The following is a 130,929-nucleotide window of genomic DNA, read 5'->3' on the forward strand; positions in this document are numbered from 1 at the left end:
CTACTACTTACTGCTTCAGTCCATCCACATTATGCTGGTTCCCATGAATGATCCAGCTAATGAGATACAAAGTAGCATCCCTTGTAACCCAGTGTACCAGGCAGATGCTCCCACCAACTGCAATCTGACCTAGGCAAGATTCTCACTGCTTCAAAGTTACCCAGATTGCCTTTAATGGAGCAGGCAGTCACGCCATTCTAATCATGTCCTTTTTGAAACAGTTTTTGCTAAAGTATTATTTTCTATCAGGAAGAAAGATGGACAAACACCAGCACAACTAGCATTTATCATGTGCCTGTTATATGATCCTTCCTGCGAGCAGGGCTTTTGATTACACTATCTTTTCATAACCTCAGAGGTAAATGATCATCTCCATTTTACAGAACCAAAGGTTCAAACTCAGGCCTTTTAAAAATATGTCTAAGGCATGTTCCTGTGTGCTGCCTTCCCTGGTATAGCAGGAAAAGCACTGGATATGGCCCAAAGACTGTAGCTTCTCTAGAAGCAAAACACGTTAATAAAAAATCTCTGCTTCCAGGGGGATTCAATGGAAATCAAACAAGAGTACATTTCATTCTGTCATCTGCTGACCTATAAAAGTGAGTGAGAAGACCAGACTCCTGAAGAGTTGCTGCCTCCGGGCTCTACAAGAGTCTCTGTTCATTTCTTATTGTTCCAGATTTCTGGATCTTGTCTTCAGGCCAGCTTCCTGCTCTCCTGTAATTACAGCAGCACTCCATTCTGTGCTTGTACAGTCTGTGAAATCTGTACTCCCTTGGGACAGATGATAGGTCTCAAGCTTCAAAATTCAATAAATCTCTTCCTGTGAGTTTCTTGAGGTGGGCACACAGGAGAGTGGAAGCCAAAAATAGATGCTCTTCATTTAAGTCTAAGGGTTATTCTGTCATCCTCCCACCTCCTCCTTAATGTCTCCTGGTTCTGATCAGGTCCACTGCTTAACGCAGGGGAAGAAAAAATATGGTTTTGTGTGCAGCAGCACGTCCCACTGGAGCTTCGACTCTTTGCAAAGCAGCATTTTCCCTGAGAGAATGAATTGGAGTGAATTTACTCCCTACTACTGGTTCTTCTTTAATTATTTCTCGAAACAGAAAGGACTATGTCATTCAAAATATAAAATGCACCTAAAAAAATATTCTTCAGTGAAGCCCAATGGAATTAAGGTGTGACATCCCCAAGAACAGCCAAGTCACAAAAGAGCTAGTCATGCTAAAGGCCAAGTTAAATAACTCATAATTTTGGATCTCTGGGTCCTGCTAGCACTCTTGAGTGCGGGCTTAGGAAATGCCTGAACTGAACAGGCAAGGCGGCCCCTGTTGAATCGTGCTTGCCTTGGCCCTCGCATGGGTAACTCTTCTGTGATTTGGCTTTCCCCACACATCTCACACCTTCCCACAAGTGACCTTTTCACTCAGTGCTTGGCTTTTCTGTGGTGGGTTAAGTGTCTGCACACATTTGCGTCATCAGTTTCCCGGTGTGAGGATGATGTGGCCGTATGCAGTGTTGCTCTCCAGACAGGAAAGAGAGGGGTTAAAGTGCTGCTGGGTTTCCTGCAATCTTTTCTGGGATAAATATGGGTGCAAATGACATGGCGTGATGATGTATGCCTTACGTGTCTCCATGATGCTGCTTCCTATAGCACCTCCTGATGGCCAGCACTTTCTTTTTAATCAAACTGAGCTTCCACGTATCTAATGGCACCTGGTCCCTTGGACTCTAAATCTTCGGCCAAGTGTTGTTATTTCCTAATATTCCAGATTCACATCTGCTGATATGAAATTTCCCAGAATGCCACAGGCACACTGCATCTTGTAGCCGTGGGCTTCTGCACTTCTTGGAGCATCAATACAGCCACCTTGATTACAATCACTGGTCCTCAGCTTATCCTTTGTCTGTGTGAAGCAGTCTTGCTTTTAACCGTCTGTCATCACCCCCAGGAAGTCTTTCTTGAACTCTGGATTGAGTTAAGTACTTCTCTCCTGTGCTTCTGTAGCATCCACGTTTGTCTCTACCATAGCATTTCTGTAATACACTACACTAATTGTTTCTGTTTATGGTCTGTCTCCATACTAGACTGTGAACTCCTAAATTGTAGGGACTATGTATTACCAACACCTAGCACTACGTCCCACACAAAATAGATTTTTGGTGCATGTCGATGAGCCATTATTGAAGGTTTAGTTGAATGAGTTTGGGTGAATATTATTTCCAGGCCTCTGAATTAATTCTATTCCAGAAACTCTTTTTTAGCCAGTATTACTTTCTCATAAAATGTTACATATGTTTTGTGTTGACACTCAAATGGAAGGACACACATCCAACTAAAGTTGTTATCACAGAAAGACTAACTAGTTTAACACTCAAAGGGTAACTGTATTTAGCAGGTCTTGGGGAGCCCATGTGGAGGGGTATGACTCTCTTCCCCCCATGCTTTCACCTTGTAAGAGACAAGGAATTAGCAGCCACTGTGGACTGGCCTTTGGTTTGGTCTATAACTCAATATCTTCTGACCACATCTCCCTTAAATCCTCCCAAAAGGCTCTGCTGGGATTCACATACATTATGAAATCCAACTGTCTGATATGACACGCGGATGCCTCACCCTCTGTATCAGCTTTCCAGCCACACGCCTACAAGCATGTTCGTGTTCCTGTCTTAGATACAGACTGGGAACCCCGGAGATATAATCTTTCCCAATCTCAACGCCTTTGGTTTGCTTGAGGGGAGCTCTGTTCCGCTACAAAATAGAGAATGTCCTTGAGTGATTAAGTCTGGAGGAGTCTTGCATCCTGGTGATTTGAGTAAAAAAAAAAAAAAAAATCTTTTCAACTCTGGATCCTCTGGTTTTGCCCTGATTATTTTACTAGGGCCTCAATCTTCTCTAATTCTGAATGGTTAAGGAAGACCTTTCCAGGCCATGTTTCAGAAGAATTAACCCCTGTTAGAGTGAGGCTTGGAGAACTTTAAGGAAAACATGTATGTAAGCGCATATTACAAAGAAACAAAACCAGCATTTAGGAAAAAGGCCCTATTGATGAAGCATGAAACCTCCTCAGACCGACAGACTCTGGAAGTGGGAAATGGAACCTGTGGCAGTTTGCCTACATATTTCTGGGAATCATTTCTGGATGAAGCAATTGTTGAACCAGTTCTCCTTGGAAAAGACAACTAATTGGTAAGCAGACCAAGATGGTGGTTGGCTTGTTCTACCAGGTGCCTCACTCTCTGAGCTTCCTTTCTGAGGATCATCACTAGCAATACTCTGAGACCAAAAGCCTGGGTGTTGTCTCAGGATTAGGCAAGCCTTGTCCCAGAAACACAGTTTGGAAGCCACGGAGAAAAGTTTGACTGGGTCTTTGGCTATTGCAAAGAACGTTATGTGACAAGGCTTTCTTTGCTCCTACAGGCTGCATAGAATGTGATCCTGATACTCTAGAGATGATTTCCATATCAGTGTCTGTTTTGTGATGGTCTCAGCCTATGAATAGTAATGTTATCTGCTAGGAATGCCTGGGGGCACTCATCTGGGCCTTACTGCTGTGACAAACCCCCACAGACTTTTCCCCAGCCAGAACCAATGTTGTGGCTGGACCAGTCCTTGTGGTTCTTATTATGATTGCAATACGCACCTCAGCAACAACCATCAGGAAATTTTGAAAAAACCAGGTTTCTTCACTGGTCCTAAAAGGTACATGGCATGCCCAAGGCTACACAGCCAGGTCATGGATAGAAAGGAAGAGAGTCCATGGACCTGGGGTTCTGCCTTTATTGGAATTGAGGGCAGGGTGCCTAGCATTTAGTGTGTTCACTAGTTACTGGTGAATTTAAAACATAAGAGCAGGAAGTAAGGTGCTGGAAGGCAGAATCACAGTCACTTAAGCCCTGGGTTATCTAGGTGACTGAAGGCTTTCTAAAAGGGGAACTTTATAGGTGGGGTGGCCTTTATCTGGTTGTGTAGGTGGCAATACGTTTATTGAAGATGGATGTCTTTGAAGTGGATCCCTTGGGAATCAAAAGCTTAACATCAGGCACTTACATTACAATCAAAAAAGCTAATCCTTATGTACTTACACTACAATGTCATATGTGACATCTTTCTGGGTGAAACCAAATAAGAGTCTATTCCTAGGTATCCCATGTTCTTGAATTTGAAGAATTAATATTATTAACATGGCCATACTACCCAAAGCAATCTACAGATTTAATACTATCCATATCAAATCACCCATGACATTTTTCACAGAACTAGAACAAATAATCCTAAAATTTATATGAAACCATAAAAGACCCAGAATTGCCAAAGAAATACTGAGAAAAAAAGCAAAGCTGGAGGCATAATCATCACCCACCCCCCGCAACCCAAGACTTCAGACAATACTACAAAGCTATGGTAATCAAAACAGCATGGTATTGGCACAAAAACAGACATATGGATCAACTGAACAGGATAGAGAGTCCAGAAAGCAACCCACACACCTACAGTCAATTAATCTTCAACAGAGGAGGCAAGAATATACAACAGGAAAAAGACAGTCTCTTTGGCAAAGTGTTGGGAAACCTGGACAGCTGCATGTAAATCAATGAAGTTAGAACACTCTCTCACACTATACACAAAAATAAACTCAAAATGGCTTAAATACTTAAATATAAGACATGGCACCATAAAACTCCTAGAAGAGAACATAGGAAAAATACTCCCTGATGTAAATCATAGCAGTGTTTTCTTAGGTCAGTTTCCCAAGGCAAAAGAAAATAAAAAATAAACAAATGGGATCTACTCAAACTTAAAAGCTTTTGCACAGCAAAGGAAAATATAAACAAGATGAAGAGGCAACCTACAGAATAGGAGAAAATATTTGCAAATGATGGAACCAACAAGCAAAAAAAACCAACAGCCCAATCAAAAAAATGAGCAGAAGATCTAAACAGACACTTCTTCAAAGAAGACATACAGATGGCCAATAGGCACATGAAAAGATTCTCAGCATTGCTAATTATTAGAGAAATGCAAGTCAAAACTACAGTGAGATATCACCTCACACCAGTCAGAATGGCCATCATCAAAAAGTCTAAAAATTATACATACTGGAGAGGGTGTGGAGAAAAGGGAACCCTCCTACACTGTTGGTGGGAATGTAAATTGGTGCAGCCTCTATGGAGGACAGTAAGAAGGTTCCTTGAACTAAAAATAGATCGACCATCTACCATATGATCCAGTAATCCCACTTCTGGTCATGTATCCGGAAAAGATGAAACTCTAATTCAAAAAGATACATGCACCCCAACGTTCACAGCAGCACTATTTGTAATAGCTAAGACATGAAAGCAACCTAAATGTCCATTGACAGATGAATGGATAAAGAAGATGTGGTGTGTGTGAGTGTCTGTGTGTGTGTGTGTGTGTGTGTGTGTGTGTGTGTAATGGAATATTACTCAGCCACAAAAAGAATGAAAGCCTGCCATTTGAAGCAACATGGATGGACCTAGAGATTATCATACTAAGGGAAGTCAGTCAGAAAGAGTGACAAATATCTTATGATATCACTTATATGTGGAATATAAAATGTAACACAAATGAACTTATGTACAAAATAGAAGCAGACTCACAGACATGGAAAACAAACTTATAGTTACCAAAGGGAAAGGCAGGGGGATGAATGAGGATTTTGTGATTAGTAGATACAAACTACTATATATGAAATAGATAAACCTCAAGGTCCTACTGTATAGCACAGGGAACTATATTCAACATCTTATAATAAACTATAATGGAAAAGAATCTGAAAAAGAATACACAAACACACACACATATATATAACTGAATCATTTTGCTGTACACCAGAAACTAATAAAACATTGTAAATCAACTATATTTCAATTAAAAAAGAAAAAAGAAGCTATTCCTTCTCTACTATAAGTTTTCTAGGACAGGGAGCATGACTTTATAGCATTCTCAGCATTTTGCCCAAGTAAATAAATATAAAAACAAACAAATGAAAAAGCCTGCTGTAACTAACATATTAATTAATTAGTGCAAGCTGTGAATGGGACTGCTTGAGTGCGCCCTTGGGCAAGATTCTTAGCCTCTCTATATTTTCTCTTACCTACAGTACAGGCATAATAATAATAGCATCTATCACACAAGATTGTTGTTGAGAATTAAGATGATGTGTGGAAAGAACTTAGCTGGCATGTAACATGCACTTGATAAATGTTTCCCGTTTTATAGTTATTACCACTTGAGAAAATCTCATTCTGCATTTTGTAAATCCTCAAGACATTTTCTGAGAATGTGAAGGAAGTCCTACTGAAAGATAGATATATCTTACTGATAAACTGAACCTTAATGGGGTAAAGTCAGCTGCTCCAAGGTTGTTTTGTAAAACATTTGAAAAGTTGGGACCAGAAGCTAGACTTACCCTTACCTGCTGGGTTTACAGGAAAAATTGGTCTTAGAAAATAAGCCTAGATCAGCTTAAGGGCTGGCAGACACTCCTAATTCATGCCTAACACATCTGTTTCCTTCCCTTTCGGTAGTCAACTAGACTATATTCCCCATCTTCTCCTGCAGTTCAGTGTGGTTAGAGTTCTAACCAAAAAATGGGGAGAACTCATGTAACCAATGCCAAGCCTGGCTTATAAATATTTCCCATGTTCAAGTTTCCATTCTTCCTCCATCTGCTACCTGAATGGAAAGGTACCAACTATGTGTTGAAGATAGTGGAGTTTGGAAGGAGCCTGGTTGTCAGAATCATTCTTGGAGAAGAGCCATCTAAAACCAGGAAGCCCATGCAGATTGTGAGATGAGTGAGAGGTAAACATTAATTTGTTAATATTTGGGGGTTTATCTCTTATATCATCTAGAGACAGCTTAGGGGGGATTTTACCTGCCCATGGGTGGAGGAGGGATGTGCAGTGTGGCAAGACAGGGAGAACTCCAAGACTCCTCTTTACGGAGTCCAGGAACTTCTAGAATGAGAGTTGCAGGAGGGCTGACTTGGCCATCCTTTGGCAGCTCCCTTTGTCTGTTTTGCCTTTATTGAATAGGAGTACTAACAAAGACTCAAAATCTCTTTGGTTTTCTGTGCCTATACTGGGCCTGCAGTAAAGTTAAATAAAAGCAAAAAGTATGAGGAAGAAGCATCTGAAGTAGGAAATGCTGTTAGGTTGACCCATAAAAGATGAGTGCTCTGAGAAGTTGTAGGGATGGAGAATTTTCTTCTCTTCTAGGTTCTTTAACTGATTTAATAATTAAATTGACATAAGACAGGTTAACAGAAGGAAAACGAATTTAATTCTGTCTGTACAAAAGCCCCCAGAGATATTAAAGAGCAAGTAGGGCAATTGAGGCTTGTATGCCTTCCTAAGCTAAAGAATGTGCTAGGATCCTGGGGCTTCAAAGGGAAGGAAGGTAATCCGCAGAAAGGTAAGCACAGCTGATGCTGATGGTTGGTAGTTAAAAATTCACCCTGAGTGCAGATAATCAGATAAAAAAGGTGTCTCTGGTAATAGTATTTTTGTTTTGTTTTGTTTTGTTTTTCCTGGTAAAGGCCCCCTATCTAAACTCATGTATGTAATTAAGGGAGAGGTAAACGTTTTTCCCCAATCTGCTGGGTCTTGATTGCCTTCAGCTGAAGATAATCCATACACCAAGGTGGCATATTTTGGGGTGACATTCTGCTCCCCTTCACAGTGAAATGAGCTAAGAAGGAAAACATGATGAATGTTTCCTCAGCTTTAAGCAGCAAGTTTCAGCTTTCACCATCCTATGCGGCACAGTGCACCTGGCTGGAGAAAACAAAGGGCTCTGTGCAGAGCTTGGCACAAGGAGCGTGGCAGCTGAACCTATCCCTGGGGACCTGGTGGGGGCGAGGGGAGGAGGGAGGGGGCAGTGTTGGGGGGATGTAACTTGACTCCTCTATCACCCCTTAGTCCCCACTGGTCCTTTCCAGGATAGAGGTCCCCACTGAGACACTGGAGGGAATCCTGAATTGCCTGGGTTAGAGTGTTGGGCTGCACCCCGCAGGCTTACAAGCCCTGTACTTGCCCATCCTCAAGACCGAAGAAAGAGCCTGGAGTCAGCAACAGAGACATCAAGGGTTTAATGGATAGTGGGGAACTTACATGTCTGAAGCAAGATCCTGAATCGACAGCCCACCGTGTGCAGCAGACGGCAGGCAAGTCATGGAGGCAGGCTTCGCTCCCCGGGGAAAGGGGGAGGAGGGGGAGGGTACCAGTTATAGGCTGATGGACGTCAGGTGGGCTTATCGGCTACCAGGGAAACCCGCAGAGGGCTGTGCCCCTTTGAGAAGCGTCCTGGAGAGTTCTGATCTAAAGCTAGAGCAATCATTAGCTGGGGCCTGGAGCAAGTATGTCAGAAGGTCAGTCTCGTGAGTAAGGTGTAGGTGAAGCAGGCACTGGCGGGGTGGTGGGGACAAGGGGGATGTCCAGAGAGCAAGAGAACCGTCATCGTGAGTGGCCTGACCACACACAGAGCTAGGACAATGCACATCAGAAAAGGGAATCTAGAGTCATGGTACTAGGAGCAGCACAGAGAACATACGACTTAAGAGTTTGGGGATCTGACTTAGGAGAACGAACACGCTCTCCCCCACTCCCACCACCATAACTCGTAGCCTCGCACAAAGACTGCTTGTCTGTGCTGCGCTGCTTCCCACCCTCGCATCGGGGCACCCTCCTTTCTTCTCAGTCTATGTGTTTCCCGTGAATTCTTCAAAGGACAATTCAATTTCAACCTTCGTGAACACCTCTCTTTATTATTGACCGTATAATCTCATTTTGCAAAAAACACAGTAGTGGAAAGTCTCAGTTGGAGCCCTTTGTTGCATATAGGCTCTGTTAGTTTTGTGCATATTACTAAACCTCTATGAGTTTGTTTCGCCATCTGTAAAATAGAGATTGAAATACAAGTCCTAGAGGGTAGTTGCAAGGACTATAGGATAACCTTGTGTAATGTGGAAGATGTAATAAGGACTCAACAAAAATTTGCTTCGTTCTAAAATTCTGCCACATGTATCGTCTTTACCACCAATGTAATGCTTTTATTGTTCACTGTTTCATATGCATTTATCTTGATTCTTCAACCAGGCTGAAATCTTTTTGAAGGTAGAAATTTTTGATATCTATCACATACAATAGTTCTGAGAAAACTGTAGAATACTAAGCCGTATTTAGTATTTTTCTTATTAATTAATGTTCATTATGAATCTGATTGTTATTAATTAATTGGCTGCTTGATCATTTGTTTTAACCTTTTTAATAAAGTCAGAGAGAAAGGATGGCTCTCATCCTCTGCAAAGGAAGTCATGAAAATAGGACTTTACTGGACCCTGTAGAAGACAGTTTCATATTTGAGGAGTCTCTAAATGGCCCCAGTCCCAGAAGGCCAGCGGCAGGGCTTTAGTAAGTAAATATCAGTGCTACAAAGCCTTTGGAAAAACAAAAATTCCTGGCTTCAGCTAATGTAAAACCAGCAGAGCACATCTTCCAGTGAGGATATGATTGCCCTTGACATAAGCTGGAGTAAGCAAATTCTAAGATAAGGTCTTCATTTGTACTAACTCAAATGTTACCCGCTTAGAGTAGCTTGTAGAAAACCCTGTCTAAATGAGACTTTATCCTCATTCCCCAATCACTCTCTATCATCCTATTTTTTTTAAGAAATTTTTTTTATTTTTTTTAATTAATTTTCTTTATTTTTGGCTGCTTTGGGTCTTCGTTGCTGCGGAGGCTTTCTTTAGTTGTGGCGAGCAGGGGCTACTCTTCATTTGGATGCACAGGCTTCTCATTGTGGTGGCTTCTCTTGTTGCAGAGCACAGGCTCTAGGCATGCAGGCTTCAATAGTTGTGGCACACGGGCTCAATAGTTGTGGCTTGCAGGCTCTAGAGCACAGGCTCAGTACTTGTGGCACATGGGCTTAATTTGCTCCTCGGCCTGTGGGATCTTCCCGGACCAGGGCTCGAACCAACGTCCCCTGAATTGGCAGGCAGATTCTTAACCACTGAGCCACCTGGGAAGCCCCATCCTATTATTTTTAATTTCTTCAAAATGATTTTTGCAATCTGAAATTATACTACTCCTTTGTTTGCTAGTATATTATTCGTTTGTTTGCTATGTCACTCACACCAGACCATGAGCTCTTTGAAGATCAGGGATCAAGTTTAATCATTTCTATGACCTCATGTTGAGTGTGGGCAGTGATTGATAGGCATTAAATAAGTGTTTGTTGAATTGAATGAACGAAGCTGGTCACAGTCATGGCCTTCTCAGGAAATCAAATCTTCGCCTGACAATCATAAGTAGAAAATCTTTGTGAAAACATATCTTTATGACTGGGTTTCCTTGAAAGGACAACTCTCCTTTAGCTTATTGAATGCAAATTGCTACAGCACAGCTTCTCTAAAATCCTAAGTACTAAGCAATGAATCAAATATCTCATCAGCCAAAACAGCTCTGCCTTTCCATCTCAGCCCTCAACACTCCCACTAATGGTAACATATTTCAGAGAAGATGGTATTAGTCTATAGGCTGCAAGAAACTTCTGAATATCTCCAATTTTATTAAATTGCCAGGTTTGAATTGAGGTGTTACCATTTCCCTCCAAAACTTATTATATTGACTTTTAACATGTTATTTCATTCTTAACCCATCATTCCTAACTTCCATAAAAATTCAGAGCCTCTTTCAAATCTCATTCAAGTTCTACCTCCCCAGTGAAAACAGTCCCAACTTCACTTTCTGACGCTGAGCATCTTCTTTGAATTTTCAGAGATTTTTATATCATTTGCCTCACACGTGCAAGACTGCCTGAAAAGTCAACACTTTCAAGGACAAAACTATGACATGTATTTTTGAAAACCCTCTATTATGTGTAATGGATGCCACCAAGCTAGTATCTAAAGTAAGTTTTCTTAGATTCCGTATATATGAGTTAGCATACAATATTTGTTTTTCTCTTTCTGACTTACTTCACTCTGTATGACAGACTCTAGGTCTATCCACCTCATTACATATAGCTCCATCTCATTCCTTTTTATGGCTGAGTAATATTCCATTGTATATATGTGCCCCATCTTCTTTATACATTCATCTGTTGATGGGCATTTAGGTTGCTTCCATGTCCTGGCTATTGTAAATAGTGCTGCAATGAACATTATAGTACATGTTTCTTTTTGGATTATGGTTTTCTCTGGAGAGAGTAGCACTGAAGTATATACACTACCAAATGTAAAATAGCTAGTGGGAAGTTGCTGCATAACATAGGGAGATAAACTCGATGATGGGTGATGACTTAGAGGGCCAGGATAGGGAGGTTGGGAGGGAGTCACGGGAGGGAGGGGATATGGGGATATAAGTATAAATACAGCTGATTCACTTTGGTGTACCTCAAAAACTGGCACAACAGTGTAAAGCAATTATAATCCAATAAAGAGCTTAAAAAATAAATTTTCATTAACCTATCACAGAACACCACATGAAGAACAATAAATCTTTGTTAGAGTCCCATTAATTTGGAGTGAATTCGGCCATGTAATGATTTTGCACTATGAAAAATGGGCTTGGCCAACAAAGTCAACAATAAGAATAACTATGTATTAGGATTCATATTGGAGCCTTGAGGATCAAAGGGGAACAAGACAGTCTTTTCTCAAAAACATGAGCATCATTAAGAAAAATTGTTCAATAGCCTTTTGTATGCAATCATTGTGCCAATTAATATAAATTTTCACCATTTTATTAAAGATTATTAGGTAGAATATATTCTTGACAATTATTTATCCAGTTTGTGTTAAAATAAATATTTCTATGACTTTCTTTGTTACAGATAGAAATATATGCCATAATTCAAATGTAACCAACTTGGATTGTTCTAATTCATCCAAATCCCAGAAGTTTTCTGTATTTAATACTCTTGAATGGTTATTGTTCTTTAATAAGTAATAATAAATAGGGACTTCCCTGGTCGTCCGGTGGTTAAGACTCTGCACTCCCAATGCAGGGCGCCTGGGTTCGATCCTTGGTCAGGGAACTAGATCCTGCACACAGCAATGAAGATCTCTCGTGCCACAACTAAGACCCAGGGCAGCCAAATAAATAAATACTTTTTAAAAGAAATAACAAATAAAATAAGAAATTATTATTCTTACTATTAAATGAAAATATGAAGATTCTATGTCGAGTTTTCTGCTCAGCATATTATACTTATCTATTACCTAAAACCTCAAACACTGATAGACCAGTGAACAATATTTGGTATGCTGCTAAATCAGTAAGAAATGACAATAAGCTTTGTATGTAGTTGTTCTCAGCCTACCATGATGAAGCCAAGTGTTGACTGCAAGATCTTCAAACAGGAGTGTCTTTTTAAGTTTTGAGATGTTGCCCAGAGAACTTACAATCCATGAAGATACTCAATCAGTTACTGTCCCGGCTTTTTTAGCAATGATCTGATGGCTAATGGAATTAACTGGCATGCCACTCTTCGAAGTCATTCATAAAACCAAAGCAATGACTAATTAAAGTTTTTGCTTTCCCAACCCAAGCTCCGTTTCCAATGAAAGAGTGTCGTGGTCCAGCAACCTCACCCTCCCCAAATCAAGCCCTGGTGAAATGGGTCAGTGGGCTTCCAATGTAACTGTCCACTGGGAAACAGTCTGAGGTAGGTAGAAAAGCGGGAGATTTTAAGTCCTGGCTCTGCTGCTTCCAAGCCACATTTCCATATAGAGAGCTCCTGGCCTTTATAATCCTGGTCTCCCATTTGCAAAACAATACTTACTGCGCTATCCACCTCTCACGGTTATTGTGAGGCTCCATGAGATGATGTGTGAGAATGCTTACAAATGGAATAGCCCCGGACACTTTATTAGTCTCTTACAAGTCATCATGTGTTGCATGACAACCCAAAATCACTCCTCCTGTGCCAGGTGACACATTCGAGGGCGAGGGTATATATTTGTGATTAAACATCCTAGGCAAATCCAGCCTCAGAGACACTCTTGCCCCAACCCCTTAGCATTCTTTCCTGTTGGTCCACGTGGACCCCGAGACAGCTGGCACTCCAGCAGAAAGGCACAATGCTAATTACACAGACCCTAAAGTCAAACTGCCAGCTCAATCCCTGGCTACCTGAGGGCCTTGAATTGCTTTTTTAAAAGTTGGTTTCCAAATCTATAAAATGATAATAAAAATAATACCTACCACAGAATTGCGGGAGGATTAGATGAGATATTCACGTAAGACACTTGCTACAACATCTGGCACTTAGCTACAATGAGGATTGCTATTAGACTCATGCAGCTAACATGAAAGTGGGCATCTCACTGGAGTCACACCCGGTTTCAAGCCCTAGTTCCCTCTCTGACGTGCTGTGTGATCCTAGATAATTCACTCAGTCCCACTGGAGCGTAGTTACTAATCATGACATGAGGATGATAACACACACTTCACGTGTTCTGAGGAAAGATGACGCTAAGTGGTAGGGATGGATGCTGGGCTCACCGTAAAGGACAATGCAAAGGCATCGGCTGCTGTTTGCTTTTTCCACATGAATGAACTCGCAGAAAACAATTGCAAAGATTTTATTTAGCGGCTTTCTGTGCTTGGCACTTAGAAACAGAGTTCCGTGCATGAGGGCAAATTTTTATACACCTTTTCTTCATACATATTTTACATACCCTTTTTATTGCCCCCTTTTTTAATATTCATAATAATGGATTCCCCACTAGGCACATAAATACATTTATCTACAACACCTCAAAACCAAAAATCTTAATAATATCTGTATTCTTTTACTTGGTATTATTTGCATTTCCACACCACTTAAAAAGTTTAGCTTGCACCAAACTTCACTTGTTTTCTTACCGTTAAAGGATTTGAAGGGGAAGGGAAAGATGAAGGAAAACATCCAAAACTTCAAAATTGCAATGAACTATTTGATTAACAACAACAACAAAAATGGCGATCTAAGGGCAGGTGGAAGGATGTAGAAGGCCCATCTGCAATTCTCGGGAACATGACAGGATTCCTCCTGCCACCGGGGCGATGGGGCAGGAGACCCAGATGAGGCCTCTGCACCCGGCATTTGGAAGGCCAGGCCTCCATCTGTCGCCTCTGTTCCTGGTATCATCTGTCGGGATGGTAAAACTCTTCTTCCTCACGCTCCTTCTATTTCCCTTCCCCTGCCAGGCTGCATGCTCTGGAATCAGCACTTCCCGTGGGGTGTCCCTCTCTTCTGCATCGCAAGGGTCAGAACTGTGGGATCGAGACGCATTCCTTGCCCCCATGCTTCTCACCAGTGTCCTGACCATGCGCAGTGTCCCAGAGAGGTTTACTCCTCAACAACTCCATGGTTCTTTCCATAACCTGTTGGGGGCAGGGGGCGCGGGGAGGGGGAGAAACAAACCCAAACCACATTTCCCTGGTGAATTAAAACTCTCATCAGTGCTCTCACTTCTTCATTCAGCCCTGCTCTCCACCTCTCTCGCTCTCTATTCTTTCTCCTTCTCTCTCTCTCTCTTTCAGCTGCTTTCTCTTTTCACAGGCACCACTGGGAACATCAATGACAGCACACCAATTGAAGAGAGCCAAAGTTCAACAGCAATCTTTGTCAGGAAGCCAAGTCCAGCTGTAGTACTGATGTCTTTCTAGCCTCACTGATGGGAAGGAGTTCCAGGATACCTGGGACATTCCAGAAACAGGGTAAGCTGCAGAGGAGAAACGTTGGCAGCTACTGCTGGCCCAGTCCATCTACTGTTGTACACAGACAATTTCTTGGTGAAAGCACCCATGCTGGGCTTCCTTCCACAGAGTTCACCCAGTTCTGAGTCAGTGTGCATGTATGTTTGTGTGTGGCTGATTCTGTGTGTGAGTACACATGTACATGTGTATGCATGCCTGCACATATGAACGTATGTGTGTATGTATGTATGTATAGGTAGGTCTGTATCTGTGTGTGGGTAACTTTTCATGGCTGCTACATGCTAGCATCTCCCTTAACATTATTATAAAATGATTATTCAGTTTCTTCAAAGGCCACTCCAGAGAAGACGATGCTTTATAAAACTAAGATTTGGGAAGGCAGGAGAAAGGCCACTGGGTCGGAGATGATTCCACCGCAAGTATCCTTCAGTGGCTTAAATGTCTCTTGTTGTTCTTGGGTATGTGCTTTCCTCCTCCAGAAAAATAATAATAATAATAATAATAATAATAATAATAATAATAATACACAGTTTGGGTTTTTCAAAGGCGTTGGGCTCCCCAGAGCCTGTCCACGGCGACTCTGGGGCCTTGGCTGCTGCCGGCTCCGTGGTGCTGGGACAGGCCACTAAACCATGTGGACAGACATCTGGGAGGAGGAGCCTGGGACTGCCCCATACTGCCGGCCGTCACAGGTGTTAGTCGCCTGCTGGTTATTGGGTGAGGGGCTAATCATGTGCATGCCGTGCTCCATCCCCGAAGGCAGGTACTGCCTCTCTCCAAAGGCCCCATTGGAAGGAGAAGAACAGAGTAAAGTGCTTTGAGAGGCGCTCAGTTTTTCTGGGCTTGCAGCTAGCCTGGGGGAAGTGGGGAAATTGTATCCATACAGATTATAAGGGTTGTGGAGAGAGAAGGCATTGTAGGAGCTCTGCTGCATGTGGCTACCCCCAAACATGTGTGGTGACGAGGAGCTGGAGGCCGCATTGCCCGCCTGCATGACATACTGAAACTGGGAAGTGGGGAAGGACCCCAGCTGGCCACCGTAGGCTTCCATCTTGCTGTTGCTAGGCAACGAGGAAGGAGTTGGTATTCCTGAGATCAGGGATGGAGTCCTCTGGGGCATGAAGGTTTCGGAGGGCTGAGGGGCTGAAGCTGTGCCACTCTGGAGCCTGTTGTAGCCACTGTCACTCAGCCCTGGGTAGCTCTGCAAGGCAGCCATGTTGCTTCGGGCACACGGTGGATAATCAGAGAGGTTTAGATTACACAGCTGGCTCTCTCGGCAGCCCACGTTGAACGTGTTGGGGGCCAGGTGAAATGTCGGAGGAGAACAGGATGGAGATAAAAGATGAGAAGAAGCTGAAGGGGATGGTGTCCCAGTGCTGGAGGTGGTTGGGGAAGTGCCTGTGCTGCCTCCTGAAAAACAAAACATAAATATCGTTGAGACACGAGAATCACCTGAAGGGCTTGTTAAAACACAGATCGCTGATTCTACCGCAGCGTTTCTAATTCTGCAGGTCTGGGACAGGGTCTGAGAATTTGCAACAAGCTCTCTGATGATACTGAGGCTGCTGGTCCAGGGACCCCTCTTTGGTTACAGGATGTCCAGGTCCCTTTTATCTCCTAAAATCCCTGAATTTGTATTTGAGAGAGTTGCTCTAATAACGTGGGGATGTTAGAACTGGGTTGGTGACTGAGGCGCCAACAGACAAAGGGCCAGTTCAACCCAATCTACTTCAAATGTGTTCTCGGGTGGTTTAAGAAGGTCAGCAATGACCTTTCCAAGCCTCGCCTTTAACGGGCTGGGGAGCAGCAGTGCTGCACCCAGTTCCTGTCTCATCTACTGGAAGTTGAAGGCAGTGGTGAGTGTCAGGGTTGCTGAACCTTTCATGTGATGTCCAGAATAAGCAGCTACTTTGTCTTCCATAGGGAATGTCCCATGATGGAATTTATCAGGGCAAGGTTGGGACTTTCCCAGAACTGCTGAGAGCTCTGATTCCCCAAGGAGCATGGTATCCTCTAGGTCATCCACAACTCATGCAGGGACTCCTAGAACCTGAGCTGCTATACAAGGGTAAAGGAATTTTTAAGTGGAAGAGAGCAGGAATAAGGTTTTTAACAGTGAGAAAAAAAATATGAAGAATTTTCTCCAGAGATTCCAGAGATATAGGGATACAAAGAAACCATCCACAGTGTACCAGGGAGAAAGGTCCAGATGTGCAAGTTGAGAAGCAGATACCTCAAAGAGAAACCCAAAGCTAATTTTTAGTACAGGAAGAAAAAAAAAAAAGCCCCAGCCTACCTCCACATATATTGTAGTCGTTTTGGCTGTAGAAATACAAATTTAGCTCTTGTTAATAATTTTTTCAGAGTTAATTTTTTTTTTTTTTTTTTACAAAGCCCAACCACTATCATCTTTTGCTTGGTCAAAAGAATTTCCCCAATGAACTTCCAAGGTAGAACTGGATTTAGATAGAAATAGCTCCTGATTTTAGAGTCATTTCAGGAAATTCTCCTTCTCTGTTTCTTGTTTATATCTTAAATTCCCTTAAAGAGAAGTAAAAAGATTTTTATTCCAAAAACTGAGATAAGGCCAACATCGTAAATACCACTGGGAGAAGGAAGTCAGCACTGACCATGGAAGGAAGGGCACCAAACCTGATTCTAGGTTCACTGGCCTCCATCCAGCTCCTGACCACAGGCAAGGCAGGCTACGTCTTAAATCTCCTCATCGTGAAGTGAAATAAGGGCTCGAACTGATAGGCTTCAGTTTCTGTCCTTCTCAGAATTATTATTTATGTCTGAGGATTAAATTTCTGCTAAAGTGTGAATGGCCAGTAACAAGTTCTTTCCAAGGAATCATTTAAGCATAATGAAGTTCTCGAAGGGGAAGGCTAAGAAGGATGAGGAAAAACACACTTGTCTGTGTACCACTGAACAGCCTAGCCAATGGTGCCTTACATGAAGCTCAGGGATTCATTTTCTGCAAGCACGTGGTTCCTCTTGGAGGCATCCTACAGATTTTCTCCCTCTTCCCCCCTAAATGCCAGGCACTTCAGTGAAATAAATGCTGTGGCACAAATGGAGAAACTCGACTCCAGCTGTAAAGAGATTTGTGTTTTATGGGAGGTGTATCTGTTCTCCTCTCTTTGAAAGTCCATCCTCGCTCTCCCAGATCTGGTGTTTATGTGGTCCCGGAGGAGACCCCTGTTCAGCACGCTGCACTGTCCCGTTACAGGTATGCTCCAACAGGCCCGAGCCCTAGCCCTGCAGCAGGAAGTGCAAGATGGAGCAGATGATTTTTACAACTCTAAATGGTTTTCTCGGATGGCCCAAGAGGGAACGAATGGTACTGATTTAAGGCCTCAATTGGTTTCACTAGAAAAAAATAAGAAGGGAACTATTAACAAGTTACAGGGATCTCTGCTGAGCAGATGAGAGGCGCATGTTAAAAAGTTTGTAGTCAGCTTGCTTTGGCTTTTAAATGACACTCACTGGAAATGAGACTTGGTGGCCTGCTGAGCTTCAGGGGGTGGCAGCTCCCATACGAACTAGTGTTTGAAGGCGGAGAGCAAGCCTGTCTGAGAGAGGGCCACATTGTTTCCATTCACTTTTAAGAAATGCTTGTATGCACTTAAAATACTCAATAGAGATAAGAGCCATTTTTCAAAAGTCGCACAAAGAGAGAAGACTATGGCATTCGTTTTGCAGAGAAGCAAACCGAGATACTGAGAAGTCTTTACTCTCTTATGATCTAACGGCTTGTCAGCTGTTAAACAAGATTGGGAGTGCCAGCCAAGTGCTAAATAAGCCTGAGGAGGCAGGCTGCCCTCCCTGTGCATTTCAACACTTAGCTGCCTAGAGGCCTCGCATCCCAGAAGAGCCAGGGCCGAGTGGGAGGCCAGGCCACTCTGATACAGAGGGGTCAGAGCTCCCTCTCAAAGGAAAGCATGCCTCCCTTTCCTGCATAGCCTTCTCTTTTCTTTCCCTCATCCCCTCTGTGCTCACTAGGTCTGCAATGGTCAAAGAGTCTTGATTTAAACTTTATTAAATGGATGAACATGGATTATAGAGTCAGACAAACCCAGTTCTAATCCCAGCTGTCTTACTGATCATGGAACCTTAGCAAGTGAGCGTCTCCATATAAATGGAACTTTGAATATCGACCTTATAAGCACGTAATGAGAATTAGATGAAATAACACATATTACAAAGTGCACGTAGGCATAAAAATGTGTTTCCTTTTCTTTTCTCTTCTATGAGTGAAGAAGGCGTGAAGGCAGGAGAAAGGCATCTTAGGACACTTGCGTCCTAATGGGGATGGCTGTCGGGTGTTGGCCTCTGTCCATGGAGATGAGCATCTCAGCCTCTCCGCACTCTGGGGAGCATCAGGTCACAGCCAACTGCCTGGATGTAACAGGCTACAGGAGCATTCACAGCTGTGAATGATGGAGCACTGGACACCCACCAGGCCCTTATCCTCAAGGCTAAACCAACTCTGTTTCCTCTCTGAACTATCTGCCCCTTTCCCCCCTCACTCCCCACCTGGGATGGAAATAAGATGCCCATGTCTCCATCTTTTCTCAGATCAGATCAAGCAAACACAAGCAGGTAGGCTGGTGTCTTTCCCACTATTCACATGGTGGGGTTACTAAAATGTAATGCTCTAAGTAGCTGAAAATTCTCCAGCATTTCAGGACCAATCCTCCACCACCCCCACTTCCCTGCATTCTATAACCCGTGGCCCAAAGTGAAGAGGTACTCAAAATTCATATTCAACATTAACTTGCTCCAATATTCAAGGCTAACAGCCAAAATAACCAAAAAGAACACATGATTCCATACGTGGACAATAGCCTAGAAGATACTTGTGTACCATGAAGACAAGTTAAATGTGACCATGAAAATCCTGAATACCAAACCTGCTGACTTTTGCATCTTTAGATTGATCACTTCCAGATTGTAATATGGAGGCTTTCACGTACAGTTTCATTTTGGGGTTTATTTTTGTTGTGCTCTCTCCCACCCCAAAACTGAAAAACAGTGGAACAAAACCCCATCTTGGCTAGTAAAGAATAAAATTCCATGTAATTACTTGGTTCCACGAGCCAGACTCTTCTCTCAAATGACTTGAGGGCATCTGTCCCTGAGGAGTGCTGATTCACTGTGTGTCCTTGAGTAGCCTTCTTCAAGGCTTTCAAACAGGTAAGAGGTAAAATGTCAGCACCCTAAGGACGGATCCCAGGGAATAAACCCCAAGACAGTAAAGTTTAATGATCACCGCCCTGTTCATCCCAGCTAAGGAATAACCCTTAGTTGAAACAAGTACTCTTCTCAAAATGCAAATGTGAAACATTATCGTGCTAATGGGAACTGTGTGGTTTCAATCCTAGAAAGAGTCCTAGTGCGTCCTTCTCCACAAAGTTTAAAGATATGCACAGATCCAAACCTCTTCCCTTTAAGATAGCTTTTAATATACTCGCCCAATTCTCGTTTTTCACATTGGTCCTCTGCGTTCTGAGTCTCTCTGTTTCTTAAATGGCCCTATTTCACACCTACCACGTTCCCTAGATGGAATGCCCCCATTTTTTTCACTTTCCATTAACTTGCTTGTTTTCCCTGCTACTTATTTTCCTGCCTTCCCTGCTGCAGTTTACATCTGTTGTTGCTGTCATTTAGAACTAATCTGCCTCTCTCCTGGCAACAGTATCATTTTCCTGCGGAGAAACACTCCCTCTCCCATTCTTACCCTTTCACCTGTATCTCCAGGGAAGGCATGTGACTCATGCCTGGACAATCTAAGCATCCCCCAACCCCCTGCCACAGTAATTAATTCAGGGGTATCCCAATTAGAGTCAGTGAGACTCTGTATGATTTTGCTAGAAATCTTGAGAGAGGCACATGACCCTTCCCATCTGATTTAAACCTAAAAAAGATGTAGGTCCAGGGATGCTGGCAGCTGTGTTACCACCATGGGGAGCCTGAGAACGAAGTCAGGTGAGAGATAATGGCTTGGAGTCGGGTGGTAGCAAGGGAGATTAGAGACTGGGCAGAGTCAAGAACTTGGTAAAGGTTGGATATGGTGGGTAAAGAGGAAGGGAACAGTCTAGGATGATTAATGGATAGGGGTGTCCTTCTCCCAGGAGAGGGCGCCAAGTCTGTGAGGTAAATCATCGTCTCCATTTTGGACACGTTGAGCCTAAGGGACTTGGGGACAAAATAGAATATATAACCAATGACCGTTTGCTTAGTGGATTGAATTGAGACAGTCTCCAATCCTTGTCAAGAACTCCTCGTGGGCATTGTTCCTTATCTCAGGGATAAATGAGATCAGCTTAAGTGGCTCATCTTTGGAATGTTATAATGATCACACAGTAGTTTGAAGACTGCTGTCCGTTCCCAATCTTTTTACTAGTATGAATTTGCTCATATTTGATCTTTTTCACTGACCAAACACTAATTAACACAAATCAAACTGATGAAAATCCCAACACCAACAAAGACCTTCATGATCCTAACTTTTAACTGCCTGGCAAACATAAAAGACGCAAAGGTGTTGAAGTCCGTCTAGTGATATCTACTACCAGTTGAGGAGAAGGGAGGCCTTCTGCGAATGGCAGGTCTCCTTCTACCCACAGATGGAGACATATGACCATCTTTGGTGTCCTGGTCCGGAATGATTCCTTTTGCACACAGCAGTTATCAATATCACTTGGAGATGCCACTCACAAAAACTCAAGTTTTGGCCATACAAAGAGGTCCATTGTATATATCATCAGAACTACCTCATAACAACATCAGGACATCATTAGAACAATAGGAGTGAACTTGGCTATAACTGATCTGGGCTCTTATTTCTATTTACTTCTTCGTCTGTGTCACCTCACTCCACTTCTGCAAGGATAACTTACTTGGTCAGTTCATTTTGTCCCCGCCACAAGCGTGTTGAGGAAAAAGCCATTCCTGAAATATAATTCCTACCTCCCGACTCTCCAAAAGTATAAACTCCCTTGCTGATTCTAAATGAAGATATCTGAAAATAAAACCATACACTTGACTTCATAAAAATGAAATATAGACCTACTATTTAGAGTTAATGCTTAAGTTGTTGACAATAAACCATCAACTGGAAGAGTAAGCTAGGACTTCCCTGGTGGCGCAGTGGTTAAAAATCCGCCTGCCAATGCAGGGGACATGGGTTCGATCCCTGGTCGGGGAAGATCCCACATGCCAAGGAGCAACTAAGCCCGAGAGCCACACTACTTGAGCCCACATGCCTAAAGCCCGTGCTCCACAACAAGAAAAGCCACTGCAAAGAGAAGCCCGTGCACTGCAACGAAGAGCAGCCTGTGCTCGCCTCAGCTAGAGAAAGCCTGTGCGCTGCAATGAAGACCCAACACAGCCAAAAATAAATAAATTATAAAATAAATCTTAAAAAAAAAAGAGTAAGCTAAAGTTTTTTGTATGGAAAATTAAAGCTTTAGTAGGAAGGAAGAAGGTCTGGTGGAAAGGAAGGTGCCCAGTGAGGCAGGAGGTCCGCTTTGGAATTCTCAACTCAGTTCTGCCACCACTTAACTGCAGGTATGTTATGAGGCTGCTCTATGCCTCAGTTTACTTTTGTATTAAAGGCAGAGGATAATGAACCCCATGCATTCTTCTCCACAAGAGAAAACAACTATATAGAGCATCCATTCAGTATGGTTTTGAAAATAGAAGGATTTGGACTTTCGTAAAACTGTGGCTAACTCACCTAAGCACATTCCTCGAAATCTTATCAATAGATGGGTCTCAATGAAAGAAACTGAACTGACAGCAGGGGCAAGATGGAAAAAGCACCCTTAACTTCACCTAAGCAAAATGGTTGATGCAGATTCCAGCAGCAGCAACAGCACAAAACTGTCTGAGGGCCACGTATTTGACATCCAGATATTCACGTGCTTGAAGCAATGAGGTGATGTGGACACCTGGGTGGGTCGGTCACTATTTGGATCTTCGGTTTGGTGCCAACACTGCCAATACTCTCTTCACCAAAAGGGAGTGACTACAAAATCAGTCTGCTACTGAACCTGCCACTAGAAGCTTACCACTCTTTACTTCTTCTAAGACACAAGATAGTGTGATACAGACAGTTATGTCTCTTTTCTTCATTTCATGACAGATACTGTCCAGAGTTACTGGAACTCTCAATTTTTAAAGGAAGAGGGAATGGGTGTTTTTACTTTTACACCTTTTGCCAACGTCAAGAAACCAAGCCACATATTTTTTAATAATGAGAATCTGGATCAAGTTCAGTGCATAGTTCAAAAATGTATTCCAATTAAACTCTTTAATAGAGTTTTGGCTTTTCCTCTAGCCCCATCTCACCACCATATGTATCCAATAATTCCACACTCATTTCCCCCCATCAGTATAAAAAGGGACTCAATGAATGTGTGACATTTTGTTCTGAAAGTTCAGTTTCTCTTAAACCATTGTTTCCCATGTGTCAAAAAGTCTTCAGATCAATATGTTTTCACTAGAAGCACCATGAAACCTGCTATGCTGCACACCTTAGCAATGCAGGCTCCCCTGCCGCTTTCCCTGGTGTGCACCTGCCCAGTCGTTCCACGTGCTCCTGAAATGCAGGCAGCCATCCCCAACCACCGTGCCACATCTGTATCCACGTACATATCAGGTGGCTGCTCCAAGATTTAATCAGATAGTGACCCTGCCTACCTGAGCCACAGTGCCACCCAGTGACCTCATTCATGGTTCATTAAGTACTTCCCAGGTGCCAGGCCCTGGGGTAGATCTTAGGGACACAGCAGTGAACACAATGTCACCACCAATGCCTGCTCTCAGGAACTGGCAACCCTACCAACCTTCTTATACCAGCCTCCATGATACAAACCCCTGCTTAGCTAGAGCTTGGAAAGTCAATGCGTAAAGCAAAGGCAGATAAGCAAGAAGCCACCTCAGAAATAAATAGGATCAAGTAAAGTGTCTTTGCATGACACATTTTCATTTACAAAGCATGTTTATATAAATGGCCTCACCAAAAAATTATCCCTCTTTGGGGTGAGGAGATGAACTCAAAGTAGAAGTGACTTGCCCACGGTGATAGAGAGAGTTAGTGGCCATCAAGATGAAGGCCCAGATTTCCCAGTTTCCATAAACCTCTGCCTCTCAAGGGCCATGAGGGCATCAAAGCAGCAGTAACGCCATATATATATATATACACACACACACATACATTATGAGGAGCAAGTTGCAAGGGCTTCCATTTCTCCTCCACTTATTAAAAAAAGAGATGGAGATTCTGGATCACTTGCCTCCCCAGATCCCTGTGAAGATGAATGGTCTAACCATGTTATGAATAATTAATCATCAGAATAGCAACACTTCCTGTCCCCAGTGTGTTTTCTTCTTGGGCACTGATATACAGGGACACAGGGGGATGAAGACAGATGATTACGACAAGGACGGCTGGCACGTACTGAGGGCCTACTGTGATATTAGATGCATTATCTCACTTAATCATCACAAGAATTCTATTATATTCTGCCATTATGCAGATGAGAAAACTAAGTGTCAGAAAGGATGAGGGACTTGGTCAAGGCCACCAAGCTAGGAGAGAACAGTGATAAGAGCCTAACCCAAGTTGTCTGACTCCAGAGCCTCTGCCTTTAATCACTACCTCCATCGTAAAACCTGAGGAAGTTCAGTAATTCAGGTTACAAAACCTGATTTAGTGTGCCAACTGTGAGAACCTCCCTGAGAAGGGAATGTAATGTGTTATCAAGTCCTAGGAGGGGCTCCCATATAACACAGAGCCCCGAATTCAAAAATGAGGACTCTGTTAATGGCAACCACGTGATAAAATAGAATAAGCTCAGTCTGTAATGTTGACCACTGTCACTTTGGGGCAAGAGGAGGTTGGAGAGGAAGACTCATAAAGTGTCTGACATTTTGGGAAGCTTTTACTTGGGGACCCAGGTGAACAGGTGCTGCTCCTGGGAGAGCCAGTGGTTGGACTGAGAAAAAGAATGGAAATCAGCCCATGAGCCATCTGTACACATGGCCACAGGCTTCCCAACCTGAGCTGCAAGAGAAGGGAGATTAGAAATTGGATGGAAAGCACAAAGCAGTGGGAGAAAAAAGTCCACTTTGCCCACCCACTTGAGATGTGTTTGACTCCACACCAGCAAAAAAGGAGAGAGCCAAGTTACAAGATTCAGAGGCACTTGCAGCAGCTGTCAGACCTGAGCGATTTATTCCCATTGTCTGGGGCTGAGTTGTTTCTCATCTACAAACTAGAATAAGAAACCTGATGAGGCTGCCATGAGTAATAAACGAAATTATTATGAAGATCTCCAAATCCCAAGGGCTATGTGACTGCTTAGCGATAGAAATAATCATTTCACCACCATTGTAATCATGAATATAACCTTGCTTTGGGGAAGGGGGAGAGAAATCGGGGTGCCAGGGGAAACGCTGCCTCTGGAACCGACTTATTTGCACAAGGGGCGATGCTTTGGTTATTTACGGAGCTACCTAGTACTGGTCGTTCCAGGAGAGTGGGTGTAACTCGTGGCTTGGCTTGGGGCCAGATGTGCTATATTCGGTTCAGCTCCTACTCCCTCCCCAGCACTCTTGCTAAGCAGAGGCCTTGCCCAGGGCTTTACCTTGCTGCTTTTGCATGGTGGTGAAATCTTCAAAGGTGAGTGTGCGCACAGGGGGTCTCCAGAATGCATAAGTCTCCATGATGGCTTCCAGTCCCGTTCTGCAGAGAGAAAAGCCAGCAAAGGAAGTTGTAAATAATCCCAAGAAATGCACAGACTTAAAAAAAAAAAATCCTGAGGTGGTTTGTCTGACAAGCAGTATATGCATAGGCTCTGACAGATATCACCCCCAGGGTAAATTAGTCTGGAAGAGCACAGGTACAGATATCGCTGGATGGCAGGAGAAAGAAGAAATTAACCCAATTCAGATTATCTGCAAGCAAGTCATAGCTATGATGGACTTTCACTCTGACCTTTCTTTCAGAGAAGGTTTGGTCTGCATGAAAAAAATCTTGTTAAGTGTTAAAGGTCAAGGTCACTGATATCATGAATAGAGTTGAGCGGAGAATAGCATTGACCATTTCTCTAGCACAGGACAATGTCATCATTACCACAGCACAGTGATACAGCCTGTTCCAGAGTCAACTCCACCACCAGGTATGTGGAGTCAAAGAAACTGTCATATCGCTGTGCCTTTTTTAAAGGCTTCTTCAATCAACAGAGACAAGAAGGGTAATAGAAATAGAAGGATAGGCAAACAATCAAATACATTTGAGTTTCTGCTGCAACAAGAAATATCTACTGAAGGCACAGAGAGGGTTTGGTCCCAGAAATTATACCTTAAACAAAAAGACCAATACATTTCCGCAAATATTTATCTCTATTTTGTAATCTTATAAGCGAGCTGGTCTTTGAGTCATATATACTTGGACTTCAGGAAACATCCAATACTTACAAATGCATTACTTTAAGGCTTCTGTTTCATTGATACTAGAAATCCACTAATTTAATTGTATGCACACTGCCTAACTTATCCTTCAATAAAATCTCTCTATCATATACATATTATACATATGAGATGTTGAGGTACATTGTATTAACATAATTATTTGGATTATTTTAGGTTTTTGGATTATTTGGATTATTTTAGACATATTCTTGCTGATAGTCTGTGTCCTCAAAATAGAATATTGTTTGGTGCTTTGTCTGATGCTCTGAACACAGCTTCTGATTATTGACTCTTCCTTAAAACTAACTGCTTCACTTCTAGCTAAGTGGAGGGAGGGGAAGTTAGGGTACAGGAAGGTAAGAGAAGAGCAGGTGGCCTAAGTCCTTTCATTGCAAAGTCGCTGGAAAGTAACATGGGGTCCCTTCCTGGAAAAGACAAGCTTTCTTTTTTGAGATGAAACTTATGCTGCCTGTCCTTCTCTCTAGGTGATACATTTCCAGCGCTCTCTGCAGTCTGGCACAGCAAGAATAAAGTGAGAAGCTTTATTTTCAGTGAGAACAAATATGCGTTCCTTATAAATGGCTATAAGATCCCCTGAGCTTCTTCTCTGATGAGCTGCTTATACACTGATTGGCTCTTTGTTGGAAAATTTCCTCTTTGAACCGGCCTTACTTGCACAGTTAACTTTCTAAAGTCTTCTCTGGAATCTTGGAGGCTTTAAATACACCAATGTTGGCAAATCAAACTCTGTATTTTTAGAAGAGGTTGAGAGGAGAGGGTGTTGCATGGTGTTTATTAGCTGTTAATCTGTTAAAAGTAGGAATAGAAGACATCTCCACATAGTCACCCTACATTAATACTAGATACAGTACATGAAACTATTTGTGGAGAGAAAGAGTCCAGGCAATTAGGGAGTTCAGAATAATAAGGGCATAGGCTGAGCCTTGATGAATATGAAAAATAGATAGGCCAGGCTTAGATTCTCCTGCCTTGTTTTGGAATGTTGGGGGCTCACCAGAACATCTTAGGATTCTCTCTAATGGCATGAGAGGCTCACTGCAAACGGCAAGGTCTCTATTGTTCCACCTCCTATCCCATTCTTCCCAGCAATGTGTACTAATGATAGGGACAAAATATTAGCTCAAGGGCAAAGAACAGTCGCTTCTCATTTCATAGTAAAGTGAAAGAAGACTGTGAGGTAGCTATAATACACTGAGACACTGCCAATGTTATATTTATTAAGGGAATAAAAAAGGAATGTTGATTTTATTTTCATAACAGGCAAAAAGACTACAGCAAAGGTATTAATTTTATTTAAGTAGTCAACTCTATATAGGATAGCTACCATTTATCCATTTATCCAAATCTAAAATCTACCTCTTATGATGCCATCTTAGACGGAGAGTTATCCAGCCTCTGTTTGAGTATTTCCCAAGGAAAATATTTAGTTTGGGGACAGATCTGTTAGAAAGCTCTCTCTGAACTTGGGCTGAAGTCTCTGATGTAACTTTTACCCTCTGGTTCCACTACCAACGGGTAAAGGAAGACCTTCCTTAGCTGTTAAGAATGTGATGTACGACATGCCACATACGGACACACCCATGGTCCATCCAGTCCAGGTGTCTGTCGCAAGAAGGGTCTTTTTGGTGGTGAAGTTGGGGGAGGGGGATAACTACCAAAAACTAAAGGCTAAGTCTACACATTCCTAACCACACTTTACTAATCTGCTGTGGATCTCTCTCTCATCGATTCATCCTACACTGTACTGAATCTATTTATATAAGCAGGGTAGATCTCTTAAAAAAAAATTAATCCTATTTATTTACTATATGCCACATTTTATTTGCCCTTAAACTTCATTAAGCTTCACTGGATAGATCTAATTGTTCAAAAGTACTAATTCTATTTATCAGGATTTGGAGAAGTGCCATGGAAGATACGTATTAGCTAATTCACTCTCCGCCATATTTTTCTACTTCCCAGTACCTAGCACAATGCCTATTACATGGCAAGACTTCAAGTGATATGTATTGAATTAATAAGTAATTACTTTTACTACTATATTTATTTAATATTTATTATTATTTTTATTATTGGGTTACTATTTCCTGAACTTTAACCAGCATTCATTTTTTCTAGGCCTAAAACTTAGGAAAACAACTTGATATCAAATCAAGAATCTGAAGACTGAAAGAATCCTCTAGCATTGGTGACTTGGGAATTGCTTCTGCCTGTAGCTGTTTGTGCCTTTCTTGACTCAGGTCCCAGAGAGGTTTCAGGTTTCCTCTGGTGTCTTCTGTTCTGGTCATGGTATTTCCGACCTTCAACAGAGTCTGAGTCCCCTAGCAGAGGCCAGTCATTTCTACAGTCATCTTCTCTCATAAGAATCCTTGCCAACTACATATTAACATTTTCAGCCACTTGGATGTCTATTTAAAATTTATACCGAGTAACATGTTGTTTATTTATCCATCATCATTATTTCTGAGTTTTATAAAACTTTATCTCAAGGTTCTTAAAAGTGAATTCATTGTCTAACAGATTAAAAAAAAAAAGTGGTTTTAGGTAATCGCATGTCATTAACACGTTCCACATGGTGGGCCTCTCCGGGTCTGCTGAACCCCAGAGACCTGATGTCATCTCTGAAGTTTCCAATCAAAAATGATCAATTGGCAAGTGTCCCCCTCTTGCTTACTTTTCCCTGTTTGCTCCAGTGACAACAGAGACCATATCTAAACCCCTTTGTTCAGTCATTTGGCTGTAATCACCTCTCTGATTTCCAGGCCTCTTCCCTTTAGGCTTTTTGGTCTGTTCACTGGCCAAACCAATAGAATGTACTGAAGAGGAGGGAGAGAAGGAAGGAGAGGAAGCAAGCCAAACAGCTCTTCTGCAAAATGATGCCTCAAGATCAAATGATTTGGAAAAAGAGCAAAGTGAAAAGAAATATTCTTCCAACCTTCTTATTAAAAAAAAAAAAAAAAGTGGGACCATCCCTTTGAAGTTTAGCAAATACTTGATAATTATAACAATTAAAACTACATTCATGAACCTATTAGGTAACACACCAATGCATAATTTCTGCTTTTAATTTGTCTTCAGATAGAAAAAAAATTGATGTTTCTTTCATTTACTTTCTTTGTAATTCTGACATCTGACTCTTCCCCATACTCTTTGCTGGGGACGCTGGTAACAACGGGAACCTATGCCAGGAATCGATAAGATCACTGCTTCTCTCTCAATAGAAGACAGTCAAGGACTAAGGGAATTCTACTGAGACGGGGTCCTGAAGTCAAAAAGGGGTTAGCCAACCACGGAAACAATTATGTGCTAGGGTTCAAGAGATATAAAGGAACAAAAGACACAGTCTTTATGCTTAAGGAGAATCCTGTCCAGCAAAAAAGATAACGACATATGAATGATTAATTTGTGAGCTGTGTGACAGATGCTACACTAGAGATGGTGCGGACGGTGCCGTGAGGGACTAGGCAAGATGCACTGAGTACACCTGGAAAACTCAAGGGCGGATTCCATAAAAGGTCAGTTAGCCACGCTAACTATCACAGGGCATTTGGTAGTTTTCCACACAGACAAGAGGCAGAAAGAGCTTTCTTAGTAGAGTGAACAGTATACGAAAAGACTTGCAGGTGTAGAAAAGGAAGCATGTTCTAGCAACTGACAATAGTTCAGGGTGACTAGAGCTCCGGGTGCAAGATGAGGGAGGTAGGGGGTGGACACCATTTATTTATTATCTCTTCCGTGTGAGGCACTTGGATTTTATACCATGGATGATACCGTGCCTCAGAACTCATTTCCTTTCTCCTCCTGTTCCAACATTTGAAAAGACACAAAACCAGAATATACTGTTCTTTCGAATCTAATTACCATATGTCAACTTTCTAATCCTTTTTCTTAGATTCTCCTTGGTCCAATGAGGTGAGGTCAAACCTTCCACACACCCTTCTCCTTCACTGGATCTGGAATTTAGATTCCTCGGGGTATTTATTGTCCAGGGATATTCTTAAAGGCCTCCCAATGGAGGTCTGCAAACTGGCAAAAAAGCCATCATTCAAAACTTGGCTTTGGATGTATAATAAATATATCTACCTGATAAACTGGATGTCAATCATGAGCTTTACAATGGTTTGGAGGAACAGGTGTCCAACGGACAGATGATTGGAATTGAATTAAAAATTGTTACTTACCCAGTGACTCCCAACTTGGGAACCCTGTCCCTACCTGGAGTCTGAATAGGTAGCGATGGTGGGCCATAAGCACTTTTTGCTGCCTCAAGAAGTACAATAAAAATTCTTGATAACACAAAGCAATCCTTTAATGCCTGAAACACTAAGTTTCTTTGCATTTGACTGGCATGGTGTAACTTTAACTTAGTAACACTAAATCACACAGGGGGCAGATCAGCAGAGTGGTTAAGAGCACAAGGTCAGGAGCCAGACTGCCTGGGTTCCAATTGCAACCCTGCTGCTTACTAGTGCAACCTTGCCAAGTTATATAACCTTTTTACCCCTAAAGTCTCCCCACCTGTAAAATGGAGATAATGATATTACTCCCTCCTAATTGTTACTTAATAAATGCATCCTGATTACAGACAAAATGTTTCAAACAAGAGAGACAATACAATGACAGCATGAGGACCATTGGTCTAACCCAAGTAAAAGAAATCCCACCATCTGCTCAGGTCGTGATCTCTAACAAGAGAAAACATTCTTACTTCACTGGAATTCAAAGCTTTGTCATCCCTCTGGCTCTGGATTGAATGTGGAGGGACCTGTACGTTACCTAATTTCATTTCTCATTCTCTCCTCTCAGAACCCCAAACCTGTCCCTCAAGCCTCTGTAGACCTCATTATCTTGCAGATATTTCAGACTCCAATATGTTAGCCATTAAACAGACGTCACTCTGTTAGATGACACCATCCCTGGGCAGGAGCCATCGATAATAAAACAACTGCCAACTTTCTCTGGCAAACCCACATGGCCAGGAGGACAATGGTGGAAAAGATTCATGACAGAGGAGGGAGAACAAATAACAAGGCAGAGAAAAATGTTAAATGCTGGCTGAAAGACTGTAAGCTAGGGGACATGAAAAACAGCTACGGGCTGGATGAATAGGAGGAATCTGGAAGCACTCTGCTGCCAGGGTCCAGTACGGGGCCAGCTACCTTGAACTGTAGATGCAGCAACGCCTGCAAGGGAGTCCAGCACTGATCACTCCCATAGATCTGCTGCATGGCACCCATGCCAGGGATAACAAAAGAGCATGCAAAATCTACAGGGGCTAGTGAGAGTGCCAGGAACAAGCAGGATGAGATTGGCTGGAAAAATACAGCCAATGGCTCTAGGGAGTACCAATGAAAATATAGAAATTGAAAGTGAGGGAGATACTTGGAAAGTCGTGCTGGTTGAAGCAAGGCAAGTGGTCAGCTCCTTGGCTCTAAGCTTGGCTCCAGGAGTGACAGGGAATCGGAGGCAGACAAGGGCAAGGTCTTCTGCTGAATGGCAAGCTATGCCTATCAGAAGAGTGAGAAATCATTCTCTGGATGTTGTCGCTGGCTAATATCTCACTGTACTCAGTTTTACCATCAGTCAAAGGGGAAACAGTGTACCGATACCACTCAACTCAGAGGTAAAAATAGAAAACGCGGACCACAGATATTAAATGAAATGATTATTAACTATTATTTGTATACTTATGATTTGAATGCCTAGAAATAAATATATTTCTATATTGAACTAGGTGAAATTGCTAATATCTTACCATTTTGGACCTACAACTAAGGAAATTTCATATGTTCAGCTTAATCGCTAGTTAAGGCTGTAGACAAGATTTGAGATACTTGGTTATACTAGAGAACTCTACCATCAGATTTTAACTGAGACCCTCTCTGTACCTTGACTCCCAAAGAAAAGTTGTTTCTTTCGGCTCTAAGCAAGGATGACCTGGCCCCGGGGCTAATCTTTTTCCCTCTTCCCTCCTGTTAACTTCCAGCACTCTAATTCCTCATCTCACAGCCCTCTTTCTGGCGGCACACTTGTCTTTATTGGTGTTTTGTGGGAGGGGCTGGACTTTGACAGGAGTTCCTGTCTGTGCCAAGGAGGTGGCTCTGCACTCTGTGAACATGGCCTTGAGACAGTAACTGCTTAAGAAGGCGGTGTCCCAAAGAAATCCCTACTCCCAAATACTTTCTCCACTACCGGTGGAGATTCCTTCCTTTGGGTTAAGTCTTAAGCATTCTCTTCCAGCAAGTAAATACATCTACTCCCATAATGCAGTGAATGGCTCTGTTTTTTTGATCACCATCCCCTGGCACATATAAGGGACACTAGCCACCAGCCACATTCCCAGCAAACAGCAGTGCTTGCTGGGAACACTCTGAGAATTAGCTCAGACTCAGTGCCTCCTACACTTCATCCTGAAGGCCCTATTGTTTTTCAAGTGGGGGGCATCTACTAAAACTACTTCCCTGTGCAAATCAACCTCCCTATAACATAGGGCCTTCCACTGGCCCTCTCTGACAGTCCCTGCCTTGGGGAATTTGAGTGTCCTGGTTCAAGCCTCCAAGGGCGAACTCCATAGAGACAAAGACACCCTCCCAAAAAGCTGCAGCAACTCCCTGAACTACAGAAGGGCTACTCCAAGGGGGACCTGTCCTGGAGCCACAGCACACCAGGCCAGCGAGGAGCATCTGGAGGACACACGTCACCTGGGACAATCCCCCTTGCAGTTGTCTTATGCTATGGAAGCTGGGAGTACAGGTACAGCCCCAGGTCAAAGACAGGATGAACGTTGCTGACCGAAGAGAACCCAGGGTCACGCAGTCCACAGCACTTCTAAAACAAGTTCATAGAACCTTCACTCCACCGACAGGTCATAACTTTAATCCTCTCCTCTTCACGTATGTGTTTGCTTTGGAGGAAGTCCCTGGGAATTATATAAAAGTTCCCAAGCTTACTTGGGCTTTCTGTAAAATCTTGTAAAATCCTAACGGGGACGAGGTTTTCACTTTAGATGTGGGCTGAGACCCACAGTGTTTTCTTTCCTTATGCTCATCTGTCTATTCCCTTTCAAGTGCGAGGTCTCTGCAGTAGCAATGCTCCCTCTGGCTGAGCACAGCGGGCTCTCCAGGCACATGGACAGATAGGCTACTTCTCAACCATGAGACTTGCTGCAAAGACTCCTGCTTCTCTTCAACCTCATGACCTTTGTCTTCTCTTTGGAAAGAGCTGAACCACTGGGGTGGCCACTGCCAAAGATGTAATTGGACCTCTCCGTTTGCTACTGAGCGATCTTTCTCAACCAAACCTCACTGCTTGGGCTCATCCTCTGGGACCCCTTCTTTCCTGAGGCTCACGCCTCTGGAACTTGCTGGGTGCCCTCCTTCTCCAGGGAGCCAGGCAGCACAGACATGCCCCCACTGCGCAGAGCCAGCTTAGATGGCCTGAAGGGTTCACAATTAAACTAAATCAGTGTCTTAAAGCAGCAGTCCACCTCAGATTTGAATCAAAATTGCCCTTAGTCTTTCAAGCAAAGACTTACTTATAGATTCACTTACAGACTTATAGATTCACTCCTTCTTCCCTTCTCAGTTAAGTGTCCAAAACTAGCTCCCGCTCTTGCTCTACCTGACTCACCCTTGGCTGGGGTAAGGCTTTCTTACGCCAGAGGTCCTGGTTTTTAACTTCTCTGCCACTCATCAACTCTGTCCAATGTTTTGTAACTAAATGAACAATTATCATTTTACTCTATATACCTGGCACTACAGGAAAAAACATCTAAGAATAAGAACAGACTGAAAAAGATATAGTCCTGTCTTCAAGGAGCTTCACTCTAGCAGAGCCCAGACAGAGCCCAGGAACACAGACCATAAGCCAAAACATAATGTCAGGCTGAGGGAATCTATCTTCCCTCAGGAATAAGAAGGTGTTACTGTCTGCTCCTGATAGAAGGAATCTCCCAGAGGTAACTCTGGATATTGTTCCCTGGGGCTGGGCCTGATTAAAGTAAATATATATATTGACCCTTCCACCCAAAACGATATTTGGGCCACATAATTTCTGAGAAATCTAGAAGGAAGAACAATTTAAAAATAAACAATTTCCCTCCCATTCAGAGACAATGCCTGGAAGCAAAATCTGTCAGTGTTTCCACTCCAAAAGGACAAGATGTCTACTAGTCTTCTCTATAACATGAACACACACACACACACACACACACACACACACTCACTCTTTGGTGGAGACTTCCAATCAGGGACATAATTACATGGGAATAAAAAGCAGCAGCTCCATAAGGAAAGGCTGAAGGGTGGTGGCCTTCTCATGCTGCAGCGTGTGAATGGCACTTTCTAAAGAAGCAGGAGGAACGATCATGGGTTCTGATGGTGGTGACCCCCACAGGGCTGACACAGTGGACGCACTGGGACTCCTGCTGCGGTTCTGAAAGGCCCAATGGAGATCACTCCTGGTACTAATGTGAATTCAGAATAAATTCTGAGACAGACCTAGGAGACCGATGTAATAAAGACCAAGATACCAGTTTTACTATTGATATAAAGTGCCTGGAGACGACGGCATAGGTGTGAAGGCTGAAGGAGGGAGCTAGAACTCCCTGAAATAAGCTGACTTCCCAGAACTGCAGGCCTCCTCCGCTGGGCTTACTAATAGCACGGGAGGAGCCCAGATTGCACACTTTCTGCAGGCAAGCAGGTCCTGAAGAGTCCCAGACTCAGCAGTCGTATCAGTCACCCTGGTTCCCACTGAGGGGAAGGACAAAGTGATAGGGCTAGGAGCCAGGAATACTTCTCATGGGTATCTCCTTTCATTCAAATAAGAATGGGGAATAGGTGGCCTCACCACAGCTGCCTCGAGCGCTTCTCGACACTCAGAGGACACTGTGGTCACCCCAGCTGCTCTCTGAGAGCGCTGCAGTGAGAGGCTCGCAGGCCGAGAGAGACTTATGAGAGGCATTTCAAGAGAGTGCGGTGGGCGGCTGTGTCCTCCCCATCGTTCCTCTCACACTCCCTTCCAGAGCCGCGGGACCACACTGCGACGGATTGAGATCGACAAACCTGAACGTGTTTTGGTTTGAGGTTTGGCAATTTCTGTAACCCCAAAGTATTCCACAAATGTTTTGTGTTCTACAAAACCAAAAAACATTGGCCAAGCACATTCCCCCCCTAATTTTTAAGCCCATGTGTTTTTAAAGGAAATGTAATCCGTATGTTTTGGGTACATTTCTATGCAGCTCATCAAACCATGCTCGTCTGTTTGAGTCATTTGATGTCTACAATGCATGGGGAAAATCATAGATTTATACAAGCTCTGTTAGCACAAGAAGGGCCACGGATGAGGCGCTGGTTAGAAGGTGATGCATCTACTGGATTCTGGTGTTGGCACAGACCCCCAGTTCCCCAAGATTTAGAAATAATCCTCTATATCCTCATCCACCAATTCTCCCATTTTCCCATCTGCAAAATGGCATTAATAATTCTTGCCCTCATCCTGCAGGCAGCTAGTGAGAATTAAAGTGTGATTATCAGGTAATTTTGAGCTTTTTAAAGAGAAAATATAAGGACGTCTATACTTGTCCCAACGAGTTTATTTTGGTCTATCTTCCCAGACTGCTGGAGGACAAAAGTGGCTTCTACCTTCCCTACTTCATCCTTGCCCCTTCATGACACAGGTGACTTCAGCCTCATCATATCACAGTTTCACCTGCTAGGGAAGTCCAGCCTGACTTCCTGTCCTCTACTAGGAAGCCCCTTATTTACGGGGATACAGGAAATAAATGACTAGGTCATGGGGAAGAGTCTACATGGGTTGGTTTATTCGGAAAATGGAAGGCTCTGGCTACTTGAGTAGGATTTTTAAGTAGATGAAGGGGCTTTAAAGGAAGAGCTCTAGTCTCCATATCTGTTGAAGATAAAATAAGTCAAGTTTAAACTGTTAGCATGATCAAGTGCAAAGTGCACAGACTTTGATGGCAGGTGGGCATGGGTTTTCATCCTTTCTCCAGCTTTACTGTGTGATACTAGGAAAGCTGCTTAAACTCTCATGTAAAATACAGGTTGCTTTAAAGATTAGAAAGAATGTAAGTAAAAGGTCTGGAACACAGTAAGTGTTCAATCACAATAACTTCTATAATTACTAATATTACTTAAAACAGCCTACAGATTTTAATACGACATGGTGAAGAATTTCCAAGCGATCAGAAATAAATAAATAAGGCATTGACATGGGCTAATGAGGATCCATAGTTCTGCTTTCCTGGAGTTCTTACAAAGAAGAGCAGCCCACCAGGCAGGACAGACAAGTAGACAGACAAGTAACTGACTGTCCTGAGCAGTGAGACATTCACCAGCTTTAAGGCAGACACAGGCCAGAGCCAAATGATGTGTCAAGGTCCTTTCTAGCCCAGTGAGAAGACAGGAGAACCTCAGGACTTGAACTGAGCTGTCATCACAATTTCCTAACCAGAGACAAATGCTTCAAGACACAAGGTCTTAATCTCAAGATTAAAGTGTGACTCCAATTCCCAGTGCAAGCGCTAATGCTGGTCAGTACAGCCTCTCTATTCCAATTTTCTGTTCTAAGTCATGCCTCTGAAAAACAAGGAGCCTAATGGGAGGACAAAGCAAAGAAGAAGAGAGACAAAAAGAAAGCAGTCTTTGGAGTGCCAAGAAGAAAATAAACAAATACTAAATGCCACTGGAGATGCAGAAGGAAAGAAAAAGTAGTTGGGTAACTGAAGTCAGTAGGGTTGGTCTCTGGAGACAGATGGTGATGACTAAAGCAGAAATTCTTAACTTTTGGTCATAGATATTTTCAAAAATTTGAAGAAAGCTGTAGGCCTCTCCCCAGAAAAATGCACACCTGCTCATCCACACACACGTTTCCTTTCAATATCTGGGAGCTCACAGAACTCCTGAAATGCATGCATGGACCCCAGGCTAAAGATCATGAACACCCTAGAGGCTTCTTTATGAAAGGCCAGCTTCTACTTGAGCTCCTTATCACTAACAAGGTCCTCAATAGGCCCAGAAGGCAGAGCCCTGTAAAGGAGGCAAGAGGAAACGGCTCACAGGCATGTTCTGTGATGTGGACATGGAATAGAAAGTAACTGGGAGGAAGAGGACTTTCTATCTGAAACGGATGGAATAAGTATTCACTCTTCATTGGCTAAATTTTGAAAACAAAGGCCTTTGTCTTATTTTAAACACAGAGTCATTAACAGGAAAGCATTTGACCTAGAGTCCATATGCCTGAGGGTATATAACTGACTAGTTGCTTGACCTAGAACATATTACCCAATTTTGTCATCTTCAAACCAGAAATTCAAGTGAATTTTACTTTATTCAATAGATGTGACCTTAAAATTTTTTGAGGTAAATAAAATTTTAAAGAAATCTAAGTGACTTGGTGTACCCCCCAAAAAATAATAAAAAAATAAAATTAAATTAAATTTAAAAAAAAAAGAAATCTAAGTGTATTTTAAATATGATCAAAGTTTCATAAGAAGTGCTTTTATAAATTGTCTTGTAAAGAAAATGATCACTACATACATCTGATCTTTAGCATAATCTAGGTTCTAATACAATGTGCTACACAGTTCACAAAGTGATTCTAAATATAATATTAGATAGTTTATCTGAAACTCTTGCAGAGAAAATAGCTATCTCCTAACAAACTGTGTTATTCAGATGTAAAAAAAAAAAAAAAACCCCCAAATTAGGAAAAGGTCTGAACACTAAAGTAAATGGATATTGCAAAGTCTATGCACTTATAGGACACACGTGTCATATTTGCTGTTTCAGTATAGTGTATATAAAATGAAATTTTCTGATTGAATAATCTTTGATGTATCTGGTTTCAGCTCTCTCCTAACTCTCTGTGAATAACAGATTTTAATTTTATATAAGAAGAATGAGACAGGAAGGATTTAGAGAGAAGCAGAATTAACCCGAAAAATACCACAGTCCCCAAGGCCATTTACAACAGGAGCAAAGAGTCCTACAAATGTCACCAGTTCCTAAGAGTTCCACTATATAACAGCCTAATCATGAGGATGCTGGGTCCTCAAGAAAAGTATTGTTCTATACACTCTCTTTACTAAAGCAGGAGACATCTGACAGAGTTTGGAAATATTTCCTAGGAGAAAAATGGTCAACCTTTAAACAAAGTTTTAGCTCTTAAAGGTAATACTTTTCTGAAAAAAAATTTATTTGTCCACAATTCCTTGTTTCCTGATAATGAAAAATAAGTGAGATATTGCTATAGATGCTGTAGCCACCTACAGACACTTAGAGAAATTTGCAATCTTTCAATGATAACCAATCACTGTAAAATCTGTTTTAAGTGACTAAATTACCAACTATGATGCAGGGAGAAAGACACCATGAGGGATTTGATCTGGTGATTTACAGTGTGTTAACAAAGAATTTGGATAATTCAACCTTTGGGGGCAGCTTTTTGATTCTTGGATTAATTACCCATTTCTCTTTGCATCAGCACAGTTGCCTAGCATGCAAATGGTCTCCAAAAAGCAGGAGCCAGAAGCCATCCATGGGGCTTGGGGAAAATAATGTCATATAGAAAAGAAACGTCAGTGAGTCTCTTGACCAATGTGCTCACCTGTTTCTTCCAGAATCTCTGAATCCTTTCGCAAAAGGGTTTCGGTCAATTTTTAATCTGGTGATCTGGAAACAAACAAAAAAAACATGAATTGTATTTATATTAACTGACTTCCTTTTTGGTTGCTCCTAGAAAGTTAACAAAAATCATTCTGATAACAACCGCTGTTGTTTTTGTTTAGTTTCCTATTATTTTCGATTTGGATTGAAGTTGATATAAGACTTGGGCCTGGCACACAGATGTCTGACCCACCTGACCCACTTCTTCCTAAAAACCAAGGTTTCCCCAGTATGTGACTCTGTAAACTCTCTTCGGCCCACCTTCCTTGCTCCAAAATGGTGATAAATCACTTGCCCAGACAAACAAAAGTATCAAAATGGAAAACTGGACAATGGTCAGATCCATGGTATATGACACAGTGGAGGCAGCTAGAAAGTGCTTTTGAATGAATGAGTAAATGAACGAGTGAGCAAGTGAGTGAAGAATGAGTGAATGGGTTCAGTCAATCCAATCAGGTGCAATCAGGCCACCAGACAACCTGCCTCAGCCTGAAAGAATCAAAGAATTGACTGTGTTTCCCATTTCACTTAAGTTGTGCCTTTCTTGCCGCTAGGGATTGTTCATTTGATGACCTCAAATGGTCTTGTAAAAGACACACAAAAAGGTAGCTAGACTTTTGTCAAGGTTGCATCCAAAGAAAAATCTACAGATGTGGGACAGGATGGGGCAGGATGCAATGCTTTTCACCCAGTCTCCAAGTCCCACAAGCCAATCAGAAGAAACAAAGAAGCAGCTTCCTAAGGCTGAGCAAAGCCGGTGCAAACCACTGTGTCACCCAGGTTGGATGCGTCCTTAGTAGTCATCCGGTTCAACCTCCACTCAGTGCAGCAGTCCCTCTCTACTGCATCCTATCTTAGTCCCCTCCCACTCTGCAACGGTATATATTACTCTCTCACCTCCAGACTAGAACAGGCCTGACCAACAAATTCCATCTGCACTCTTGTGTTTCCGCCTTTAGCCTTTGTCATGGGAGGCATCTTGATAACTTCTGTCTGAACCAGATGTTAATGACTCACTACATTCAAGTGACTGAGACTTAGAGGTGGGGGCCAGGGAGCTCAGGAAAGGAGGAAAGTCTCTCTCAATGGAAGGTAATTCTAGATTTATGGAGATCTTTTTAAGACCATCTTCCCATTTCTGATCATTGCAGAACTTATCACTAGGACGGCTAAAGTTGCTTCTTATGTTGCAAATCTTCCCAAGTCCTTCTTCTGTCTCACTTCGTCAGAGTGGAATTTCCCAAAGCCACAGTCTAAAGGTCTTTAAAAATGCAATGTGAGATTCTGACCAACAGACTCTGACTTGAAAGTACCGAAGTTATTTTCCCCCCTAAACGCTCCTTGCACACTAATAATGTAGCACTAATAATGAAGCAAAAGCCATTTTACATCTATTTTATAGACCAGAGCAGGAGCCTGAAGCTTTGGCTTTCTAACGTCTAGTGTCTGCCCTGTGAATATTGTATTGAGTTTAAAGACGGTCACTGCTTTTCTGTTTTTGACTTAAAATCAGTTCTTTCTTCCTCCATAATCCACAGCAATAAACCACACACCATATCTTCTTTTCAAGTTGGGGTTATAATATTTTATTTTCTCTTTCAAGTGGGCTTATCCTGTCTGACTCATTTATGAAAGGGGCTTCTGATATACAATTGTGCTGCCGTGTTTTGGGGGCACAGACCCCTGTAAACATTCTATTTCATGGGCTTGAGAGAAATCGTTGAAAACCTGTTTCCCACAGCTCCCTGTATCTCAGGCCAAGTGGTCTGCGTGGAGATTTAACAGACAAATGCCACCAAATGTTAGGAAACACAACACCTCTATACTTGTTTCAAAGCTTTTAATGTGGGATCTAGAGCGCTTTATGAAGAGTGTCATTGTGCTGCCCATTATTTATTTATTGTCAAGGGCTTTTTGTGTGCAAAGCAATGTGACAGGTAGCACAGGTGACAGAGTGGTGGACAGTCAGCATACAGCTGTGTATCATCTATGCCCCCTGCAAAAAAGCTTATAATCGAGCAGAAAAAAGGAGACATACATATTAATAATTACAACATAAAACAGAAAGTGATAAGGTGTGAAATAAAGGCAAATGCCCCAAGAGCTTAGAGGAACCAGTAATTGCTCTGAGCTAAAGGGCTCTGGGGTTTCACCTTAGAGGAAGCACGTGAGCCAACCTGGGAAGGGTGCATAGGATTTTAATGAAAACTGCAAAAAGGAGAGAAAGGAACAAGGGCAGCATTTCAGAAGAAAGGTCTTACGTAAGCCATAGAACTGGAGTGGGAAAGAATGAAGTATTTTTGAGAAACATTGAAGAGTTCAATTTGACCACAGCACAGGGTACAGGAAAAGAAGCAGTGAGAGAGAAAGTTGAGAGGTTGGCCTGAGGCTACGTCATGAAAAGCCTTTACTACCCCTCAGATACCCTATAGGTAGAAGAGAGCAATTTTAGCTATCCAAACCAAATTATGATCCCAATAAATGCTTGTGCTGACAACTTTGTCTATATCTACAAATACCAAGGGTAACGAGGACAGTATTTTGGAGGAATAATTCAATGTTTGCACAACCTCAATAATCCTTAGTTTCTAATAGTCCCATGGTTCCCACATCAAGAAACGCCTGGTAGACTTAGTATAGAAAGGAATGCAAATGATAGCTTGCTGTCCTATAGAAGACAAGGATGTGACATAAGGTGAATTCTCATCAGATAGAAGAATAAGTAAAAATCCTCCCCTTCTACTCCAGTGGAACATGAGAAAAGAGGAGACAGACAACAGAGAAGCAAGCAGTTAGACTTAGGTGTGCCTTAGCTCTCTACTCAAACCAAAATCCAGGGGTGGGGGGTGGGGAGACTCGGAGGACCACTGGCAGGATGACCTCCATACACACAAGGGAGTGGCTGCACAGTAATAAGTGCTGCAGGAAGAGGCCTGAGTTAGGATCCCTGAGCCTTCCATGGCCCTTCTGCAGTGGGTCAGGGACTCAGAGGTCCTCACATGCCCTGACAGGGAAGGCAGGGTGACCCCAGACAGGAGCCAAACGGAGGACCTGGATGAGACCTGAGGTGAGGCCGAGTCATCCTGGGAGGCCCAGGAGGTCCAACGGAGGCAAGAACACAGAAGCTCAAGTTCAGCAGTCTCCTGGCAGTAGAGCAAATCAACACAAGGAACCCAAGGACCGGCACAGACCTGCACTCCCCTCCCCCCACCCCACCCCCCCAGCAGAGGCCAGTGAGGCCCAGAGAACAACCCAGGGGCCCAAAAGCACCACAGTGAGGACTCATAAACCCCACTGCCCCACCCCTGCCCACGCGCTGTACATCTAGAGGCTGGAGTAGCAGGGGAGGCTTATCTGAACAGTTAATTTTCAACCCTACCCTCAATTATATTTATCAACTAGGCCCAAATATGGCTGTCGACCTCCACCTCGACACCTTAGACCAGGTCACTGCTGTCTTTTGACTAAACTACTCTAAATACCCTTCAGACGGATCTCCCTTCTTCCACACTTGTCCCTGTTCAATCTCTTCTCTTCATTCAGCAACCAAAGTGATCTTGGTTAACACACCAGAGCTGGCTCATGTCATTCCTCCAGTGCCTACCACTACGCTCAGGATTCCATCCAAACTCCTCGCCTGCCCTTGCGGGGCCAGCACGCGCCAGATCCTGCCCACCTCTCCACCCCTGCCCACCCTCCCCTGACCCTGGTCCACAGCTTCCAGGCAAACTGAGCTGCTCTCAGTGCTGGAATGTAGCGAGCTCTTTTCCTGCTCAGACTCCGCACAGGCACTCTACCTCCAGATTAAAAGGCCCCCTTCTTTTCTCTTCATATAGCTAACTCCTCGTCCTAAGTCTCAATCTAAATGGTATCTCCTGAGAAAGGTCTTCCTTGATTCACCCCTCCAAAATAGGATACGTCTGCCACTCTCTTCAACTACAGCCTCTTTAATTCCATCTTTACTCTTAACCCAGGTGGTAATTATACATTTATTTTGTTGTTTACATATTTACTATGTGTCTTTCTCCCTAGACTACAACTGGAACCCTGTCTATTTGATATACCATTTTAGGCAGCAGAACCTAATATGATGCACTATTCATGCTCAATGAACATTTGTTCAATGAGTGCATGGAGTGAGGGAGTGAATGAGGATGTGGGAAACAGGAATCACCAGTCCCAAAGCCATAACAAGCCTTAGAGAATGTAGACCAAATAACTCCCCCAATCCCATTTGCTTTCACTGTAGGCATCACAGACAAAAGTCTTAAATGTCCTTCCAGTCAGAACAAGGTCTGTTAGTAACTTCTGTTGCAGCTAAAGCTGTTCTACAGCAGTCATGTTTAAGCTTGGTCCGATGATAATGAGACAACATGGAAAATGCAGAGGTTGTGGAGGCATTTTTCTTCCCTGATTTTCTTTCCATAACCTTATACTGATTTGTGTAGTCTGAGTTATTGAAGGCTATGGTACATAAGGGGGTGGTTACTGGCTTGCCACCATTCATTTTAATCATCTTGCCTCACTATTTTGCCTAGTAACATAGAGGCAGTTAATACATGAGGTCTACCTCACCATGCACAGTGCAGACATAAATAGTGCAAACATACAAAGAAAATGAAACCTGAATATCCTCAGTGTAATTTTACAGGACCAAGTCTCAAAGGAACTTCCCTTATTAACACTCTCTCAGTTATCTTTTTGTTTTGTTTTTTACCATATTGCTTGAAAAGTGTTCCACTAGGATAAAAAAAATTTTTTAAGCCAACATGAAAAAAAATTCTGCATTAATTTGATTGGAAAGTTAGAGCAAAACTGGCTCAGCAGTTAAGGATATAATGAGTGGTTCAGAAATCCTATTGGATTTGCTTATACAACCCTGGCTGTGGTTTCAGACTTCCTATCTAGTTCATGCAGCCAATTCTCATCAAGAAATAAGACTGTGTTACCTGAGGAGAACAGGGCTGTGTCATTTTGAAATCTAGTTTCCCGTTTGGAAAAAAAAAAAAATCAAAGTTCAGCAGTCTTTTTCCCTTAGAGAGGACAAAGACTCTGCAATGGAAATTTCCTGCTAATTCCATGAGGACATATTGGCGTCAGCTTCTTCCAAGAAAAAGCATTAAGTGTAGAATCACCTTTATTCCCACTTCTACCACCTTATTCTCCACGATGAGAGTCTGGGCATGGTGTACTTTCCTCTCTGCCACAGGCCTGCCAAGTTGGCACCGCAAGAGCAAATAATAGTAATAATAACTTCAGTATGCTAGCAGCCCTGGGAGTCTGTGCGTCAGTCAGCAAGGGTGAGAAGAAGGAATGGGAAAGGGGGAGAGAAAAGCATAAACTATTTCATGAAAAGAGAAACTCTTTCTTCACACTTCTCTCCCACTTATATCCAAAGCAGCAGAACCACAGATACATAAGGAAACTGGTAGAAGAGGTATGTTGGCTAATTATCATTCAGTCATTTTCCAAGCATGTAGTCAGTGCTATGCATAGACTATAAATAGCTTTGAATTATGGAAATGGAAGGGTCCTTCCTCCTAATTAGTGGTTTCTGGTCTTCAAAATGTCATAGGCCAATTCTAATCCCCTCCCCTTCCAACATGTGAAGGATCAACATTGGCGTTACAATTTTTTATTCCACGAAATAAAAAGAGTTAATAGCTCCCTACTATCTCCTGTCATCATTATTTCATAAAATAAATGACATCTTAGTAACAAATTGAAGCCCAGAAAGACAAAATAACTTGCTCAGGGTGCCACAGGTAGCTAGTGAAGAATTTAGGACTAAAACCCAGGTTTCCAAATTTCTAGCCCATTGCTGTCTGTGCAACAGGACACTTTCCTTGGGGAGGCTGGGCTACAGTTCATTTCAATTCCATCCCCTCTACTGTGCTTCCCGCCTTGTGCTCCTCCGAACAAGTCCCTGAGAACAAAGAGGATCTAGCACTGACTCTTTTCTCTCTGCTTTCTCATAGCTCTCCTAACCCTTCCCTTAAAAAAAAAAATGCATGAAGTAAACAACTTTGCTTTAAAAAATTTTCTCTCAATCTAGAAGTTTGAGGGAAATAAAAACACAGTAATTGCTGGGTATTGCTCACAATAGACAACAGTTTATACTATCCCGTATCTTCATGACAAGTCTGGAAATTATTGCTAGGAAACAGACTTGACTTACAGGATGCAGCCCTCAAGATTCCTAGGGGAGAGACCCGAGGTTAGTTCGCTTTATTAGAAGGCACTGTATTATATTAAATCATATCTACACAGCCAAAGGGAATGTTAAACAATCATGCTTGTTGATTTATCCAGGGACTGGAGGCTTGTTAAACAGGCAAAAGCTGTTATCTAGATTTTAAAATGGGCAGAATTGAGTATGACTCATCTATTTTGAATGTCAGCACATCATGAATTCACCAACGTGACATGAGAACAGAGAGATCAAAGTAGTTACCTATCGAGTATAAAACCTTCAAGAGCCTATGCAGTTCCTCCAGTTCCCAAGAATCCACTTTCTCCTTAATGAGCAAGTTATTCTTTACAGTCGCCTCTCTTCCCCAATATCCTTCATGCCTGTGCAGATGCAGGTAGCTAGCAACGTCGGCTGACTACGACTAATTGGATACCAGGTTTGCGCCAGTGATTTAATGCGGGTTCCCCCATCTAGTCCTTATAACTCTACGAGGCCAGGACATTTTCAGACCAGGAAACACAAGTTGAAAGGGGTTAAGAAACTTGCTCAAGGTCACACACTTTGCCAGTGAAAAGGTCAGAAACCAAACCAGCTATGTCTACTACCAAATCCCATGATCTTAGTCACGACATCCTACCCCCACCAAACTACCAATGCCCCCACTCAAGTCCAAATATAGACAAAACATTTATATGAGTAGAATGTGCTCAGATGCAGGAACACTGTCTATGAAACAATGTAGAAGAAGTGAAAGGGATTTCAGGTACCCATGTTTGGTCTTCTTTCATTGTCACAGTGACTTGTAGGTTTTTAGTTTTAGCTTGGGTTATATCGACCATCTTGGCCTCTAGAACCGATCTCAGCCAGGCAGTAGAATAGTCATTTATCAGTATTCTACTCTGCTCTACAAACTACACTCTAGAGTCACCTTTATTGCCATGTCTCTCTGCCTTCATGAGAAAGTAATGATTAAGAATGGTGGCTGCAGTAGTCTTGGAAAAAGTGCGAACAATTATTCAAAGAACTTAGACTTATATTCCCCCTCTTCTGTAACACAGTTAATCCCAAAGTTCCAGTTGCTCCAAAAGCCATATCTATGTTGCTGCTCTATCTTGTATCAGAGCTTAAAAAATCTTGATTACTCAAGTTTTCTGTAAGGAACCTCCATGCCTTCTGCAATTTTACTATCTGAGGAGTTTGAGAGAATTAAATAAGTTTAAAATAGTGTCCATGGCAAACTAAAGCTCTTCTACTTTAGATCAAATGCGGCATCTAAAAGGAAAGTCTGAAGTTGGGAACACTTTACAGCTACAGAGAAAGCCCAACAACCATACAGCGCTTAACATTTATCAGACTAAAGGGTGGTTGTTTATCAAATTCCCCTGAAGGTAAAAAGCATCCAAGGAATCTTATCAGGATGTGCTATGAAAGATAGAAAAATTCTTTCTATTGTATATGAACTAAAGATTGTATAACTCACCTTCACCTGCTTGGCACATAGTAAGCCCTTGATAAATATTTAGTAAAGTAATGTTTTTCCTCTATTGCTTTTGTTGTCAGAGCACAGTATCCAACATAGAAGGTATTGAGTAATATAAGTCCATTTTGCTCCAAGCAGGCCCCAAATAAAAGAAAGCAGACTTTCAAGCAAAATAAACAAGCAATAATTCTTTGTTTCAGAAGAGAATTCACTGAAGGATCCTATTAATTAGACAATTTACCAAAATATGAAATACAATCGAACTTACAAAAATGAGATTCCTATGCAACTTTCAGAGAACTGCATAAAATGAGATTGCTTGTAAATCCATCTAGTCACCCTCCTCAAAAAAAGAACACTGTTTAGAAATGCCCACAGTAATTCCAGACTTGGCCTCTGTCTTCCCCTCCCCCACCCACTGGCTAATTCCTATGTGTGTCTCAACATTACGAAAAGCTTCAGTTCTTCCAGGAAATGTTCCCTCATTCCCCAAACCAAAAACAAACAAACAAAAACAAACAAACACCCTGTTCACATCTCCATCATGAAGTTATTACATTGTATTATCATTACATATTTATGTCTTTCACTCAACTAAAACTTTTCTTTTCTTAGGGAGAAATAAGTCATAATCTGCTAAGCTTAGAATATATTAAGTTCTCAATAAATATTAATGGAATGAATGAATATATCGCTAACATAAAAACGTACAGATCGTAGGGTGTGGTGGTGAGCAAATGGAGGACAATTTAGTCTGAAAGTGTAAATGGAAGCAGTGGGTCTGACATAGAGTTTGAGAAGCTTGATGACTTTGATGTAGCCTGATGCAGGGCTCCATGGAGGAGAGGATAAGAGGGAAGGAATGAATCAAACCTCAGGAATTTCAAGTGATGAGGAACACTTGCCAGGATGTAGTAGAGATCATGAAACATGGGTACAAGTACAGAGACACATGAAAATGACTTAGGAGGTTTGGTCCTCCTGGTCAAAGATCCTGTCTCTGATCTAAATCTAGACTGTGACAGCTGCTACTAGGCATTACCGCCTTGTCATCACCAGTGCTGTGTGTGCGCCGCCAGCCTGGTGTCTCTCATTCCAGCATTTCAGTGCCATGTAGAAGGACTAAGCACTTCTTACAAAAGGATGAATAAGCTCCTTTAAAAGCGGCTGCAGCAGGAGACTCTCAAAAGCAGCCTCTTACCTGCTGGTTCTGATAGGCCGTAACTGTGGTAAACACAGTCTCAGGAAAGTTGAATGTTTTCACTCCATCCCCAACAGGGACAGGTTTGGTGGGTGAAAGGTCACTGCTGAAATCCTTGCGAATCACGTGAACTCGAGGCTGGTATTTGTGCATCGAGTGAAGAATGATCTGAAATGAGAAAAGGAAACATGACTCCAGTGTCGTCTCTAAGGACCCTACATCTTTTCCAGCTCTCATGCAAACAAAATTACAGGATAAAAGCATTCTAGGAAGAGCACAGTTTAGAGGCAGGAGGTACAGGAAACTGGAAATCAGTGTCGTTGCTCATGGCTGGAAGGACTAAGTGATTGGATAGCATCACGTCACATGGAACCTGTAATAAATATTCTAGTCATACGCGGTGAGTGTAATATGTTTGCTTTAATTGGATAAATACTGAATGAATTGGTTCCAGTACCAGTAGACGTCACTCCACTAAAAGGCCTCAGAACCTCTGCTATGTGACAGTTGTTCCCTCCTGCTTCAAATTTTCAGCATGGGCTCATCTGTCTTTAAATTCTAGAAGGTATTGTTTGCACTTTGTTATTGATTTTACGGACATTTTCTTATGTCATGTCCGAGTTAAGGATATATGTGTGTTCTCTCTTCCTCAGAAAAGTACCATTTCCCTAAAGATAGGAGCCATAGTGTTGGCTTCTGTAATCTTCCCATAGCATCCAGTATGGGTCCCAGCATTCAGTGAAAATTCAGTATGTGTTTTACTGCCAAAAATAAATTAATAACATCAGGTGCACCAATTATACGTGGCAAGCCTTACTATCTGTTCTTCTCTTATAAATTCATAAATTTCTTGGCCAATTAGCCAGAACTGTCCCCTAACAGTTTCCCTGAGTTTACTGCCCTGTGAGTTATTCTATTAAATGTTGTGATTTCTTTCACCATTTTAAAACGTGTCCTATGTTTCTGTCCCTGAATTCTCCTGACTTGACTCTGAGTTCCTGGAGCACAAGAACTCTGTCTGATAAACACAACCTGACGTATAGCAGACAGTTGCTAAAGGTTATATTTTTAATAAGCGTAATTTCACAAGAGGAAAAACAATTTATGCTTACTTTCTTAAAATGACGCAAAGTGGCATAGAGATTTTTATTTTACCTGTTTGAAAAAAACCTGGGACTAGTCAGTTCTAGAGCCAGAAAAAGGGGGAAAAGGGAGGAAAAGGAAGATGGGATTGACTCACATGTCCTTGATCATCCAATTCATTGTTGGTCAGCTTGAGTTTGTCGAAACTGACCACCTGTCTCATCCAAGTATCTCCAGAAGCTAGAGAATCAGGGTGTATATAAACTCTTGGGGGCACAGGGGAATCAGCATTGCCAGCCACCATCCACTTGGAGCTGTGATACACATATCTGAGAGAGGGAGAGAGGAGAATTCAGAGACAGATGCAGAGAGGGAATAGAGGCCCAGGAAACAATTAGGGACAGGAGGAAGGAGACACGAAGAGATGAGAAGAATGGAGTAGGATGGATTAAACAGAGAATACAAAGGAGAAAAAGAGAAGGGCGGATAACCAGAGAAAATGAAATAGAGATGGAAATGGAAAACAAGATGAGTGGGGGAGGGCAGAAAAGTGTTGTGGTTAATGATCAAAGCTGCAGCCCTCACAAGGAAAACATTCTCACAGTCCTTTTTCTTTCTTCTTCCCCTCCTTGGCTTGCACCCCTGTGTGCACACAGGCATCCTGAACCCACGTGTTTAGCTATGGAAAAGGTATTTTACTGCAACCTTTCACCTTTCAAATGCAAACCATATAATCCATTGACCACTTGTTCAGGATTTGGTTCCTTATTAAAAACATCTTCCATATTGTCCTATAAAACACAGCCATGTGCAGAGACCCTCCAAGCCTCTCACTTGTTAACCATTTCCTAGCTAAGAATCTGAATTTTGAAGTATTTCAATGAAAACCTAGTTTTGAACATCATCATCTTCCACATTATTTCCCCACAAAGTCCCTGGAAATGAGACTAGGTTAATCAAAGAAAACACTAAGTGGGAAGACTTGGTGGTGTTTGTGGGAATGGCTGCACTAAGGCAGAGGCCTCCATTTTCATTGAAACGGAGGATTTTTTTTAAAGAAAAGAGCATATCCCCCTCCTAAGTCCTACATCAGACCGCTTCTTTCATAGCCAGCTCTCCCTCTAACATACGAGTAATACTCTTTGTTCACTTCTCACCTCCAAATTCACGGGCTTAGGGCCAAGTTCTGAAATATCTCAAAAATGAGCCATGACTCACTGATTTGACTGAGAGCTCAAGAGATCAATTAAGCCACAACTTGTTTCAGACAAGAACTATCTGTGAGACACATGGAGACTATGTTGGCTTTTAGTGGCTTCGAAGGAAAGTTATTTAGCAAACTTGTTCACAACCCACATTAAGAACTAGATGTTCTTCTTGAGGTCTTGCCCAATTCTCCATTCTTCTCCTCCATTATTCACAGGATAATCCATCAGATATATGATAGAATGTACTGCACTAATCCGCTTCTCCTTCCACTTTCCAAAATAAATCATCTCAACACAGTATTTCGTAAACCAAATTATTCAATGCTAACTGAATCAGTTTTAGACTTAAGAACCATTTGATTTTTGCTACCTTGGCAGACACTATACAATCCCACTCTTTAGGGAGACGTAAGGAGGATTCCAGACCAATCTATTACTGGTTCTGACTTTCTATCTCTAGCGACTACTTCCTGTCTGGTATTCTGCCACAGGCCACTGGCACATCCTCCATCTTCGTTCCCTATCCAGTACAGTGCACTGTTAAAATGCTTCATCTAATGAGTTTATAGAACCATCTTGGGATGCTGGTGATGCCCACAATTCCACATCCCAGAGTCAACATTACCTGTATCTTTTATTGTCCACAGGTACAATGTCCATTGCTATGTAGTACTGCTGGTGTGGATCCAGGCCAGTGATTTTCACTCTCATGGCAGGAAACATCCTCCTGTGGAGGGGAATAAGGTTGGAAGCTCATCAATCAGAGGGAGAGAAGTAGCAAAAGTAAAACCTTGATGAGTCTCTTCTTAATAGGGACACTAAGCACACCAAAGTCCAATATCCTCTAATTCTCAAAGCTGGTTGTTTTTTTCACTTTGGAAATTATCACTATCAAATATGCTGAGGATTGCTGAAATAGCACCTCTTCTTAACTTAAATTGAACTGTTGATTATTCATATACTCCAAGACCTCATACCATACCTTGCTTTATATGATTAGTTCATCTTTAATGTTAGATAGATGGATAGACAAGAGATAGGTAGATAGATAGATGATAGATAGATAGATAGATAGATAGATAGATAGATAGGCACATGGATAAATAGAATGTATGTATATACATTTCCTATTACACTATAACATTCTTAAACATGCTTATACTCTTATACTTAACATACTTGAATAACATATTCTTCTTATTCCCCAAGTAGCTTATCACAGTTGATTGTAGTGATCATGAAATATTGTTTGATTGAATCTATTTGAAAATGACCACTCTAAAAATAATATCTCAAGAAAAGAACTAAAAAAGGAAGGTGCTACCAGTTTGCAAACAAATGGCCACCAGAGTTTTTTTTTAATGCATAAAACTGTAGAAAAATTTCTGCAAGTTCTCAGGCTGTCAATGTGTGTGTCAGAGGAAGGACCCTGCAGAATAGGGAGCAAATACCGAATGAATTCTAGTGGCCTCTAGGCAATACCTTGTTTCTACCACAATGGCTTGTTAAACTTGCCAAAGCAAGCGAGGTCAGGATATGGCACTTTACAACTACTCTCATAATTGAAGAGTAGGAGAGGGAGCAGCCCGAAAGAGGTATTGAGTTTCAAGGAGTCTAAAATAAAATTCACCATTCTTCTTTAGTCATAAGAAAGAAGAAAAACATCAAGCTCTTTTGCATGTCATTCATTTAGGAGCCAGACATAAAAAGTGCTCAGTTCAAAACTTTGGATTGCCCTGAATGTGCTCTGGAGTACTTGTACACAAAATGCTGCATTAAGCTTAACCATCTGGGGCCAGTTAGTTGAGCTGAGCAGAGCACGGTGCTAATGAGGTCAAGGTCACAGGCTTGATCCACATATGGCCTAATTGGCTTTGCTCCATTTCACGGCCATAGACCATATCCTGACCCCAGACAGCCATCTTGCAAATGCGCATGGGTTGTTTACATGAAGGGCTCTCTGTGCTAGTCACATACTCTACTACTCAACAAGAACAACTCAAAAAGCAAATGTCCTCTGGAAATACATTAGTGATATCATAATCATATTTGAAGGGAAACAAAGAGGGACCATAGACCTTCAACAAGGATGATGGCTAATTCTTAAATATTTGCAAAGAATAATATATTATCAATTCTTCTTTCCCACTTTATAACTTTTCAGAAACTTCTATTGGTATATCATTTTAGATTTTCTTTCTCTACCCCTACAAGCTTAATTAGAAAGCCTTATATTTTAGTCTTATGATGGGCTAATGAAATTTGATGGTGGGTTGCTCATAATGACTAAATCTAACATTCACTTTAGATAAGGCACTTTGATTCACATTAACTCTTTCCAAAAATTTGGGAACCTCGGTCTATACATGTATATATAGATTATTAATTCCATTTATAACAATGATTTATGATTGCCCTAATGTATAAATGTTTGGAGAGCATCTTTCCAGGGATGGAATTTCCTCTCCCTTGCTATCTGAGATAAGAAAATGCGGTTCCTCTCAGCCACCTATAGAGGCTGCAATCACATTGAAAGAGATGAGTTTGCATTCTTGATGACTTCAAGAAAAGGGGTTAGATGTTTTTAAATTCAGTATCTGTTTTGTCTGAAATACTTATATGACCTTGAAAGGAGAAGCTACCTGTCTCTTTCCAGTACTCACATTCTAAAATGAAAGAGCTGTGTGGCTCTGGATAAGTCATTTAACCCCATCATCTATAAAACAAAGGAAAGGAACTAAATAATCCTTAAGGTGACCTTTTGCTTTAAAATTCTACGATGATTCTTAAAATCTGACCAAAGTTGCTTTTCTTTTTGTCAGTATTTTAGCACAGAATATCAAGTAATGTAATAACACTCTAGAGGAAAATTAATCTTTCATAGTCATAAAATGAGATGTGTTTGGCTTTAATTTTATGCCTAAATTTAGGCCAGTTCTTTTGACTTCCAAACTCCTTTATCTTTACAAACACCTCTGTCCATGGTGCTGATCATGCAGGTTATGTCGGTAAATTCAAAGACTGAGGTCTCTGTAGACTCTGAATCAATAGGATTACAGTTTAGGATGTGAGAAGAAGTAGACGGTGACTAAGATCTTCTGAGAGGGAAAAAGAACAGAGAGTCATACATAAGTAACCCAACTAAGAAAATGGAAATTGAAATTAAAACTGAAAAGGACACTACATAGGAAGAAAAATGAAATGAGAAGGAAAGAATCAACTAGGGGATAAGGAGCGAATGGAGAAAATTCACAGAAGATAAAGACTTCTTTGCATGTTTCTGAGTGGCTCTGGAATTACTTGAGCAGGGTTACTGGTAGCAACGGCAACGGCTGAGGCAATCCAATACAGAAGCAATGAAATACAGTTTCTATACCTAAATAAAGGGACATGATTAAAGAACAAACTGTATGGCTGTGCTGGGAATCTCTGGATATATTCAGGTATCAAAGTGAATTTGTGAAGGCAGAGATATGGGAAAGTAAACATTGCATAAAAAATCATGAAATGAGGTCACAGGAAAATTGTCAAGGAGGTGCTCAGGTCAACTGGATTCACTGAAGCACAGGGAACAAGGGAATGAAATCAGGAACAAAAGTAACTAAAAGACACAGATGTAATAGTAGTACGTAAAAACCCAAACTAAAAACTGGAAAATCTTACAGACAAAAAAGTAATATTTCCCCTCTCACCAAACCAATGCCCTTGCCAAAAACTAAGAAAGAAAAAGAGTAAAAACTTTTTCCTTGAACTGCTGTTCCCTTCCAAGTCATATCTCAAAATATAGACTGAAACCCAGGCAACAAAAAAGGATGGTTTTTGAAAGTAATTCTGGATAAACAACAGGGTCCGACTGTAGAGCACAGAGAGCTATATTCAATACCCTGTGATAAACTATAAAGAAAAAGAATGTGTGTGTATATATATATGTACCTATATGTACATATATATACGTCTGCATAACTGAATCACTTTGCTGTAAAGCAGAAATTAACACAACATTGTAAATCAACTATACTTCAATTTGAAAAAATGTAATTCTGAAAAGTAATTTTGAAAGTAATTCTCCTTCAAAATTGCTCCTCCTAAGAAGCTTTTTAATGGTTTTATTCTCTACTAAAACTTAAAGAATGAAGAGGGTTTACAGAGGAGGATGAAAATGAATGAGACTTCAGGTTCAATTTAAGTTCACTTTTGTGTGATATATTATTGTATGAAGAGATTTCTTTATATGCATTCAAGTGAACTAGACCCAATCAAAATATGCTTTTACTTTAAACGTCCATATTCATGAAGACAGCTAATGATCAATGAGGTGAGTCTTTTTGGTCTCTGTGATGTGAGACTATGTAGACTGACATTGTAAATATGAAAGCAACTGTTTTAATTCCAATGAACTATTCCTATATACTAAAAAAATTCAGTCCAAATTTATTCTGATTTAAATCATTTTCATTTTAAATCCAAGGGGCAAAAATTATAACCATTTCCTAACAGTGCAGACTTATAAATAGTTAAGACAGTTGTTTTGGAGTCAAACAGATATGTGTAGAATTCTGGAGCTGCCCTTTCCTACCTGTGTGGCCTTAGTTAAGTTAATTAACCTCTTCCAGCTTTTGCATCCTCATCCATATACGGGATTATCACATCCTACCTCATAGGATTCCTTGAAGTTTAAATAATGTAATACATGTTGAATATCCAGCACAAAACAGATACCTAACTATGAAAAATTTAAAGGTACCAATAAAGGAGTAGCTTAATTAGCAGTGTTTATGTCAAGAGATGCTGTGTTTTTAAAATTTTTATCATCCTACATAAATCATTTTGAAAGAGTTTCCACCAGGTCCCATTAAAGTAACAATTTCAAGCCAACAATAAAACCCAATGGATGAAACAGCAGGGCTCCAAAATGCACCAAGCCCAAATTTTACCAAAAACAAAATTCTTACAAAAATACCTGGCTGATTTAAATGCCTTACAGGATGCAAGCTTTTTCTCTTAAAAACATTGGTTGGTGAAGTACCACTTGCTTTGGAAATCTATTGTTTGACTATTATGTACCACGGACTCCAATATTAGCTGGAATACATTTGTAGGCAGCAAATGTTTGCAAGGGTAGCGGTGATTTAGGTTTGAGTGGTCCTTGGAGGAAAATAGCAAAATCACAGTAAACACAAGAAATGTACTTTATCAAGACATCCAGATGCTGAAAAGTGAGTGCAAGTTGCTTTGGCTTCACCAGTGCTCCTACCACAAATAAGTGAAAAGAAAAATGTAACAGCTCCTACGTTTGTTCTCCTGCCCTTCGAACCTGGCTATTCAAGGACTGTGTCCTTACCTGCCTGCTTTGGTGATGATCATCTCGGTTCCAATGTCGTGGAACCTCTTCCAGAGGTCAGCGCATTGCAGCTCCACCTGAATCTCCTCCATAGAAGACATGGCAGCAGGCACAGGGCCTGCAGCACCAGGGCCCAGGTCAGTGTGAGTGTCAAAGGAGCAGGAAGTCCGCTCAGTGAGCACCTCAGAGTCTGAACCAGTGCTCTGCTCAGAATCTGCAAAATAAATAATCAAGCCTTAGGTGAGAAACTGCTGAGCTCCCCCCACACCCCTGGCCCTAAAAGATGGAGGCAGGGTGGGGGCCCGATGGGGTGGGGAGAGGGGTGAGCAAAAGGAGACTTAAAGCTGGGAAGCTCCAGAGCACAGCACTCAGGGTATTTTATTATTTTTTTTTATGGTTTGTTTTTGTGATTTACGACCTTCTTTCAGGTTTCGTGTTTCCAACATGACATCTGGCATTTTAGTAAGTTTTAGCAACAGCTCGAGAAAATTGGTCCACAATAGGCAACATAAAGAGTACTAATGTCACCATGTTGAAGGGAATGAAGCCAAACTGGGGCAACAAAATAAACAAATGCCAAATTTTAAAAACAATAATAATCACAGACTATAGATGCATACCTAGAATAGACTATGTGACTTGGGAGGAAAGATTCAATGCTAACAGCAATGTGTTCTCTAATTCCATACCACTGATCATCACTGTCCATCAGTCAGTTATTTTTAAACACAGCGAGTTTTCCTCCATTTATATATCTTGGTCATCAAAAGTAATGAAAAGTTGTCGGGGATCTTTAGAAACACTTTGTTGTATATTTGACTAACGGGCTTTTCCTAAGCCCAATCGGGCCATTTTGGATGGGGAAAAAAAATCTGTTGTGCGGCAAGGATGTAAGCATATGGAAAAAGTTACCCAAGAAGGCGGTCGAAACAAAGGAAATAAATGAGTTTAGGAGACACCTTGATTGGTTTCTGAAGTATGGGCAGAGGGGAGGGCTGATCCAAACAGGAAGGTAGGATTGAGAGCAACCAAATAAAAAGCTGGCATGCTGGGCCAGATGGTCCTTTCCTCCTGTGTCTTCTGTTCTCATGAAGAGGGGGCTGGGGAGAGGGGGGAGGCAGGGGGGGATGGAGACCGATGGAGAAGCCTAGAGTCAAATTTACTAGAGAGTTTTCTGTAATTTTTCAGATTTTTTAATTTTAGAGGTGCTATGCCAAGAATTTTATCTCCTAATTTTTTCCAAACTTGGATTAGCTGGTACAGTTTCCTTATGTCAAACAATACTGCAAGCCAAACCTAAGAACCTATTCTCCAACCCACCCTTAACATCTATGATTCCGATTGCTTCCCCCATAATTAAATACATACAAAAGAAAGGTTGAAAACAATGATGTCTCACTCTGACAACTGGCTTTTCAATGCTGTCAAAGGTCAGGACCTCTTGGATACCAGTCCTTGACACTAGCAGCATGGAAGGAGTCTGGGACAGAATGCCAGACCATCTTGCTGCCCTCCTCACTAACTGGAGCAGGTTTCTAGACCTGTGAACAACCCCTCTCATGGCACCTGTAATTTTCTTTCCTTCTAGCCCTAACATGTTCCTCTCTCAAACCCAGGCAGTATTTCTGGCAAGAATCTCCCACAGCTTTGCAAAAGCCCACAGGAAGCAAGGTGCCATTTTTCTCCATCCTCCCCAGTTCCTTAGCCTTCACTGCAGAAGACATTCAGCACACTGAAGAACTGAAGCAAGCTCCTAAATAACAGGGAAGTCTCTGCCCAAAATTTTTAGTTTATCCACAATTACTAGTCCAGTCACCACCTTCATCAAAAACATTAAAAAGTTGTGTAACTAGCTATGACATGTCTGAACATATAATTTTATACCTGGGACTAAACAAGAGCTAATGTTGGTGTCCTTCAAGTACAGAAAAGTGGAGCTACTTATCTAAGGCGAGAGCTGCTGTTGAGTGACAAATCTCCATCCCAGCCTGATTCTATCTGCCTTTCAGTAGCAGAGCCATGACATCATCACACACTCTCCAAACACAGTAATCTCATCCTTGGAGACATGGATTCCCAAATCCCATTTTTTTTCTGTGATATGTCAAGAGCTCCCCACTTATCAATAAAATTGTGAATTTTTCAAAAACTTCTCAAAGCAAGATTAAAAAAAAAAAGTCTTACCCTACCTTTGGGAGCAAAGTGTTATGAAATCTCCTTACCATAGAGTGCTACGGTTATGAAACAGTTGGAAATTGACAACCTAAGTAGGGCCCAGTGAAAATTTTGGACATATGACTTCTCCAATGTGTGTTTAGGAAGAGAGAAAGGAAGGGAAAGATATCACTGAACTAAGTGATAAATTTTTAAAGGTAGCCAAACAGAGGTTGGGATTGGAACAGGAACTGTGGCTGCAGATTTAGGAAGTAAGAGTCTCTGCTTTTAACTCACTTCATCATCTGGAATAAAACAGGTGCTCAAAGTGTAACATTAAATGGACTGACGAATAACCTTGGACAAGTCACTTAGCCACAATGGACCTATTTCTTCATAGTACAATTAGAAGGATTGAACTGAAAACTTGTATAATCTCTTCCACCTCTACTGGCTTGAAGAATGTAAGAATCCTTCCTAATGCAACTTTCAGTGATAACCCAGGCAACCTCAATTAGAAGCGTCAATTTTTTTTCCTTCTACTTAAAAACTTTTATTTAGGAGAAAGTCTAAAATACATGTAAATAAATCAGAAGAGATAATCCTTTTTAAAGATCATTATACAAATTGTTTAACTGGGACTTCAGTTGTAAGTAACTCAATGGCCAACCATTTCTAATATAGATTGTTAGTTTTTGACTGGATTTTTTAGGTAAAATACCAAAATCATGATTCATGAAAGAAAAAAGTAAGTTGGACTTTAAAAAATTGTAGGAGCATCAAATTTAAAACTGTCTGGGCAAGATAAATTAAATGAGTAAAAAGACTGGGGACCCAAATTCACATTATCATAGGCATTAAAGAATTGAGTGAGTATTCTGTTTATAGCTTCAATCAAATCCATCAATAAGCACCTATCAGCATGTGGCTCTATATGAGGTAACACATAGATAATTTAAAACAGAATACAGACCTTGAGAAATTTCCCAGTTAGTGTTGATTAATTATGTGTTTATTGAGTGCTTACTATGTGCCCAGCACTGTGTCAGATTCCGAGAAATACCAAGTACACAATGGGGTTCCTCTTAAAGGTATTTATAGTACAAGTGGAAACTACAGCATTCATAAATAATCAGAGACCAAGACAAATACCACCATGCAGTTTTCCATACCATTACATATTTTCCTGTCTGTCTCATAGGAATCCAGAAAAGAGGGATCTGAGAGGGCCAGAATATTCCTGGGGAACCCATGGTTACTAAGAAAGAAATGGACAAGATGTGGAGACATAGGCAGTATATTCCCATGAAGAGGATTTTCAGAGACAGTTATTTGTTTCCCTGGAAATACTCTGTGTTCCTGCACTCTCATCCCCTCACAAAATAGAGCCCACATGACTTATATACAGAATGCAGGTACCAGCCCACATTTTCAGTCACATGGATGTGCCAGGTAATTTTCCATTCTTGATTGTTTCTTAACTGCCATAGGTTGGAAACAAAATTAATATTATATTTTATATAGTTTGTTTTTAACTCCCAGAGTAATGAGGGCCACCTGTGAGATAAACTACTCTACAATACCCTTAAAATAGTCATCTCAGAGTCCAGATCAACAGCCTAGCTAAAAATAAACTTTAATCCTTTGTAAAATATATTTCTAAATCATAGTTAAATAAAATATTTAGGCTAACCAGATCAATCATTTCAGTTACTAATCAGAATGAATAATCAAGTTACCTAAGTCATGAATGTAAGAAATGCATGCATAGTGGGTGGGTTATTTCAATCAAATCAGGTCATCCATTCAGAAATATAATCAGTCTTTTGAAGATCAGAAAACACCTCCGTGTTTTCAAGGTTCTTTCATTCTTGGCAATTTGTGACTTCCTGCCTTCAAAAAATAACCATTAGGAACTCATGTGAATGACCTGGAAAGACTTCTTGGCCATCAGATGTCTCTTGTGAATAGTGTTTTAACAAGAGAAGTTTTAGTAAATCAGAACATAAATGATAAAGTTACACATAACTAAGGAAGTTAAAAGAGAAAACTTTGGGAACCTGAGCTAAGCCAGTTACAAGTCACTGGAGAACACCATGTGACTCATAGGGTCAAACCAACATATCTATCACCATCAAAAAAATCTCTAAAAGAAGAGAATCCAACCATCAGTTCAAAGTGTCACTCACTTTCTATCTCCGAAAGAAAATAGACCTCTGACCTATTTGGTACTGATAAAATGGATATTATAACACGAAGTTCCCAGGGAAAGTTGTTTAGCTTAAAGAGAATTCCAGTTGTTAATTCACGCAAAATAGCAGCAATAATAAAAGTTTCTTAATTTATACTTTACATATTATCTAATATATCCTTCCATTTGATGAGATAGGTATGGCATATATTTTTATGTTCATTTTATGGATGAGGAAATTGAGAGTAAGGAAAATTGAAAACAACATGGCCTATGAAGTAGGTCTTCTGCCTCCAGAATCAATGATCAGGTCTCCCCAGGATCACACTATGTCCATCCCTGGCCAAAGCATTCAGCGATTCTGTAACACCTGTCAACTGTTTTGGCCATCCTTACAACTGAAATGGCTTAACATGTTTGATCTTGACCAAGTCACATAACTGTTCTGGCTATTTTCCTTAATCTTTATAGCATAGCACACACACATTTAATTAGGAGTGCTATAAAGTCCCTTTTAAGTTTAATGTTTAACGACTGGATTCGTAGCACAGCTTACAGACCACCGAGTCTAACAGCAGCAACCCAAGCACAATAAGCTGATTTGGTTGACATGTATAGAAAAAGCCTGAGTTATGTGTTCATTGACTTCATTTCAAAATTAGACATTATTAAAACATATTTCAGTCTGCCAGGTGATTCTCATCTCCACTTCACTAATAATTTTAAAGAATCACTTACTACTACAGTTAAAAAGGCACATTTACTTTTAGGGCTCCGCTACTCATCAAGAGTGGGGTCTTGGAAAGTCACTTCATTTCAAGGAGCTTCAGTTTCCTTATCTTTACTATTTCCTTATTTTACTATTAGGGTTGAGGGGAAGATACCTTCCTTCTCAAAAATTACTTATATCTTCATGATAAAAACAGAATCTAATGCTGCTGATAACAATTTTAGTGACTTTGAACAGTGAGATGAATATAAGCTCACAAGAACTATTCCAAAGAGTTAATAGTCAACATCTATCGTGCACTTACTGGCATTCTGCTGAGACTTTACATACATAACATCATTTAATAGAACAACTCTGAGTTATTATCATCTTCATTTAAAATATTATTGCCAGCCAAATCCAAATTACATCAGTTCTACCTCCTAAGGATTGCAGGTATCTGAAACTATATTTAATTACATTTTTACACCACCAAACATTTCTGCTTTGTATAGACCAGGTTGTATGTTAATGTACCAAGACAGATAAAAAGATTCTTGCTCTGAAGGAGCTCACAATCTGGTAGGAAGGACATAGAAACTGTTAAAGAAGATGGACTGTGATAGGTGTTCCGACAGACGTAGGAGCAATGCGCTAACAGGAACATTGTAAGTTTTTATTTATTTATTGGCTGCGTTGGGTCTTCGTTGACTGCTTGTGGTGGCTTCTCTTGTTGTGGAGCATGGGCTCTAGGCAAGCAGGCTTTAGTAACTGTGGCACGTGGACTCAGTAGTTGCTGCTTGGGGGCTCTAGAGCGCAGGCTCAGTAGTTGTGGCACACGGGCTTAGTTGCTCCTTGGCACGTGCGATCTTCCTGGACCAGGGATCGATCCTGTGTCCCCTGCATTGGCTGGTGGATTCTTTCCACTGTGTCACCAGGGAAGTCCCTCCAACAGGAACTTTGAAGAGTAAGCAAGTGATGGACGAGAGGATCAAGAGGACATCATGAGGTGACATTTGAGAGTGGACTTGAAATCCATATGAGTTTTATATGAGTTCAATATGAGCAAGCAAAGAAATCATGGGGACAGAATCTCACGTAGTGGGAAAAGCATAAGTAAGAACTTGTCATTTTTAGAAAATTACAAGCACGCTGATACAGTCAGAGCTTAAAATACATAAGAAGGGAGATGAAATAAGATATAAGTTGAAAAATCAGGTTCAACTCAATTAAAAAATGACTTATTTAAGATTTACTATGTGCCAATCACTCTTCTAGATTCTTGAGACATCATCAGGGAAAAAACAAAAATCCCTGGCCACACAGAGGTTATATTTTAGGAGGAATGTGTGTCATAATATGAAGTTTAGACTATATTTTCTTTATGCCAAAGTTTTCTTTTAAATGCAAGTGATGATAGTTTGGTCTTCCCTTCTAGACTATGAATTCCATAAACTGAGTTTCACACTTTGTCACATCTCCTGAGTGAATGATACACAATAGCCTGGTTTCAATTTGGAAGTTGTGTGGTAGAAGACTACTGCAGAGTCAGACAAGAGACGCAGAATTTTCTGAGATTAGATGCACAAACCACTTCCATGAGACTGGACCTCAGCTGTCATATTTTACCCAAGGGAGAAAATAGTTTGAAACAAAAGAGAAAGACCCAACCCAGGTGAGAACTGAACAATCGTTTTTGGTTTTGTTCCTGCCAATAACTGGGACATGACTACACTGAGCAGTACCCCCTATCTGATACTGGTAGAGCAACCACTCCTTGGTCTACTTCTTAAGTCCCAAAGTCTCTAAAACCAAGACAACCCCCCCGCCACCGTCATCGCAGGGCTCCCATTCACACCATAGCAGACAACAGAAGCTTATAACCCAGGCAGGACTCTCTGTACCAGGCTCAAGTAAATTCCTATTTCCAGAGGACCTCTGCAGTGGAAATTGGTTCTGGGACATCAGATTTTAACAGGTAGCTCAGCAAAATCTGGTGATGAAGCTTTTCACAGAGTAATTCTAAATATGACAGAAGCACAGCATTTGGCACTGTCCTGAGTACGGACTGAGCCCAAATTTGATACCCAGTCCAGCGCTTTAAAGGAATGAACTATAACCCAGGTTGGATTAAACTAAAATTATGATGCTAGCAAACACTCAGATGAGCCTGTTAGATGACTTTAGTAATGGAATGAAGTTTCTGAGCCCTCCATGCCCTCCAAGTTCTATTTGGGAAAAAAGGGGGTGGTAACCTGAAGCCTGCAATTACCATGCCAATAATCCAATTAAGGAGACTGAGAGCACATATCCTTCAGCTGCCTAAAGCACTCTCCACCTGACAACCAGCACCTCTCTCACTGACACGCAGACCAGAGGCCAGGACCCAATGTCATCCCTGAGAGCTAAGCCTTTTAAAGAGGCTTTGCGAAGAAGTGACGGCAGTCATTTTTATATCTATTTCCTGTTGATCAAAGTCTCAATGTCATGAAAGGTTTGGCCTCCAGTGCCCCAGCATGCGTTGAAGGTGGAAGCAAACAAAAGGAGAAAAATAACAGGCACCACGCTAAATAGTTTATATACATTTATAGTTAAGCCTTATGCAATGTTCACAGCAAATCCTATGAAGTAGACATTATTGCTGCCACTGTATAAGTGAGGAAACTGAGGTTTGGCAGATGAAGAAGCTTTTCTCACATTACATAACTAGGAGGTGTCAAAGGGGGATTTGAGTTAGTCTGACACCAGAGGCGATGCTCTTTCCACTGTCAACTGTTGCCCAGGTTTTAGAACTAGATCTGCAGAGTTCTGTGTTTCCCACTCTGAACTTGGAAAGGTATAGTTAATGTTCAGGCAGCTCGGTCAGAAGATAGCTCTATGGAAACTCTGGGGAAAACAGAAAATTCAAACCCAGGTCAGATGGAAATTTTGCTTTCGCAGTAGCAGAGCTGTTATGTTCAGGAGTGTTTTAGGTCTCTTCACTCACTTAACATTATTTAACAAGTAAGTACAAGGGTAAAAGGCCCTCTTTCACTGTATTTCACTTCTGTTTCCAGCTCCCCCCCCCCCCACTGGTTAAAAGACCCACATGTGACAGACTGATCATCAAAGATCACTGTCAATGTCAAATCACTCTTGTGCTTTAGCATAAGCAAAATAACATTAGGAGGTACTTGGGAGATGTTTGGACTTTGAGAAATGTGTAATGACAGCATTGAAAGACATGAAAAGGCAGCTGAAGTAGTTCCTAGTTGTGCATAATTTGGTTTATTTAGGCTTAAGTCAGAGTCAGGGCACAAAAGTTTTTGATAGTCTTAAATGCATATCTATACTTGAGGAGCAATCATCTGATAATTATACACGTGAAAGCACTTTATGAACAGTAAAGTATCAAATTAACATATAAGATTATACGCCAATGATCAAGGTAGTCAGGAAGACCAAGAAAAAAATAAGGACAAATGTGGGTCCTGGAATTTCTTGAACAATCCTGATTTCAAATATTTTATTTCATTCTCTTCATAAAATTAAAAGTTTTGAGACCAACTTTTGGTTCAGAAAACATTCTTGATGAAAGCACAGAAAATGCATAAATGGAATAATCAAAAATTGGGCACAAGCCACATGGCAATATTCAGATCTAAACACCTCTTGCCCTAGAGTTCCTCCAAAAGTTGACCCTGATTGACTGGGTGGTCTTCAGGATTTACCAGTCAATTTTAGGCCAGCAGCTTTCAACACAGGCCCCTTCCTGAGGCTCTTGGCATTTTTTCTGGGTGAATTGACACATTAGCTCATCCCTAAGCCAACACTTGTTTGCCTTTTGCAACTACAACTACTCCCAACCTCCCACCACCACGCCCCCCACCACAGCAGTCACTTCCATAACACCATCAGAAGTCTGCCACAGTGGTCTTTGAGTTCCTGTGAGGTGAAAAGGAGGCCTCCCCCCAAAGGCCCTAGAAGAACTTGCCTTATACCTTCTTAGGACATTCTCACTGAACATGAATAAATAAATAAATCCATGCTAATATATGCTAAAGGAAAAGAATTAAGCAGCCAATTTCCAAGCAACAAGTGTATTTTAACTATGACTTCTGGAGGCAGTGCCCTTGGAGGTGGCAATTTCAAACATGTAAGTAGGATAGACATTCGACTACAGCCAGGAACATGTAGTACTCTTCGAGTTATGCTCAGGATACCACCAGCTACACTAAGTTTAAAATCCACACAATCTACCAAGCCAAACATAAAGAACCATCCTGTTTAATGAATAGAAGAGCTACATGGCTGGCAAACATAACAACCTCTCCAGTAATTTTCTGAATTCATCCAGTCAAGCAATCAGTTATTTTTTCAACAAATACTAATTGATTAGCCTGAGCCCAGCAACGTGTTAGATAGTGTGAGGGGCTCAAAATTAAATGTTATGTTCCTATGTCCTCAGGAACTTACAAAATCACTCAGGAGACAGGACAGGTTACTAAATAATCTAATAAAAGTAGAAGAGTCAAAATCCAGCATGGCATAGAGCATGCTGAGGGACTGCAATTCTAAAGACCGATTTCTAAAGTTCATCTCTTCTTTTTCCAACTGTCTAACCTTGAACAAGTCACGTAACCTCTTTAAGCCTCAGTTTTATCATTTGCAAAATGAGGATATCATTAGTACTTACTCTGTGCAATTTTTATGAATCACTAACAAAGTGTGTGTCTGTGTATTTCTGTAAATACTTTATCAGTAGTAAAAGGGATATATGAATGCAAATTTTCACATATTATCTAAAAGGAGTATCAACAGAATGTTATGGGAGTTTAAAGGTGAGAAGAAAGTCTTCTCCTCCAGAGGTCTTTTCTGGGGCTAATGAAGAGATCTCTGCAGGATGGGAAGGAAGAGATGGGGAAAGGAGGAGAAGGATCTTCCAGGAAAAGGGAATTTTATGGCGAGACATAGCAGTAAAGGCTACCAGGCAGGTTTAGAGAACAGCAAGTAATTGAGACCACATCTGCACGACTCCTCTTGTATCCTCAGCACCTGTGACAGTGTCTGGCACCTATTATGTACTCAATAAAATGCTGAATGAATGAATGAATGAATGAGTGAGTGAGTGCTGTATGTTTAGCAAAGCAAGAGAAGAGGTGTGACCAGAGAAGAAGGCTGGAGCCGGATCAAGAATCTTGAGTGACAGTCTTCTTCTGATCTTCTTCAGGAGACCACTATATCCCTAGTAATGAGGTGTCTTAATTGAATGCCGTGTTCCCGACAAAATCCCAAAAGGGTCACCTCTACACATAATCTAAGCTATTGGAATCCTGCTAGCTTTTCCTTCCATGACTGTGAGTTGTTATTAAAACTGATTGGCAAGGTCTAACCTGAAATCCTTCAGGGGCATCCAATGAATTCAGTGAATTTGGTCACTTCTATGAGTAGCAGTCACAGTCAATCATCTAGAAAATTCTGGATACTAAGTCTCCTCCACGTGAACCTAAGAAGGAAAGGTTCCTGTGATCATGAGGGTAAAATGAGGAAAGGAGCAAGCCCTTCTACAAGCGCTGGAACTGGTGATGCTTGTGTGTGTGTGTGTGTGTGTTATTTGGCAGGGTTGGGGTGGGTGGGGGCAAAAATGATTTCTCCTTCAGGAACAGGGTGATTCCTGCACACAGAGCTGCTGCATCCCCCAGGCCCCCCCACAGCGAGTGTCCCTGCTGTCTGCAGTGAAGTGGGGTTTCCAGAGGCGCTGCCAAGAGGGGGAAAGAGCCCAGTCCTTCTTTAGAATCACACAGACCCAGCTTTATGATTTTGGGCCAGTGATTTAACCTGCCTGAGCCAATTTCCTCCGTAAAACAGATATACCCATGGCTCTCAGTAAAGCCCCTGGCACACAGTAGGAGTATATTAATGTTAGTTCTGTTCGTAATTTGGGAAGGGAGGTGGCCATGGGATTAGATCTTTTCCCAATCACATCCTGATCCAAATCTGAGAGGGAGAAAGGTTGGTGCTTTTTCAAAAGGAGAAAAGCAAATCCTAACAAAGAAAATTTTAAATGTAGAACTGGAAAATATCACATAAAGAAGACTATAATTCAGGGCTTGGAGCGAAAGCTATCAGAACTGAATGTGTTAGAAGGAGAAACTGTGGAAAGGCAGAAGGAGGGAAAGCAAAGGAACAGCAAGATGCCAGCTAAGAAAGCCTGTTTTTGTGTGGGTCTACTCCGGATTTGTGATGGCTGCCATACTAGTTACGGAGGAAAAGGACTAGAATCTGAAAGAAGAGAAAACAGGGCAGACCACTGAGAAAAGATGTATGTTGGATCTTCAGTAAGGAAATGGGACCAGAGAAGCAAATTCTAGCCTTGAACAGAGAAGCAGAGAGATCAACTTTGGCTGAAGAAGCAGCCCAAGGGCATTGCTCCACAAGAGGTGGGAAAGACAGAAAAGAGCTGGGAGGCTGCAGGGTCCCCTGACTCCAAATTGACAACCTTGTCAGGAGCACTCACTCTCTTGCCCAGGTTATGGAAAATTCACGCTGAGGAGGCAGAAAAGATCTCCCGGGAGTCTCCCCGGGAGCATGAAGGTGAGACCTGAGAGTTGTGCATTATAACCTATTTGACAGGTGAGATTATTGAGACTTAAGTCAAGGTAACTGCCCAGTGCCACTCACCCAGAAGCATCAGAGAGAAGAAAAGGACCCGGGTCTCTCTCACCCCAAAGCTTGAACTCATCCACCATCCACTCCACCTTCAGAAACCCTAAAATCAAATGCTTTAACAACAGAAATGGATCCACTTTGGGGGCACAGGGCAAGCACTAAGAGTGAAATAAACACTCTGGATTAATTGTATTCATAGCAGTGTCTTTGTATTTATAGATTTACCAACACCTGCTTAAGATGCTTGCCAACCTTAGAATCCCACCCTCACATCCAAAGTCCCCAGACTCCTCCAGGAAAAAAGCCCACCTCCCAAGTCTCTCCTGCCTGGTTTTTATCCTCCAGAGCCCTCCCCAGAGTGAGTTGTCAAGGGAAACGAACCTGGTGGATTTTGTTGCTGATAGACAAGAAGACGAGGGTGGAACAGGGCAAATAAATAGCTTAACACTGTCCTCCATGTGAAGGCTGATTTGGGAATCCCCAAATCAATACTCCTACCTCCATTCCTGACTCCTTGAGTCATCCTGACCAGGCCACTTAATTCCATCCATTCCTCCGCCAACACCTTAGCTACAGCATGCCTCTGATTTTTCCCAGGCCTACCTACCTTGAACAGTCAGAATGACCTTTGAAGAGACAGTGTCCTCCAAGTGTGTCAGCAATTCAGAAACTGACAGCTTCTAAAATAGCTGGAGTGTTGCTGGGTGTCTGTTGCCTTCTGAAGAAGTGGTGGTGTCGCCGAGGCAGCAGGATTTCCTTGCCAAAGGTGCTCCTACCCGCCTCCCCATAAGGCTCGGCACTGCCTCTCCCTATCCCAGCCCAGGAAGACTTCGAGCCCAGGGGCCGTGGCATTTAAGCCCTGTCAGAGTTCCCACTTCAGTCCTCATAGTGGTGCCAGTTCAGCATCTGTCATGATGACCCAGCCTGAACTGTATTTAGAAGCTGTGGACATGGTGCCATGTCCTGGCCCATCTTAGAGTGACAGGAGATTTCCTGAGCACCTGGGCCTGTGATTCAAGGGCTCCTCCTCCCAGGGAATGGGGGTCAGAAGGACTGTCCTAATGGTTTGTTTCCTTCTCAGGAGGGTACCCAGCGGCTGGAGGACTCTCTTGGAGAGGCAATCTCCATCAATAGTATTATGCAATGCTCTTTTTAAAAATCCATACATTTTGTAAAGCTTGCAAGATATGGCAGAGGAAAAAGAAGAAAACAATCAGAAAATGGGTTTAGTGCTCTGTTCATGGATGATCCTTACAAAGATAAATTTTCCTGGAATTACATCCTGGGAGTGCTCAGAATCTACCAAATATTGTCAGTGAATAGAGAGAGCCAGCCTATGACTCGGCTTCTAGGGACAGTGTGCAACAATTCACATCATCTCCTTGGCAGGCTCTACACCAGTCTTGAAAGCAGCCTACTAGAGGCCAAAAAAATTCATAAGTGATTCCTGGTTAGTGGTTAACAAAATAAAATTTAATTTATTTACACTTTAATGCAATCTCCGCCAGGCAGGAAGACTAATAATTAAATAACACTAATCGGGTGGGCTTTGAGGGTTACTACACACAGAGTGGGTCTGGGTCCTCCCCTCTGCTAGACCACAGGAGAGAGAAAGGCTCTTTCCCAACTGACCCTCAACTCTCTGCCCCAGTGTCCCTTACCAGAGTCCCATGGAGATACCCTGTCATTTAAAAGGCATCAGTGTTTGGCCTCTCCCCATTTCTGGGCAAGGACCCAACACTCAGAGAATGTGGTTTTAGGATCATGGCATCTAATCCATTCAAGGATTATTTTTCCCCCTACTGCTCAGATGGGTGTGTTAATCATCACCTCCCTTTGTTCTGTAATAAATTCAGCCCTGGCTAATTCCAAACCCCTATGCATCACTAAAGTTTAAAGATGGCGTTTTGACAGGTCAGATATTTAGAATCAATAGACCACCAACCAGTCAAAAATCTTAAGTAGTTTTAGGAACATGTGGAAGTAATTTTTTCCAAGAATTCACAAGTCTGAAGGATGAGATCTTATTGATGGCGTGTGGCCTGTTGTAGATATTAAAGTATTATTTATATACCATATTCTAAATGTAATCAAAACTGATTTACAGTGAGGGCAGATTTTCCTTGTTATACCAAATATTATACATTATCAGATATAAATTCAGTGGAATACACACTATATAGCACCTTTAAAAGAAACCAATAAAAGACAGATAAAATTATAAGTGTGCAATGATTACATACATAAAGTACAAATGTCATAGGCTAGGGAATTTAATAAAAATCAGAATATTTTGTGTGACACTGGCAATATATCTACATTTTTAAAAATTTATTTATTTATTTACTTATTTATTTATTTTACTGATTTGGGTGTTCCTTGCTGCACATGGTCTTTCTCTAGTTGTGGTGAGTGGGGGCTACTCTTCGTTCTGTTGCACAGGCTCCTCATTGCAGTGGCTTCTCTTGGTTCAGAGCACAGGCTCTAGAGCACAGGCTCAGTAGCTGTGGCACATGGGCTTAGTTGCTCCACGGCAAGTGGGCTCTTCCTGGAGCAGGGATCGAACCCGTGTCCCCTGCATTGGCAGATGGGTTCTCAACCACTGCACCACCTAGAAAGTCCCTGTACCTACATTTTAATTACAATCACCTCATCTGCATACGGTGAATCTTTTTGTAAAGGAAAAATTATTCCACAAAATGTTAATTTCTAATTTTTTTCAGAGAAATATTGATTTTAATTCAACATAAGGTAAACTCTAGGCATCTGTCATCTTTCAACCAAAAATTAGCAAAATTGTTGAAACAAGGCACAATTTTTCTCCATACTTGCCACATGGCTCCAGTTACAAAAAAAAAAAAAAAAAAAAAAAAAAATATATATATATATATATATATAAAAAATAGAAGTCTGAGTTTTTTTTTAAAGTGTATAAAAACTCCCACAAAACCTGTCAGCATTGTTTCTTATTCTACAAAATAGCACCAGTAAGAAGAGTGAAAGGTATTAAAAACTATCATGACAGCATTTCTGAAATTGGGGATAAATTTCTAATTTTTTAAATGAAGAAGTTATTAACCAAAGTCAATGGATGGGATTTGGGGTTTACAGGTGACCTAAAATTAAAGGTTAAATTTGTAGGAACTTTCATTTTCCTGGGAAGAGGATCTATGGTATTCATGGAATTCTCAAAGGAATCTATGACTTTAAAAGGATAAGGATCACTGATTTCATAGGATTTCTTCAAGTGAAAAACTTGTACATTTTCCAAGCTCTCTTCTGCTGTAATGTAAAGTATTTCCCCTTAGCTGGATATTTCCAACGGGAGAAATATTCAAAAGAATACGACATAGAATACCAGTGCTGCATCCTAATAGAAGTATATTCTCTATCTCCCTTATGAAGACAAAGAGGTTGTGTTTTCTGGGAGTGTTAAATGGTCATATGGGACCACCTCAACTTTCTCGGTATGGGCCCTTATTTCCCATTTATCTTTATTTTAGCCACATATACATGCATATATAATTTTTTTGCTATAATTCATATCACATCATTTTGGGAAGTAGGGAGATTATAAATTATCTTTAAGTGAACGAAAATGGGGCTTTTCCTTTGGCCTGGCTACTTTTATTCTTTCATACTCTCTCCGTGTCCTTTTCCCTGCCCCTCAGAAAATCCTCAGTGGCTGTTTCTCTGTCTGTGTGCCAAAACCAAGCAAATTCACTGTTGTGGTACACATGGTCCAGTCCCTGCACCTGAGATGTGCTCTCAATCCATGGTCCCCAAACCTCAGAAGAAATCCTCCTCCCGCTCCCCATCCCCCACCCCTGCCGCGTGTCCTCTAGGGCTGTGCCTGCGTCTGGCCCTGGAGCCAAGAGGCAGCTCCCAGGGAAAGCTGGACGGGGTGAGTAGGTGACGCTGCCCTCGGCAGGACTGCCAAGGCTTTCCTAAAGGCCACGGCAACCGAGCCTGCCCACGAGAACATTTTGGTGAGCTCAGTTTGTTTGCTACCGAGAACTTCCTTGCCCTCACAGTCTATTTTTACCACCTTGTGACGCTGAAGACTCTGCTGTCATTAAAGTGAATGATAAATAAACTCTCCATTATCTGTCATTCTATGGTGAAAGGAACCCTGGATTTAGAATCAGAAGGCAGGAGCTTGAGCCCTGGTTCTGACCTTGACGTGACCTTGAGGAAGCCATTTAAACCCAATGAGTCTTAGTTGAAGCATCTGTGGAAAGTGGATAAGGAATCCTATTGCTTACCCAACTCAGTGAGAACTCAGCAGGATAAACTACAAAGTGACTTAGAAATATAAGTGATCAGCACCACATTTAATCATTTGTTTAATTCACAGAGATTTCCCCTTGTGTTCTAAACACAAGCTAAATCTGCACTTATTTTATGGAGCCATTAAAGATAGGACGCTGAGACTCAGAAGCAGAGTGGTGACATGAGAAGACCTGGATCCCCTCCTCTCATTCATCTGCACCTCTCCCGTGCTGCACCCTTAATGGACCCTTACTGAGCAACTACTGCTTTGTCTTTAAAATGGAGATGATGATCCCTAGCACCTGTGAGGCAAAGATGTAGACAAAATGAGCTCCTGGCATCTTATTCCATGACCTATGATTCCACTAGATGTGACCAAAGTCACAGGGGCCTAGTGGTGGGGTGGGAACTAGCACCCAGGTCTGCTGACCCATGGACCACATCGTATCCTTGCTGACATGCCCACTGAAGCACAGCACCTGCTCATCTCCCCAGTGATGACCCTGTGATATGACAAGATCCTGAATTATCGATGAGAAATCACAGAACAATTAGGGTCTCTCCCATGCTAAGTACATTTTACTATATGCTGATTCTCTGTAAATCAAAACATGTGGCATCTTTTCACTGATCAAGCAAAATAACCCACTCTCTAATGAGGCAGGCAGACTTCCTGTTTTTTCTTAAGAACTTTTATTGAGATATAATTGACATACAATAAACTGCATGTACTTAAAGTGTACAATTTGAAAGATTCCTTCTTTAAATGATCATTTACAGTCCATCCAGGAGATATGCTCTATCATATCCCCCTTTATATGGAGATCTTGAGGCTGTAGGATAGTTATTATAGCCAAACTGCTTTCATCATTACCAGTGACAGCAGGTTTTGTTCAATCCAATGGCAAAATGTTCTGTGCATAGGCCCGTGGAATTCCCAGACCTGCAGTAGAGCTGGCCTTCTACTCCCTTTATGTGAAATGAAAGCCAGTCCCAATGAAATCCAAGGTTTTCCATAAAGTTACTCACCTTCTCCCAGGTCCATCATTCCTGTCTCTTTTCTCTCCAAGTCTCAGAGCAGCTCTCCTCTCAAAGCCTGCCTCACTTCTTTGCCCCACAGAGTTCACTGTTGTGGCAGGACTCAACAATGTCTACAACTTTCTTTAAACTCTGCAAGGAAATGCTTAGTGAAGGATGCTGCCTTGATTCTCATTTCTTAAATGGATCTTCCAGAGCATGGTGCTGATTGTTCAGAGGGAATGACTTCCCTCCCCTTCAGAAAGACCCTCCGGTGGTTTGGGTTGGGATTACACATCTGGATTCGGTTCTCACAAAACTGTTTATCCCTGGCAATAGATGTTCTGCTAACAGTCTTTAGAAGAAAGAATGTGACATGTTTCTTGTCAGCTCCTAAACTAAACTACCTGTGAAAGACTTCCTTCTTGTCACTATTTACAATTTAATGATGAGCCAATATGGTCCATGATAAAATACACCCTCTTAGACAAAGCGGACAAATGAGTTTTAACATCTCTGTCAACTCTGGTCATTTGATGGGTGGCAGTCAAGGTCACAAAATCGAGGAGTATGAGGCCCAATCCACGCTTAGAGAGAAGTGTGCCAGGTTGATTAGTGATGTCTGCCATGGGCACAGGAATAGGGGATAGCAGCCAACATGTTACATATTCACTATCATATTCTTTCCAAGGTTTCTACTGAAATGCTGCCATGCATGAAATGCAGTGCTATTCCTCTTACCGGCTTTAAGGGAATAAAGGCTATTGTATCATTGTTCATATTTTGTGTCATTCTTTCCAAGTGGACCAGGTTCCAGAGGCAGCAGATAGGCCACTAATCTCTCTCCTCTAGCAATAAGGTCATCATGTTAGCAAACTTCCTCTTCTCTGACACAGTTGTGGTTTTAATGGAGAACTAATGTCTTCATCAGTATCTGTGCTATTTCACACTTCATTTCCTTCCCCAACTCTTGGATGAAAACCATCGGGTCCTGGTGATTTACTTTGTGGGAGTTTCTTTCAACTTAGTTTCCTTCTCTAGGGATGCCACGCAAGCATTCTCAGGGCTCCAGCTGGGGAGCACCCAGCCTTGAAACATCAGTGTGTGATCAAGTCATTCAAGAAAGCCAAAGGCCTTGGCAGGGATCTGACAGTGAGGCCCTTAGCCGAGGCCTTCGGGTCTGAGGGTGACAGAAGCAGCTGCTAGTTTTTCTGCCTCTCAGCACGGTGGTTTGAGGTGGTCCAGATAACCAGAACCAAGAGAACTGTAAGCAGACGGAAAGAACACAGATGCTTTGAAATTGTGATCCACAATTCAAGCTGTTTCCAGATCTCTCAATGAGTTTCACAAAATCACTAAGGATCTCAAGGCAAGAATGGTCTTAAACTTCTTTTCTGCATCCTATAGTTGCAGCAACCATCCAACCCAGGTGTCTCTGAAACAGTCCTGATTTCAAATAGTCCATTCTGTCGTCCTTGAAGTACATTTGCATTTAAAATTTAAAGATAGGACACAATATCCCAATATCGTGCTCGAAAAACCACCCTTTAGCATAAGTACACAATAAATACTTTATTTTCAATTTAGTACATTCTGGCCACAAGGCACAGCCTGGAGGAGTGAATAGGGAGAGTGAAGAAAGAAATGGCATGATTTCAGAAAATTTATAAAGGGCAGCTCTTCAAGGTAAGCCAGAAAGAGAAAAACAAATACTGTGTGCTAATTCATATGTATGGAATCTAAAAAAATGGTACTGATGAACCCAGAGACAGCACAAGAATAAAGATGCAGTTGTAGAGAACGGACGTGAGGACATGGGACGGGGGGCAAAGGGGAAGCTGAGATGAAGTGAGAGAATAGTACTGACATATATACACTACCAAATGTAAAACAGATAGCTAGGAGGAAACTGCTGCATAAAACAGGGAGATCAACTTGATGGTGGGTGATGACTTATAGGGATAGGATAGGGAGTGTGGGAGGGAGTTGCGGGAGGGAGGGGATATGGGGATATACGTATAAATACAGATGATTCACTTTGTTGTACAGCAAAAACTGGCACAACAATGTAAAGCAATTATATTCCAATTAAGAGCTTTAAAAAACAAAGAACGAAACAAAACAAAAGGACAGCTCTTATGGAATGGAAACAGAAAATACCCCCCCCCCCAACAGTAATAGTCACACAGCCCTGGGGGCTGGGCATACGTGGCTTGTAGAGGAGAGATTCCTCTGTTGATCTGAGACTTCATCAGGGCAGGGCCACATGTGACTCTTCTCCTCTGGGGAGGGGACTGAGGATGAAGGACCCAGGACAAAGCTGGCTAATGCAGAGCCCAAGACCCAGTGGCATAAAAAGGACCTCTCTGTTCACAAGTCCTTGGGGTAGGAACCCTCATGATGTGGTCTCATTTTTGGCCATAAAGATAGTTCACATGAAGACCACTTTGGACCACTGAAGTATCTGTCAATAGCAGCAGAAGAAAATATATACGCACCTTCCCTCAGAGCACACTCCAAACAGAGCTGAGGCCTTCCAACGAAGCCTATTTAAGGGGCACTGGCCTGAGCTGCGTGACCTCTGATGTGGCTTTGCTGTTACTGTTTTGCTTTTTTAAATGAATGTCCAATATGTATACCTTGACAACTATGAGGCTACCCCTCACCATTCAACAGAAGGCAAGCTTTAATCAGAACACCATGCAGAGCTCAAACAGCATTACCAAGACAAGTAAGAAAAGACAGCTTCAGTTTCTTAAAGCTTGCTGGTATGAAAGCACAGTGTGCTTCATGTTTCTCGTTGGAGGAGCGGGGGGGGGTCAGTCTTCACATCAGCATGTGACCTTGGTTCTTTGCCGAATGAGGCAGGGAAGACAGGAAGGCTGAGCATGTCACCGTGGCACCCTGAAGAGACACTGCCATTTGTGGAGCACGTGAGCAATTTTCATCCTGCAACTAAGTTAAACTTTTAAGAACAGACAGAATCATTCATTCCAATGCCGTCTAGCTACATGCAATAAGAGCAGATTACTCCAGAAAACAAACGACTAGAAGTAAACGTCATCAGTCATGTCACAAAACACCTAGTTTGGAATAAATTTCCTTCACAGCAAAGATTTTCCTTACCCAGAGACCAGAAATGTCCAAATTGCAGCTGTCAGAGGATAACAAAATAATGAGGAAGATGTTCATCTCCCAACAGTAGGGGAAACCATCCCCAGTGGGCTCGGTACCCTAAAGTCTTAGCAGAATCCCACACTGAGTTCTGTGGAGTTCCACACGCAGGCAACCGCTAACACGAAATTCCCTAGAATAAAGAGCAGGGCGTCTGTCTGCTGAGGAAAGGAACAGGAGTAGGCTGTGTCCTCCTACTACTTCTCCCAGCTGGAGAAGGGCCACTGGAGGAGTTTTGGGGTCACAATAACAACAGTCATTGGCCCTGAGCCTGGGGCAGGAGATCTGTGGAATCCCAGGCCCTGGTCCTCCCCTTCTGGCTGGCAGGGTCTCCAAATGGCTCTTGAGCTCTCCCTGGCAGTCATTACAGTTCACCTGCTGCAACCACAGGTGCCATTTTCTGCTCTGCCTCACGGCCTTGGTTGAAACACCCCATCGTCCCTGATTCCACGTGCTGAAACCTGAAGGTCACCACTGACCTCAGCCCAAACTGCTTCCTGCTCCCACCCTGCCAATCTGTACACATACTCCAAAGGTCACCAGCCCGATGTCAGTGCCCCTTGTCCCGACACGGACCTCACTGCTTCTCCAGACCTACAGCCCCTACTAGGTCCTCTCTCCTCCCTGTGCTGCCCCTAATGCCGCAAGTGGGAGATGGCCCTGTCCCTGCCAGTGTTAGGAACCTGAATGTGACTCTCCAGCAATGCCTTCAGCTGGCAGGAATGTAGGGCTAGGGTGGAAGATGATACAAATCTAAACAAGGAGTGCAATTTTTAAAAATGATTTTCTGTGCTTAAAACCAACCAAGCCTTGAAAACAAAACAAAAACAAAAAACAAACAAACAAAAACAAAAAACCAACCATGCCTTCACAGATTGAAGCCAAGACTCTATAAATTATCAATTATTTTAAGTGTGAGTTCCCCTTTCACCCAGGGCCCTGAGAAGCAACAGTCTTAGGCCCACTCTTTTCATAAGACTTTTTACAACCCTGGAGCCCACCATCAGTTCCAGGTGTTTAATCCCTCTGTCTCCTGGGAAGCCTGCCCTAACATAGCCTTAAACACCCACAAATGCCCAGACTGGGCACCCACATGAAGTATGGCTGAATTTCGTAAGTGGACTGGCCCTAGAAGCTCAGCAAAAGGAATCGCAGCTACTCTTTGGCTCCCGGAAAGCTGACAAGGACTTTTTCCTTGGCTAAGAACCTGCACTAGAGCCCACAAAAGACAGAAATTGAGTACTTCTTTTACTTGAAATTCTGGTCTCAGAAAACCAAGAGCAGGAAACCACCAGGAAAAGGCTCTTCGCACTTGAAGCAACGGTACATCCCATATTTAGATCTACCCTCAGCGCAGGCCTCTGAGCAGTATGATATAGAGAAAGCAGCCACAAAAGAAGGCTGGAGGAAAAATATATAGACACAATACTGACATTTTTTCTGTATTATGAGAACCTGGGTTCTGGCCTGTCGACAGCTGAGATTATACTCTTTAAAAGTGGATTTTGTAACAGAATTAATTAAAGCCACCGATTCTAATTATAAAACTCATTTTAAAATTCAGTTTCATTGTTTCACAGTTCACACCAGAAGATTTCAGATGGGAATGGATGATACACGAGAAAGGCCGTGTGCTTATAATAAGTACCATGTTACACATATGGGAAGTATCTGAAACCAATGTCTCCCTAACCCAGCACTAATGTTTTACACACAGGGTTCTTTCTGTTTTGTTTTCTTTCTTTCATTCCCTTTCTTCCTTCCTTCCTTCCTTCCTTCCTTTCTTTCTTTCTTTCTTTCTTCCTCTCTCTCTCTCTTTTGGTCTTTCTTTTTCTTTCAGTTTATTAACCTTCATACTTAAGAAAGTCAACAACAACAACAAAAAAAGAAAGTCAACAATTCTCTTCCCGTAGGGGGGAGTCGAGGGAGGGAGGGAATACGGGGATATGTGTATAAATACAGAAGATTGAACTTGGTGTACCTCAAAATAAATAAATAAATAAATAAATAAAAATAAATTAAAAATTAAAAAAAAATTCTCCTCTTCCCTAAATGAAAAATTTTAATGGATTTTGGTGACTATTTCCTTGCCCCCTACAAAGGTAGATATTTTTTCAGCAGATCTGAATTTATTGTAAATAAACACTCTAAAATTAACTGGGCCAAGCAGTTGTCTTTATTTGGAGTGGGAGTGGACTTAACATGAATGCTGTAAGCTGTCTATAGTGGCCCTTGCCTACCTTTCTAGGTTCTCAAAACCAGGAAGACCAAATAAAGCCCAATGTCCTATTCCTCAAGAACTGTCCCCCGACAGCCAAGTGATGGCTAGGAGGAATACTAATCTTCACAGAGATGCCTGGAAAAGCATCAGTCTGATCAGCTACTTTCCAGTAGACTGTCAAAGCTTGTTTTTTTCTCCAACCAGCAATCAAATCAATCTGTAATTTGAAGACTAAATGTCACAAACTCTCCAAGTCAGATGAAATTGGGGGTACCAAGGAAAGCTAAGGAGTTCCCCTACTTGGCGTGCCAAAGCAAGGATCAAAGGAAGCTTGGAGTGGGTGCAATATCACAGCCCTGGAATGGAGGTCAGGTATTTGGCCTTACCCGGGCTTCCAATGATATTGAATACAACAGATAAATTAAGATCAAGGCACACGGCAGTTCTAAAAGCACCAGCCTGTCCCCAGGAGATCCCAAGGGAGAGCTGTCATCCACCACGGGCCAGGTCTTGTCCTCACTTGGAGGAATGCCTGTTAACATGGGGATGAATTACATACAATACTGTGTAACCAAAAGCTCTATAACGTGATCACAGAAGGGGGCAAACTCATCCAGAGCATTCACTTGGCTAAGGAAGAGATCCTAAAGCAGCAGGGGACATAGTCGACAAAACTCACTCAGCTCCGACTCCTGATGAAGCTATGTGTGTGGAGAGGTGATTACCCGAAATAGCAAGAGAGCTCAAGTGCTTACGGGAAAATCTGACCCTTTAACTTAAGGCAAGCATAGCCTACCAGCAAATCTCAAAGACAGGAAATATTTCTGGGCTTAATAACTCAAGCTGATATTCATTTCAAGTTGGGGGATTTCCTTAATCCAACTGTTGGTTTCCACAATTGATATATGCAGGCATCCTAGCTGGGAGCACTGCTTGATTTAACAGGTTCGTATTCAGCACAGCCTTCAAGTTCCGCCAGATCTACCCGTACCAGTAAGAGCGCAGAATCCTAAGCATCTCCTTGGTTGGAAGAATTACAAGATACCAAGTTTCGGGCTTCATCAGGCTCAAGAGTAAGGCCCAAGAAGGGAGTACGAAGAATGTTAGGCATCTTTCCAGAAGCCATCTTCATAGGCAACATAGACGTCATCTACACAGTGTCATTTTAGGGCTGCCAGAAAGGTTTCTCTTGCCCTAAGTTTGCCTACAGCTCAACACTGGAGATCATCTAGGCCATGGTTTTATTTTTATTTAAAAGAAACTTTTCAGTGTACAGGAGCCCCCTTCTTTTAAAAGGTCATCTGCATTTTAAATAAGAATATGTTAATATATGTAATGTATATAAAATATATATATACATATATCTACATATAGGTGTATGTATACACTTTTCCTAATATATATATTAGGTCTGGAACTCCTATAGTGATTTTGCTTTTGCAAGGGAAAGTTTAGACCACTCCAGGGCCACAATATTAAGCCAACACAGCAAAAGCTTTGTATTTACAAGAGTCAACAAATTTCATCATTCTGTCTTCTAAAACACATATCCCAAAGCATTCAGGTTTTTTCAGAAAACCAATCAATCAATGAATAATTCATGCAAAGGGGGATCCCATAAAGTATAATGCAGAGTCCCGCCCCCAAAGCATTTACAACCAGGGTGTAGATAGTATGGAAATATAAAGTTGTTGGGTCAGAAAAAAACCCTGTCATGCTTTTCTGCTAGGTAATATTCTCTCTGTGAGGATCTGGAAACACAGCTCACAGAACAATTTCACAAAAAGGAAGAGCTTCCGGCTCTAGGACGGTCAAGAAGTGAAAAAAAGTCAAAAAATTACATAGCTCATGCTCTCCTGCATCAACCCCATGACCCTATTCTAGGCTCCAAGGAATGCTTGTGTATGGAAAGTTAGTGAGACCCAAGATTTAGCAACAGCAGCCCGCTCTTCACTATGTGTGTCCCATTGAGATTTATAACCCCCGTGTAAAAGGTCACCTATAAGACAGTTCATCTTTCTAGGTAAGGTAAATGTGCAAAGTCAATCCTAGGTCTGTAAAGACCTCCTGTTCTGATGGCTATCAGCTATAGGGTCTTGTCTGCCTTCTCCGTCCTCATCTATAACCTCTTTCTCAGAATTGGTGCAGACTTACTCTTGGTACCCGTATAACATGGTGATGATTTATATACTTTAATGAGGTATTGGCCTTGGCCTAGTATGTGCTCTTCTTGTCCTCCCTACAAGAATATAAACTTCTTGGGAGCAGGAGCCATGTTTTATGCTGTACAGAATCTATAAGGACTATGCAAAGAACTAACCATCACTAGACAAAAGCATATCGTTAACCGGGGGGTTATTGCAGTTCTCAACAAACTTTCAAATAAATCAGTTACCTAAATCAAAATTATACACCAATGCACCTGTGTCAATCACACCCAGGCTTGAAATGTTGAACCAAAGCAGATTCAAAGAAGACTAACTGACGACACCTTTTCGCAGGAAATACTGATGATGTCCCACAGAGAATACGCTACACAGCACAGTGAACACAACGAATGACAGCCAGTCGACTTACCACCTGGAATTGAAACTCCATCCTCAGTTAGAATAACCGCTTCAAAAAATAAAATAGTTAATAAACTAAAATTCAATCATATTATTCTAGGGCTTGTGCAGAAAATGCACAAGACAAGCCCAGAACATCTTGTTTCATCAGAAAGTAAGAAAGTGCTCAGAGAATACTGGGAACACGTCAAAGCACACCGGAGCTAACTGGAAAGGACTTCCTCTGGCCAGGTCGGGAGTGATTTGAGTGTCAAAATGAATAATAACAGATTAAATAAGATAGGAACTAAAGAGTCCAGAAGTTCATTTAAGTAAAGTTAATTAATTAATTAATTAACCAACTAATATACAAGAAAAGCTCTTACTGAGAGTAAAAAATCAAGTGATAAATACAGAAGGAATGATGAAGATTACAGTATCTTTATCAATAGACTTCCATTTCCCACGTCAGCATGTAAGGAGCTTAGAAGTCATCACGCCACTCTAACAACAAGTAAAAACCTGAACAAACTGAAAAAAAATCAAAAACTCTTCTTCAATACGTCAGAGAAATGAGCTCAGGAGGCAAACCACTGCCCCAAATCAGAGACGATGAGGGGGATACTGAGAGTCACGAGTTACTGCAGAAACCCACGTGCACAAACCTCTGCAGGAACTGGTGCCAGAATAGGAAAACCTAAACTGTCATCGACCAATTTCTGGAGGCAACTCCAGGGAGACTTGGTTATAGGGGGAATCCCACACTCTTGTGAGTTCTACCTCTAGGAGCTCTTTTTAGTGAATCTCAGAGAAAAATCCCTTCATACTTCCAGCATGGAGAGGGAAAAGGGAACCATTGTGAAATGCACCAGAGCATTCTCGTCTCAACAAGGCCTGCCCTAAGAAGAAACTATTTGCCAGAGCTTAACCTACCTGGGGGAAGGAAATTACCCAACTTCACCATCCCTCTATCCATCCTGTCCCACTGTAGGGGAAGGGAGGAGGAAACTGAGAATCACCGGTAAAGTTTACAGACCAGGACACAGGCTCATCTGTGCCCCAATTATAGAACTATAGAACACTCTCCCTCCCTTCCATACCTTACCACCATACCACTAAAAACTTATTTACTACAGTTCCTTTCACACAGTAAAACATGTCCAGATTTCAACCAAAAATTACAAGGCATACTAAAAGGCAAAAGATACAATTTAAAGAGACTGAACAGCAGCAGAATCAGAGTCAGATGGCAGGGATGTTGGAAATATCAGACCAGGAATTTATAACAGCTATGATTACTGTGCTAAGGGCTCTAATGGAAAAAGTACACAACATGCTATAATAGATGGATAATGTAAGCAGAGAGATGGAAATTCTAAGAAAGAGTCAAAAAGAAATGCTAGAAATTAAAAATACTGTAACAAAAATGGCAAATGGTTGTAATGGTCTTATTGGTAGATTGCAGAAGGCTGAGGAAAGAATCTCTGAGCCTGAGGATACAATAACAGTAACTTCCAAAACTAAAAATTAAAGAGAAAAAAACTGGGGTTTATATGTATAAATACAGCTGATTCACTTTGTTGTACAGCAAAAACTGGCACAACAGTGTAAAGCAATTATGTTCCAATAAAGAGCTTAAAAAAGAGAGAGAAAAGACTGAAAATAAAAACCCCAGAACAGAACTTCCAAGAACTGTGAGGCAACTGTAAAAGGTGTAACATACACATAATGAGAATACCAAAAAAAAAAAAAAAAAAAAAGAAGAGAGGTAGAAATGGAAGCAATATTGGAAGCAATAACAACTGAGAATTTCCCCAAGTTAGTGTCAGACACCAAACTGTAGATCCAGGAAGCTGAGAGAACACCAAGGAAGATAAATGGGGGGAAAAAAAGCAAACAATAACAACAACAAAAAAACTACACCTGTATACATCATATTCCAACTTCAGAAAATCAAAGATAAAGAAAAAAGTCTTGAAAGAAGCCAGAGGGGGGAAAAACACATTACCCATAGAAGAACAAAAATTAGAATACTTCTGACTTCTCCTCAGAAATCATGCAAGCAAGAAGAGAGTGGTGTGAAGTACTTAAAGAGTTAAGAGAAAAAAAACAACTAACCTAGAAGTCTGAACCCTGCAAAATTATCCTTCAAAAGTCAAGGAAAGATAAAGGCTTTCTCAGATAAAGGTTGAGGGAACTTGCTGCCAGTAGACCTGCCTTTTAAGAAATGTTGACAAAAGTTCTTCAGAGAGAAGAAAAATGATACAGGTCAGAAGGTTGGATCTACATAAAGAAAGGAAGAGCACTAGAGAATAAATAAATAAAATCTTTTATTTTTCTTATTAATTGATCCAGTAGATAATAGTTTGTTCAAAATAATAATAGTAACAATGTATTTGATTGTGATGCATTTTTATTTCATTATGTTTATGTGTGTGTATATTTATGTGTATATGCTTACCTATGTATGCTTATGTGTATATACATATATGCAAAAGCATGCCCTATATATGCAGACATACAAATATATGTTTATGTATAAGTGAAATGAATGACAGCAATGATTCGAGAATGGGAGGGCATAACCTACAAGGGAAAAGAATCTGAGAAAGAATAGATATAGATATAAATATAGATATAGATATAGATATAGATATAGATATAGATATCTATCTGTATGTATATATATCTGAATCACTGAGCTGTATACCTGAAACTAACACAACATTGTAAGTCAACTATACTTCACTTTAAAAAAAAAAAGAATGGAAGGGAAAAATTAGGAAGATTTGATTATTATAAGAAATGATCAGGGAATTCCCTGGCAGTCCAGTGGTTAGGACTCAGCACTTTCACTGCAGGTGCCCAGGTTCAATCCCTGGTTGAGGAACTAAGATCCCGCAAGCCGCAATGTGCAGCCAAATTAAAAAAAAAAAATTATCGCTCACACTACCCATGAAGTGGTATAATATTATTTGAAAGTACACTTCCATTAGTTGTAAATGTATATTATAAACTCTAGGGCAACCACTAAAAAAGGAAAAGGAAAAGAAAAAAAAGAAAGTAATATAATTGATATTCTAAGAAAAGAGAGAAAATGGAATCATAAAATACAGCTGATTCACTTTGCTGTACAGCAGAAACTGGCACAACAGTGTAAAGCAATTATACTCCAATAAAGAACTGAAAAAAAATGCTCAGTTAAAACCACAAAAGGCAGAAAAAGTGTAGAAAACAAAAACAGGAACAAAGAACAGGATAACAAACAGAAAAGTAACAAATATGGGAGATATCAATCCAATTATATCAATAATCACTTTATTTATTTTATTAGAGTATAATTGCTTTACAATGTTGTGTTAGTTTCTGCCACACAGCAAAGTGAATCAGCCATATGCATACACACATCCCCTCCCTCTTGGACCTCCCTCCCCCTCATCCCACCCAACTAGGCCATCCCAGAGCACCGCGCTGAGCTCCCAGTGCTATACAGCAGGTTCCCACTAGCTATGCATTTTACACATGGTAGTGTATTTATGTCAAACCCAATCTCCCAGTTCATCCCACCCACCCGTCCCCACTGTGTCTATACATCCATTCTCTACATCTGCCTTTCTATTCCTGCCCTGCAAATAGGTTCATCTGTAACATTTTTCTAGGTTCCACATATATATGTTAATATACAATATTTGTTTTTCTCTTTCTCACTTACTTCACTCTGCATGACAGACTCTAGGTCCATCCACATCTCTACAACTGACCCAATTTCATTTCTTTTTATGGCTGAGTAATATTCCATTATATATATGTACCACATCTTCTTTATCCATTCATCTGTCAATAGACATTTAAGTTGTTTCCATGTCCTGACTATTGTAAATAGTGCTGCAATGAACCCTGGGGTACATGTGTCTTTTTGAATTATGGTTTTCTCAGGGTATATGCCCAGTAGTGGGACTGTTAGGTCATATGGTTGTTCTATTTTTAGTTTTCTAAGGAACCTCCATACTGTTCTCCAAAGTAGCTGAAAAGTAACAAATATAATAGATGTTAATCCTACTATATCAATAATCACTTTAAACAAAATGGTCTAAATACACCAATTAAAAGACAGAGATTGTTACAGTGAATCAAAAAACAAGACCCAATTCTATGTTGTCTACAAGAAACCCACTTTAAATATAATGACATATATAGATTAAAAGCAAATGGGTAGAGAAAAACATACCATGCTAACACCAGTCAAAAGAAAGCAGAAGTAGCGATATTAATTTCAAACACAGCAGATTTTAGAGCGAGGAGAACTATCAAGGATAAAGAGGGTAACTACATAATAATAAAGGGGTCAATACTTCAAGAAGATATGACAATCTTTCATGTGTATGTGCCTAACAACAGAGCATCAAACCACATGAGGCAAAAAACCGACAAAACTACAAGGAGAAATAGGTGAATCTACTATTATGGTTGGAGACTTCAATATCAGTCTGTTAGAAACAGATCCAGCAGGTATAAAAATCATTAAGGACATAGTTGAACTCAACCACACCATCAGTAGACTGGATATAATTGACACCTATAGACTACTTCATCTAACACCAGCAGAATACACATTTTTCTCAAGGTCACAGAACATTCACCAAGACAGACCATATCCTGGGCCATAAAACACACCTTATGAGTTTAAAAGAATAGAAAGAATACAATGTCTGCTTTCAGACCACAGTGGAATTAAATTAGAAATCAATAACAGAATGATAGCTGGAAAATCCCCAAATACTTGTATATTAAGTAACGCACTTAAAAATAACACACAGGTCAAAGAAGAAATATCAAGAGAAATTTTAAAATATTTTGAATGAAATACAAATGAACAAAATCATCAATGCTAAAACAAGTGGGTGAAAGTTTGGTTAGGAACAAGATACACAGCCTCAAAATATCTCTCCATAAATTATTCATTGATTTCAAAAGTAGAACAATAACTTTACTGAGGAGAGAATTGGTTGACACCACCTTAACCAAGTAATCAAAGTTAACATCACCAAGATGGATGTGTTAACTAACCTTATTGTAGTTATTGTTTCACAATAAATGCATATATCAAATCATCAGATTGTACACCTTAAACTTACACAATGTCATACATTGATTATATCAATAATACTGGACACAAAAAGACTGGGTGATGGCTTCTTAAAAAAAAAAAAAAAAACAGTTACCATCACCAAAACTGGGAGAAATCAATACCATGTGCTCTTGATATGGTGTACTGAGGACACACTTCAGTGGTACTCCTGCCAAAAAACTTATAACCTGGATCAAAACATGAGGAAACATCAGACAAACCCAAGACAACTAGCCTGTGCATTTCAAAAAATAATAAGGTCAAGAAAGATAAAGAAAGGCTGAGGAAGTGTGTTGCAGATTAAAGGAGATTAAAGGAATTTGACAAACAAATGCAATACATGATCTTGGATTAGATCCTGAATCAGCAAAAAAGAATATCTGTAATGAACATTAGGACAAATAATGAAAATTAAACATAGACTTGATTGTATAACAGATCGTATCAATGAATGAGGTCTCCAATTTACTAAGAGATGGTTCAGAAAACAATTATATAAGTATGCATGTGTATGTGTGTATACAGACCTAGAAAGCAAATGAAACAAGACACAATCAATTAATGAAACTGAGTACAAAGTATACAGACAGAAGTTCCTTGTGCAGTTCCTATAACTTCTGTAAATTTATATTTACAAATTTACATACAGATTTATATCTAAATTTATATTTAGAACTATATCAAAATCAAGTTAAGATGTTTAATTTTATGAAAATATCAAAAACTTTTTGAAAAAAGTCACCATAATATCAGAGTTGAAGAGACATTTGTAGTCTTTAAAATTAGATTAAATCTGCTGACACACCAAAATGACAGAAGTCACCACAAATGTTTGCCTAATAAAGCTGAACATTCAGAATGGGTTCTCTGGTTCCTGCCTACCTGCATTCATAGGAGAAATTTAGGAAATTAGACTTGATTATGAAATATTATATTTAACTAATTATTGTAGTGTTGAATGAAACACAAAGTACTATGAAACAATGAAAATAATTGTGTTGAAAACACGAACATACACTTGACAATAATCAAGGAAGAAGGAAATTTAGTTAGTGTTGGACTATCCAATGAGTGGTCAGACTCTGACCCTTTAGCACAGGGTGATGCCTTGGCCCAATGCCCCCACCCCAGAACTAGGAGTAGGGGTTTCCCTGAGGCAGGGCCAGGATTGAAAAATTTAAGTTGGCACCAAAAAATTCAGTAATCAAGATAAATGATATTTTAATGAAATATTTTTAAAATCAAAGTTAACATAAAAATCAGTGATGGGGACATCCCTGGTGGCGCACTGGTTAAGAATCTGCCTGCCAATGCAGGGGATGTGGGTTTAAGGCCTGGTCTGGGAAGATCCCACATGCCTTGGAGCAACTAAGCCCGTGCGCCACAATTACTGAGCCTGTGCTCTAGAGTCCGTAAGCCACAAATACTGTGCCCATGTGCTACAACTACTGAAGCCCATGCACCTAGAGCCCATGTTCCACAAGAGAAGCCACCTCACTGAGAAGCCTGTGCACCACAATGAAGAGTAGCCCCCGTTCTCTGCAACTATAGAAAGCCCGTGCGCAGCAACGAAGACCCAACACAGCCAATAAAAATACATAAATACATAAATAAATACATTTTTAAAAATCAGTGATGAACAAAATATCAAAATATTAAGTAAAGACCCTGTCATGAACTGAATGTTTGTGTCCCTGCCAAAATTCATACGTTAAAGCTCTAACCTCAATGTGATGGTATTTGGAAATGAGGTCTTTGGTACATAATTAAGGTTAGATGAGGTCATGAGGATGAGGCCTTCATAATGGGAGTAGCACCCTTATAAGAAAAGACACTAGAGCTCTCCCCACCCACCCACCCACCCCTGCTCCTCTCTCTCTCTCTTTCCCTCTCTCCTTCTCTTGCTCTCTCTCTCTCTCTCAACACATGAAAACACAGTGAGAAGGTAGCCATCTGTCATCTTATAAGCAAGCAAAAGAGCTCTCACCAGAAACCAACTCTACTGGACCTTTATCTGGTATTTCTCAGCCTCCAGAACTGTGAGAAATAAATTTCTGTTGTTTAAGCCACCCAGTATATGATATTTTGTTATGGCAGCCCAAGCCGACTAATAGAAATATCAGTACTACTAACTTTTCCTTTTGCCTCAGGCTCCAATATCACTCCAATATGTTGATATTTAGTACACTGCAGACTTCTTTTTTTTATATTAACTTTCATTTTTTAAATATTGTGCTAAAGTATTATCTTGATTAGTGTAGTAAGCTTTTCTCACCCTAGTCCTAGCCCCACCACAGGAAACACAGTCTAGGGCTTAACTCTGCTCCCACAATATCCTCACATATCACCACCAGCCCACCCTCTTATAGCAAAATAGCCAAATGCCCATGGTTCCAGCCCACATTTTACCAACATCTTGCCTTGTTAGGCAATGCTGAGGTACCCATCAATTCCCTACCAACTCCACTTGGCCAGCCCTGCCTCTTCTGCTTTCCAATGACCTGGTTCCAAACAAGGAAAATACTGAACAGATGCCTCACCCTAGAAAAGGCAAAGATAGAGTTTAGGATAGTAAGTGAGATGGCAAATTGATTAAAGGATCGGTAGAAGACCATGATTAGTGTTCCAGTATTATAAATAGTATTCAATAGAGTCAAACTCAGAGAAAAGCAGCCCTACCAATCGTCAAAAAGTATAACATCTTCCATTATATGTATACATATAAGAGGAAATTATAAGTAAGTTCTGATAACTTTCCTTGATGGATAAGGTAGGAATAAGGCAGAAAAGGGAGGTGGAATAGAGGAAAGAAGGTCAACAATTAAGTGCCTAGAGAAAGACAAATACCATATAATATCACTTATATGTGGAATCTAAAATAGGACACAAATGAACATATCTATGAAATGGAAACAGACTCACAGGCATAGAGAACAGACTTGTGGTTGCCAAGGGGGAGCGGTGGGAGAGGGAAGTATTGGGAGTTTGAGATTAGCAGATGCCAACCATTATATACAGGATGGATAAACAACAAGGTCCTACTGTAGAGCACAGGGAACTATGTTCAGTATCCTGTGATAAACCATAATGGAAAAGAATACATATACGTATAACTGAGTCACTTTGCTGTACAACAGAAATTAACACTTTGTAAATCAACTGTACTTCAATAAAAAAAAAAATTAAGTGCCTGATCTGCACTAAGGTCTGGGCTAGGTGCTTCCCAGTTGCCTCACCGAATCCTCCTGACTCTGAATGCTGGGCTGTGGGGGATACCCTCTGCCCCTATGCCAGAAAGCTTTCAGGCAAATAAGAGTATGCATTTATAGACATCTGTGAGAGAGACCATCAGCTCTCCCTGTTGGAAGGCAGAAAGCTGTGGTCTGCCAGGTGTGCAAGGCTTCTGCATCTGGATGTGAAATGTATGAGGAGCCTCGGGCTGGTGCCTGAGAGATGATGGTCCTTGGATATTCCCATACCTGACCTCTGTCAGCACTGTAGGGACTCCAGTCTCTGTAGCTGGAAAAAACACATCATTCCTGCCAAGCTAAGCTGAGCCCTCCCTGGAGTTACTGCTGCGACAGCACCTGTTTTATTGCTATTGTGTTTTACCCATCTCTCAAAATCACCTTAACACTCTCAGCACTGGCAAAATATAGAGATTTGTTCTTCAGTGTCAGTATCAGTCCTACTTCAGTCTCCTATTCATTACTACCAAAGAGAGAGCTACCCACAGATCAAATGAGAAAGAGGTGAAATCTGACTTCCAAACCAGAATAAGCACAAATATCTGCCATAAATTCAAACATCCAAAAACACTGATTAAAACTTGAGTTAAGAGCCAATTTCTCCCCCTGTTCAGACACCTGGAATATATTGCCTTTGGGCTGAGCAGAGAGGCATGTTTCCCATGGCTTCCCAGAGAGAAGAAGCCCTTGGGGGAAACCAGCTTCTCTGCAGCCCTCCTGCACTCCAAGAAAAGACCCAGCAACTCAGAGACTGGCAAGACAACCATAGTCCTGTAGGCTAGCTGAAGAGTCCCCGAAGCAAAACAAAACTTGAAGAGAGAAAGAAAAACCAAGAAGAGAAAGAGGGAAGGCCAAGCAAGGGAGAGGAATGTCTGGCAGGAGCTGGTGGGTTTGAGTGAGGCAAGATGGGGACCCCTGAGCTATTTCTGCCTCTGCTTTTGGCGGCCTCTCCATCTTGCTGTGTTTATGGGCCTCACGTGACTTTCCATTCAAGTACACTCGCTAGGCTTGCACTGGAAAACCTGTCACCTTCCACACAGTTCAGGTTTCCTCCGATGCACACCAGGAAGTTCTGGTTTCAAGAGCCCGATGCATTTTTGCAACTGGATGGAAACAGTGATGCAAATCAGACCCAAAGAATGCCTGCAGCTCTTCCCCACAACTGGCACCATCATCCTTGCCACCAGCTCCCCCGTCTTTGAGGTAACTGACTTGGTGGCCAGATTCAATGCCCAAGCTTCTCCAGGCTTTGGCGTTCACAGCTGCCGGCTTCCCAAGACCCCAGAAGAAGGAGCCGGTCCCCCAAAGCACCAAAGTTTACACAACAAGGTAGGGTGACCAGGAGGCCACACTGGAGGTTGAAAGGAAGGGCTGCAGGAATACATGCCAGGACAGGAGGCACAGGGCTGTAATTTATAGGATATGACACAGCCTCCCAAGCAGGCTAGTGTGTGAGCCGGCAGAGTTCCCCTCGGGATCAGGCCTCCATGTTCGGAAGCTGAGCAGCTATGAGGAAATAGGGACAAGTGGCCGCTCTGACTCAGTGATATGAAATTTTTGCTACTCATTGCTTGGAAGGGAGGAGGGAAGGCAGAAACCGAGATCTGGTCAACACAGAAATGGCTGAAGTGCAATTTTATTATCCTGGGCTTGGCCCAACCCATCCTCTTGGTGTGAGGGAGGTGGTGTTATTGCAGCAGTTATGGACACTGGACAGCCATTGTCAGAGACCTTCAGGAAGCAGTAGCAGGAGAGGCTGAGAACAGAAGGAATGGGGGTGGCTGTGGGGGTAGCAGGAGAAGGGTGGCCGCATAGGGACTGGGAATTCATGCAAGGTCTTCCTTCACCCAGGTTCTGCTTCTGGGAAACCTGGTGGGAATTAGGAAACTAAAAATTACTTCCTGGCTCCTTCCCAACCCAAGCTGGGGCAGGCATCCCTGCTCTGCTCTGTACACAGCACATACTCTGTTGGAGCGCTCATCACCCTGTATTACATTTATCTGTTTGCATCTCTGTCTTCTAGAGCAGGGGTCCCTAACCCCCAAGCCACGGACTGGTACTGGTCCACAGCCTGTTAGGCACCAGCCGCACTGCAGGAGGTGAGAGGCAGGTGAGCGAGTGTGATCGAAGCTTCATCTGCTGCTTCCCATCGCTCACATTACCGCCTGAACCATCCCCACACTCCGTCTGTGAAAAAATTGTCTTCCATGAAACCTGTCCCTGGTGCCAAAAAGTTTGCGGACTGATGTTCTAGAGAGCAGGGACGGTGTATATTCATGTTTCTGCCTCCCAGCGCCTAGCAGCTTATCTGCCTAGGTTAATGCTTGTTGAATGAGTAAATGAACTACTGCTATGATAAAGTGTGACTCGTTCCCCCACTGAAACTGAAGTGGTGCTGTTGTGTTGTACAGCAGTCTCTATGTGTCCAACGCACTAGCTGGGATAAGGCAGCCATCTCTGCTTAGGGCAAAGAAGCATCACTTGGGGCTTACTCCTCACTGCCACATGACCTCACCTATCCTGACTAAACTCTGCTCTCCCCATTCTTATCTTTCCCCATTCCACACTTTATCCTCTTATTTACTCCTGTCACATAGCTCTTCCTAAGGGACAGCCCTGATGACAAAAACATCTGCTAACATTAATTGATCATCTGTAGTTAGTGAACTATGGATGCCTTTATTAAGTTCTTAGACCTAAATAGGTAAGGAAATTGAAATCAAGAGGAGTTAAACTGCTCAAGTTTTCAGAGCAAGTAAGGGATTAAAAAAAAAATTACAATTCAAACCCAGCTGAAGCTTATAACTGCTATCCTCAAAATCTTGCAGGGGCTCCAGATACCTATTCATTTATCCTTTTTGTCTAGATTTTAAAGTTCTTAGGGCAGAGAGTATTCCTCACTCACCTACATGCTGTAAGTGTTCAATAAATAGTTGTTGGATTTAATGGAATGCACCATTTGTCTTAGGCCTCTTGTAAAAACAACGTAAAGAGCCTGTGCATGGGTCAAAGAAGGCAGAAACACTGGGATCGAACAAGCAGCGTGGATTATAACTGCTCACAGCCATTCTTTGGAGAAAGGTAGAAACGGTCATGTAGGAATCATACTCTGGGTCCCCCTCCAGGCTTTTCTAGTGGTTCCAACTCTTTCTACTACAGGAAGGGATAAACACCCTTCATATATTTCCTCTCACCCCCAACTGCAAGGAAAACAGTAACACTAATTAGTTGTAACAGGGTGTTCATTTCACACAGTTCTCAGCAGGTTGCCCTGCTGTTCTTTGAAATGGTCTGGAAACAGCCTTGATTTTAAACATCTGAAGATAATTGAACCAAAGTTGCACCCAGAAACCCTGAGTGACATGCCTTTTATTCTCTCCTTCACTAACAAGAAATGTTTGCTGCCATTTCTTATTGACTCAACACCTTGAAAGCCTCTGGCACTGATGACTTGCACCCCAGGACCCTAAAAGAATAAGTTAAAGTAATGATTGGTAATAAATGGAGGAGCAGGGAAGCCTGAGAGATTAAACAAAACCCTATGCCTGTTTAAAGGGAAGAAGGAATTGCCCTACAGCCCTATAAACTTAATTTCTGTACCTTGAAAAAATAGGGAAGTTGTGGAGAGAGCTGAAAAGAATTTATGACAAGATCAATTTGCAAATGTTTTTCAAAGACAAGGATATTAGTTAGCAAAGATGGAAACATTTTCTAATATATTGTTGGCGAGTGGGTGGGAAAATAGGCTGTCATGTCCTGTGGGTGGAAGTGTAAATTGCACAACTTTTTCAGAGGGCAATTTTGAAATATCCATCAAAATGTTAAATGACATAACTTCAAGTACACAGCTCTACTTCTAGAATTTATCCTGTAAATGCAATCACAAGAGTGCCCCCAAAATAATCAAGGAGCTTTATTTATAGAAGCAAATAACTGAAAACAACCGAAAGGTCCATTAAAATAGTTTGGATGAAAATTATGATAGATCCACACAATGGAATGCTATGGGACTTTTAAAACAGCAGGAAGGGGGGAAATGTAAGTATGTCTATTTAACAATCTCCAGTATAACAGTTTGAAACTAACTTCATAAAGTCCAAAGTACTATGTGTATTATGCCACATTCCGTGTTTTAATTTTAAAGATTTTTACATACATAAGTATATATCTGCATATAATGATTTATATACATCATTCACGAAATGACTCATAGACATTGTACCTATATCTGGAATGATGCAAAACAAAGTGGTAACAGTGATTGACCCTGGGATGATAAACTAGGAGACTAGGGATAGGAGATTTTCACTTTATGCTTTTTAGTGATTACTTTTTATGCTATTTGAATTTTTTAATATGTGTACAAATTACTTGAGTTTTAAAAAATGTATAAGCAAAAGAGGAGAATAAGTAACAACTGTCAGCCTATTAAGGGATAGAATCTTGCAGAACAATTATGATCATCTAAGACACGGCGGTGGTCCTGGTACTTTAAGAGGAAAAGTACAGAGCCTATCTTGTGAATTTGAGGTTTCGATTCAGTCTGTCAAGGAAAACCTATAAACACACTTGCCAAGCAGTCAGTGATTTAACAGGTGTACAGGTAACCAGAGGCCCACCCCCAGGAGGAGGTACATAATGATCACTGTCACTCAGCAGGAATTTAACAAATAGTACAGAGCAGGTGCTCCTGAGCCTACTGGGCAGCAGCTGAGGAAACATACAGGTAGACATTCTGGGCCCAGAAACACTGGCTTCTCAAAAACAGTGAAGGAAACCCTCCACCTCACTACCACGTGCCTACAGGCCCAGCCCACAGCCAGACCCCTGTAGAACCAGAGGAGAACCCATGACACATTCAAAAGCCCTTAGAGTGTGAAACAGTATGCTGCCTGCCTCCAGCTCATCTTCCAAATCTCCCCCCTCCCACCTCCCAGGGTAAGGGAAGTGGGGGGTGCTGCGTCTGCGGGGAGGATGTTACGGGGAAATCAACAGCTCTGTCCCAGGGCTCTGCTCATACCCAGCTGTGATCTCGGACAATTTGTCTTCATTCATTTCCCCACCTCCAAAACAAGATGACCAGTGGCTCCATTTTGTGTGGTTTCAAGAGAATCAAGTGAGATTTCCTGATTTTCCGTCCTAGGACAGACAATGCTCTCAGAAAACAAACTGCCATACAAATGTAAAATACTAGCAATATTACACTGGTGATCTTTTTTTGTGAAGAGCCGGCAACTTGACTGAATTGTCCAGTCATTTGGTTTAGTCAAAAGAGTCAATCAGACAAACGAAACCCAAATTTATGATTAGTTCATTAATTGCCATGCAAATATTTTATTATTATTATTATATATTATTATATAATCATATATTATTGCAAGGCAGGGGGGTTATGAGGACTGGGGACACAGAGATAAAGACACATGCCTGGCCTATAGGAAATGCCAGGTCTAGTCAAGGAGATATGTGAACAAATAACTGTACTTCAATATCATCACTACCGTATTCTATTAGAGGTACAGGAGAGGTGCCACTGGAGAAAAACAAAAGGATTGACCCTGTGATACTCACAGTATCAACCTCCAAATACAGATTCACCAAATACCAAGGTATAAAGACTAGTAACAATTGCTAAATAAACTACACATTTATTTGTTAAGGAATCTGCAAGTGATTAGGAGTAATTTTTTGTAACAGAATGTTAATCAACATATTTGTTTAATATTGTTTGGATTTAGTCAAGCCTCTCATTGAATAATTTCAAAACTAAAGGACCAAAAAATAACCCCGTAATTGGTAGTCATTTTAGATTTCACAGTGGTAGGAACATTGGGTAAAGATTAAATAAATGACCTGTAAGTAGCAGCATTATTAGGCAGTATTTCAATCAAGATAACTTCAAATAATATGTTTACCACCATCAAGCTCAGGGCTTATGTTCTCCATATGCCTGACAGACATAGCTGTATTCCATCAAAACAGCAGTTTATCCACCAATTCAGTGGATCCTATCCATCAGTTAAGTGAAGGAGAGGGACAAAAAGAAGATGAAATAGACAAAGCAGTTGTTTAAAGCCATGTAGACAAAAGAAAAGGTTAACCAAATGTTTCACTTTCAAACCTGTGTTATATTCAACTTGGTGTTTCATTCAGGTCTAAATATCATTCTAAGAGTTGCAAATGTTGGGCAGAGCTCCCTGAGTTAACCTGCATAAAATTAAATTTAATTCCAATTTAATTCACTTCCAGAATGGTATTCTGTTGCCAATGTTAAAACCCTGAAGGAGTTTCATCTTCCATGACCTCTATAAAATAACAAGTTGTATTCTCTGCCACAACCAGGAAAACATCCTGAGCCTCATTTGCCGAGGGAGCTTGTAATCAGATCTTCCTTACTGCCCCCTGTTATTTCATAGCCACAAGTCATTCCTATTAAAACAAAAAGTAACTTTCTGTTCTTGCTACAATAACGGATGTGCTCAGTTATGACATTTATTTGGGTGCTGGCAAAACTATTACAATCGCTTTAAAAATACAGAATCCAGAGCACTCATTTAAGATGCCAAACATGTACTAACCAGTCCCCTGTCTCCTAGGCATTCCTAATAAGAAGATAGTGGTATAGAACAGTAGTTTCCATACCTGTTGCCTGTCAAAATCATCTGAGGACTTTTCTAAAACCCAGACTTCACCTCCTCCTCCCTGTCCAGATCTTCTGAAAGGAGTATTTAGATTGGGGCCCTAGAATCCACCCCAGTAAAGTAGCCTTCAGGTACATTGGGCAGTCAGCCCTAGTGTAGAACCTTGTTTGGTGTGCGGTGTCATTAAAAGAATCAAGTAGGCAAATCAGTGGAGAAAAGTTGATGGCAATGAGGGCTTAACAGTTTCTGGACAAATCAAAGAAAGTTGAGTATGAACTAAGATGATATCAAGAAATTAGTATTAATCATGTTATATGTGATGATGGCATCGTATTTAGGTCAGAAAATGACCCTTCTAGTCAAGCTCTGAAGTACTTTGTGTTGAAACGATATAAAGTATGAGGTTTGCTTTAGAGTGCTCCAGCAAAAAAGAAAAGAGAGATGGCGACAAGCAAAAATATTGGTGGCCTTGAAGATGGATGATGGGTTCATGAAGGTTCATGGCACTTTCAGATTGAGAAATTTTCATAATATGTTTTTTAATTGTCTGAAAGAGAGCAATAATAATAACCAGAGCCCATCTCTACCATACAAGGCTATTTTCCAACCTCTGAAAAATAGCTGGTTGGCATACTGCATTCTCCCCCACTCTCCATGGAGGAATAAGGATGCAGAAAGGGTAAATGATTTACCTCTACTGCCAGTTGCCTGTTACGAATGGTAGGTGCCTGATATTTTTCCCTTATAGGAGACTTTCCATTCAGTATTCTACTCTGCAAATGGAATTAGGGCATCTCCCTAGACATCACTTAAGCAATGTTTAGAAGCTGACCTTTGTAAAGTACTTTGAATTTTTCTTTAAGAAATTCCCTATAAATGGACACTTTTTTTTTCAGTTAGAAATACATTGCATCTGTGAGCTTGTTAATGCAGAAGGTAAAATCCCAGTCATCAAGTATACAAAATGGGTCTATTTTCAAGTCCCAACAAAAAAAACAGAATCTGTTACAGGAAGCTATGACTTACTTTTAGCAAATTTGGTATATGAAAATCTGGCATTACCAAAGTGATAGGAGTTTGTCTTCATTTTATCAATGGATTTTTTTTTTTTGCCCTTGCAGCATTTCACTCTATAACATCTAAAAATAACAAACATTCTTTGTACATTGAAAAGTAAGTTTATCATCCAAAGATTCTATGTCTTTGGAAAGAATTTCACATTTGGAAAATTTAGATATTTCAAAAAGTGAGGTATAGCAGCACCTAGCTATAAATCCCACTGCTTAAAATTAAATAAAAATTTAGTTAGAGACACTCAGTTACGAGAAAAGTTGGTGCTGATAATATTTTGCACTTGTAGGTAAACAGGCTGTTGTGTGGATGCTGCCAGATTAGAAAGGAAAGACCTAGAAGCTCTAAGCATAGAAACTAGTTTAAGGGGCTGGTGGTTCTGATTTGGCCTCCTGAAAAAGGGTGTTGGTGCCACACTTCCCATCTACAGAGAAGCATGTGATGTGGATGTTGGATTATAGTCTGTTGAGAACATGGTCCCTGAGCCAAGTACAGGGAGCTTCCCTGTTTGCCCAGATCTCCTGCCAAATAAAGACACCAAGCTTCAAATTCAATCCTGAGTGCTAGGTGCTTCAAGCTTTTTTGAAAAGGATAAATGTGAGTCGAATTAAAAAGTCCGTTTTTGGATTTCCCTAAGACAGAATGACCCAAATGTCATAATCACTACATCACCTAACAAGACGTGGGTTAAGCTGTCTTGCAAGTCATGAAAGGCAACTGGCACAGTGATCAAAATACCTTTTTCCCCAGAGTATCTGCACCAAGTTCCTTAGCATCCTTGACAACTATACTCACCCCTGTACCTAGAGCAGCTCAAAGAAGAGGCCTCTCCCAGAATCCTGTAGCTCCAGATCATCCCACCTTCTCCTTCACTCAGTGGGACCCACATCTTTGTGAAACTGAAAAGAGCTCAACCTGGGTGATTATTAAGGGACTACACAGTGGTGACCTTCGGGCTTACTATCTGCAGTTATTGGTCCTAATCTTCTGGATGTGACAGATCTTAAGGGAAGCCTGTCATTTAGTTAAGGATCAGGATGTCTATGAATGAATAATGAACTTTTAAACCTCGTATGGGCAACACATTCTCGTCAGGATACACTTCAGCATCTGAAGAGCCCAGCTGTCCTTCAGACACAGGATACTTCATGACTGACAGCTACATCTTGGTGAGCTGTCATGTGCACCCCTCCTTAGTTTGAGTTCTTGGATCACATTCCCTTTCTAAAGAAGATTCAGAATAAGCCTTAATTTGGAATGGTGGACTGCCAAGACACCAGGACATTCAACAATTCCTAAAATCTGTTGGCTATTAACATTTAGGGACTCACAGACTCATCTCGAAGTATCCTCATGATTCAGGATCAAAGTTATTCAACTAGAGAAAAACAGACTCAGACTCATCCTGCTGTTTACATATAAACTGTGGAGAAGCTCTCTTTTCCCATAACTTGGAGCCCAAGGCATCAACTCACTCAGGGTCTGTCAGCCTTCATGTGAGTTTGTCTCCCCTCTGCTGTGTTTAGAAATCAGCGATGGCTTGAAAGCCACCAGCCCTGCAGAACCCACAATGATACAATGATACTGGGTCGTCCCAGCAGTCAGCTGCCACCATGGGCATGGTAACCAAGAGCCCAAAGACAAGCTTAGAGAGCCTTTTCCTCTAAGCTTATCCACAGCAGTAAGGCAGGACATAAAGAATGAAAGGAAATAGCAAAGTGAGGCTGTTTTTCTTCTAGATGATCTGAGTCAGATCCAGGTCAATACTAGGGATTTTATGTCATTTGACAGGTACTAAAAAGTACCTGGCACTTTATGTATCTCAGTCCTCAACTCTTCTTTATGACTCTGCTGGTTCTGAAAAGCATTCTCAGAACTGCCGCACATTCCTCAGCCCTCCAACTTCCTCAGTGATTACCTTGTGTTTCAGAGGGTTTTCTCTTTTCTCCTCCCGACAACTCACCTTCTTTCCCATCTTGGGGCTGTGCCCTCAGCTAGGACCTCCTGCCAACTCACTCACATATTCCTACTGCTCACGTGAAGAAACAGCCAGAAGAATTTCTATCATTCTATTTCAGCTTAGCCTAACTCTACTTTGTCAGGCAAACTTGTGCAATCTGTCTTTCATTTAGAGACATTTTTGCTCTTCTGTTTAACACTGGGGATTTTCAGATTGCCTTTTGTTCTATTTCATTTTCTCCCTTGCTGGGCAGAAGACAGAGGCTGCCAAGGACATAAGGCCTGAAATAAATAGGGTAAGATGAGGTAGACCACAAACTAATCGTGCTCCCAAATGCTAATCCTGGTCAGGAGAGAGCTCTGAAATAGACTCCACGCAGAGAGCATTTTACAAATCCCAGCTACAAAAATGTCCTGTTAATGGGACAATTAGAGATTCTTTCCTTCTTCCTAAAATCCAGTGGTCTTATCTCCATTAGAGACAGAGACTTCAGATTATAGAGGTATCAACTCACACGTCCAAGATCACACCTAGAGGCAACCGGCAAACACCTCATGCTGGGCCTCCAGGATCATCTTGAAGCCAAATCATTTGTAAAGTGGCTGTAGTGGTTACCACACCCCTCACTAAAGTTTGACAACTACTGATTCCGTTTAGCAAATGTTCATAGAGAGCTAACAGGCATTCGAAGATGAGAAAGACACAGTGCTCTCCGGGGTTTTCCAGGCTCGTTGGCTTACAAAACAAATATGCTCTCCAAAAAGTTATCACTCAAGGCAAAATGTGTTGTGTCATACAAAGGTACAAAGTATTGATTTTTACAGGCGTCTACTTTACCCCTTCTTCTGTGACCAATTTTAAAATGTAGAAAAAAATCAATAGAAAGCACTGTGAGAGCGTATGTGTGTGCAGGTGCAGAGATGGCCACAGAACAAAGAGAGACAGCCAAAGTCACTGTCTCCTTGGCTATCGGCATCAACTGCCCGAGTGTAAAGGTTAATGCCAATCTAATAGGACAACAAGAGGATAGCAGGTGTACATGCTGCCAAGGAAAGAAAGAACTAAATTCAAATTACTGCACTACTGGCAATGCGAAGCCTGCAGGGATTCTGTGAAGCCAGAGGCAGGACAGGAGCCTTGCTCATAAATGGTCTGAATCAGATTACCTCAGTGAAGATGTCCCCTCTAGAGGAGCTTTCTGATGACGGCCAGTGGGGGACCTCTGTGTTTTGACCATCTTGGCTACACATTTGATAGTTGCAGCTTGCCTAGCTGAGACTCCCTTATGACTATAAAGTCACAGAAGCACACTGGCACCATTTTGAGAGGAAATTACAGAAAGGCCCCTAAAAGAGGAGTCCAAGTGAAGATAAAGTTGGTGACATCTGAGAACTTTCTTACCTATGGCAATACCCAAATTGTACGTGAGCTCTGCACGGATATAGGTAGTTTTCTTCTGAAGTCATCTATGTTTGAATCTGTACATCATGCCAATTAATGTTTACAGCAAATTATTCTTTTTCATCTTGGAATATTTCTATTATATTAGGTGCTTAAGATGGGTCTTGAAAGTAGGATAAACTTTCTTCAGAAGAAATTTTAGGGAAAGAGAAGGAGAAAAGTACTCGAGACAGAAGGAGGAGCAGGAGCAACTGCATGGAGAATGATAAAAGTTAGCCTCTGTCCAAAGGACATGCAGTATCCCAAAAAGAGATCTGCACTCCCATGCTTGTTGCAGTATTATTCACAATAGCTAAGCTATAAGACACACTAAGTGCACAGGGAACAATATTCAATACCCTATGATAAACCATAATGGAAAAGAATATGAAAGAGAATATATATATGTATGTATATATATGTGTATATATATACGTAACATAAAAGTAAATCACTTTGCTGGACAGCAGAAATTAACACAACATTGTAAATCAACTATACTTCAATGAAATAAATTTAAAAATGAAAATAAAAAGGGGTTCCTTGGTGGTCTAGTAGTTAGGATTCGGCACTTGCACTGCCATGACCCAGGTTCAACTGAGATCCCATAAGCCAAGCGGCGCAGCCAAAAAAAAAAAGGATAAAAACAAAAAATAAGAATTAAAAAAAAAACCAAAGTGTCCCTCAATGGGTTGGTAAAGAAATGGATGTATAAATATAAATATATACATACATATGCGTGTGTGTATGAATATTATTCAGCCAGGAGAAAGGAGGAAATCCTACCATCTGCCACAATGTGATTGGACCTTGAGGGCATTATGCCCAGTGAAATAAATCGGAGAAAGACAAAAACCATAGGATCTCACCTATGTGTTGTATTTTTAAAGGCTGAACTCATAGAAACAGAGGAGAATGGTGGTTACCAGGGGTGGGAGGTGGGGGAATTAAGGCAATGTTAGTCAAAGGGTACAAACTTGCAGTTAGAAGAGAAGTGAGTGCTGGAGATCAAGGCACAGGCGTTGTGATTACAGTCAACAACACTGCACTGTACACCTTCAAGCTGCGGAGACCAGATCTTAAACGCTCTTACCACCACAGGTGGTAATCATATTTCAGCATATAAATGAATCAAATCAACACATCGTATACCTTAAACTTACACAATGTGCATGTCCATTTTTTCTTTAAGTCAGCCTGTGTAAAGGGAATAGGGCAAGCAGTGGAGATAAGCTAAGAAAGGTAGTTTGGGACAATTCTGTCTGACACTCACCAAAAGGCTTCTCATAAGAACACTGAGGAGTTTCTGAGTTCTCAATTTACCAAAAATAAAATCATGAACTCGGTAACACTGAGCATGGTCCCCGGGCCTGGCACGGTGCCAAGAACTTTGCATTTGTTCTCTCCCTTAATTCTCACAATAGCCCTGCAGCACGTATTATTACCTTCATTTTACACGTTCACACCGGAGGCAGAGAAGTAAGTCACTGCCCAGGGTCATACAGCCAGAACCATGCGCACGGGTCTGGTCTCCCGGACCCACACCCCATGCTCTTCAACACTGTGTAAGGCTGCCTCTTTGGCCTCCATCTGTTGTCTTAGTTTCCCACACCAGCCGGTTTCTTCTGCTCCTAGGATATGAAGGACCGTCTGTTTTCTATAGCGTTTCATACTCATTCCCCAACAGAGGCCATTCAATGCAATACCGGGTTGGTACCCAGATGGGAAGATGATGGACCCAAAAAAAATCCTCAAAATTTAGTAAAGACGCTGGATGAAAATGCCTCAAAAATCTACCTATACACATGCCCCCCAATTGCCCTTGCATTAAAGCCAGATCTGTCACTCTCAACACTCACCAGCAATGAGCCACACAGCTGTGGAGGCCTAACAATTTGGGCAGGAAAACAGACAGGCAAAGAAAGAGAAGAATGTAGTCAAGCCCCAAGGAAAAAATGTTAACATCCGGAACCAATTCACCCACGCAGGCTGGGGAACCGTTACACCCTGCTCTCCATAACATCCCCCAGCCCTCCCTACACACACACACACACACACACACACACACACACTGCAGGACTTAGTTTACTATTTGCTTGCTCCCACAGCAGTCAAATTGTCCTGTGTCTGCAGGAAGTGCTTTCTGCCATACCTACCACCCAGTCAGAATATCACAGAGATGCCTTAAATCTCTGTGATGTCACAGTCTAATCTGGGTAATGCACAGTTGCACCAGATGGGATCTAATGTTCCCAGGATTAATGCTGGTCATACAACCAGTGCTCTGAACACTGAAGGAACTGGCCAAGGCCTGGCTAGTTTCGTATCCTGCAGCATCTACACTTCTAAATGGACAGAGCTCATGGATGAGATCCAGTAAATCACTCAAGATTGCAGCATTCATCTCATCCTCTGCTACACTCTATATATATTTCACGAGGCTGGCTCCACATGGGCTCCTTGGGAAAGGAAATGGGCCCAGAGATTCATATGCTTCTGTTTCTGCAACAGCAAATCAAATCCCATCAATCGCTGCCTGTCCGGAGTGAGGTGGGCCATAGGAGAAAGCAAAGCTTTAAAACAGAGATTGACTTTACATCTTTCTCCTTTTAGCTTCTAAAAGCCATTTTTCTATCACTGTGCACAACAGACAGGAATATGATAGACCTTACAGTTAAACAGCCAAGAAATGCATTAATAACTACAGTCCACACACCAAAATTGGGGGTGGCAGGGAGTGGGGGTAGTTTTTCTCCAAATCCATGTTGAAGGCATCAGACTTCCTAAGAGAGGAAGGTTACTCAGAGTGGAGGAGGGGTTGGGAAATGATGGAAAGATAGTGAACAGGTCGGCCAAAAACTTGAAACCCATTGTTAAGTTCCCTGAAACTCATTGCTGGGATCATAAGCACTTACAATGGGTCAGAAGACTAAAAGAGCTCAGGGTGTAAGTGTTTATTGGGATGAGAGATTTCTGCAGATAACTGATGCCATACGGAACTAGGCTGCTCTAAATAGAGCTGTTACAAAATAAATGAATCAGAGCAGTCACTCAGAGGTTAAAGTTAAAGCCGCGACTCTGAGAGTGAGTGTACTTGCTGTGGGTCCTCAAGGCAGTTTCCTAATCCTTAGGCATTAGAAAGAAGCCACTGTGGAAATCAGAATCTCCTCCTTTGTAAATTCAATCCATGGCAAAGGGATTTCAGCTGTGATTGCTGAGTTTGAAAAAATCAACAGTACTTAGAAATGCACGAATTGCAACTGATACGTTTCTAAGCTGTTCCATTTTGAATCAATTACCAATAAGATTCTATCCATCCCGTTGTGAATGGGGAAGGGAATGGGTAAAACAGAGTAAAGTTTCCCCTTTATGTCACTGCATGAGCGGATTTAGAATGAGGTGGTTTTAGAGCAAATTCAATATGTAGCCACCGCATTTCAGACACTAAGATTTCTGTGCATTAAAGTCAAAGAAAAGCAAGTCACGTTGGGAAGGCTGCACTCACCCCATTCCAAAAACCATGGCTTATAAACTCAACCCTGTGATTGCTGTCACAGAGGCTTCTACCAGCAGGTATGAAGAAGGCACCTCAGGGCTAGAGGGACTAACAACAGTAGGAAAGGAAGATAGAGACCAAGAAACTATATATGAGCTCTCTCTCATTTATGATTTAAGAATTGGTCGGGAGGACTTCCCTGGTGGTGCAGTGGTTAAGACTCCAAGCCGCAATGCAGGGGCCCCAGGTTTGATCCCTGGTCAGGGAACTAGATCCCACATGCATGCCACAACTAAGAGTTTGCATGCCAAAACTGAGTTTGTGTGCCACAGCTAAGACCTGGTGCAACCAAATAAATAAATGAAATATTAAAAAAAAAAAAAAAGAATCGGTTTGGGGGGACAGCAAGCATAAATTTCCTTCTACAAAATTTCAAAGTTCTCTCTACAGCACTGACGAGTCATCCACAGCGGGGAGCAGTTAAGACATGGACTCTAGAGCCACATGGAGCTGGGTTTAAATTCTGGCCACGCCAGCTAAAGTGAACAGGAGCTGTGTGTCTGTGGGCAAGTTATTTGAGTCTCAATATTCTCATCTGTAAATGGGGAAATAATTAGCTCCCTTGAAGGACTATTGGGTGCATACAGTGAGAGAATGTGAATAAAACCATCAGCACAGTGCCTGGTACGGGGTACACCCTTCTAGCCATGAAAGCTCTTATGGTTAGCGTTAGGGGCACGCTGAAATAAGATGATAATTGTAAGACTGGAAGTATGGAAACATCTGATAAAATGTGGAGCAGAGAGTCTGTTTTGAAGACTGAGATCTGCCTTCCAGCCAGGGCAAAGCAACTCCCTGCTTTGAACGGCAAGGCAGGACCTGAGTGCTGCTGGTGAAGGGCCCTGGGCTCCATGAAGGAGGTAGGTCTTGGGAGGGATCCTTTCTCTGTTCCCCTTCCCCTGGGAATGCACCTTATCCCTCTGTGGTGGAGAATCAATATAAACAAAGTCCTGGGTGTAACTATTAAAAAAAAAAAAGTAAATGATTAAATCCAGCCTCCTGTTTTCTGGAAGGAAAGAAATTGTGCAAAACTGTGCAGCCAGATGTGAGTTCTAACAGAATGGCTGGAGGTTCTGCTGTTTCCCTGGAAAAAGACTTCCCAGTATCTTCTTCCGGAACAGTCAGCTTAGTTATAGGCTCTCCTTTCATTTAGTCCCTTTACTCTCTCTTTTTTCCTCTCTCTCGCTCTCTCTCTAATGTAACCAAGTAGCACCTAAAACTCCTTCACTGCAGCCTCAGCTAATTGGTGAAACTGGCCGCTTTGCCCAGAATCTTGGGCGTCCATCAGAATACAAGTTTTGCAAACAAAGCCTTATGAAAATGAATGTTCTTTATTTCCTATTCGATACAAAATCTGACCTTTGGGGGATTTCTGCGCTCTGAAAACTAACCAAAGAGAAACACGCTTGTGTTATTCCACTTTCCTACGTCCAGAAAGGCCCCTCTGTCTACTGCCAGAGCCGAATTCCTGAAGAGTTGGTAAAGCTGAGGCTCCCCGGCCCTACCCTCTGCCCACCCCCTCTTCCTACCGTAAGCCAGCTGGCTGATTCCCATCCTTGGAAGCCCTCTCTCCCTCCCTCCACTGCTCACTCAGGTGCTGGCTTTTTGCCTCAGTGGCACCCTGAAGAGCGATGGCTTAAATCTAATTTGATTAAGCCATCCATACTTAAAACCCCATACTCTGTTTCCAACCATAGGCTATACACCAAGCCGGGATCCCACTCCAAGTCCCAAACATCCCATTTAAAGCAAAAGACTAGGGGGGAGATGTGTAGTGGCTACAATAGATTACAATTTGCAACAATTTCTTATTTAAACCCTCACTAAGTAATCATTATCAATTCAATTGACAGGAATAATAGGCACTGCTAAATCCTTTGTTCCTTTAATGTGCACTATCTCATTTAACCCTCACAACCACATTTTGATGAATACATTTACTATTACCCATAGATACAATGGGGTTGAGAGAGATTAAGTAACTTGCCCAAGGTCATGCAACTGGCAAGTGTTGGAACCAGGGCTCAGACACAAGCTGTTTAATTCTAGAAACCTGAGCTTTTAATCGTTTTACAATCCATTCATTGTAACAAATAGAAATGATAATAGGAGTATCTATCTCATCAGAGTGTTGTGGAAAAATCATACATATATAATTGTTATATATTATTATTCTGAATATATATACAATTGTTACATATTAATTTGGAGTATATATTAGCACAGTGGCGGCCACATAGTATTCAATAAATGTTATCGTTGTCCTTGTTGTGTTATCATTATCATTATATTTTTATTATTTACTAAGTATTTGCTCTGTTCCAGCCACTTGTGCCAGGCTCTGGAGATACAAAAGCAATGAAGACAACATCCCTGCACAATAGCAGTTTGTAGGGCAGTAGTGAGAGAGGATGACCAGTAAATCTACAAGCTCCATGATGACAGAGGTCTGCACAGAGGCTGGGGCTGCAGAGAATGGGGCATCAACTGAGGGTGGGGAACTGTCACTGGAGCTTGAAGCCCAACTGTAGACGTCTGTAAGGAAATAAAGTACCACAAGATAGAAACATGAGAAGCCCTCTTAGGTGTGTCCTGGGCCCAGTTTTTTGTCTGACCCTGCCCTCAAGTTCAGCAGCTATGAATAGAGGTCTTGAACGCTAAGCTGTCTTCTGATCTATCCTGTTGACAAGCGTTTTGCCTGTTACTAAGTCATCCTTTTAGCATTCTCACGTCTCTGCCAGATCAGGATCTCAGCTTAGCAGACTGGACATGGAAAATAGTTACTGGCGCTTTCCATCAGAAATGGAAATAGAAATGAGGGGCAACTGATTCTGGGGGGAGGTGGGGGTGGAGGCAGGTGGGGAGGGTGGTCCACCAATTCAGTTTACCACAGATGAAGTTGCTTTTCTCAGTCTTCATTTTTCAAATCCATAGCGTTTTTTCAGCTATTTCTGAGAATGGCACCAAAAAATGTTCAGAGCATAAATAACTTATATTTCCTTTAAATTCACTAATGCCATAGAACTCTTTTGGCAGGAAGGTCCTGGGCGTTCACGTTCACACAAGAAACAATAGGTTACATCAAACACAAAGGACAAGAAATCACTGATCCAGGACTTCTGAACATGTGATATTAATATAAAACTTTTCAAGAGTTTTATGGAAGCTCTTAATTCTAGCTGTAAAAATCCTTTTTTTTTGGCCTTTGTTGCTATTACTGTTACTTTCTACAACTGCAGTAAAGCTTCCCTCATTCCAACAAAGTAAGGAGTCAAGTGACAGCCAAGGTGCATTAGGAGAAAAAAAAAAACTTTTAAAAAAAGTTAAGAGAATCACAGAATCTTATAGCTAAAGGGGACTTCGGTGTTATTTAAGCCTCTCTCACATTTCACAAACCAGGAACCAAGGCCTCATCAGTGACTAGGAAACAACTCTAAAACATTTTTTTCAACATGTATATGTCTGCCTTTAAAACAAATATCCCTGGTTCCAACATTAATGACAAACCTAGCACTAGAATCCAGGTCTAATTTCAGCTAGTACAGCCCTCTTCCTACTTTAATACATGGATATAATCTAGAATACAAGGGCCTGCAGTGTAGTGAAGACTCATAGATATCCACATATTAAGGCTTCTGAAATGCTTTACAATTCAGTATTCCTCTGCAAACTTGCAGATACGATTAATTGTCTAAGCTCTTTTTTTCCTATATAGCACATAGGTATAGAGATACAGATATACACTTAGCCCCTCCCCAGCTTTGCTGCAAACAAAGAAAGAAATCAAAGTATTAGGCTTCTGCATTAAGGAAGATTTGTTATATCTAGGGAAACCATTGCGGCGTTCACAATCACTTATTGGCCCAAATGCTTGCCCCCCCCCCCCCTACTGTGAAAAGCAGGTATTTATTCTTCAGAAGCAAGAACGGAAGGCCTGAACCACCCAACTCCCCTAACCCCTAGGTTACAATTCTGGGGCCTAGGGCCTGGTGTAATTGACGCTTTGGAGCCAGGATGCCTCGAGGCGGGACTTCCCTCCTCAGCTAACGCTGAGCACTTGACGCAAGCCGTCTGACTGGCTTCATACGGAATATAGTCATTTCTCAATCAGTTTGGTAAAGTTGGGTGGTTTCTTTGCTTTTTTAAGAAAAGAATTACTTCATTGTTTTTAATCTCCAAGAACAGCGTGAAGAACAATTGCCTGCTGTCCCTTTGTCTCGGCGGGCAATGCCTGGTTTCTGGGAGGCGGGCATCTGTGCGGTTAAGAGTCCTGCGTCCCCGGGGATCATCTGCGTCTCGAAAGGACAAAATGACTGTCCTTTTTAACGGACTGGCTATGATAGTGAGTGACCCTAGAATTACTCATTTGGAAATGGTTGGGGTTAAAAATTCTACAAGCCGAGGGAGTCTTGGTTTCTAATTGCTGATGCTTAAAGTGAGTTTGATTCCTCGAAAATCTCTTCAGCCTGATGAAAGCAAAAGCTCAAACTCCCCCCTGGGCGCAAGGTGTAAGATCCTTGGGTCCTGTTTGATTTGAGGTTAGTCTGGGGTTTTTTCCCCCTGATTTTTTTTTTTTTTTTTTTTTTTTTTTTGCGGGGGTGCGGGGGTTGGGGGAGAGACAGGACTCTTTCACCAGAGCCTTCCTGTTTTAGTCCCCGCATTTCTCCAGGATGCAAGCAAAGCGAGAAAAGCACCACCCCTCAGGATGCCGGCCCTGGTTACACAGGCGCCGCTGCAACGCCGGGCCCCAGCGGCCCCGCAGATCCGCCGGGCCGCGTCCCGAGCGCCGGAGCGGGAACCTGAGCCGCGCGCCCCGAGGCCCGGCCGCCGCTCCCGCCCCGCGAGGCCGCCGAGTTCCGCGCGAGGGGCGGAGGGCGGGCAGCCGCGGCCGCGGCCCAATTCGCCGGCTCGCGAAGGGCACCCGAGCGGCCCTGCTTTCCCAGGGATGGTTTCACGGAAAGAGATGCTATCCCAACGCCTTCCTCGGTGAAACGTCATCTGAAATGTTTTTGAAGGGGGCAAAGAATGAGCGATCAACGGTGTATGTGGGAGGTTGGAGGAGGGGAACAGGATGTCGGGGTGAGGGGAAGTGACGGGGGAGGGGAAAGACAGGGGGGGCTAACTGCTTTCCGAGCCCCTGTCTGGGGCTTTGACTTCACCTTCTGGGCTGTGGGACAGTAAAGGAAAGGCAGGGGTGTTCGGGGTTAGAATTTCAGTTCACCCCGTTGAGAACTCGGAGCTAAAACACTAAGGATCCGGCTAGGTGTGTAGGGATGACCTCCCATGATCCTTATAACAGGGAATTCTACTGTCATCTGTAGCATTTTGGTTTTTTAAAGAAGGCTATTTTAAGAGATTACTTCTGCAATCCACAATTAGGGGTTGGTGTTTTGTTGTTGCTGTAATTCTCTAAAGTGTGTGGCAATTTGGAAACAACTAATTTGAACCTCGGCAACTATACTGTAGAAAATATGAGGACAAACAAGAGACAAGATGTTGAGTATATTTCCTACATTCTTAAATTTTTTTCCCCAAATCACAATGTTTTTCTCACTATCTCTACTAACCATTATTATTATCCAGATTTCTCTTAGTGGTTCCGTTAACGCTCTGCGTGGAAGAACATGAAATTACTCTTGAGAATACAAGGCAGCCTCTGTCCATCCAAAATGAAGATGGCACTATTCACAAAATTAAAAGCCAAATTTAGAAAAATGTCCATTCTCCTTGTTCTTTTAAATTACATCTGCACAGTCTCATTTTCTGGTGTTTTCTCTTAGGCTTTAGTCAAAATCATCTATTAATTTGAGAGTTAATTAAAGACGCCAATAACTAGAAGTCGCAGGTCTGGGATGCTCTTGGATTGTCAAAGGATACCTACAGATGCCAAAAATTTCTGGCCCCCCAGATTTTTGGTGTTCCCAATTTTTAAACTGGTTCTACAAAAACAAAAAACAAACAAAAAAAAAAACCAAGCAGTTTCTTTTCTCTGAAATTTTATCTATGTCCCATTCAGAACTTGGTGTTCCACATAAATTTGTGTATAAAACACATACACTTGTGTAAATTTTTTAAATATCCTATTTATATTTATGTATAAAGGGCAGAACTAGACATTGGCTGATAAAAAGAGTAAAGAATAAAAAGTAGTGATTTCAAGGCCTATTTTCACTTCTGGTATCAAAAGCGCATCATCAGTTTGTAGTCCGCAAAAGAAGTCCTGCCCTGCCTCAAAGTGAAGCCATTAATGGCAGGGAATAAATGTTGATTTGTCCTCACCAGTGCTTTAATTCCCCACCTCTTCCCATTTCACCTCCGGTCCTCCCTACTGAGTCTCATTTTCCACCCTGACACTTACAACAAGGGCCTCACTTAAATTAACTAATGATTATCCTTGCCCAAAGAAGTATAAACAGACCCTAATTTTGAAATTTGCTAATTGCTGTTCCCAGGCAGACCCCTGAGTATCTCAGTCATGCACGTGTAAAATTCAAAGCTCACTAGAAACCAGAAAAGGCAAAGCAAAAATAAACCACATGGATGAGAGAAAGAAGGGGGAAATATTCCACGTTCTACCAGCTCCCTACTTTTCTCTGTGGAAAAATATCCCAAAAGGTTAAAACTAGAAAACCACTTAAATATTCTCCCCTTGCTTAACTACTTTGTCTTTTGGGAATAAGAAGGCAATAATCAGCTACACCCCCAGAAAAATCATTGGACGGATTTCTGCATTTCCAGAAAGGAAAGTGAAATGCCAATCTGCTCTTTATCCCTGTGGAATTTGCACAGTTCAGCCTGGCTTTTTTTTTTTTTTTTAATCTATAGTCACCTAGAGAAGAAACTTCTAGATTTAAGAAGTAATCATTTTTCTCCCGGGTGTGAGAAAGAAACTTCTACTAGAGTCCATAATCAGAATCTCAAAAAAAAAAAAAAAGTGCTCTCATCTTATTAATATTATAATTTTGGCAATAGAGAAAAGGATTGTGACAGACCTGGAATATTTCACTCTTTAATAGTAGCAATGCCCTTGGAGAGGCTTGGATGAAGAAAACGTTTTGGTCTTCTGAGCCAAAATGTATTTGTCCCTCCCTCCTTGTGGCCCAGTATGAAGGATTAATGATGAGGGACTTGCTTCCATTAAACTCTTGTCTACACAAAGGAAATAATACAAATAAATGGGGCAACACAAACCACCAATACCCAATCATTTTAGTTTTGGCTCCCAGGTTAGGAATTCATACCAGTCTTCTTTTGCTCCTCACGTGCGGGGTATATTAAATATGTTAAACTAATTTTCTTTAATAATTAAAAGATGTTCATGATACCATTTGAAGTAATGGGGGGGGGTACACAGGCAAACGGCAGCGGGTATGCGCCAATACAATTTCAATTCGACTCCACTGTAAGAAATTTAATTCCCCCTTCCCCTTGCATGAACGTCACCTCGTCAACTTTTCTTTCTGGGAGTTCTACCTATAAAATCAGGAAACCTAAAGTGGCCAGCTCTGCATCCAAATAAAGTGTTCAATAAGAGCCCTGCGTGGGGCGTGGAAGACGCGAATTCAGAATCGCTGCGCACCTAGGCTGTAAGTGATCTGGCCAGGAAAGCCTTCGCCGCCCATTAAGCCTGTGCTCTCCCGACCCGCCTCCCAGGGGCAGAGGTGGCTGCGAAGCTAGCCGGACAAAGGGCTGCCCTGAACCGAGCAGCCAAGAAGTGAGGGCACCCCACCCGCCGGGCTCGCGCTTGTGGTCCACAGGCTTTACACGGGTTTCTCAACCGCCCCGGGGGAGGTGGAGGGCGGCACGGGGGCGACCCGCGGAGGTGCAAACCACAGCCTACTCCACCTTCCTTCCAACACAGTCCAAACTCTGGCCATCAGCGTTTCCCCCATTTCCTGTTCTCCCCACTGCCCTCGAGCAGTTTGCTCCATCTATGGGATAGAGTGGCTTGGAATTATCTCCTTCTTCTGAGTGCCTTCCATCTTGCCACCACGCCAGGACTGGAGTTTTACGCAGAACGTCTCATAACGCTCCGCGCCGCGAGGGTAACATTGCAGTGCGCTCTCCCAGCCCCATGCATCCAGAAGGCGTCTAATTTAGCCTCTATCTGAGCATGGCGCGAAAAAGACATCTGGCAGTCATGTCCCAGCAAACCATCATCCTAACCGGCCCACAACGGGTTCAGATCTTGCCTATCCTTCACTCTCTTTCAGAATTGTGCCACAAGGTCACTTACCAAAGAGGCAGCCCCCGTGGAAGGCCTTTTTGACCTGGCAGCCGCGAACCTTGCGCACGTTCAGCAGGCCCTACACTTGGTCTGTTCGGAGGGCACAAACCCGGCACCTGGAGGCCTGCACCGGTGCCGGGACGCACGCACCACCGAGGAACCGGAGTTCTACCCGAGAAACACCATCCGGCGTCTTGCCCAGCGCGCCGCATACCCTCACACTGCGGTCCAAACCCAGGCCTGCGCCCTAGCTGGCGCTTGCCTCGCACAAGTACATTCTCCCCAGTGGCTTCAAACTCATCGCTTTTTCTCTATTACTCAAACAGAAGCGAAGAATCACTTCCTCCGTTTTTGACCCTAATGTTTCCTTATGGGGGGGGGGGGGAGTGGGTAGAGGGGTGATGTCAGGATTAAAATCTTGGAGTTCTACTCTGAGCGAACAAGCCATAAACTGGCAGATTAATTCCCGTGACCAGTTGATCTCGATAATTCGAAGGAAACAAGTGCCCGGGGGGCACTGCGAGGGCTTTTCTTGTCTCCTTTCACTAGCGGTTGCGCAGCCGGGCGCCTGGGAGAAGGCGAGCGCCTGACGTGTGTGCACGTGTGCGCGGATCCGCCTCGCGTTATTGGGTGTCCCTGCTTTGTGTGCCCACCCGCATGCGTCGCCACCTCCTTAGGCCACGGAGCGCCTTGGCTGCGAGGCTCAGGCCCGCGGGCTCCGGAGGGGGAAATCCCTTCACAGAAGGTTTAGATTATTTTTCTACGCGGGGGATCGGGCCTCGGCCGCATTCAGCGGTGGATTTGGGCGGAAAAGGCCCAAGCCCAAGCCGGGGAAGCCGGGTGGAACCGGGGCTGCGGTCGGAGCGCAGATGGCATCGCCGAGTGCCTGAAATATACTTCCAAGGCCAGAGCAGCTGTTCCCGGCGATCCTGGCTCGAAAGTCTCCTCCGTGTGAGAGGCGGGGGGCAGGCCGAGCAGAGAGCCAGGCTTTTCAGAGACCGGTTTTGAGACCCTTCTCAGCCCGCAGAGGCTGAGTCTTGGCGGTTTCTCCAAAAGGCTCGAATGCTGGCCTGGGTGTAAAAATTAGGGTACCTCACAGGTCCCTCTCCAAGGGCCCGAGGGCCTCAGGGTTTTGGGGGGGATCACCAGGCTCGGTGGAAAATTTTGAAATACATACTGTGTGTCTTCTGCTGTGTGAGGGCCTACAGCGCTCAGGCTGGGCTGGTCCCCGGCTGCTGCAGGTTGGCGCCCCAGGCTAAGGGCGCTTGGCGCCTACTAAAGTCAGCTCTGTCCAGACGCCGAAAGAAAAACGGGCTGTGAAAAAGCAAAAGCCACGTCTTTGGGAAAAAAAAAGTTCAACATTAAAATCGGACCCTTCGGTTGTCTGAGGATCCCGGGATTTTGAGGGAGGGCTGAAAACGGTGGTACCAGTCAGAGAGGGTATGGAGAGGGTGAGAAATACAGCTGCTCTAAGGCGGGTGGCCTGTGTATGTGTGCATGTTTGTTTAATCCTTCCCCAGCCCCTTGGCAATATTGTTTTTGTCGTGGGTTTTTTCCTGTCCCTGACTTCTTAGCCTAGGGTGGGCGAGCCACGCAGCTGGTCCAGTCCCCTCTTCTCCTACTCCAGAGAAGCAAGGTTCAAGATAATTGCGTGGCCCAGCCGGGCAGAGACACGGCCCTGGGCATAATGGAGTCGCCTGCACCCGCTTTCCCACCTCCCACCACCATACACACACATTCAAATGTGGCCCTGCCTTTGTATTTGTTAGGGTGCTGTATTAGAGACAAAAAGAAAGGCCTATAGGGAACCCCAAGCCCTGGCGCGCCTTCCACCACCCTCCCGGCTCAAAGCCCAAAGCCCTACTTCCTCCCCTCCCTGGACTGCCTAGTCTCCACATAGGAGCGCACTTTTTCTGAAAGATCTTTTTTCATCCTACATCCTGTTCATAAGAAAGTCTTGACCACGGCGGGGACTCCAACTTGGAGATCCCCTCGGCCCACGATGGGACCAGACCCAGCAGCACGCACCCTGGCTCCACAGAAGGCCCGAGAGTGCCCTTGGCTTGGTTTCTTGCTTCTTCCTCCTCCCAGACCTTTCCCCACAAACATTTCGTTTTCTCTAATCCAATCGCCCATCTTTTTCTTTAAAAAAAAAAAAAGTGATAAAGGTAGTGGGAACTTGTCAACTGAACACTCTGCTAGGTAAAGTTCTCTGTTAGGTCCTCACCTCCTACCCCCATCCTGCGGGATCGAGGAAACAGCATTCTGGACACCAGATCCTAGTGTTCACATCCCTGGACTAGCCTCTCCTTATCCCAAATCCTCATTTTTCTCTCCCCATTATTTTCTGAGAAGAATGGCGGAAAGAAAACTGTCAGCTGAGTCTCTGATTATGATCCCCCATGTTGGTCCTTTTAAACATGCGACCGTACACCGGCTCCCTACAACCTGTAACCCCCTCCCAGAGAAAAGTACCGCGGACAGGATAGGGCGTCTGCCTCGCTCAGTTAAATAACTTCTGCCTTTTCCACCATGGGGAAAATAAAATAAACTAACCTCCCCAATCCTGAGTTGTCAAAAGGCCTGAAAGAACTTCCACTAAACTGTATGAAGGCCCAAATGAGATTTTGACAACAAATAAGCGCAGTGAGGAAATAGGGGCTAGCCAGAGATGGGAAACACACATTAGCCACGCGTTCCTTTCTGGATTGCCCACACAGGGGTCCGCGTGGACAGGCACCCACATCCAAATACAGGGAAAGGCTTGAGCGGACGAAATAAATCTCCTTTTAATTTTCTTTTCATCGACTAATAAAAATAATTCCCCAGCACTAAACCCAAATACCGTAACCGGCCGCAAGAACACGGAGAATTCATAAAACTCTGTCTCTGCAGGTCACCCACTAATCGCGTTATTATTAGCCTCAGGAGCATGGAAATTGAACTGTCACTGCCGAAAGAGAAAATGTAAGCGACAGCTGTCTCTCCTTGGGTCGGCCAGCTTACCAGCCTCCAAGCTCCTGGGCCCCAAGCTGGGTCCCCAAGCTCCTGGGCCTGCAGACGCCCCCATCCCTTTACGGGCCACCGCCCCGTTCAGACTTGGCGGTGCTCTGACCCAAATTTACTCCCCAGCCCTAGCTGGTCAGCAGGAGCACCTCCAGAAGAGTTTTAGAAATCCTGGCTGGAAAGTTTCTGAAGCGTAAATAAACCAAGCTGCGAACGTTGCTTGTGTGTGTGTGTGTGTGTTTGTGTGTGTGTGTGTGTGTGTGTATGTGTATGTGTGTATGTGCGCGCGCGCGCAAAATTCTTCCAACAACAGCTGTTCTCCCAGGCTGTTTTGCACAGTTGAAATCTTGGCACGTAATACAAAACGTTAAGTTGTCAACCGCCTCCCCCTCCCCGGGTTCTGTTAAAATACTGACATCGACATCCGCCGGGTGTTTTACGCGTTGTGTGCGTATAATGTGCATAGAATGCGCACAGATACGAGACACAGGTTACTACACCGGTCCGCACAAATACGCAGAAATGTGGGCCCTGAAGAGTGGTCCAGAGCGCAGGGTAAGGGGGCTAACAGCCACTCCTCTTTCCACAAATGCCATTGAAGTAAAAACATAATTATGCTCCCTCGTCACAGGGAGTAGAAGAAACACAACTTGAGTCCCAGAAAAGTTGGTGGGGGAAGGGAAAGGACCGAGGTTGGAGGCTACATGGGACAAACTGGGCAATTCCCACTGAGGTGTGGGACTGAGAACCCCTTGCCAGTCTTCGAAGCTCTCAGAAGCGAGTCTCAGCTCCTCTCCGCTCCCGCCGTTGCCTTGGATCCGCGCCCCTCTTAACCCCAGGGGCCTGCAGCCCCCTCAGCTGCGGGCACCGTGAACACTGCACTCTGCTCCCAGAAAGAGAAGGGGATGCAAGCAAGTAGGCCTCCTGGCTTGAGGCTGGCGACGAAACTGCAAGGCTCGGGCCAGTTCCTCCAAATTGGTTCCGGCGAATTTGGAGAAGGCTCAAGGCATTTGCGCAAAGCAAAAGAAACCCTGGTTGGAGCTAGACGGCGTCACCGCCAGGGCCTTCCTCCTCGCCTCTCTCCCCGCCAGCTAGCCGCCCGGCGTCCCTTCTCCGCCCGCCTGCCGCGTTCTGGCCCTGCGCACTCACCCGGGTGAGGCTCCAGGCCGTGCGCGGCCGCGTCCTCCGTGTCTCCAAGTGGGCCCGCGGGGCTCAGCGCCTCCATGGACAGGTCCAGCCCCTTCTCCTCCCAGTCTCGCAGCTTCCGCTTTTTATTTGAGCCGATCAAGGCTTCAACGGAGAAGGCATGTGCTCGAGAGCTCAGGGCGACTGCAGATCTTCTCCTTTCACTCATCTTAGCCGCCCGCACCCCGGCCCCCGCTCGCCCCCGCTACAGAGGGAGCAGCTCGAGCCCTCACGCTCCGAGCGCCCGCCGGGCCGGGCCCGGGAGAGGCGGCGGCGAGACGGCCGAGACTGAGGCGGCGGCTCCGCGGGCCCTCCGCACCCTTTCCCTGCGCCCTCCGCCGCCTACTCGGACCGACGTCCCTGGCTGCCCCAGCCGCTAGGAACGAGCGCCCCGAGCGCCACCCGCTCGCTGCATGAGCGCCTGAGTCCTGCTTCCCACCCACCAGGGCAGGCGCTCACAGGCTGTGCAGACTGGACTTCATCATTTTTTTATTCTCTCTCCCTCCTCCCTCTCCCTTTCTCTCCTCCCTCTCCCTCTTCCTCTCTTGGTCTTCCCGTCCTTCCTCTGATCCAAACTTCTGGGAAACTTTTTTTCTAAATTCCTCCCTTCCCGAGGAGCTGGGGGCAGGCGGTGCGCTCCTGTCCGAGGGGCGAGGGAGAGGGAGGGGGGAGGAAGAGAAAGACTGAGGGGAAAAAAAGCCAGCCCCCGACCAATGGCGAAGAGGGAACAGGAGAAACCCTGAGAAAGCGGGCCAATGAGAGGAGGGGAGAGACTGAGGCTCGGGCCAAGGCTCCGGGCGGGTCGTCCCCGGGATGCTCCTGGGCTGACTTTAACTCCTGGCTTTCCGGTCCCCCACGGTTCCTCGTGGGGACGGGGGGAGGGGAACTGAAAGCCGAGGTCTGATCTGTGCTGTTAGAAACTGCTGTAAGTCCAAATCCATACATTTTCCTCCCAAATCCGCTAGGTCTCATAGACGCTGCAAGCGCAGAGTCCTTTAAATTACGGACCTGGAACTGGGGGGCTCTGACAAAACGTCAGCCTGTCCAAACGCGCCAGAAAACGATTCTGATGATCTCGCGCTTGCCCACCCAGATGCTTTTTAGATCTGCTAGTTCCGCCGGCATTTCGCTACACAGGTTCTTATTTTCCTGTTGAACGATTTCTAAGCAACTTTGGTTAAGGCAAAACGAAAGAAACAAACAAGAAAGCCTCGTTACTATCCAAAGTCTTGTAATTGAAAATATAAAGATCGCTTCCTCCTTCCAGCTCTACCTGGTAGAGAAGGAGACCTAGCCGCCCTCAAAGCGAGACACCGGCGGTGGGGCACCCGGCTTACCGCGCGCTCCGCAGGCGGATCCCGACTGGGCCCGCACGCAGCAAACGCTCTCCTTCCGTTCGGCGTGGATGCTAAGCCGAGCTTCGCCTGCTCGGGGCGCTTGCTCTGGAGAACCCGCCGAGAGGGGCTGGGCGAGGGCAGCCAGGAACTTTGACAGCGGAGAAGGAGCTTTTTCAAAATTCTCTTCAAATCCGATCACCTCGGGAGCCCGGCTCTCCCCGCCCCATTGATCCTCCCTCCACCCTTAAAAAAAAAAGAAAAAAAAAACTTTAAGGACAGTGCGGTCGTCAGGGATTTCTAAAAAACTTAAATCCAACACTTAAGGCCATTCAGATTCCCCACACCCCCTCCCAGGTTACGCTACTGGTCTCAGGCCGCTGGAGACCCCGAGCGCAGCCCAGCGCAGATCAGGTTCAGAGGGGCCAAGAAGTTGATCCTGCCAAGCTGGAAAAAGGTCTCGGATTTCGCGCACGACGCGGAGCCACAGCCCGAGATCGTCGCAACGCCCTGGTCCAGACGCTTCTCTCCCAGCGCGAAAAGGCAGGAAACCAGCTCCCGTTGCAAACGACAGACCTAGAGGCCCCAGCAGACGAGTCTTGCCGATATCCAGGCTCTGAGCGGGGTCTGAACCCGAAAGCCTGGGGCAGAGAAGTATACGGTGTGTCACAGGCCCCCTAAGAACGAACACCCATCGGTCCTTCCACTTTGGGGCAAGAAGGGAGGGCCTGTTGGACCTCTGAAATGCCACATTCCCCTCCTGACCACCTAGGGACCGGGGAAATCTATTATAGTTCTTGCTATTACAGTTGGATGTGCTCTGGTGCTGGAGGCAACCACAGAGTGTCCTGAGTGTACCTTGGGCCTCTTTGGAGGAGAGCAAAAAAGGCCAGTTTTGGAGCTCCCTCAAATGGGCCTCCAGCCTGGAGGAGAGGAAGCTATCGGCACAAATGCAGAAAGAATGATGGGAAAGCCACCAGATGAGTATGATTCAGCTAGGCTTGGCCTCCCAGGCATTCCAGGAGCCTGTGTCTCAGGCTTGGGGGTTCCCAAGCAGCGCTGCAAGAAGCCTGGATCAGGCACTGAGCCCTTCAGCCTCTCCCACCGCGCTGCCGGGCAACAGCCAGGGTGGCAAGGTGCAGGGTCTCCCACCTCAGTCACCACTCTAGATTGCTTTTAGGCGACCTTGCCTAAAGTGACCGCACATTCATCACTGCCAGGCTTCAGCAAAGGAGATGGAGACACGGCAGGCCAGGAATGCACAGTTACCTTCCTCGCCACTCAGACCTCTCTTTTGGCTCCCAGTTCTGATGTCACCACCCTTGGCCAGAGCCTGCCAGGCCCAGGCCCAATGGGGTTCCAATGGGGCAGGCCTCTACTCTTCCGCAACATTTTCCTCCTCCACCACCGCCTGTATATTCCATCTCCCTCTGATAGCCTCTTGCCTTCCTTTCTCTCACAGACCCGGGTTTGATTTGAGAAGTGGACGCACCATAGGCCACACACCTTCCCTGAGGTCATGAAAGTTTCTCAAAAAGAGGACATTTTGGTTACCCACCACCTAGATGCAGGTCCAGAAGGCCCCTATGATGTGCCCATACACACATGTTCAAGAGTTGCACACAGAAAAATGAGCAGTGCCTTCCACATCCCACATCTGCACCACACCCCAAAGCATATACTCTGCACAGTTCTCAGAAGAGTTCCTATACCTTTCCTTCAGGTTGCATATAGGTAGCCCCCACTCCCTTCCCACATACACATATATCCTAGAATTGTGGGTTAGTCCATTAAAACAAATCAGATGGTAACGAAGCTGGACTGGTTTAGAACAGTCATGAAAATAGGAGTTTTTCTCTAGGTAAATGGGAGGTGCAGGGAAATTTTCTTTCTGTGACTATAGGGATCAATTTAAGTTTCTCCCAGGGGCATGCACTTGATGTGCAACCTTATGCTGACAGGGAAGAAGGCCTGGAGAAAGATTCAGCAGGATGGTTTAATGTCTGTGACTTAGGTGCATAATTTTATGCAACTGGAGAGAAGAAAAAGAGGGTTGCGGGGATTAAATGTAATTATCTGGGAGTATGGTATGCATTTTCCTTCTAATCATTACATCAAGGGGCTTTCAAAATTTCCTCTCATTACCTCAGTTTCTCTCTCCTTAAACCTTCAGGAATGAGAGTGGGGTCTCCAATGTTTGAGGCTAATTCCTGCGTCAACCCCCAAGTCTCCCCGCCACAGGCTCCACCCTTGGGCCCTGGGTGGAATCTACAGGTGGTGGAATCTACAAGTGGTGATTCCAGTTCAGGTCTATTTCAGGCCTGAAGATAATTGACAAGGACCAAGTTGAAAACCGACTCTACCCCTGCAGGGCCCCCAAAAGGATGAGAAGGTTATTAAGCACCTGAGATGTCAGAGGAGTAGGGGAGGGAGAAAAGGAACTCAGGGTCCCCCTCACATATGGGAAGTGGATGTCCAGGCCTAGCCTCGACCAGAGGGCAGCCAAGAAGAGAAGGGCAGCATAGTGACTGCTCACCTAAAACTCACTGTGTCCAGATACTTTGACTTTTCAAAGGAACATTAGAGTTCTGCAGGATAGAGACAAGAGTCCTAGAAGTGGAGCCCTGCATGCTCCACATACCTGTCCTTTCCTTTCGTTTCTCCACCCCTAAATACCACCATTGCTAATGCCTCAATACCAAGGGGATCCACCAGATGCTGTGACTTTGCAGTTTTGAGTAAGTAACTGAAAACAACATTTAAAAATAGGAGGCCAGCAGGACATGTTAGGCTAGGAGGACGCCCTACAGAGGTGAGAAAATTACACCTCTAAGCAGGTCTGAAACATTATAAGGTGACTGTGGGGTGCGAGGAAACCTTCAGGACTCTAAGGCAGGTGGAACCTAGGGACCAGATACCATCCAGCTGTAAACTGGGACCTTAGGCAAATCGATGAACGGTCCCACGCCTCAGTTTCCCTGTCTGCAGAGTAAAGGCGTCCTAAATACTTTACAACTAAGCAAATCGGTGGGAGGCTGGACAGACCTGAGGTGTTGTTATTGCCCTGATGGAGTCTTCCGGGAATGTGAGGCCCGTGGACCCACTTTTCACTTCTTTTCCCAAATTGGCGCCCAGTTATGGGGTGGCACAATTGGCCTGGAGCCCTCGCGTGGGCGTGTGCTGGGAACTGGTTCCTGGAAAGGCCTGCCCAGTGCTGGTCCCGCGAACCAGCGCGGGCCCACGCCTGTGGACCGCATCTGCAGTCGCTCGGCTCCATCCAGGTTGCCAGGAGCTGTAGGGCCGTCGTGCATGCGTCTTTGACTACTTAACCACCCCCTCGCACTTTTTTGAAAATAAAAGTCCGTGGGGGCGAAAGGGTCTTTAATGATGTTTTTTTGTTTTCGCGAAATAAAATCTTTTGTTTTTATTTTAAACCAGCAGCGTGCCCACCTCTCGGTCCTTCCAGATGTTTGCAATAAAATCGCAGGTTTTGCCTTTGGGACTGGAAATAAAATTTAACGGCCTTCACCCTGTAATTATTCTCTTAGCTCGCCCTTCATAAATTTATCTGCTTTCTATCCGCGTTGGAGTGGGGGGCGAGCGTAAGGGGAGAAAGCCCCGATTTTATATTTGCGACTATAAAAATGCGCCACCCGGTTTCCTCGCCTTCGGCGGCCGCGGTGTAACCGGGAGAGCCTGGCCCGGCGGGCGGCAACATTGCGCTATTGTTCGCCGACTTCGGTCTGCGCCGGAGCCGGGCCCCTCCACAAAGGGGGCCTTGTGCGGCCGGGCCGAGCAGCCGCGCCCAGGAGGCGAGGAAATCCTGTTCCCCCAGGCCCGGCTCCTCTCTCCCCAGGGCATCCCGTGCGAGCCGCAGCAGGCCCTCGGCTTTGGGTGTGCGGCCGCCGCGCCGGGCGCCGGGCGCCGGCTCCAGCCCTGCCAGACTTCGCAAGAAGCGAAACCTCGAGCCTGCGCTAAGCCCCCCTGAGCGCGAGGGAGGAGCCAGCCTCTGGGTACCGAGGCCCTACTGAAGGCGGGCCTGGGGCTCCAGGCGAGGGGGCTTCCTGGAAGGCCCTCCAGTCTCTATCCTTCCTTCGCGTTGCTGGGTTTGGCCTGGAAGGTAACATTCTGAACGCTCAGGAGTTCAGGGGTGTTTGGCCACCCTAGGTAACCCAAACCAAAGCGGATTCTGAGGCCGCCGGCGAAATTTCCTGCACCCCGAAATAAATACGGGCACATCAGTAACTGCTACATACTTCTATAGGATGCTGGTAAGTACAAGCTTCATGCATTATTTTGTGTGTGACCACACAGAGCATGGTTACAGCTATCTGGCAGCACACACATGGCTGTACACACAGTGTGCAGCTACATGTGTGTAGCCACATGCGTTTCTAGAATCAAACATGCATGTAGGAACATCACGTGCTTGGATACGCAGCGTCACACACAGGCATGGGGGAAACATCTTAGCCACACACTCAACTGACCCCAAAGGCTGCAAAAATCTACACGCCTTTGGCCCTTGGACAGTTCTCCCCACAGCAGTTCCCCATTCCACAGCTCTCTCAGGCTCTCCCTTTGCCGCCTGAAGTTTAATTCAGGTGACTATTCCCCGACCGCCTTTTTTTTCATCTGCACAGAGATACCTTCGTGTTCAAGGTCTCTCAGGCAAGGAAAGAAGTTGGAAAAATGAGAAGTACCCAGCCTCATTCTCTGAGAGGGCCACACAATGCCTGGGTGAGACCAGGGCACTCTCCAAAGCCCAGGAGCCCCAGCAGGGACTGAGAGACCGGTAGCAAGAAACACTGGGACCAAGCAGGAGCAATAGGGTTTTGTCTTGTTTGGTTTTAATTGCATGCAGTCCCTTCCACCCTTCAGCCAGCCGGCCTCCAGCTGGCCTCCCCAAACCAGGGAAGCCAGATACTTCCTAGGCAGAGCAGTTCTTTCTGACCTGCCCCTAACTGTGCCCTAACTCCCAGGTCTTCCAGGTCTGCCCCCTAACTGTGTCTCCATCTCCCTCTTCCTGCTGCGTTTGCAGGTGCTTGGCTAACCAAGGTTAAGAGTTCTCTTTGGTCTTTCCACTGAGAGGAAGGATTATCTAAAGCTTGTGGGGGTGAAGAGGGGAGAAGTGCCAGGTCCCACAGTCTATAACACTATAACACTGCCAGGGACCCAGGGATCTGGAGAGGTTACCTGGGATTCCGGGGGGGGGGGGGGGTGCTGGTGCTGAGGCTGGCAGTAGTGAGGCAGGAGAGCGGGGTGCCTAGAACACTGAAATGGGGCCCGCCCATGAGGACCAGCAGCTAAAAGCAAATGATTTGAGGCATTAGGTGCTTGATGTGATGGCTTTTTGGCCGGAAGTATTTGGATTTCATGTTTCACTGATAGAAATCGGCCACCCAGGAGCAAAATGTCCTCGATAGAACTATGCGAGCCAGCCAGGCCATGAGCCGTCACCCGAAAACACAACAAGTAGATTTTTCAGTCTCCTTACAGATCAATCTCTCCCTCTCCACAAGTGGAGAACGAATTGTCCATAATACAAGGAAGAGTGGTAAACAGTTCTCTGACCACCAAGCTATGAGGAGGGGCTGGGGAATTAGATTCTCCAGTGTGTGGAGGTCGGGGTAGCTGGGTTGGCCAGAGGTGTGCTTGCCTCTGTCCTCAGACTGCAGAAGGAGGAGCTGGTGAAAGGCATTAGCTAGATCAGGGAAGGCTTTTCCTTGGTTTTTGTCCATAATTCACAGGCCACCTCATTGACCCTTCTTGGACAAAATCAAACCAAAGGAGGTAGAAAAGTATCTGGAAGTCCTGCGTGATATGCATTGAGTCCCTGGTGACACCAAAAATAGCAGGGGTAGGGAGATTACCAGTGAGGAAAGCCCTATTGTTTTGAAAAATGAGCCCTGAAAATTGTTTTTTATATATTTTTAAAACCCATATGAGATGCATATATATTATATGCCATATGATACATATAGTACCTATTATATACATCATATTATATACAGTATATACCATATAACATAAAGCATATAATATGTACATATAATATAAACCAATTATGTACATTGTTTTATAAACAAACTATATGCTTTTTAAAATAACTCAAAAGGTCTTTTGGAACACAGACACACATTGGGTGTCTGTGGACAGCCAGACATTGCCAGAGTCCCAGGGCCTATCGCTGGGGAAGAGGTGGGGGGCGGGGGCAGTCCCACTGCTGGTTGCATTCAAACTACTGCAGGAGGCATTGCACTCTGGCCCACAGCCACCGACTCCAGAAAGCCAGGGGTAAGGAAAGTTGTCTACCCCTAATTAGGAAAAATATTCACTTTACATGCTTTCCAGGGACCTCATAAGGACAGTGAACAAGTTCAGGTAAGTGAAAGCATTCTCAGAACAGAACAACCCATAAATCCCCATTCTCCTAATTCTCAATGGTGTCTGCTGCAGCAGGGGCACAGGAGGTTTGAGGTTTCTAGGGGGCAAAGGCCAGCGGCACTAGGGTGGGCTGGAACTGCACCACTGACACCTGCCCCCAGCACTACCCTCCTTAGCTGCCTTCACTGGGAAAGAGAACTTTTGACCCAGCTCAATAAAACAGCCCAAAGCAATACCATCCAGAGGCCCCTGCTTCCAGGAAAAGCAGAGAAAAGATGAGAAGGGTTGCAGCCTTCCTTTCTGGCCACCACATCTCATTCTGTATCTCCTCTCTTTCTTGTCTGTACCACTTATGTAGAGCTAATATTTATTAAGCCTTTTACCCTGTGCCAGGCCCTGTGCTGTTTTACACATACAAACTCATTCTACCCATTTCTAGTTCTATGAACCAAGAATAGTGTTACCAGCCCCATTTTACAGATGAGAAAACTGAGGCAGGGAGGCGTTATGTAACTTGGCAGGGGTCTCACAGTTTTCAGTGCAGGTAACCTAGCTCTAGAGCTAGAATTCCTAATCCCTCTACCCCCAAGCCTCTCTAGGTGCAAACATACATAAATACAACTTGCACACCTAGGTTCCCTCTGCCTGTGACTCAGGGGTCGGGGTGGGTTCAAGAAAGGGACTTTGATGGAATTATCTTCTACTAATTAAAAACAAAAAGTATACTCTCATTTAAAATACAATTAGGAGGTCTTCCCAACTAGAGCGCAGCATCCTTTCCAGAAAAGAGATAAAAGGGCAGGAGCTCCCATTGGGTTTTTCCTCAAGGCGAGGTGTGCCTAGGTGTTGACCAGAACTGGAAGGCTGTCGCCCCTAGCGGGACTCAGTCAATAAGATCAAGCTGCCAAGCTCCAGTTAGGCTCCGGTGGCTCCGAGGTACCGGCCTCAAGCCAGCCTCTGCTGGAAGACTTGCCAGCCCAGGACCAGCTCTCTTGGTGCTTTCCAAATCAGTCTGGGCTGCTTCGCTAAAGTGTTGGTTTTCCTGGCCCCAACTCTTTTTTTGGTTCAACCCCCCAACAACATACTCCTTAAAGGCTTGCTGCCTGTGCTCCCCACCCCCCACCCCCCACCCCCAAGCAATCTCTAGGCTGCCAATCCTCCGCACACTTCTGGGCTGGTAACTGAGCAATTAGGAGGCAACCTGGAGCCCCCAACTCAGCTCCAAGCACCTGTCCTCCAGTGGAACTTGTCCATGCCATCGTGGAAGATAGCCAGTGTCATGCAAACTGTCTCAGCCCTCAGACTGGGAGCTGCTTGAGCACAGGATGTTATTCCGGTGTGGGAGCCATCTCCAGAACTCCATGATCGCTAGAGAAATGCTGCTCCCTAAGGTGGCCCCTCACATGTCTCCCAACGGAGTTTCCCTCCATACACACATTCATGGGGCTCAACTCCAAGGTCATCAAGGTCCTCCATATATTGTAGTCGTCATTTCTACAGCTCAGGTCCAGGTGAAATGCAGATAAGGAACAAGCCTTGTGGCTTGAGCACTGATTGGTATCAGTCATTTATTCCTCAGAATAACTGAGGACTCAGAAATCAGATTTGTTGGGGAAGCAGGGACACGGAGGGAAAATTCCTAAGTTCTTGGGGCCAGAACTCCGGAGTTCCCAAGAAAAACGTTGGTTTGGGAGAGAAAGTTTTGGCTTAATTTGGCGAGAGAAAGGGGAGTGAAGCAGAGGTCTTTGGCGTCCAAGGAGGGCTGGGCAGGAGACGCTGACTCCCCATTAGAGTCCCCACAGCACTGATGCCCCGAAGTCCCTCCTGACCTTTGGGCTCCAAAGTGGCTAAAATTGAATTGGGTCATGTTTTTGGTGCCTGTGGCTTCAGCCACCTCCCCTGGTCCAGGTTGCAGGCCTAGGTCTTCCCTCCCACTCCCAGCAGAAGGCTGGCCTGGGGAACTGGGGCTGAGGGTGCTAAGCGAGCTGTGGAGAACGGTCCCTAGGAAGGTCCAGCCGGCCTTTTCCTGCAGGATCCAGAAAAAGGGAAGTGGGTGAAACACAAGAAGACCTTCCCTCCTCCTTTTCCCCTTTTCCCCATTTCGCTTTCTCAGTGGAATGTTGGCAGGTTCTCTTCTTGGACTATTTTTTTTTTCTCCCCCTGATGGCAAATCCAGTCTCGATGGCGAACTTGCTCTGAGCAAACACCGCTTTAAAACTCCTGTGCAGGCAATGGCGTGTTGTGCGGGTTTCCTTGGTGTGGGTGTTACCCAAGGTTTCAGCTCCCCATTCCTTAACCTCCCTCCTGCCCTCACCAGTAATCTTTACCCATGTCCCACCCACCAGGGAGTTTCCCTAGATGCCACAGAAGCATTTTTCCACCCAGCGAGCTGGCCTGGCTGCTCTCCTACCTGCCTGGGAAAACTACTAGCCATCTTTCCATCTATTTTCCCTGAATTTTTACATTATAACTGGAAGCTAAGCTCACATGTATCTTGTGGGGAAGAAAGGTAAGTGAGGGTTGGTCAGGCAAGTGAAAGGAAAGGTATGTACAGGATGGACCCAGCAAGTCCCTCTCCTGAGCCTTGGGGCCCCGAAAGCCCCTGAGCCCTCCAAATGGTTAGCTTCTGTCTTGCTCCCAGTTTCTTACACTGCCCCCCTGCAGGCTCTATCTGGGTGTAGCAGTGGGGGTGGACAGGCTGGCTGGTGGCCTCCTTAGAACCTGAAAAACATGGATTGGGGCTCCTAAGACTGAGAGAGGCTGGATAAAGTAAAAGAGAAACATCAGTGGGAAAGGAAAGCTAGAAGGAAAAAAAACCTAAGGAAGAAAAAGAGAAAGAAAGGAAAGGGGAAAAAAAGTAAAGAAAAGGAAAAAGAAAGCAAAGGGAAAGAAAAATGGAAGGAAAGTGGCCAGGACTGCTTCAACTCCTGCAAACCGAGCCCCAGTGGTGGTCTGGGCATAAAATCAAGGTCCTACACCCTGACCCATCTTCCCAAGGTAGGATTTGGGGTGTGTCAGGGCAGGCAATTAGGGAGAGGGCCTGGAAAGTGAGTCTTTCCAGCAAGCGCACCATGCACAGCAAAGCCCTGGTGGCCTAGGTTTTGAAGCCCTCAGGTAAGGGTTCTTAAACCAGACTCCTGCAGAGAATGTGGCTGCCTAGAAGGACCAGCCTGCAGTTTGAAGGGCAGGGAATGGGTGACCCCACCCCACCCCACCCCACCCCCACCCCCCTGGCACACACAACCTCTTCCTCAAGCACTGGATCCCAAGAGTCTTCCATGAGCAGAGAGAGGGAAGAAAAGAGATTTCAGGTAGAGTAGAGAAAGCACAGTTATGGGGAGAAAGGGCTGAGGAGCTGAGGACCCCAGGGAATCAGCGACTCCAAGCAGACACGAGCAGTGGGAGTTTGGCCAGGTCTGCCTAGTCAGAGGAGGGAGGGCTCTCCAACTGGGTGTGAGGGTGGGAGGGGTTGGTTGGAAGCCCGGGGCCTTTGACTGCTGCTTTCTGTAGTTTAATATTCTCCTGAATCTTAATCCAATTTGAAGTTATTAGGCAAAATGTCAGGAAAGGTTGCATGTCAGTTTTATTTCAGTAAATCCCCATGAAAGGAAAGACCGATGGGAACGGATTGATATTGGCCCTCCACCCACTGAGTCTGCAGCTGCCCCTACTCCTTTCCTGGTAGGGAAGAGGGTGAAGGGCACTGAGTTCTCCTCTAGAAGGCAGGAGGTACTTTTTCCTCTCTGAGCTCCTCCTCCCCTTCCTTCCAATTCAATTCACCTAAGGTGGAGCCTCTCTCTTAGCTTTTCCTACAGCACCCCCCCGCCCACCCCGGCCCCGCACCTTTCTCTCAGCATCTCTAGGTCAAAGACAAAGCCCAGCTTCCTGCCTGGGGTGAATCACAAGGACCGGTTAGCCGGGGAGGGGAAGAAGAAACTCTGGTGGAGAGGAATGCACTGCAAACCCTAGCGAACAGATGTGTCTGGCGCCGCGGGCCCAGCCCTGGCCCGGCCCAGAAAGCCTCTCCTCAGCCCTGCGCCCTCGGAATTACATTATTTTCTCCCGGGTCCAATCATCTTTTACAGAAAAAAAAATTTAAAGAAATATAAATTGCTTTTTTGCAAGATCAAAGCGCCGCTTTCTGGTGCATCTGGCCGAGCGGGGAGTTGGGGGAGGGAGAAGGGGAGAGTGGCGCAGTCACAGTTATCCAACTTCAAAGTGTTCTCAACAGTGAATTTTGACCAGTGTATTTGAAATTCTCTTCCCCTTCAACTTCGCGGGGTGCGCAGAGGGAAAATGTGTAGCTGGTCCCGTGCGCGAGGAGAAACCTCGCCCTGACACAGACTGCACGTGGGGGCGTGGTGAGCGGGAGGGCCACGGTGGCTAATCACCAACAGGACGTCAGGCCATCAAATATCGGAATAAACCGCGGAGACACCACCAAAATAGCTTTGTCCCTATTCAAGTAGCTGCCAGAGGCTACTTGTCAGCCTCCTCTGCGCTCAGTCTGCAGGTCGCTTCTGCTCTGCAGGAAGGCCTGGAGTGAACTAAAATGGGATTCGGATTATTCGGGGTACCCGGGTCAATCCCAGGCTCTCCGGGCGGAGAGTATCGAGCATCTTGACTTGTGGATTTGTTTCTATGTGACAGGCCAACTGGGAGACTATGCAGGCCTGGTAGATTAGGCTAGAGCTCCCTCGGGCCCTCAAGCGCTTTCCTTAAGCGAAGCGCGGGGTTGGCACCCGACACACGGAGAGCTCGGAAGTGTGGCCCGGGTGCCCGCGCCGCAAGGCACGCGTGGTGCGCGCGGGTTGTCAGAGGTTGGGAGTTTATGCGACCGAAGAAGCTGAATCCAGGTTGGGCTGAAACCCGGGGAGGGGCCGACCGTCTCCGCTTTCGCTGCACGGTTACTGTGGAGCCAAGCGGCAGAGAATTTTCTCTGGCGTCCGCGGAATCTACTTCTAAAGCAAGACGCATAGGGGGACCGCCACGTACCCACTGGGCTGTCCCTGGGGGCAAGCCGGAAGACACGGCTTCTCCCAAACCGCGGAAGTCTTTCCTTTCCTGGAAAGACTAAGAGGGCGATATCACCTCGATTGCACTTGACTTCGGTTGTTCCTACACGACCATTTCTGCTATTTGAAATTTCACATTTTCCTGCCGGGGCAGGAAGAGTTAAAGCAGCCCAGAGCGCGCTTGCTCTCTCCAGCTCTGGGTCCGTGTCTCCCCAGCCGCCCTAGAGACTGCATCCCCGAAAAGAGAACTGTCATTCCCCTAGGGGTGGGGGGCAACATGGTGTTATTCTCATTTCTAGCTGAGAAAATCAAGGTCCCGAAAACTTCGTTGACTTTTCCTAGGTTCCTGAGCGGCAAAGTTAGGACCCGTTACCCAGGTCACCTAAAAATTCTTCTTCCTCCCGCTCCCCTGGGGTGATTCCTCCCGCCTCGCACTCCCTTCTCCCGCCCGTCACTCGTCACTCGAGGTCATCGCCGCTGCAGCTTGAGCAGCTCCGCGCGGGCCTGTGCGCACCGCCCTGAGCGCGCACCGGGCATCTCACCTCAGCCAGGCAGGTGCAGAGGTGGCGGCACGGCAGCTGTGGGTCGTCCGGCTGAAGGGCAAGAATAGGCTGGCCGCCTCTTTCTGCTGCCCCGTGGCTGAGGGGGGTAGAGAACGGGGGGGGGGGGGGGGGGCAGGGCTGGGGAAATCGCAGTCAGCGGGTCCCGGCCCCGCCTCCCGAACACAACGTCCAGGAAACCTCGAACTTTCCATTGTCTGAGGAGCTTCACTAAACAGATTGTCTCTACAATTATGGGGCCACACAGAAGAGTGGATAACTGAGGGTTTAAGGAGAAGAGCGGGCCTGGGCTGGCCCTGGAGGAGCCCAGCGCCCGGAGCCTGCCTGTTGGGACGTGTGACAGGCTCCCGTGAGGAGGGAAGCCCGCAGCACCGCAGTGCTTCCCCGCGCTGCTGTCGGGGAGCTGAGCACCTGGCGTCGAGGCCGCGAGGAGGGGGCGTCCAGGCCTGGCCTCCTGGCTTTCGGGTGGGCAAGGGGCCAGAGTCAGTCATCCACGGGCTTCTGGGAGAGCCAGAGCGTTTGTTGCTTGCGAGACACGGTGCGAGACAGCTGAAGCACCAGGCTTTCCAGATGCTGAATTTGCAACCACCCTCACCCTGGAGGGCGGCGGGTGGTGAAGCTTCCCCTTCCTTTCCCGCAGAGAAGTTACACTCGTCACCTTCAGACACATGCTTTCCTATCTCTTCAAATCTCGCGATCCTTTTCCTGGCACACACCTTCCTGCAGCGTGCACTACTCTTAAGCCCACCCCGCCTTTGGAGATGGATTCCTAAGAGGTCCAGAGACTCTCCCAACGCAAATCCTCTATTCTTCTCACCACAATATGTAACAAAATTGTCAGCTTTCTCTCAGGAAATAGCTGAGTGTGGGCCAGACTCACTGGGCCAAACAAGTAGTGAACTAACTTTGCACAAGTCTCTTAATTACCAAGTCCACATTTCCCGTTTGTAAAATTAGGATGATTGGGGCTGCCTAAAAGAGCTTTATGGTTCCCAAGATGCGTCAACAGTGGCACCCATTCCATGCACATCTGACACGTGTCCATCTACGTTTGAATCCTGCCACCTTGAACACCAGTGCACAGACCCACACTGTCTTTCTGTCCCTCTAACTACTTTTCCCGCTTGCTGGGCTGGTTTCTGCTGGGTGATTAACGACCCCAGATAGTGTAAGGAATTTGGCTTCTCAAGCTCAGCATTTTCAATTCCTTAATTTGTCCCTAGGTGACCGTTAGCGATTGGGGCTGTAGATCACATAGGGGGCGGGTCAGGTAGAGAGCAGCTGATTCAACACTGTTGAGTTGGGGTTTGGTTTCGATTTTTAAAGGCGGTTCAGAAAGCAGCCCCTGGAGAACTTCAAGAAGGCGGCAGGCGGCAGGCTGCGGAGGTCCCTGACTAGCCTTTGGGTTGTCACCACTCTCATTCTTTATAAACTGTAAAGCGCTGGCAAATCGCGAACTCCCCTGGGCCTTAGTCTCTGATGTGGGTGGGGCAGACAGGTGAGGAAACAGAAGATCACAAGTGTCCTGCCCCAAATCCAAGGCCTCACTGGAGAACTGTGCTCTGAGTCAGGCCTGTTCCTGGAACCTATTCACCACCGGGCTGCTCCAGATGCAACCTCAGTTTGACATTTTTTCTAGCTGTTTAGGTTAGAAACAAGTTAGACATCCCTCCACATCTATAGCGCCCCTCTTCCTTCACCCTACTGAGTCTTGATTGCTGTCATCTCATTTAAAGAGGGGATATTGTCCCTCCTGAGTGGCCCGGGGTGGGGTCTGAAACATTCTAGTTGTCCCACAGAGCTGCC

The 130,929-nt window shown here is 43.4% G+C and overlaps 1 protein-coding gene across 3 annotated transcripts; it reads right to left on the reverse strand.

Moving 5' to 3' along the window:
• Positions 1-13,602: 13,602 nt before the first annotated feature.
• On the reverse strand, positions 13,603-116,504 carry TBX15 (T-box transcription factor 15). Of its 3 annotated transcripts, none has more exons than XM_057720729.1 (8): positions 115,792-116,504; positions 55,434-55,647; positions 50,718-50,819; positions 49,042-49,213; positions 47,802-47,969; positions 38,869-38,933; positions 25,395-25,492; positions 13,603-16,146 (listed from the first exon to the last, which is right to left on the reverse strand). In XM_057720729.1, exons 1-8 carry the CDS (start codon positions 115,994-115,996, stop codon positions 15,362-15,364), a joined length of 1,809 nt encoding a protein of 602 aa, XP_057576712.1. In that variant the 5' UTR covers positions 115,997-116,504; the 3' UTR covers positions 13,603-15,361. The 3 variants fall into 3 exon arrangements, with proteins under 3 accessions (XP_057576712.1, XP_057576718.1, XP_057576714.1); XM_057720735.1 differs by lacking the exon at positions 115,792-116,504 and adding an exon at positions 67,743-67,802; XM_057720731.1 differs by lacking the exon at positions 115,792-116,504 and adding an exon at positions 67,634-67,696.
• Positions 116,505-130,929: the final 14,425 nt, after the last annotated feature.

The sequence above is a fragment of the Hippopotamus amphibius genome, chromosome 1 (assembly GCF_030028045.1).
Source record: "Hippopotamus amphibius kiboko isolate mHipAmp2 chromosome 1, mHipAmp2.hap2, whole genome shotgun sequence".
NCBI lineage: Eukaryota > Metazoa > Chordata > Mammalia > Artiodactyla > Hippopotamidae > Hippopotamus > Hippopotamus amphibius.

Excerpts from the sequence above, each read along its gene's own strand:
- TBX15 (XM_057720729.1), bottom strand. The coding sequence starts at position 115,996 with ATGAGTGAAAGGAGAAGATCTGCAGTCGCCCTGAGCTCTCGAGCACAT. Across the intron at positions 49,214-50,717 it reads GTGGACAATAAAAGATACAG|ATATGTGTATCACAGCTCCA; the intron begins GTAATGTTGACT and ends TCCCTCTCTCAG. Across the intron at positions 16,147-25,394 it reads CACCATGCAAAAGCAGCAAG|GAGGCAGCACAGGCACTTCC; the intron begins GTAAAGCCCTGG and ends TTTGTTTTTCAG.